Source organism: Acomys russatus, chromosome 31 (genome assembly GCF_903995435.1).
Source record: "Acomys russatus chromosome 31, mAcoRus1.1, whole genome shotgun sequence".
Classification (NCBI taxonomy): Eukaryota; Metazoa; Chordata; class Mammalia; order Rodentia; family Muridae; genus Acomys; species Acomys russatus.
Window position 1 is genome coordinate 40,688,417 of NC_067167.1, and position 144,179 is coordinate 40,832,595.

General features: G+C 39.4%; 5 protein-coding genes and 1 pseudogene across 10 annotated transcripts in view; 1 reads left to right on the plus strand and 5 right to left on the minus strand.

Moving 5' to 3' along the window:
- The first annotated feature begins 11,588 nt into the window (after positions 1–11,588).
- Rbis (ribosomal biogenesis factor) lies at positions 11,589–17,057 on the plus strand. Of its 2 annotated transcripts, none has more exons than XM_051172790.1 (4): positions 11,589–11,749; positions 13,271–13,387; positions 16,142–16,258; positions 16,938–17,057. In XM_051172790.1, the coding sequence occupies exons 2-4, from the start codon at positions 13,274–13,276 to the stop codon at positions 16,998–17,000; spliced, it is 294 nt and encodes a 97-aa protein (XP_051028747.1). In that variant the 5' UTR covers positions 11,589–11,749; positions 13,271–13,273; the 3' UTR covers positions 17,001–17,057. The 2 variants fall into 2 exon arrangements, with proteins under 2 accessions (XP_051028747.1, XP_051028748.1); XM_051172791.1 differs by having other exon boundaries at positions 16,941–17,049.
- Positions 17,058–17,359: 302 nt separating this feature from the next.
- E2f5 (E2F transcription factor 5) lies at positions 17,360–29,908 on the minus strand. 4 transcript variants are annotated; one of them, XM_051172789.1, is made up of 8 exons: positions 29,696–29,908; positions 24,602–24,711; positions 23,691–23,854; positions 22,247–22,288; positions 20,586–20,650; positions 19,458–19,725; positions 18,161–18,205; positions 17,360–17,454 (listed from the first exon to the last, which is right to left on the minus strand). In XM_051172789.1, the coding sequence occupies exons 1-8, from the start codon at positions 29,906–29,908 to the stop codon at positions 17,360–17,362; spliced, it is 1,002 nt and encodes a 333-aa protein (XP_051028746.1). The 4 variants fall into 4 exon arrangements, with proteins under 4 accessions (XP_051028746.1, XP_051028745.1, XP_051028744.1 ...); XM_051172788.1 differs by having other exon boundaries at positions 18,161–18,208; XM_051172787.1 differs by having other exon boundaries at positions 17,384–17,713.
- Positions 29,909–37,600: 7,692 nt separating this feature from the next.
- Lrrcc1 (leucine rich repeat and coiled-coil centrosomal protein 1) lies at positions 37,601–68,036 on the minus strand. Of its 2 annotated transcripts, none has more exons than XM_051172770.1 (19): positions 67,825–68,036; positions 65,643–65,848; positions 65,293–65,358; positions 64,326–64,493; positions 61,623–61,798; positions 61,315–61,524; positions 60,027–60,223; positions 58,346–58,493; positions 57,455–57,603; positions 53,030–53,234; positions 52,008–52,147; positions 51,123–51,324; positions 49,815–50,000; positions 48,779–48,953; positions 47,793–47,956; positions 47,173–47,381; positions 46,942–47,079; positions 46,390–46,525; positions 37,601–37,836 (listed from the first exon to the last, which is right to left on the minus strand). In XM_051172770.1, the coding sequence occupies exons 1-19, from the start codon at positions 67,911–67,913 to the stop codon at positions 37,813–37,815; spliced, it is 2,988 nt and encodes a 995-aa protein (XP_051028727.1). In that variant the 5' UTR covers positions 67,914–68,036; the 3' UTR covers positions 37,601–37,812. The 2 variants fall into 2 exon arrangements, with proteins under 2 accessions (XP_051028727.1, XP_051028726.1); XM_051172769.1 differs by lacking the exon at positions 37,601–37,836 and adding an exon at positions 43,158–43,900.
- Positions 68,037–79,679: 11,643 nt separating this feature from the next.
- LOC127183818 (uncharacterized) lies at positions 79,680–79,780 on the minus strand (annotated as a pseudogene).
- Positions 79,781–94,289: 14,509 nt separating this feature from the next.
- Positions 94,290–120,172, minus strand: LOC127183570 (solute carrier family 7 member 13-like). The gene is made up of 4 exons (XM_051139662.1): positions 119,506–120,172; positions 101,156–101,287; positions 99,774–100,135; positions 94,290–94,526 (listed from the first exon to the last, which is right to left on the minus strand). Exons 1-4 carry the CDS (start codon positions 120,170–120,172, stop codon positions 94,293–94,295), a joined length of 1,395 nt encoding a protein of 464 aa, XP_050995619.1. The 3' UTR covers positions 94,290–94,292.
- An 11,087-nt stretch (positions 120,173–131,259) lies between these two features.
- Positions 131,260–144,179, minus strand: part of LOC127183638 (solute carrier family 7 member 13-like) — an 18,104-nt gene continuing 5,184 nt past the window's right edge. The window contains 5 exon segments of the mRNA XM_051139714.1: positions 131,260–131,349; positions 132,627–132,713; positions 136,922–137,155; positions 138,753–139,114; positions 141,464–141,595. Of these exon segments, the coding sequence (XP_050995671.1) occupies positions 131,260–131,349; positions 132,627–132,713; positions 136,922–137,155; positions 138,753–139,114; positions 141,464–141,595 (905 nt within the window).

Consider the following 144,179-nt stretch of genomic DNA (forward strand, 5'->3'; position numbering starts at 1 on the left):
CCCACTGAACAGGAAAAGCTGTGTGACCTTCGAAAATTGTTAGTGTTCTGGCTACCAGAGGGTTTGCGCTGGGTGGTCAGTTTGCAATAGTGCTTATGGACCAGCCAGAGCCAACACCTTCTTGGTGGGCAGGAGCCTGCCATTAAAACACGAAGAGTGACTTTTTAAAATGTCCTCTCACTCTTTCCCTGCTATTCACAGAGCTCCTGTATGAAATAGGGATCCAAGTCGCCGGAGAGCTGTGTGGTAATCACTGCAAAGCACACACTACTAAATAATAATCCATTTAACTATTGTATATTGAGGCCCCACTAAATACCCCGTACTGCAGCCTGTCCCTCAACATAAAAAGCAACAAAACAAAATTTCTATATAGAATTAAGTATAGTAAGCTTAATATTACCCCTGAATGTCAGCAAAGTACTGGCCTTGGTTTTGGTTTGTTTGTTTGTTGTTTTCCTCCATTTTCTGGAAGAATTGAGTTCAGTTATGGTAATAACCGGGAACGTGTGAATTATTTAAGAATAAAATCCAACTCACATATAAATAAATATGTATAAATAAGATATTAAAATGTTTACTTTTATCACGGAGGAATGCAAACAGTTTGTGTGGCCCCTGAGATGGCTCAGCACTTGCCCTTCGAGCTTTACCACCTGAGTTCAACTCCTGAATCTAACCAAAAGTGGAAGGAGAGAACTGATTCCACAGAGTTGTTTTCTGACACCCACATGAATGCCTTGCCATGCAAATACCAGCATACACACACACACACACACACACACACACACACACTCACGTACACATAGACACACACACACATGCATGCATGCATGAACACAGACACACACACACACACACACACACACACACACACAAAATAATTTCTTTTTTAAAACACATTAGGGCTGGAGAGATGACTCGGCGGTTAAGAGCATCTTTGGCTCCTGCAGAGGACTGGCTCTCATTTCTTAGCATCCATATGATGGCTTACAACCACCCATCACTCTAACTCAAGGGATCTGATACTGGCTCCGACCTCTGTTGGCAGCAGGCATTTACACAGTGCACATACATAGAAAGAGGGAAAACATTCATATAGACGATGAGTAAACCCAAAGAAAATTAAAGGAACATACACTATTTTGTCAGCACGTATAGGACTTTTAGCAGACACCAGTATACTTTCATATAAACTATACATAACCTCCCATATACTTTAAAATGATTTCTAGATTCCTTATAACGTCTAATATATGTAAACACTTTGCAAATGATGGTTAGGGTTTTTTGCGGGGGGGGGGGGATTGATGAAAAGGGGATAAAAGCCTTTAAATGTTCTGTCCAGAGACAGTTTATTTTTATATTTTTTTAAAATTTGAAGTTGTTTAAATCCACACATCTCCCAGATAAAAGGAGCCATGTATTTTATGCGCACACATAAAAGTGGCTGTATTATGTGCCCAATTTATTTTTAAGATTATCATCTTGAAAAAGTAAACCTAGATGTGTGATGGCTGATGTTGGTTGTCAGCTTGTCACATTTGGGATGACAGAAAGCAAATGGAGAATTGTCCCCATTAGATTGGTGATCTGACCATGTCTGAGGAGGTCTTCTCTTGATTGCTAATTGATGTAGGAGGATCCAGCTCACTGTCCCCAGTACCTGCCCTAGGCAGGTAGGATTGGGCTGAGTAAGAAAGATAGCATGGTAGCAAGCCAGTAACTGCATCCCTCCGCAGTCCCTGCTCCCTGCATCCCTCCACAGTCCCTGCTCCCTACATCCCTCCACAGTCTGCTCCCTGCATCCCTCCACAGTCTCTGTTCCCTGCATCCCTCCACAGTCTCTGCTCCCTGCATCTCTCCACAGTCCCTGCTCCTGTATCCCTCCACAGTCCCTGCTCCATGCATCCCTCCACAGTCCCTGCTCCCTGCATCCCTCCACAGTCCCTGCTCTTTGCATCCCTCCACAGTCCCTGCTCCCTGCATCCCTCCACAGTCTCTGCTCCCTGCATCCCTCCACAGTCCCTGCTCCCTGCATCCCTCCACAGTCTCTGTTTCCTGCATCCCTCCACAGTCTCTGCTCCCTGCATCCCTCCACAGTCTCTGTTTCCTGCATCCCTCCACAGTCCCTGCTCCCTGCATCTCTCCACAGTCCCTGCTCCCTGCATCCCTCCACAGTCCCTGCTCCTGCATCCCTCCACAGTCCCTGCTCCCTGCATCCCTCCATAGTCCCTGCTCACTGCATCTCTCCACAGTCCCTGCTCCCTACATCCCTCCACAGTCCCTGCTCCCTGCATCCCTCCACAGTCCCTGCTCCATGCATCCCTCCACAGTCCCTGCTCCCTGCATCCCTCCACAGTCCCTGCTCCATGCATCCCTCCACAGTCCCTGCTCCCTGCATCCCTCCACAGTCCCTGCTCCCTGCATCCCTCCACAGTCCCTGCTCCCTGCATCCCTCCACAGTGCCTGCTTCCTGCATCCCTCCACAGTCTCTATTTCCTGCATCCCTGCACAGTCCCTGCTCCCTGCATCCCTCCATAGTCTCTGCTTCCTGTTTCTGCCTTGAGTTCCTGCTTTGGCTCTGCTGGGTGATGGTCTGCAACCTGTAAGCTGAGGTCTCCTTCTCAAGTTCCTTTTTGTCATGGTTTTTATCACAGGAGCAACAACAACAACAACAACAAAAGCAAAGTAGGGCACTAGGTGACTCAGCTAAAGAAGTACTTTCGGTTCTGCCTCAAACCGGTGGGCACAGACCTTAATTATTGGGGACATACTTGTTCATAATATCTGTCCCAGTTTGCTTTCTATTGCTGTAATAAAAACAACTCAGAGAAGAAAATATTCATTTAGCTTGCAGGTTCAGACAGAGCCTGTCACTGAAGGAAACCAAGCAAGATCTCAAGTCCTGGAGTCATGAGCTAAAGCAGAGGCCAGGGAGGAGTGCTGCTCACTGGTTTGGTCTCTGTGGCTTGTCTGGTTTGCTTTCTTATACAGCCCAGGACCTCCTGCCCAGAGGTAGCACTGCCCAAAACAGGCTGGGCCCTCCCACATCAATCACTAATGAAGAAAACACCTCATACACCCCAATCTGGTAGAGGCACACTGAGGTTCATTACTCCCATATGACCCAAGCTTGTGTCAGTTTGTCAAAACTAACCGGCACAGTGTTCATGCAGTGACCAAGATGACATAAACGCACAGTTTCATGAAATGCTTCCCAAAGTGTCCTTACTTCACATCACAAACCCTGACGACTTCTCTGTGAGGTAGCCCACGTTAACTCAAATGACGTAACACAGCATGGGGACCAGTGCTCTAGCGTTAGTTTCTGATGTCTGATAACAACTGTCCAGCGAATGGTAAATAAACCAAGATTTGTGAAGAAGCCGGGGTTCCAAATGTTCTGGTTTGAGCTCTTCTTCAGGCAGCCTGTTCACTTTTCCAGAACTGCTTTATGTATAATGGGGGAACAATCCAAGTACCACTCACAGGAAACTGATTAGATATCCCAAAGATAGGAGTCAGCCTGACTGACATCCCTCAGGCTGGGAGGGAAGAAGAAGCCCAGCATGGCTAACGCTTGCCTACACAGAGGCCTTCCTTCCATGTAGCGACCACAACAAAGTGAGCTGTAATGACAGTGAGCCCTGCTCCAGACCCCAGTGTGGACAGCCACACGCTGCTTCTTTAATTTCCATACTGTAAACCTGCAATTTTCTAGGAACCTCACAAGCAAAACAAGGAACTCCATTTACATAAAACCTATAAACTAACTCCCTGGACAAGTGATCTAAGGTTTAAAAAGCCCTGATTCATAGAAATTTAAACTTCTGTCCCATTTTCCAGCTATACTAATTTATAAGACCAAAAATGATCAGATGTGTTCTGTGGATAGACTCATATAGCTTATGAAAAATAAAGCTCAACTTACACCAAGAATTTTTGAAAAGAAAACGACACAGAGAGCTGACAAATGGGAAGAGGGCTGTAGCAGGTTGCAGTTATGACAAACCTGTTCTACAAACGACATATTGTCCCAAACCAGAAATAGAGCCAAGGACAAAACCAGATGCCTAAAGTTTGTTAATTTTAAAAGAAATAAAGGTTTATGAAAGATAAAGTACAATGGTGGCATAGATATGACTTATTAGCTATTAAAATTCCTAAAGTTAAAATTAAATACAGCAATTTAAATTAAAACCTAATTCTCTATATACAGCAATAAGATTTTCTTAAAATGTTGCTCTGTTCCTAATGACATTTACAAAACAAAACAAAAACCAAACAAACTAAGCAAAACAAAACAACAAGGACAAACCAATAACTTAGAAAGTAAAGATTTTGTGTTTCATGAAGACAATTACTTAGGTGTTCTCCTAGCTTGTCAGACTGTTCACTACTTAGGAAACAGTCTTCACAGAGTCAGTATGTACTTTAAAACCTTTGTTTTTTCTAAGCTTTAACAAATAAAAGCACTTCTCCTATGGAGGCATTTAACCTTATTTGAGTTTTCTATTTTATACTTCCTGTGTCTTTCATCCTTTGTCTGGTGGATTAGTTTGAATCTGACTGCCTGAATGCCATTCTAAGACTGATTGTCCCAAAAGCTGGGTGTGGTGGTGCACGTCTGTAATCCCAGCACTCGGGAGGCAGAGGCAGGTGGATCACTGTGAGTTTGAGGTCAGCCTGGTCTACAAAGCACGTCCAGGACAGCCAAGGCTAACACAGAGAAACCCTGTCTCAAAAAACCAAAAAGATAAATAAATAAAATAAAAAGACCTTAAAAAAAAAAGACTGGTTGTCCCTGTGTCTGACTCCAGGAAAGAACAGTTCTGGGATTGAGTGTGTGTGTGTGTGTGTGTGTGTGTGTGTGTGTGTGTGTGTGTGTGTGTACGTGTGTACCACATTTATATAGGTGCCCATGGAGGGCTGAAGAGGGAGTCACATTCCCTGGAACTGATTTACAGGCAGCTGTGAGTTGTCATGAGAGGATAAGAGGACTGGACATTATTAGAGGGCCCACGGCAGCAGTCATGTGGCCTCAGGGCCCATGGCACCCTGGTAGAAGTCATGTAGCCTCCACAGGCACTGACCAGGACCAGCCAATCCTGGTTGGAGTCAGGATGCTCCTAGCCTCAGAAACCATACTGGAAAGAACTGAGCCAGCCAACTACTAATGTGACCATATATGGCCTAATGTCCCTGGATTGTTACTTGGATGACCAGATTTGGCCCATGTAATTGCTCCTTAGATCACCCAATCAAATTTGAGAATAGCTCACCCTCTTAGAATCCCCCTAAGTATCTATAAAAAGGCCTGCACAACTTTGTCTGGGGTGGCTGTCATTTTGTATGGGTGGTTGACCCATGGCTGTTTCTGCAGAATAAATGCTGTTTGCTTTTGCATACTTCTTGAGTCTGTGGTCTTCTTTCAGTGATTTTTGGACCCTTACAGTCGGTGTGGGTGCTGAAAATCAAGCCCAGGTCCTCTGCCATAGCAGCAGGTATCCATAACCACTGAACCATCTCTCCCGCCCTGGCAACATAGTTCTAGGTCCACTGACTTATAATCAACTACTCCAGCTTAAGGCACCAAATAAAGTTGAATCTTTCCTGCATAATTCACTTCCTATTAGTTTACCTTATTAAATGGCACCGAGAAAAAGAACTCTGTGGAAATACATCAAAATAAGCTGAGTATTAGGACCACACATTTGGTTGAAAGGCTTAAGCTCCAGTTATGGGCCAGGCAGTATTCCAGCACAGTGAGTTAGAGGCTGTGCTGGCCAGCCTCCTGCATCATTTACAATGATCTTGCTGAATTTTCAATTCTTTGAACTTTCAGTTCTTTGTGAATCATCTTCCTCACTGAGTTAGGGTTGGCATGTGTGACAAAAGAGAGGAAGAGAAGTGATGATGGTGATTCCAAGATCCAGTCATAAAAACTGTCAGCTTTCCCCAACTATCTTACAATACTAGGGCTGAAGGACACTAGTTGCCATGTTGTGGGGACATGGGATGATCTGAAGAGGTTCACTGGGAAGGACTCGGGGCATCTTAGGTCTACTGGGGAGCTGCCTGAAGATGTCCATGAAGCTCCTTGGAAACAGATGCTTCACCTGCAAGCAAGCCATGTCTAACTGTGGCCCTAACAACTAACTCAAACCTTTTAAAAGACCCTGAGCCAGAACATTTAGCTATTACCACTCTATCGGTGGCGTGAACCTGGGGAAGCGGAATCTAAAAGTGAGGCAGACTGAAGTCTCGTCCAACAGCCAGCTGTATTCAGGCATCAGACAATTTCTACTCTGAGAGCATTCTGAGGGGTAAGCAAGGTCATGTGAGAAAGTTCATTTGAGTTCAAGTTGTACATAATCACAAGGGGGCAAGGTCACATGAGTTTAGGCTGTGGACAGTCAGGAGGACAACTTATGGTTGGCAACATCATTCTGAATGATGGGTCATGGTTAAGAGGATGGATAATCTAAAGCAAACACCCTCCTGTTTACTACACCTGGGAGGGGTACATACACACATTTCAAGAGTAAATTCTTGTTATGGGGGAATGGCAGTTACAAGACTCTTGTTTCCCTGGAGTTTTCTCACAGGCTCTCAGAAATCTCCTCATACGGCTTCATTCCTGGACCATCCTCCCCCAGCCTGGCTCGTGCCAAACTCTAGGCCCACAGACAGTAAGACAGAAAATGATGATTGGTATTTTGAGTCATTAAAATGTTTGATAATTTGCTATGCAGCATTAGAAAACTAATACAGAATCAAAGAAAGCAAGATGAAAAGAGTTGCTTCTATAAGATGTTCTTGCAGGAAGGAGAAACCAGTACAAATCAGCCAGACTTGGCAGAGCACACCTTTAATCTCAACACTCAAAGGGCACAGACAGGCAAGTTCCTGTGAGTTTGAAGCTAGTCTGGTCTACATAGAGTTTTCCAGGCCGTGCTGGATGACATGGTGTGCTGGATGACATGGTGTGCTGGATGACATGGTGTGCTGGATGACATAGTGTGCTGGTGAGTTATCTTTTGTTATTGTTGTTTGTTCATTTGTTTCATCAACTTGGTACATGCTAGGATCTTCTGGAAGGAGAAAAGCCTCATTTGAGAAAATGCTTCTGTAAAACTGGCCTGTAGGGAAGTCTATGGGACATTTTCTTGACAAATGATTGCTCTGAGAGTACTCAGCTGCCTGTGGGTGGCACCATGCCTGGGCAGGCAGTTGTAGAAACAGCCAGCCAGTAAAGAGCAAGCCAAGGAGTGCCATCCCCCCATAGGCCTGGTTCAGCTTTGGCCTCCTGCTACACTGATTTCCCCTCTGGATGGACTGTAATCAGCAAAGGTAACTGCTTTCATCTGAAAGCTGCTTTTGGCCTGGCGTGCCTTTGCAGCTATGCCTTGAGGGCGTGTTCTAGACAGAAAGGTCAAAGAACAGAAACATTATCAGGTAATATTGAAAAGTAATAAGGAAGCAGCAGGGGCCAAAAGAACTGGAAGGTGTGGTTTCTTGGCTTTTTTTTTTTTTTTTTTTTTTTTTTTCTGGATGCTGTGAGGACACAAGAGAATTTAAGATAAGGAATGACAGGCCTGGTTAACACTCTTAACACTAGTCCTTCTGTCTACTAGGTTAGGCGTACTAGCTAGAAAGGGATTATAATAATGCAAAAGAGAAATGTGGACTAGGCTGGTTGCTCATCTTCCTTTTCCTCTGAAAATTTCAGTCAAATATTATTGAGTCTTAGCTTTATAGTTTAAATTACCAACTAAACATGATTATTATAAAGCACAGCATAATTCTTTTTAAAAAACCTTTATTACCCTAGAATTTAAAATGTCAAAATGTAATTTGATAGTACACTGCCATCTTTGCTTTTTGACAGTTTTCTGTTTGTAACATGTATCTGTTAAATATTACATAATTCCTCTGATTTTAACCCAGTATCTGAATTTTAATTCAGTACTACAAAAAATACACCTCTTGAATATTTTCCATCACCTTTTTGATATATATTTGCCAATTTTAAATCTTCATTTATTTCATATTTAAGCCCTTCTTTGTTACTGAATGAAAAAAGAAAAAAAGGAAAAGAAAGATATGACTGGTCTTAGGTTTCATCATCAGATGAATGAAAAACTAAAATAAAAAGGAAAAGACATGGCTGCTTGTAGGTATGGTAGGGGAGAAGGTTTATTACACATAAGAGGGAGGGCACAGCCAGAGGCTAGGATATCTGGGAAAGTCCAGAGTGGACATGACCAGACTGAGCTGTGCCATGTGCCATGTGAGGAAAGTGGGAAGGAAAGAGAGAAGAAAGGAGAACCAGGTGCAGCTACCATGAGGCCTAAAGAGAGTAGACCAAGAGACTGGCATAGCCAAAATGCCTGGAGTATATAGGAAAGGGCAGGCAGCCCCTGGGATGAAGAAAGGCAGGGGTCGGGTATTCCAGCCAGGAAGGCCCTTTAGCAGGCAGGGATTGAGGGATGCAGGAAGAGCCAGGCCTGCTTTGGTACATTAAATAGACACCTCAGTCCTTTGCCCCAGTTTTGAAACCTAACAGTTGCTATAGTGAGTTCAGGTTCAACATTTGTGAATTTGGCTGGAATCCCGCTCTGGATATGTCTTCCTGGTTAAGTTTTGCCATACCCGTTATTTCCAAGAAATGGTGCTACAAGAAGATGAAACTTTCTTCTAGATGTGTCTTTATTGCGCTAACAATGAACATGCTTTAAAACAGTGTGCAGTGCACTGCGGCCACTCCTTCCTTCCTTGCCACGCTGTAGAGAGTTTTCTTTCATTCATCAAAAGCTTGTGGCCTACGACGGAGATGCAATGACCTGAGTGGGAAAGTGAGAGTGAAGAGAGAGAGGCACATAAACACAAGTAACACGGTGGCGTTCTAAAGTAGGACACGTACAGTGAAAAGTCAGTTTATCACCTGCCTCCCACAGCTGATAAGCCAGCTGAAGCCTGCCACTTTACCGTCACCTACAAAAAGTTAGCCATCTCCTTTCATTAACTCGTCTTTAACTCCCAGATATTTCTGGAAAGGTGACTTAGAATGCAAGGTTGAAGACGCTGTATAAACTGTGTAATAAATGGTCGTTCATTGACTGGAAACAAACACTTCCGTCAATGCGGGCTTTTAAAACAAGACTCACCATTCCACATCATCAACGCACCTTTCCACGTTCCTGTTTCAGATTTGTAACAGGAAGGCAGAACTCACTGGACAGATCTTAGTCAGCCTATGCCCAAAACAAAACAAAACAAAAAATAAGACGACAACAAAATCTGCAGAGATTCGGAATATAGACAATGTGTGCTGACGCTTCTTCGTTCAATGGACACTAAAAGGAGCCAGAGTAAGCGCACAGTCACCCAGGGCCTTCTTTTCCTCCTTAGGACTCATAACTCTGTCCTAAGCCACTGTTCTTGGCTTCTTACTAAATATTCTTAACTAGAGGAAGCCTGGGCTCCACAGATATGTGTGTGAAAGACTTTAGGAGTGGGAAAGGACAGGTGCCAGATGAGCCGAGCATGCCATGTTACACTAGAAAGAGGCGGTCATAGAATGTGGGTGACGTTGTGATGACAGTGACCTGAGTGCTTGCTTAACGGCCACTTCACATCGAGCAGTGTGAACGTTAAAAATAGTCGGAATAAAAAAGATCATAATCTACTGTATAACACAGGAGGCCACAACCCCATATTGATATAAACAAAAGGATGAATACAGAAATTGGTAGAGAGAGAAGAAAGCTTTTAGTTGCAGTGGAGCACAGCCTGTAGAAAGGATCATAGTAACTAACTCTTCTCAGTGTAATGTTTTACCTGGGATAGCTTAGGGGAGAAGGAAGGAATGTTCTTCCAGCTGTGCCTGAAACCAGGGAATCAAAGGACATTTCTAGTTTTCTGGATACAATACTTAACCTCTTATACCACCAGGCCACTTTCAAAAGCCCAGTTGTTTTCCCTTTAAACATGGTGCCCTCACGTTATTCCCCGTCGTTGAATGTATGGGGCATCTTCCCCCATTATCCCTAGCTTACAGGCTGGCCTTGAACTTACAGAGATCTGCCATCTTCTGCCTCCTGAGTGCTGGAATTAAAGGCATGGGCCACCACTGCCCACTTCTAAAGTACCTCTAAATGCTGATCCAAATGCCTGTGAAGTTCTAAAAAATAAAAATAACAAATAAATAACAATTACCTACCAAGCTCATACCACATGTCATTGGATTAGAGGCCCTTGACTCCATTTGCTGGAAAACTGACAATCCGAGCTCTTGAGGTTGTTATCAAATAAAGGGACCCTGTGCAGTTTACATGGGATTCAATTTCTGGTGGTTCTTGGGGGTCTCGCGATCCAGGTATTACAGAAGGAGTCTAGGATAGCCAGAGCTACAGAGAGAAACCCCGTCTCAAAAAACAAAAAAGAAGAAACAAACCAAAACAGGGGGAAAAAAAATGTGAACCGTCAAAAAGAATACAAAATATAAACAAATGTGTGTTTATGGGGAATTATGTGTTTCCCCCTCACCCCCGAATTTATTCCATACTTTTCTGTGATCGGTATAAGGTTGTAAAAGTTAACCTTTCTACAAGCAGATGGACTGATCTGGTAGAAAGAGGACTAGAGAGGACTGTGGGGGATCCCTAGAAGTGGCTTAACCTCTGGGCCTCAGCACTTTCCTAGCTTGCCGAAGGGGGTGATATCATTGCATTATTTTGGTATAGAGCAAAGACTGGTAGGATGCTTCTAAGATACAAAATTACCTATAAAACGCGGACATTTCATTTATTTGAAAACTGTTTTCCCCCATGACGTCCACGAAATAAATAGAAACATGTGGAAACAGGTGTGCGAATGGCCTCTTGGAGAAAGCGAATCGATTTTTCTGAACCGCTCGAACGGGAAACACGAAGATCCACGCAGGGCGAAAGTAAAGGGGCTTCTGAGTTTTCTCAAAGGTGTGTACTACTGCGAATGATTTTTCTTTTAAAAAATTTTTTTATTTATTTAATTAATTCATTCAGATTACAACTCAATTGTTATCCCATCACTTGTATCCTCTGGTTCCTCCCTCCCTCCAGCTTTCACCCTATTCCCCTCCCCTATGTCTAAGACCGAGGGGCACCTCTTCCCCCAATAATTATTTTTATTTTTAGTACATCTACTGTAGGACAATTTTCTTCTTGGAACAAGAAAGTAGTAACTTAGAAAAGACGCGAACTTTCTTCCGTGTACCGCCGCCTGCTGGACACAGGCTCCGACTGGCGTCCTGCAGGCGGAGCTCCGCCTCCCGATGCGTCCTCCTCCCCTTTGGGGGCGGCTCCCTCCAGGTGGCCCCGAAGCGGGGGCTCCATAGTGAGGACCCGGCGGAAGGGGCGTGGCCAAGTCCCCGGCCGGCGCGTGCGGGCGTGGCCCTCGCAGTGGGTGGGTCTTACGGCTGCAGAGAGCGCACCTAACTGGCTCGTCTTCCCGGAACTTCCGGTGCGCTGATCTTAGGCATGGCGTCACTGGGAACCTGAGGTCCCCGCGTGAACTTCGCAGAATTGGTGAGGCGCTGGTGAGGATTTTCGGAGCACTGGGGTGGAGTGGTTTTGGCGCGGCGGGGTTTCCGGCCGAGGCGGTTCCGTGGGCTCTGTTCCGCTGAAGTCTCCCAGGCTGTCAAGCCCTCGTGGGCGGTGGACCTGCTCGGTGTCCAGGCCTGAGACCTCGCGGCCACCCCTCGGCATAGGCTGTGGGCCTCCTCTAGGCTTTCTGTGTTTCCAGCTTAGCTAGCAAGCGTCTCGTCCCTCGGGTCTGTGACACTGTTATCTGTGTACACTTCATGTTGATGTATTATTTGTGCACATGAAGTGCCTGTGCTTGAGCGTGTGTGTGTACTATGTGTCGGTTCTTTATTCAGGGTTAGTCAATGATGAGTGAATACTAGATGGGAGGTTAGATGGGGTGGATCTTAAGTAAGTTGAATGGCTATAGTTGTTCTTACTACTGTAATCATGTATATTCTGTTACTGTATTTTGAAGCAGAAGTACTGAGTTCGAGTGTACATATATTGAGGCTGAACTGTTGGAAGTTTTAGTCAAGATATAAAATCTGAGCAAAAGAAAGGCAAGATATGACATATATTAACGAGAGTCAAGAGTACCAAAGGTATAATAGACCAAGACATATTCCCCGCGTTTGTTAGGACAACCATTTAAGTTTTAAACTTCAGGACGATTTATCATTTCATAAAAGATGTTTAAAAAAAATTTTTTTTAAGGATTGCCACTGTGTGCAGCTGGCTTGTGCAAAAACTTGGGAAAGTTTGAGTAAAGAGCCAGATAAATAAACACCATTGTTTTTGTGGGCCAGAGTCACAGCAGAAAGTCACAGCCATAAACACATAGCTGTGCAGCAGCAGGCAACTTTCCCCCATGAGATGCAGGTATGACATACGAACCCTAGGCCAACTTGTATGTTTTAAATCTTTGCATCACTAAACCAGTAAGATGGGGATAATAGTATTTACCACAAAGGGTTTTGGTGAGGAATAACCAAGTTAAACCACATGAAATTGTAGTCTAGGATTGTTTATATAGTAAAAGCTCAGTAAATGTAAGTTATTGTTATTTTGAAAATTGTTTCTGAGGTGAATTCGTAAACTTAAAAGAAGCTTCTAAGTAAAAAAAATTGTACAGAAATGTCAGAGAAATTGTTGAAAGGAATGTGAGGGAGGTAGGAAGTGCTAACAAGAAGAAAGAGGAAAAAGGGAGGAGATTAGACGTAATATATAATACAAACCAGGAGAGTAGTGCACGAACCTGCAGAGTTACTGCCTGTTTCTGCTGTACAGTTTATGGGATGCAGACAAAAGGTGGTCTGCATCCCATAAACTGGGTGTCTCGACCTGGTGCTAGGGATGCAGGAAAGATTGGTGTGCCTGCCTCATTCACACAGCAAAATGTCTAAGAGTGAAAGACATAGGATTTATGTAACAACTTTTAAAATAATCAGAATTAAGATGGTCATTAAAATTAAAATTGAGTAGCCAGGCAGGCAACAGTGGTGCACTCCTGTAATCCCAGCAATTTGGAGACAAGGCAGATGGATCTCAGTGAATTTGAGGCCAGCCTGGTCTACAGAGCCAGCTCCAAGACAGACAAGGCTACACAGAGAAACCCTGTCTGAAAACCAAAACAAAATTTTAAAGTTGATTTTTGGTTCAAAATCTAAGCAGTTTAACTGAACCCCTTTCTTTTCTAGATAATGGCCAAGAACAAATTAAAAGGGCAAAAGCCCAGAAATGTATTTCACATAGCCAGCCAAAAACCTTTCAAGGTTAAAAACAAGGCAAAACCAGTTACCACTAATCTTAAGAAGGTGAGTACTTAAGAATTCTGACTTTATTGTTTATAAACAAAATGTAGTTAAACTACTGAACAGTGAGATTTTGCTACTTAAGTCAGAATTTATCCTTTCTTACTAGGCAAGATTATTTTTAAAATGTTAAGATAAATAACTTCCTTTTTAAAATATAAATTTAAGAGGGTAAAGACAAATTAAAAAAAAAAAAACCCCACTAACTGCATAAATTAAGAGGTTCCACACAGCAGCCTAGTAGCTGTCTGGACCTTAGAAGTCACTGTTAAGACAGTATGGAGGACAGTTCTTACTAGTTCTCTCTGAATTATATTCAAGATTCCACTAGCAAAGGTGTACAATGGCAGCCAGCAGCTTGGCAGCCAGTATCTTGGCTTAGAAGCCTATAAAATGAAGAATTTGGTTGAAATACAAAATTTGAAAAGAAAGTTTCTTGTAGAGGACCAAGGTTGTAAGCCCCCATGGCTGGAACTCCAGTTGTAAGGTATCTGATGTCCTTTTATGTCCTGCGGCACTCTCATGTATATGGTGTACATAAACTAAGTGCAGGCGCATACACAGATAAAGATAACAAATCTTTATACTTCAAAATATGAGAATTTCTTCTCATAATTGAATATATTCTGTATACTCTTAGACTGTTTCCAACCTAAAAAATGAGCCAACTCTTTAGGATGCAATAGATGTCTTAACCGTCCATTAAAACCTGACTTTTGGCTGGGCAGTGATGGCACACACCTTTAATACCAGTATTTGGGGGGACAGAGGCAGGCAGATCTGAGTTCAAGGCTAGCCTGGTTTACAAAGTGAGTTCCAGGACAGCCAGGGCTACACAGAGAAACCCTGTCTCTTGAAAAAACAAAAAACAAAACAAACAAACAAAACAAACAAACAAAACAAAAACCCCTAAAACCCAAGAACTTGACTTTCATCTCTCTCAAGAACTTGGATACACTTACTAAAGGAGATCTGGGATTTTATAATTATGAAGGAAGTAAAACTGTATAAAACGAGAGGCTGGAATTTTTCACAGGATTATCTTTGTAATTGCAAAGACCAACAAAGAGGAACTAATAATACTACAGAGCTAGGAAATCCTGGGAGCAGCATCTTTTAAGAATATTCCTCACCCCATGTGATGAAAGAGTGTAGTCTAGTCTGTTTAAGGAAGATTACTTTTTTGAGCTCTGAAATACTAGAACTTTTACATAAGCTGATACAATCAGAGAAAATGCATATCTAAGTAGGTATAGAAATAACCCTAGCTGGAGTATCAGTTTCTTCAGAAAGTAGCTTTAGAATTGGTATAAATATTAGAGTGAAGTTTGTAATAATCAATTTAATGAAACCAGCCAGCCAGTTGTGACTTTAATCAGCTGAAGAGCTGGATTCAGAATTGTTCACTTGTGTTTAGCCAGACTACCAAGCAAATTTTGTCAAAGGATAAAAGAGAAGGAAAAAGAAAAGTATAAAGAAGTGATTGAGTAATAGTGAAGGAAGGAGGTGAACTGTGAGGATTGTAAAAGTTTTAGAGTGAACGTCTATTGTGACTAAGACAGGTGAACTGTAAGTTGAAGGTATTTCCTTGGAGCAGAAGTTGACTGAAAAAGATCCCACAGCCCTGGACCTTTAGACAGAGACTATTTTGCTAGACTGGGTTTGTTGAGTTCACTAAACAGTGATTCCATGCATAGAGTAGTCAGTCAGGGTTTTGAAGTCTTTCACAAAGCAGCCAGTGGTGTTTCTGGGTGACAGTAGTCAGGGAGGAGTATTGGTGTTGTTATGAAGATTGTAGGACAAAGGAGCCAAGGGGCTTTTGTGGAGAAACTGGTAGCACTTGAGGCACCATTCCTTCTCTGCTTAGATTCCAGAGGACTACTGAGGTGTCCATTGAGAGAAGGGGCCCGGAAAGGGCTCAGAGAGCTTACTATTCACAAGAACTGAGAGCATTAGATCCAAGTTTCTTATTTTTATAAATGAGAGCTAAGCGCCAAAGCCAGGACTTGTCACATCAAAAAAATTTTTTTTCCACGCCGGGTATGGTGGCACACGGCTTTAATCCCAGCACTCGGTAGGCAGAGGCAGGCGGATCACTGTGAGTTCGAGGTCAGCCTGGTCTACAGAGTGTCCAGGACAGCTAAGACTGCACAGAGAAACCCTGTCTCGAAAAACAAAAAACAAACAAAACAAACCAAAAAAGTCTTCTTTCCCCTTAATGTGTTAAATGCCACTAATACGTGGGCCTGCTGAGTCCAGAGAGGGTAGAATATTACCTAGAGAATGGGGCTAATAGTAGTTGTGAGCTGCACGTGGCAGCCAAAAACTGAACGGGTCCTCTGAGCCATCTTTCCAGTCCCAGATCATGTATTTTGATCTTTGATCAGTTTCTGCCAACAAAATATTAAGTATGAAGTAAATCCACAGAATTGTTAGCTTTGAAAACCCAAACCTTCTGACTAAAATTCCTAATAAGACAAATAATAGTCTTTAGTGTGAATTATCAGGTGGAGTCAAGAGTTTATTGGCTTTTTAAAAATTGTGTGTCTGTGCTACATGCGTGACCTGAGTAGGAGACAGGTGTTTAGGTCAGATGAACACACTCAGGCACCTAGCATGCAGAGCAAGTGCCTATACTGCTAAGACATCTGGGCAGCCCAGTACGTAAATTTTTTTTTTTTTTAATGCTTAACAAGATTAAAACATGAGTAAAATTTATCTTTACTAGTGATAGGTTTTGGATGTTTTCTTTCATAGATAAACATTATGAATGATGAAAAAGTCAACAGAATGAACAGAGCTTTTGTAAATATACAGAAAGAACTTGCAAACTTTTCAAAAAGCCTTTCTCTTGCTTCTGTGCAGAAAGAACTGGTAAGTAAATCTTAGTTGCTTTCATGACTGGTCCTTTGAAGATGAATAGTTTTGAAGCGTAAGTTATGCATGTCCTGAACAATCAAAGAAAGAGAGCTACTCAAGGATGAATTAAGGCTTTCCTGGCAGCAAGGAGATGACAGCCTCTGTAGACTGAATCTAGAACAGACTTGCAAAAGTATATTTATTGATTGTTCCACAAAAGTTGTTTTTGGGTGAAACAAGTTCCTCATACCAAAGGAAAGCATTACACCCCTGTAGATTTTGTCCGTATTGTACCCTGCTGCAGTACCCAGCAATGCAAGACGTTCTAGGTGGGCCAGGACCATCTTGTGACCAGAGCCATGCAAAGGCTGCTTCAGAGAAACAATTCTTTAAATCACATTTCTTCAAGGTCTAAGTACTTCTACAAAAGAACTAACTATTCATTCTGATGTTTACCCTACACACAGTGATTCTACTGGAATTCCACTATAGTAATTTTTACTTGGCATTTTGTGTGTGTAGCACATTCAGTCATATTCAGGCTCAAACATTACATCTAAATGTGGAATGAATTGTATTTCTAAAGTTTACTAGAGGAATTAAACTAGGTTAACAGTTGATATTTCAAGGAGGTTTGGTTTGCTGCTACTTAGGTTTTTATTTTCTTAATTTTTTTCCCCTTTTGATTCCTCAGAAGCACCGTGAGAGTGAACCAGCTAATGTTGACGAAGCAACACGACTAATGGCTCAGTTGTAATATAGTGACGATGTATCACGTTCCCCAAAGATCAATAAATTGAGTGCTTCATACAGCTTTATTTTTTAAAAATCTTGTTAATGTACAGGCATTGGCACATTTAAAAAACAAACTACATAAAGAGATCTTTCCTATACTAGGAAAGTGGAATGTCAGAAGTCAACAAACTGATAGACTTAAAGTGCTAAAACAGAAGGCACTTCACAAAAATCTGTTCACACACAGTGACATCCTTCATTTTATATGAGGCAGTGAATGTCTGAAGGACACATAGAAACAACTCTGGCAGTAAAAACAAGACAAATCGGTGGTCTTCTGGGCAATGTTTTGTTGTAATGACCTGAAGCCTGCTTTAATTTTCAGAAGAGGAAGCTACGGAGGAATGTAATTATTGGAGGGCGTGCTGGCAGACAGTTCATCCTCGCCCTTGCAGCAGTCAGAGCCCTTTTCAGTTCTGTGAAGTAAAACATTAACGCTAGGGAAGAATACTTTAGAGTCAGTGAACTACAAAGGTGTTACATTCATAATTTAAATACTTAGGTTATTAGGAATCCTAAAACGTTACAGTTAGAGGTAGATAACAGTCCCAGGTTTCCATGGAATCTAGTAATTTAGTATCTGAACATCAAAGAGATCACAAACTCCTTCATTATCATCTAAATGAAAGTTGTAGTCATCTGCTGGAGTAGGAGAGAGCCGTAAGAGAGGGAACACTGCAAAGGAAAAACAGAGTCACTGTTACAGTTGGTTTCTACATATGAATTATGATGACTAGCAGAAAATCTCTCAACTCTGAATCCAAAAACTGGTATAAAAGTCCAGAGAAATTATTAACACTTGATTTTTTAATAATTCTCACACATTTCAAAAAACACCGGCTAGTTTAATTTTAGTAATAGTTCAGTGGTTCAGGTGGGCAGCTTGAAATTACCTGCCATGGGTGTGTGCAGAGAACTGTTGATGGATACATGCTCCTCAGTTACTCTTGGGCCAGCGTGCAATAGTGTTCAATAAAAGTGATAAGTGTTCCTTATGGGTTCTTTCCCTCAAAATGCCAAGTAAGTCTAAATTCTAAAAGAATCCTATATGATACTGAGTCACATGGCATTTAAACTGTAGGACAGCGATTATATCCACTAGTAAAATTTTCAACTACTCACCATCAGAAGACATCAGTTCATCAATGATGTCTCCACTAATAGATCCTGCTGGAAACACAAATGTGAGAGGGCAATTATGTTTCAGTACTGACAGTCACATCACTAGTTTGATGGGCAGATAAAGCTGAAAGTACTAGAGCGTTGTGGAAGACAATGTTCCTGAGTATCTACTTTGTTGGCATCACATTTAAACTTCCAAACTGATGACACAGGCAAAGCCTCCCCATTCTTCTAAAACCAAGTCTGTGTCACAAATGTGATATAATTCTACTTACTCAACAACACTTCATTTCTCCTGTTCACTTTATATCCATATCTTAATACACCAAAAGTTACTTGCTTTGCCTAAACAATGCTTGTCACATCTGTTCATTACTTCTCTTTCCTATCCCCCGGTATTCTAGCCTTACTGCTCTCTCAGCTGCAGTAAATGCAAACATCTAGTCTTCAGTCTCTGAAGCTTCTGAAATGCTACCTTGTGCTTCCCGAAAGCACACTATATCCAAGTCCCCCTACCCTCACGTCCACCACCGTATACTCTTAACTTCTACTTTCCCATGTACAGATCTTAGCTGGCATTCCCACCTGATACTCACAATGTCTAATGCGGCCCCCAAATGATACACAGGAAGTACTCCGATTTGCTAAGTTTTTTGTTTAATGCTCTGTGGAAGCCAAAATACCAACTGAGTTTAAGCTAAAGCATATACAGTTTGTTTACCATATATATCCCAATTAAACTGAAATTAATTAGCACTTTAAGATGATGCTTTCTCTGGTGCATCTCGTCAGCTATAGCATAAAAATACTTATAGAAAAGAGTGAGATCTATGTCCAGTTAAAACCTTTCTAGCTCCATGTTACTAATTGTGAAATCTCAATAGAAACAGTGAGGTTTATCCCATTAGCAAACAATACAAATTATATGTACTACAGCTTTTAATATCTGCTGTGGTGTTTGTATTTGCTCAGAAACAAAAGTTCTCTAGAATTTAGCACTTGTAACTGATTATATTTCTGTAATGTGCATATACACATACATGCATGTGCATGTACATATAAACACATACATGCATATGTCTAACAATATAGGAAGACAAGATCTGCTTCAGAATCTTTCTTAACACCCACTCTAGAGACAGGCAATATAGACTAGAGAAGACATTAAATTAAAACATGGAGTAAGATTATTTTGCCTCAGATACAAGAACTGACAAATTCAGAACAGCTCTCTGATCTGTTTCATATAGTATTCATATTTTCATTGAAATTTCTACACCAAAGGCTTTCTACCAACCTGAAGCTATTCCTGTGGCTGGTGTCTGCTGAAGACTCTGGCTTCTTTCAGAAGCATGCTGCTCAGGCAGGTTCTGAGCAGCCATGGTGGATTTCTCTGGAGTCACTGATGGTGAGGACTGGGAGGAAGGCTGTGTGAGGTCGTCAGGTGGGGGGACAGGAAAAACCACCGGCTTAGATGAACTGGGCTCCTTATTTATAAGCAGCACATGGATAGGTCCTGAGTGACTCTTTAAATTTATCTGGTATTTCTTTTGTCCATTCTGACCCTTTGAAGTAATTGGGTATAAACAAATGAGTATGGCCACTGCTAGCTAGCGTGAAGCAAAGACAGGCAAGGTCATTAGGGTCTAACTAGATTCACACGACAAAATCATTTGGTTCCAGCACAGGAAAAAAACACCACGCAGAATGGGAATACTAAGGTCTGTGAAAGCTATGTGCCCCTAAAATGTTGCTCAAATGATGGTCGTCAAAAAGGTACTTGTTGAATTCTACACAGTCACTCTGTCCTGCCCTGTCCTCGTCCTCTTCCACTTCTTTCCCAGCCCTCATTTGCATTTTTACTTGATAGACTTTCACTGTCCAGGTTGGCTTCAAACCCCAGTCTCTCCCATGCTGGGATGATTCCTACCCAGGTACATTGGTGTCCACGGCACTGTAATGTTACCTGGTAGTGCTCAGTAATGTTCTGTAAAGTTTCCACATGCATGAACTCCAGATTCTGGAGAAAACTATCCAACTGTGGTCATTTCAACATCCAGTTTGAATTTACAAATTTCGCAAAAAACTTTCCCACCCATCGAGCCACAGACAACTGACTTGATTTCCTGAATAGGTTAAAAAAAAAATTCTTCCTTTTCAAAAAGGTAATTTACTTCTTGAGGCTTTAATTCCTAAATACATCAAGAATAGGCGAGAAGGGAAGTCGAGTTTCATTCAGCCACTTTTACCAAAGTATTGAAAATGTCCAAATTCAGATATCAGCACTTTCAGATATATATATCTTAATAACAATAACTCAAAAGTGTTCATAGTCTTAATTCTTGTTCAGCGCAAGTAAATACATCTGTCTCTCTTAAGACAGTAGGTCTGTTTTTTTCACTTGTAGAACAGCTGTGCTACATACCATTTCGGGAATAGGAACTTCCAGCTGTGTACCAGAAGGTGCCTGAATGGCCAACAGTGTATCACCTGGCAAAATAAACACACACTTAACAACTGTAGGAATGCTGCAGATCAGAACAGATGTGGCAAGAACAGGAGATCTGGACTCAAGGCTGTGGGTTTAGTCCCAGGCTACCAAGGGTGCTGGTGTGTGTCTAACCTCAGCACTCAGGAGGTGAAGGCAGGAGAACTAAGAACTTGAGGCTGGCTCGCTAAACAGTGAGCTCTAGGCCCGCACAGGCTACTTGAGAATTTATGAAACAGGCTAGTGGTGTAGCTTAGTTGGTGGAGTGTCAACCTACTAAAAAGCTCTGGGTTCTGGCCCCAACACCACACACGTCAGTATATGACTATGAATTCCAGTGCAAAGGGGGACAGACAGGAGGGATCAGAAGATACGGTCATAATTGGCTACACAGTGAGTTTGAGGCCAACCTGAGACCCAAGACCCTGTCTTAAAAAGAAAAAACAACAACAACAAAACAAAAACAACCTAGGCCAGATGATGTGTGTCCGTTTCAATAAGATGAAGGCCATGACAATATGGCTGTGCTCTGGACATTAAACGAGGACATAGAAGAGCCACATTCTCAGGATTAGCTGCTAGTCTCCTTAATTAAAAATTAGCTCTTTAATTTTTCTTATCCTCGGTGTTCTGTAAAGTCTGAGACTGTACAACCCTTTGAGTCTTATGTAAGTACTGTTTACTTAAATCAGTCAAACCATTTAAATAACAGGACACTAGAGACTAGGTATGATAGAGTAACAGGTTGCCTTTAAGTAAATTTATTTTTTAAGCCATATTTTACAACAACTTTTATACAACTTCAGATTAATAAAGCTTTCCTCAAACTTCACTGAAATGCTAAGAACTGTGCTGGTAAAGTAGGACAAGGCCATATGGATTTCCCACAGTCCTTATGTTTGCATTCGAAAAGATACTTTGGCAAATTTATTACTGTGTGGGCAGTACATATGCTATCTTTTTAGTAAACACACATAATATTTAAAAATTTTGGGAATAGTCTCCTCCACTTTATTTAATGCATATTGTCATTTCAAGTGGTAAAGATGAGGTACAGAAGATGGACCAGGACTAGGAACAAGATTCCTAGTCATAAAATAGGTTCACCTCACTCTCCTCACTGGGTGTCACCTGCTGTAGAATCTCATGAGCCAGTGCTTGTGTTTCAGGTTCCTATGGTGTAGCAAGCCTTGTTATTGCCTGTGAGCTTGAAAAGTCTGGCTGCTAAGTCCTGCTGATGTAAGTTCCTCTTCCCTTGGCTCCTGGCCCTCCCACACATGAAGTAAAAGCTGTGAGAAAGTTTACTGCCATGAAAAGAGAAACAGAAGCAGACTATCATTACACCACTGCAGAGAAAGGGAAAACTAGCTCCAACTTCTAAATATACTGACAGGCAGAGTGTACGGAGAATTGTGAGAATCTACAGTCAACAGGTACGTTCAAAGGAAGAATGTAGCTGGGTGATTGGGGCCCACGTCTTTGATCCTAACAAGTGAACCTGAGTTAGAGGCAGCTTGGTCTACACAGAAAAATCCTGCCTCTAAAATCAATCAATCAATCAATCAATCAATCAATGAGAAAAGGCCGACAGTACTTACCATTAAAGCAGTTGCAGATGTCTTCGTGAGTTACATAGGAAAATGTACTGTCATGAGAATTAAGGAACAACATTTATATCCAAGTCTACCTGTGTAATAAGCCTGAAGGCCAAACTGGAATCCCGTGACTGACGGTGCTGCAGCAAGGTCACACAGAAAGCACCACTCTAAAAAGACCAGGACAGGGGTCTGCAGGCTGAGTTTCTACGCGTTGTTCTAAGAAGCAGCCATCCTGGTTTGTGACATCTGAGGACTTTGGGGTGTGCACAGAGAATGGATGGGAAAGACCAGCACTGTGGCTGAGAGCGGCCACATGGCTGCATCTGCCTGGGTAATTGCTTCAATCCTATGAGTTGCCTGGCCACAGAAAGAGAAAGGAGGCTCTGGAAAACCAAATATATTATACTCAGCTCCTAGAGACAAGTGTCACACGTCACATGGGAAACAGATCAGTGTGGTTAGAAGAAAGCATCAGTTCTGTACCTGTATCAGGTCTTCACAGGAAAAGCAAGGTGAGGAAGAAGAAACGCTTCAGAACTGGTTAGTTTAAATAGCACCCCAGGTTGCCTGGCCTTGTGATGAGAAAGACAGAGCATTATTGCCTGCTGGCTGTGTGGGCCTAATGGGAGGCAGATATGGTTCAGGACTGAAGAGTCTACCACAAGTCTGCTCTTGGCTGAGCCCTTGCCATTTCTAAGAATTGGCTAGATCACAGTGTAGAAACCTGGGCATGGCCAAAATCTTGTAAAATATAAAGCAGGCCAACAAATTCTAGATCACTTCAATGGTTCTGCATCTTCAGGTTCCACAGAACACAGCTTGGAAATCCCCACTGTCCTCACATGATTATGTTTTGACCCCCACACAAAAGTAACAAGTAAGACGGCATAAACAATGCAACATATACATTACTCAAATATTTCTATGAGGTGAGGAAAGATAAACTGCAGTGTCCATGAAACTCCAGGCGACCAAGCACAGAAACTGATTTGTAAGTAACACATGGACCATATCACTACTATCCCCTGTGTAGAAGGAGAAACCGTTCCTGGGCTAGTATTAGGCAGAGGCATCATGAATTATAAATTTATGATACTCCTTTAAACTAAAATTGGTTTTTCAAAACTGAAAGTTGCTGAGTTTTTACTGCCCCAGAACTGCACATAATTATTTAAAGAGCCTTACATACTTACTAGCAAATACTGCATCACGTCAGTTGCTTCACTGAAAGTTCATCTTTCTCTCCTCTCTACAAGAATGTTACTATTACTATATAACTTAAAATGATAGCATTTAAAAATACCAGTCTAAGTTATTAGAAATGATGAAATGCTCTATTCATTTGTAAAATGTAATTGCATAAGCACCAGATAGCTGACATGAGACTAAAGAAACATGGCACATAAGTATTCTGCAACTATGCATATAACTTACTCAGAAGGATATCTGTTATTAATGGAGTCTTCCATCACATTTTTGATGCTTTGCTGTAGCCACAACTTCTGCTGATCGAGTTCTCTTTCCTTCAACTCTAGATCTTCAATTTCAGCTTTAAGAAATCTTAATCTATCTATAACTTCTTTCGTATTACAGCCAGCACCTACACCCCTTAAAAGCATGAGAATAAATACGCACAGAATCAGACAGCCACTTAACTATCATTTAATTTTCTAGCAATAAAGCTGACATATAGATTAATCAAAATGAGTTTACAGTCTTTTGAAAAACCAAACATTAAAATCCTTACAAAACTTAAACACCAAAGCTCTAGCTAAACATACTTGCTTGGAGATTTACTGACAGGGGTCTGGAGAGATGGCTCAGCAGTTAAGAGTACTGGCTGCTGTTCTTCCAGAGGACCCAGGTTCGATTCCCAACACCCATATGGCAGTTTATAACTATCAGTCCAGGATTCTGGCACCCTCACGCAGACATACATGCATGCAAAAACCAAATGCATATAAATAAATAAATAAATCGATCACATTAGAGCCAAAGAGCTAAATTTTGCACTCTGCTAATAAACATCAAGGTGATGGTAAAGTTTGCTATAAACTTATGGTAGTTGGGTAGAATTCTAACAAAAACTGAGGCCAAAGCAAGTACTCTAAAAACAGAAAGTATCTGTCATAAGGTTGGTCAAAATATCATATCATAGTGATAAATGCCACAGTGGGGAGAACAGGGAACCATCCAGCACACAATGAACAATGACACAAGTCCAGAGAGCTCTGTCTTTGGACAGAGGAGTGTTTGGTATGATTAGAGGACTAAAACTAAGCATTTGGAAAAAAAAATTTTTTTTTGTTTGACTTTGATTTTATCGAGTACAGTTTTAAAGATGTTGTAACTTACTTCCACTGGATACTGTTCTTTGATTTTTTTTCAATTAGATCAATTCCCTCTAAGACGTTGGTAATGTCATAAATTCTTCGCTTTTGCCTTACAGCCAAAGTATCTGCAGCCTGTTTAGGACAAAGAGAACAAAGAAAGCATAGTCTGTGTTTATATTTTTAAAGTCAAAGAGAGTGTTGACTGTCAAAGTCACACCAGGAGTGTCTAATCCCAAATCCAACCCACTCGGTGTCTTTAGAACAATAGCTAGATATATTTGAAGCATTTCCAAGATTTTGCAAATACCAGCCAAGTTTCTCCACCTAACGACTAACAGATGTTGGGGAGAAGAAAAAAATTAACATCATAACATAAGGCCCACAAAAATAAAGATCATAGTGGTAACTCTGTCACTTTGTATAGTAAGCTGAGAAAAAACTATACTGTCTGTCGGTTTCTATTTCTTTCTTCAGAAAAAGCTTATCAAAAGACAGCCTTACTCTTATGTATCTGGGCCTTTTGGCAATTAAGGAGTAAGGGGAGTCAGAATTATGCACAAATTATAAGCCCACTTAATTATAATCTGCATCTTAAAAGTTCATAATAAAACATGGATGAATTATTCCACCCCAACATCATTAAATCAATAAGAAATAAAAACCTGTAACAGTGGAAGGTCTAGCAATGATTTCAAAAAAGCATGGTGGTTTGTTTCCTAGAAGTCTAGAGAAGGTAAGATTAACACAAATATCGAAGCAATGAAAGTCAGAAACTTAACTTTGAAGACTGTAACATACAAAAGGAGATCACTGGACATAAAAGTGTAGGCCATGGAGGAGAGTCAAAGCTACAAGGGACACACAAGCAAGACATCAATTTGATTGTCATCAGGAGACAGACATCTCAGGAACAGGTGGAATCCACAGATCCACCTAATAAGGGAATGAAGTGTGAAAAACGAAGAGCAACCTGACCCTGACACAGCAGCACATGTGGGCAGGGATGGTGGGACTCAAAGGAAGAAAGTGTAAGAAAAGTTAGAACTGGCCATTCACTGCAGTGAGACAAGGCTCAGAGAAGATTACTGACCCCCTTGGACAGAACGATTTTGGCAGGGAAAGTGGCTCTCATGGAGAAATTTTAAGAACAGAAGGAAAGCTAGCATAGATGATGCCTTTAAAATGTCCTGCTGCAAGGAGGAACAAAGACGGAAGGCCATAACTGTAGGCATCCTGAGGCCTCCAAGAAATTTATTTTTTCTTTTGAAGATAGGTGCTGTTTCAACCTGCGTGTACGCTGATAGGGATAATCTGGCAAACATAAAAAGGTAATTGACAACACAGAAGGGAAGAAGGACGGGCCTGGAAGAGACTGTTGTGAGCCAGAGGGAAGCTATACTAGTAACTGAAGCCCAGCACTAGGCTAAGTGCAAGTAACAGAGCAGATGACTCTTTCCTAATTATTTCTGATTTTCTAATCGACTTTATTGTAGACTGATGGGAGCAGAGGAGAAAGTGAAATGCAGACACACAATAGTGGACAGCACAGAAGGAATGCTAGGCAGTACTACTGCCCTTCAAAGTTAGTGGTTATGGTTATTTGAATAGGCTTGGCTCCCAAAGATTTGAATGCTTGGCCCATAGGGAGTGGAGAGGCACTACCAAGAAGTATGGCCTTGTTGGAGGAAGTGTGTCCCTGTGGGGTGGGCTCTGCGGTCTCACATATATGCAAGTTCCACCCAGTGTAAGTCATTTAACTCAGGCTTCTGTCAAGGACCTACCTTCAAATGCAGTTCCATTTTAATGAATGGGTATGGGGGAGCACTAAGTGCAAGTGTGTAGATATTGGGGTGATCAGTTTAGCCTGTAACCCTTTAATCAACTTCCATTCTATACTGCCCTATCTTTTGGCCGACACTCCTCTTTTGTCACTAAGAACCTGAGTCCTTAAATAAGAATCACACACTAGGGGATGGAGATGGATCAGCAGCTAAGAATACTGGCTGCTCTTCCAGAGGACCTAGGTTCAATTCCCAGTACCTAAATGCTCACTCGCAACCATCTGTAACTCCAGTTCCAGGGGATCTGATGCCCTCTGATGGCCTCCATAGGCTCCACACCCATATGTAGTACAGACATACATGCAAGCAAAAACACTCATGAAATTTAAAAAAGAATTCTACAGCGCCTGTCTATTTGTTCAGTATAAAGTCCTCAAGGATCGTCTCTGCTGTATGTGTTAGAATCTCTTTCTAAAGCAGAGCAGTCCCTCCCCGTTATCGGGATCTGCATACCCCATTTGACTACCCAAAGACATCTGGACTGTCCATCTTTTGACATAACACTGACTGTTGCAGACCTCACTTTCAGTTCTTCAGGGACATACCCAGGAGTGGAGCTGTCCTGAGATCTTAAAGCAAGCACTGAGTCTTGCTGCACTACACACATACCACGTTATGCCAACTGCTTCAAAGTCTTGTTACCTCCTAAAATCCTGGGGTTGGAATTCCTTCCTCTAGGGTGTGTATCAGTTAGGTTATTTGTCTGAGTCTGGGAGAGAAGCACCAATACTTAGACACCACTCAGGTAATTTGTAACTTAAATAATCATAATACACAACATACGCAATCCAAGCTGGGTGTGGTGGCACACGCCTTCACACCCAGCACCCCAGGAAGCAGAGGCAGGTGGATCTCTGTGAGTTCAAGACCAATCTGGTCTACCAAGGGAGTCCAGGACAGTCAGGGCTACACAGAGAAACCCTGTCTCGAAAAACCAACAACAAAAACAAAAAACCAAAAAACCATATACAATTCAGGCAATGCTCGCAAAGTTCAAGATATTAAAATGGCAAATTAAATATAGAAACTCCAGCTGTAAAGTATGCAGAACAGGAATTTTCAGGGCAACACACACATACACCCCTTAACACTTCACAGTTATTAAAGTACAGAAAAAAAACTAGTTTAATCTGTTTCTACAGAATCTGCCATCAGTGCCCTCCTTTTTAGACAGATGCCTATTGATTGCTGAGCTACTTTTATTCTAAAGGAGTAAAATTATACCATTTCTCCTTACAAAAAGAAATTCATGATGTGCAGACACACACAAACTTATGCTTATTTTTAAAGACTAATAAAAGACAGTACAGCACAGAAAATAACAGTTTAATTTCAAGTGTTCCATCTCACTTGGCACTTAACCCAGAACTTTCCTAAGTTTGGTGTGTTGGCCTACATTAGGGTGGGAATATCAGGCTTAACATTACGTTCTTGAATATGTTATGGGCACTCAGGGCATTTGGTGAGAATATATTTTTTTATTTGTGATTTTCACAAAAATTAAAGATTCTCTTATTAATATAAAACATTAGGTACAAAATTTGTATCAATAGCTTATACAAAACAAGCTCCTTTCTCAGAGTTAGATTAAGTTAAAAATAATAAAGCGCATGTTTAAAAATTTTCCAGTTAGAAGAAATGCATTATTATTAGTGTAGTCCCATCTTCAACATGTATGAGTTGTCTTAACGACATCTGCCTATGATGCACTGTGAGAACATCACTAGGAACGCTTCATCATTAAGGTGTTTTATAATCAGGTTTTATATACACTTTTATATACACTTATAACACTTATTACTACAGAAATCTTTGCACCTTTAGGACAGATGAAGATAACCAAAACAAGACTATTGAATATCAAACTTGTGTTAGTCGATGCCTGAACCTGCTGCCATACATGGGAGGGAAGCCATAGAACAAAGTCTAGAAGGGAGGACAGAGGTCATTGATTTCTGATGAGCATGTTTCACGACAAACCATTAAGCCCCAGTTTTACCTGGAAAGCCCTGAAATTCTCTGAATTATTTTTATACTGACAGTCACCCATTACAGCTGATTTTAACTTTGAACAGCAGATTTCAATGAGTGTTTGGTAACATCTGAGGTTTCTCTGCTGACACCATTACTGTCAGTGAAATTGGAAACCATACCATTTGAATTCATTACAATTTGAATATAGTAGATACCCACTAAAGCACTTTTAAGGAGGGAAAGAAGAGGTTGCGGAGGGGAGAGAAGAGAGTACAAGGAACTTTCCAAAGTGAAATAAAAAAAGTCCCAAGAATTACATTTCCAACTAAGAATGGCCACCCACTGCCATCTACACCCAGGAAAAGAGGGGGACACCCAAGTGCCAACAAACCAGTGACTCCTCTGGTCCACAAACAGGAGTACACTCTGCAGGAGAGCTGGGAAAGGCGGAGTCTCTGGTCTCTGGCTCAGACACTATTTGCGTTGCCTTGAGGATGGTAAAGGCCTCAAGCCAGGAAGGTACTCGGTCCCTAGGAGCTTCGAGTTCTCCCAGTACAGCCAGATATAATTAGAAGTCGGAGGGGCAATCATCTGTGACTGCAGACTCCTTAGCAATTTTGTTTGTTTTTGAAGTATTGGCTCTTTCTTAACATCCGTGTACTAGCTGAATTTTAATTCACATGATCACATACCCTTTCTTTTCTTTTTTTTTTTTTTTTTTACCCCCCTACGGATGTGGAATCCTTCCAAGTCTTGCCAGGAACGGTTAAATCTCTGTATGACTGAATAGCTTTTGATGCACGCTGTCGTCTTAGGGGAAAAAAAATCCTAACTGTTGCAAAGAACGAAGTAAACATACTTCTAAAGCCAGAAAAAAAGTGTAGTAAGTAATTCCACCCCTTAGTCTGAAAGTCACAAAACCCCTCTTGGTGTGATGGCAAATCTTCCCATCTAGAAGGCTGTAAGATTTCAAACTAAGTCAACAAATCACTTCCCAGCCACCGAAGAAGAATTTTCCCTTCTAAAAACTATTATTCTCTCCTTTCACTCGAAAGAACTGGCACGAAAGTTCTTGAGACAGGAATAAAGTCGGACAGTGCGGTGCATTAAGGCATCAGTTTCCAACCGCAAACCAACCCCCGAGTGAGTCCAGAGCAAAGCGCGAATTCCTGGGCGCCGCACTCGGGGTGCTTCTTTGTGGCCAGGGCCGCGCGGTGGCCGGTCGGTGGAGACCCCGCACCTCTCCCGCGCCCCCCACCACGCTCCGGGACGCTCACGGCCCATCCCCGGCCCCGGCTCACCGCCTTGAGATCCAGGACGCCGTCCTGCGCCTCCTGCAGCAGCGACACGAACTTGGTGGTGAGCAGCCCCAAGCTCTTCTCGTGCCGGCTGCTGCCCGCCGCGAGCCCCGCGGGCGGCTGCGAGGATGGCGCCCCAGGCGGCGGCACTGGCGGGGGCTGGGCCTGGGCCTGCGGCGTGGGCTGAGCAGAGCTCGCGGGCTCCGCCGCCGCCATCGCCGCCGCCCGCAGAGGAGGCGTGCGACTCCGCTCCCGCCCGCCCTCGGCGTCCCGCGTCCCGCAGCCGCCCGCAGCCGGGAAGCACGCGCGCCGCGCCACGCTCACTCCGGCGAGCAGCCGGCGCCTCGCGCAGAGGGTGGGCCTGAGTTTAAATGGCAGGAAGTGACGCCGCCGACGTTGCCTAGAAACGCACTCTCCGCGGAGGGGCGGGGCGAGTGGGGCGGGGGGCGGGGCTAAGGGGGCGGGGACTGTGGTCCAGCATAGGCCCTGTCAGCAATGCCTGAGGTTCCAGGGACTCAGCTGTCTCTTTTACACCCGCATCAGGTGCAAGTATTGTAAGGCATGAGTAGAAGAACTCAGCTCCACGGAAGTTTTTGGGTTCGGACGCTCAGTCCTTTCCAAAGCCCTTTCTGCACAGAAAAGAGTTTGAACCTAGAGGATGGAGGCGGTGGATGCCCCAACTCTTGCCTGACCTGCCCTTAATTACCTTCGCTGGCGAGTTATGTTGTCTGTCCCCCCAGCAATCATATTACTTGTTATGTATAAAGCAGCATCTTGTGCTTTAGTGACGCCCTAAACTCCGGTGGCTGGCGAGATCTCACAGGTATGAGAGGAGGAAATATGGTCCGACCCTCATTTTACTTTCGAATTTGAGAATCAGGATTAAAAACTTCGACAACTTGGTCTCGCACCCAGTGAATATCGTTCACACTTAGCAAACATTAGGTCAAGGCTACACAGAGAAACCCTCTCTCGAAAAAACAAAACAAAAACAAACACACAAAAACAAATATTAGGCAACTGAAACTTCATTTGATAGGAATTGATGAAGACATATCCTACACTCAAAAGCAAAATGAGAGGGCCAGCTGGCAGCATTAGTAATCAAATCCTGGAAACCGTTTTAAACAAAAATATGTTTTCCCTTCATAAATACTAGTTTATTAGCCACTGTTTTAGTCCAAAGAACACAATACACAAAGTTTGGGATTAAAAATCTGAATTTAAAAAAATCAGTTAATACAACTAGATAATGTTATATATAGTAATCAAATCAAATTTTACAAATTAGTTTATTGATTATAAGTTTCTTGAGATTTTATTTTTCTTAACGGCATTTTTTCTTTTTATTTATTCTTCTCTCAAATGTTACATTCCAGATGAAACCTGCAGTTTCCCCTCCCTCTCCTTCCACCGTTCTGTTCCCCCTCCCCCCAGCCCCTCCCCTTCTTCACCTCCTGTCAGAAAAGAGCAGGCAGTCTGGGGACTTCGACTAAATACAGCATAACAAGTTACAATAAGACCAGGCGCATATTTTCATATCAAGGGTAGATTAGGCAACCAAGTAGTAGGAAAAGGGTCCCAAAAGAGAGGCAAAAGAGTTAGAGACAGTCACCCCTGCCCCTCCCCCACCCTTCCCCCAACCCCCCCCAACCTCCCCACTCCCATCTGTAAGGATTCCCACAAGAACACCAAGCTGTATAAACATAGCGTGTATGCAGAGGACCTAGGTTGTGGTGCCAGCATGGAGCTAGAGTGAGGTTGTGACATGTCCAAAGCCTCAACTTTTAACCAAGAAGGAGTAAGGATCAGGGCCCCCCTCTTCTGTGCCTAAGTGCCCCAGGCCTACATAGTCCTGCAGCGCCAACCCTCACAGTTCTCAAGGCAGTAGCCAAGCACCTGGAATGCCTCTCCATACAAATGAGGCATCTCAGCACCTTAAGCCCCAGCCAATGAAAAACACTCACCCCAGAAGTCCTTTCCCACTCCCCAAGGTTCATATAACATTTGTTCACTCCAAATAAACAGACACAAGCTAAAAGCTTCTATTCACCAGGAGAACTAAGAGAGCTGTAGCACCAGAATCCTTGGGAAAGGCATTCTCCCCAGTCACTCCCAGCCTGACTCCAATCATGCAGACCCCACCCATTCCAACCCATTCCAGCCCATTCCCAGCCCCTGTGGGAGAAAGCAGAGCAGAGCACAACACTAGGTCAGGCCGTCTCATACAGGCTGCGCGGTCTTGGTGCACTCATTGAGTCCTGGTCAGTTGAATCTGTGGGCTGTGTTCTGCTGATGTCCCTGAATCCCGTCTGCTCCTCCAATTCTTCCTTGCCAGGACTCCCAGAGCTACACCTAGTGCTTGGCTGTGGGACCCAGAGCTACACCTAGTGCTTGGCTGTGGGACCCAGAGCTACACCTAGTGTTTGGCTGTGGGACCCAGAGCTACACCTAGTGTTTGGCTGTGAGACTCTGCATCCGCTGCCATCAGCTGCTGGATGAAGTCTCTCTGGTCTCTCTGACGATGATTCTGCTAGGCCCTGTCACAGCACATCCCGAGGCAGGACAAACTGTGGGTCTGAAGTTTTGTGTCTGGGTTGGTTTCTCAGTCCCTCCACTTGAGGCCTTAACCCTATTACAGAGGATGGCCAATTTAGGGTCCGTGTCCCCATTACTAGGAATCTTTGCTAGTTTCACTGGACTCATAGATTCCATTGCAGTAGGTTTCTACCTTACTCCTGAAATGCCCTCAAGTTCCAACGTCTTTCCCAGGATTCTCCCCCTCAACGCCACGCCCTCCCTGAGCCCTCCTGTTTCTATCCCTGTTGGCTAGTCACACCAACTCAAGTGGCAGGGAAGCCCCCCAAGCCCCCACCCCACGGATTCCCTTTGAAAACTTTGTCTGCATTGTAAACCCTCAAGGCACACAAAGTACCAGGCTCCTGCCTGAGGAAGTCCAGAGGCCAGGCTCAGCCCCCAGACTTCCCTGATGGCCCTAAGGATCATTTTCTAAAGGCTGTAATGGCCAGCCAGGAGGCAGAAGAGTGGCTAAGCCCTGCCCTAAAGGAGAAAAAAAAAATCACAAATCCCTGAGTTTATCCCAAAGATTAGGCCACATGTTCCCTCCAATCCCAGGCCACCCTGAACAGCTTTGTCCCCACCACCCAAGACACCTCATATAAACCCCATGTTCTGCGCAGTTCTCTGCTGCTTCTCACCCTAGCAGAGGCAGCCACCATCCTGGCCTTTTTCCTCCCAATAAATCTCTTTGGTAAGCTTGTCGTGCAGTGTGACCTTGCGGTAGGCCTTGGCTCCAGACTGCCAGGATACCTTTCAGGGTCAGAGCTGTAACACTTTCACTGGGGAAATTTTCCCAAACTGGAGCAGAGCTGTTACACTTGCCTTGGAGGAATTTTTCCAGGCCTCTGGAACAGAACTTCTGTAGTGGAAGCCTTTTCTTTTCCTTCAGAGCTGCAACACAAACAACCCCGCCCCTGGCCCCCACTCAGTCCATCTGCAAGTTCTATTCTATTTCCCCTTTACCACAAAGATCCTTATGCTTCCTCCCCTCCCCAAACCCCTATTTCCCTCCACCCCCCACCCCCCAGAGAACATTTCATGATGTCTTTTGTTTTGTTTTGTTTTGTTTCAATCAGCAGAGTAATACTCCACAGCGCTAAGATACAACTTTTTTTAAAAATTCATTCCTCAGTTGAGGAAATGCTAGGTTGTTTCCAGTTTCTGGCGGTTGCAAATAAAGTTGCTATGGAGACCAAGAAGGAAAGAATAGGCTGAGATTAGGGAGTTCTGGTGGAAGAAGGAGCCAGAGGGGCCAAGGACACCACAGGAAGACCTACAGAGTTAATTAACCTAGGCCCATGGGGGCTCATAGAGCCTGAACCACCAACCAAAGAGCATGCATGGACTGGGTCTAGACCCCTTTCCCATGTGTAGCAGATGTGTAGCGTGGTCAACATGTGGGTCCTCTAACAAGGGGAGTAAGGGCTGTCCCTGACTCTGTTACCTGACCTTGGATCCCTTCCCCTTGGCTGGGCTGCTTTGGCAGGCTCCAGTGGGAGAGGATGCTCTTAGTCTTTCTGGGATTTGAGGTGCCAGGGTGGGTTGGTACTTCTTGGATGCCTTTCCTTCTCTGAGAAGAAGAAGAAGAAGAAGAAGAAGAAGAAGAAGAAGAAGAAGAAGAAGAAGAAGAAGAAGAAGAAGAGAGGGGATGGGAGGAGGCAGACTTGAGGGTGGGACTGGGAGGAGAGAAGGGAGGGTGTGGGATCAGGCTGTAAAGTGATTAAATTAATAAATTTTTTAAAAAGCTGCTATGAACCTAGTTGAGCAAGTGTTCTTGTGATAGGATGGAGAATCCTTTGGGTATATGCCCTAGAGTGGTATAGCTGGATCCTGAGGTAGACCAGTTTCCAGTTTTCTAAAAAAACAAAAACAAAACAAACAACAACAAACAAAAACCCACCATATTGATTTCCAAAGAAGTGATATTAAGTTTGCACTCCCAACCAGCAACAGAGGAGTATTCCTCTTGCACTTTCCTATTCCCCATTAGTGTTCTATTCAGAAAGTTGTCTCCTGTGTCAATGTTTCGAAGGGTATTCCCCATTTTCTCTTCTTTCAGAGTCAGTGTTTCTGGTTTCATGCTGACATCTTTGACCAACTTGGACTTGAGTTCTGTGCAGGGTGATAGATATGAATCTATTTTTGTTCTTCTGCAGATACCCAGTGAGATCAGCATCATTTATTGAAAATGCTTTCTTTTTTTTTCCATTGTATATTTCTGGCTTCTTTGTCAAAAATCAGGTGTACATAAATGTGTGGATTTATTTCTGAGTCTTCAATTTGATATCATCGCTCAACAGTTTTTATGCCAATACCATGCAGGTTTTTTTTTTTTTTTATAGCTATTGCTCTGTAGTACAGTCTGAAATCAGGTTTGATGACACCTTCAGAAGTTCCTTTATTATATAGGATTGTTTTTTATTATATTTATTATATTGACCCTACCAATCTATAAACATGAGAAATCTTTCCGTCTTCTGATATCTTCTTCAATTTTTTCATTAAAGACTTGAAGATTTTATCATAGAGTTTTTTCCCATTCTTTCTTAGAGTTGCCCTAATTTGTGGTTATTGTGAAGGGTGTTGCTTATCTGATTTCTTTCTCAAATCCTTTGTCATTTGTATATAAGAGGGCACTGATTTTTTTTAAACTTAATTTTGTATCCAGCCACTTAGCTGCAGGTGTTTATTAGCTGTAGGAATTCCCTGGCAAAAATTTTGGGATTCACTTTATACTATCATATCATCTGCAAATAACAATACATTGACTTCTTCCTTACTAATTGAAATCTACTTGATCTCCTTGTCTTATTACTCCAGCTAAAACATCAAGTACGATATTGAATAGATATGGAATGAAAAGCCCTGTCTTGTCCATGATTTCAGTGGAACTGCTTTGAGTTTCTCTCCATTCAGTTTGACATTGGCTATAGACTTGCGGTGTACCTCCTTTACTAATGTTAGTTACGTTCCCTTATTCCTTCCTCTCTAAGGCTTTTTTGTCATGAAGGGGTGCTTTTTGTCAATGTCTTTTTCAATATCTAAGGAGGTTATCATGTGTCTTTTTTTTCCTTTCAGTTTGCTTACATGCTGGATTACCTTGACAGATTTTTGTATAGTGAACCATTCCTGTGTGTCTGGGATGGAACTTACTTGGTCATCTTGATGTATTCTTGGACTTGATTTTTTATTGAATATTTTTGCATCAATGTTCATGAGGAGACTTGATCTGTAAATCTGTTTCTTTGTTAAGTCTTTGTGTGGGTTGGGTATCAGGGTGACTGTGAACTCATAAAATAAATTTGGCAATGTTCTTTATGTTTCTATTCTGTGGAGTAATTTGAGGAGTATTGGCATTCGCTCTTCTTTGAAAGTATGATAGAATTCTGTGCTAAAACCATCTGGCCCTTGCTTTTTTTGGTTTGGAGAATTAATGGCTGCTGCTATTTCCTTGATGATCATAGGTGTATTTAAGTTGTTTATCTGATATCAATTTATCTTTAGTAAGTGATATCTATCAAGAAAAATTTCTATTTCTTTTAGCGTTTCCAATTCTGTGGAGTGCGGGTTTTTGAAGAATGAACTAATGATTCTTTGGATTTCTTCAGCGTCTCTTATTTTCCCCTTTCCATTTCTGATTTTGTTAATTTGGTTATCTCTTCTCGGCCTTTTCATTATTTTGGGTAAGGGTTTGTCAATATTACCCATTTTCTCAAAGAACCAACCCTTTGTTTCATTGTATTGTTTTCTTTATTTTTAATTTGATTTCAGCCCGGAGTTTATTTTCTGTCTTCTACTTTTCTTGGGTGTTTGCTTCTTTTTGTTCTAGAGCTTCTGGGTGTGCTGATAGTATGAGATCTCTCCAAATTTTTTATGAAGGCACTCTGAATTTCCTCTGTGCTCTGAATTTTCCTCTTCACAGAGCTTTCATTGTGTCCCATAAGTTTGGGTAGTTGTGTATTCATTTTTCATTGAATTCTAGCGTGTCTTTATTTCATTTCTTCCTTGACACGGTGGTCATTCAGTATATTTTATTCAGTTTCCATGAGTTTAGAGGTTTTATGTTGTTTCTGTAATTGCTGAAATTCAGCTTTAATTTGTAGTGGTCTGATAGGTTGCAGAGTGTTATTTTCAAATTTCTTGTATCTGCTGAAATTTTGTGACCAGTATGTGTTCAATTTTGGAGAATGTTCCATGATGTCCTGGGATGTGTATTCCTTTGTGTTTGTGTGAAATGCTCTGTACATATGTTAGGTCCATTTGGTTAATAACATGTTAGATCATTATTTCTTTTTGGTTTACGCATGGGTGTCCTGCCCATTGGTGAGAGTAAGGTATTAAGGACTTCCACTATCAATGTATGAGGATCAATGTGTGATTTAAGCTTTAGTAATGTTTGCCCTGCAGGAGCATAGGTGTTGAGAATTGAAATTCCATCTTGGTGGATTTTTCCTTTGATGAGCATGAAGTGTCCTTCCTCATCTCTTTTGATTAATTTTGAAGTCTATTTTGTTAGATACTAGAATAGGTACACCAGCCTGCTTCTTGAGGCCATTTGCTTAGAGAATCTTTTCCCAATCTTTCATTGTCTCTTTATTGGGGAGCTGAGTCTGTTGCTATTGACAGATATCAATGACCAATGACTGTTAATTCTTGTTATTTTATTGTAGTTGTTGGTTGTGTGTGTGTATTTATGTATGTGTTGTTTCTTGAGATTTTAATTAATGAACATCCTGCTATGTATGCTAAGTTATAAATTGATGTAAAATGAAATTAATATTTCTAAAACAATTTGTGTCTTATTTGGCTCATATTGTTATCCTGCACCAGAAACTGGTCACTTAAACTCTGTCTGTATTCTCACAGTCTAGGAGGCTACACAAGCCTAAATTCAAGGTAGAGAAATTCCTGAGTTCTGGTTAGGACCTCTTCTGGCTTGTGGATTTTTGTACTGTCTCCAAGTAGCACGTGAACAGCTTTGAATTTCTTTTCTTTCAAAGGCCCTAATGTACCATGAAAACTTCACCTTCATGAAGACATGTCATGGTAATGATCTCTTGAAGCATCTCCAAATAGCATAGAGGAGAAGGGGGCTGGGAGCTGGAGGGTAGGTGTGGTTTTTATAATAGAATTTTCATTTGTTTAAATTTTCTCAGTTTCAAGTATAAATGTATTAATGAATTAACAAACATTTCAATTGGCAGTCAAAATCTTTTGTGTTTTGTTGCCTGATCTTAAAAAAAAAATTATATAAAAAATTATAATACTATTCCCTAATTTCAGAGATAAAACGGTTATAAATGTAGACTTTTTGTCTTTATTCTTTTATTTGTTGTAAAAACATTTTATAGATGTAAAATTTATACACAATACAATTCAGTCTTTGAGTGTCGGTTGTAATATATAGCTAGAGCTGTGCAACTGCCATCAGCATAATCAAACACAGAACAGTGAATGCCGGTGCTAAGTCCAAGCCCTCAGGAGCACATCCACAACTGAGAGAGATGAGAACATGACCTGGAGGGTGGTGCTTTCCAGTCTCAGTCCTCCCGTGCCCAGTCACCCTGCAAACAGTGAACAGCACAGTGAAAAACAGTGACAGTTTTTTTCCCCCAAACATCACTGAAAATGAGATTGATGGTGAAAAAGTCTTTCTACTACTAGGGGATTTTTTTTTGAAATATCTGATCATAATGCAATTTTTAAAAACCAGAATACAAATAATGCAAAGACGCTACTGTTCACTTCACAAACACTAGCTGACTAAAAACATGTTTTCGGTGTCAGTATGACTTCAACTTCCATGGTCTTTTCGCTACTATAAGGGAGACAGCTCTCCCAAATGCCTGTGCTACACTTAAGTGTGCCTTTTTGGAGGAAAGCCTTAGAGGTCTTTACCTCAAATTAGTGTTTAAACTGGTTGGCAAGCTCCAAGCCAGATGTTTGTGCACTTGCTAGTACAACGAAACTAACCTATATTTCACTGACCTGTACAGTAATATTTCCATGCCAGCAATCTCTCAACAAATTTGAGTTAGTCTCAGAGTTGTTTGGACAGATACTGTGATATGTTGTAATATTATTTAATGAGTTTTCATACATTTTAGAAAATAACTATGTAACCCAGGACTTGGTTGTTGGATGTGTTTCAAGCATTTTGTAACGAAGAGAATAATTTGTAAGTTCACAGTTTATTGGGCTTGAAGAACATAACATTTGTGAAAGATCACATGTGCCATTTTCATGTACATAGGATAAACTAAAAATATGTCCTGTCTTGTCATAATATAGTAACTATTTAATAGACATTTTTATTTGATGGTGGCAGTACACTGATTTTTTTTTTTGCTACCCTGTCCCCCCCGACCAGGAGGGCAGTACTGAGGATTGAACCCAGGGTCCTGTGCATTCTAAATACATGCCCTAGAACTGCATTATGTCCTCCAGCATAACAGTGAATTTTAAATGAATAAGCCTATTCAATGGTCATGGATATTTGTAACTTTCAACTCTTAGATCTCCCTTGAGCTAATGGCCCATCAAAAGCTTCTATGTCAGTACATTACCTCTTTGTAATTATTTAAAACCAAATTTACCTATTTTTCCTTTCAAATGCTTACATCATATAAACATTTATCTTCTGCATTTTTCTAGGTGAAAAATGTAGTTAAAGATGTTTCAAGGATAGTTAATCCTCTTATGATAAATGCCCCTGTTCATGGCACTCATGACACAGAAATATGACAGATAACGCAAAGGCCTTTTTCAAGTTTATATCCTGTGACTACAAACAGTAAGTACAGGCTGTATTTAAACAGAATTGTCACATAGTGGAAAGATTTTAGTCTTATACTCTTGTTTTGCTTTGCCAAAAGAATATACATCATAATAGTTAATTTAATAAAATGCTGCCCTCGAAGAGTGGCACTGAGAATGTTTTCCATTTTGACATTAGTTTTTAACAGTAACATTCATAGCAATGGTTTTCATGGAGGCACTCTCATATATATGCCACTATTCTCTGTTCTCATTTATTCTCCCCTCACTGCTTTTCCTGTGCCCTCCCCTTCTACAGCTGTTCTTACTCTTAGTCTATTTGCTTTCCTATTCCACGCATTCCATTACTTTATTTGCCTCCTTTATATCTTTTCATTGCCCTTCTCTTGATACAGAACTTACAAATATACATGCATGCATTCTTGTGTGTACCAAACATATATTAATACAAATATCAACATATAATTATATATAGTTCATTGTATATTACTCAAATATACATAAAATTTAAGTCCGGCATGAGATGAAATGTGGTATTCATCTTGCTTAGGAATGATTCTAATCACATCTATTTCCCTACAAATATTTTTTTCTTTCTTATTAGCAGCACAACATGTATTTATGTACCACATTTTCTTAATCCCTTCATCTGTTGATGAACAGTTAGGCTGGTTCCAGTTCCCAGTTATAGTGACTAATATAGTCATCTGTGTGGTATGCTCACTTAGAGTCCTTTGGGTGTTTATCCAGGAGTATATAGCTGTGTTATACGGCAGGAATCTCCATGCTTGACTTCCAAAGTGCTTGCAAGAGATTACATTCCCCACCACCAATAAATGCTCCTTTCCAACATCCTTCTCTTCTCCACATTGTCACCAACATTTACTCTTTACTCCCCATCCCTCATTTTTTTTTTTTTTTAAAGAGTGTTTAATAATAGAGTGTTGTAGTTTCAGCTGTTCTGGAACATGCTTTGTAGACCAGGCTAGCCTTAAACATAGAGATCTGCTTGCCTCTGTTGGGATTAGAGGTATGGGCCATCACTGCCCAGCACCATTTATTTTCTTGAGGACATAACATTCTGACGAGGATGGTATGGCCTAGCAAAGCAGTCGTAATTTGTATTCAGGTACATATTGGCCACGTTAGTCCATTTATTGGTTAAATGATTTGCAAATTTTTGGTGTAAACTTTTGTAGTTCAAGTATCTTTCATTTTAATCCCCTAATACATGGTAAAGCTTCAGTTTTCCCGTTCTTTAAGCTGTCTTTTCACTCATTCTGATAGTTATTTTCTTGGTTGTGCAGAAGTTTAATTTCATGCTATTTCTATTTAATAAATATTGGAGTTCTTTCTTGTGCTTTTGGGAGTCTTTCAGAAGTTGTCTATAGCTATACCCTGAGATGCATTAGCTATTTTCCTTTGCAAGTTTAAAGTTGTAGATCTTACAATAAGGTCTTGATCCATTTTTTAATTGATCTTGTGGAGGGCAGTTGATATTGACCTACTTTCTTCTACATTTATAAACCTAATTCTCCCAGTGTTATTTGTTAAAGGGGATGTGTCTTCTCTAATGTTTATTTTTTTGAGCTTTGTCAAATGTTAGCTCGTTCTAGCTCTGCAGACTTCTCAGTCCTCGGTTTTCCTTAGATCTGCATGTTTATCTTTATGCCGATGCGATGCTGTCTTGTTAAGCTGTTGTACATGTGGACATCAGGTATTATTCATCTCGCTTTATTCCTGATAAAGACTGCTTTAACTATTTAGAGCTTTTTGTGCTTCCATATGAATTTTAGAATTTTTTTCTAGTCCTCTGAAGAATGTCATTGGGGTTTTGATGAGGTTGCAGTGAATTGGTAGACTGCTTTTCGCAGTATAGTCATTTTTACAGTATTAGTTCTTCCAATCCTCAAAGTCTTTCAATCTTCTTGTGTCTTCAATTATTTCTTTAGTATCTTAGTTTTCACTGTAAAAGTATTTCATCCCTGGGTCATCTTTCTTCTTCTATTGTGACACTGAGATTTTAAAAAATGCATTATATTTGTGTGTGTGTGTGTTACACGTGTGCGTGTGTACTTATGTGAAGTTCAGAGGGCAATCTGTGGGAATAATTTTTTTCCTTCTGCTAGGTGGGTCCCAGGGACCAAACTCAGGTCCTCAGGTTTGGCAGCAAGCGCCTTTACTAGCTGACCCGTCTCACCAGCTCAGCAATGAGAACGGGAATCCTCACTTTCACTATGCTAGTGCTTATGATCTGCGAAGTGAAGCCTGAAATCATACACATTAGAGCATAGACATCATGCTAATTTGTTATGAAAAGAATAATTCAACAAAAATATACTGCAGGTGCTGGAGAGATGGCCTGGCAGTTAAGAACACTGGCTGCTCTTCTGGAATCCCTGGGTTCAACCCACATGGCAGCTCACAACTGTCTGTAGCTCTGACTCCAGAGCATCTAATATCCCTTTCTGGTCTCCATGGGTACCAGGCCCACATGTAGTGCACATACTTACATGAAGGCTAAACTCTCATGCATAGGAAAAAAAATAGTAATAAATTAAAACAAAAAATATACTGGAAATTTCTATTTACACCCCAGCAGCCTTAAAGTATATTCTTGTGGGTAAAATGGAAAAACCAGATTGTGGTCATTTATGGAAGCTGATGTCATTGAGACCCTTATCTTATCCCTAATTGTATGGCTAGTGGACAGCAGAAGGAAATACAGCCCATAATTCCCATGTTTCCACATCTGCTGCTAGCATCGTATGTACATCAATAGTAAGTCAGATGAGTTATCCAGACTTCTTGATGGAAGGAAGCCAACTGAACTGTCACCACAGTGTTGGCACTTTTACTTTTACCCCACTATATGCACATTTCTCTATTATTTGTTACAGAATGTCTTTTAAACATGGCTTGTAACAATATTGACATAAAGGCATTTGTCATTAGCCATAAGTGATGCATAAAATGCCACTATAGTTGAGAGCTTTGATCTGTATTCTTAGGCACTTTGGCAAAAAAAGTGAGGAGTTAAGCTATTATCCTTCAAATCATTCAGGATTTTGCCCCATACAAATGTATTGGAATTCCAATGGATAACAGTGACTTATCTTTTCCAGTTATTGTTCAAAGTATTTAACTAGCCCTTGGAATCTAACATCTTGGGTCGGTAGAAGTTTAGCAGTCTTGGAGAGGTGATCCTGACTGTGGGAATTTGGTTAGCTGTATGCATAACTTTTGAGTTAGGATATATTAGAACTCAAGTTCATAGAATAGTATGTAAGTTCAAAGATCATTAAGATTGGTTGAGGTAAAAAAACAAAAAACAAAACAAAACAACAATAACAACAAAAAAGATTAGTTGAGGGACTTTTAAGTCAAGAATTCTTGGACAATCCTCTAGATTAAGAAAATTTAGTGATTCCTAAAACTGGACTTCAGTGAATGTATGGATAATCTGACTCCTCCCACCCCCAAACCAATGGGTTTTCAACATAGTCTGCTCCTAGTCACCCTACAATCCTATGATGAACTTAAGCACTCCATTTCTCCTTCTGACAAATAGGGATGCCTAGAATTCTGTTGACAAGCAGAAATGATGAACTCAGGATTGTGGTAGTAATTAAGCAAGGTTCAAAGAATGTTTGCCTCTGTAGAGATCACCAGGGATTCCACAGCCTTCCTCAAACATCCTCCATTTTATAGTGTCTGTGGTGACAAATCTGTGCCAACCAAATCCTGAGCCTACCACCAGACAGAAAGCTTATGGACACATGAAACTGGATATGTCAGGCACTGGCTAAGGTAAGAATTAGACTTACTGTCAGCTACCATTTGGTTACAGTATGTAGCTCAGTTACAACAAAAATCTAAGACCGTCTCTTCAGGAACACTTACAGAATTGGGTTCCATTTACTTTTTAAAATTTAGTTTACTAATGATATTAATTTTCAGTGTTGTGCGTTCTTCCTCTCAGAAACATCACAAGGGTAAGGACATGTTTACCAACGTAAGAGGTGACAACAGCGAGCCAGCAATGCAGGGTCAGGTAGGAAGTGGGTGAGTGTTTCCAGCTGCACAGATACAAGTCTTTTCACACAGTGACTGGGAGTGTGAATGAAGGTCGGCAGCTGTGCTCTTCTGGAGCAGACAATATGTATAAAAGCATAGATATCACTTTTAATAAAACAAACGCACTAGAACCCATGTGGAAATAGCTTAGCCTCTTTTCTAAATGACAACACATTATTTTTTCTTTATCATATAGACTTTAGATATTTTTGGGCTATATCTTACATATACTTTAAAAAAATGGAGCTCCATCAACTAAAGGACAACCTGTAAATATTATTAGTTTTGCACTAGCACAAGGTCAACAACAACGATTACTTTGTCGTATCGTTTTTATAGTCAAATTCTAACATTCCTTTACAAGTCTGCAAGGGACTGTGTAATTACCAAGAAGATACAGCACAGACACAAGAAAAGGTGCTTTAAGGCTAGCATTAGGATAGTTCCTTCTAATAAACATAATCATTAACATTTTATTTTTAAAAAACCTACATATACAATTAATAATTCATCAAGTCTCTTAAAATATATTCATAGTGAATGTGTAGAAAGAGACATTTCAAAGTCACAGCAGTTACTACTGTTACAGTATTTAATAGTTTTCACAATAGGTCTGCTGGTCCATTTCAACTGAGTGTGTTCCCACCAACATCACATTTCTTTCTGAATTTCACTTATAGCACTAGCAAGTTGCTTAATTTTTCCTTCCATGACTTGTTTGTTCTTGCATGTTTCTTCCAGAAGTCCTCGCATTTCTTCTTCAATTTGCTGAACCTAAACCAATGTATACATTTTACATTTTAATTTTCTAAAAAAATTTTTAAGTGCATTTTGAAAAGTCAATGATGTATTTTATGTACTCTATAATTTGTGGTTCATTAAAAAAAGTTAGTAAGATGCAACTTTTTTCAAATGATAAAATGGCAAACTATATAAAGTACTTTGGTGTGTATTACCTATTTAGTCCTCATAAAAGTCTCCTGCAAAGGATAATTTATTGTAACTGCATTTTGAGTTTAAGAAATATGAAATTTCTATTTTACAGCAAGAACAGAAACCCATTTTCCTGAGTCCATCATCCCACTGCCCTGAACTGCCTCTCAGTACTGAGTTTAACTTACAGCACCATTCCTTAAAGATTTCCAACTCACACAACTTCCTTCCCAAGGCATTCTCTTCACTTCAGTCCCTCCAGCATTTCTCAATGTTTTGTTGGGTTCTGTCGAAATTTCATCTTTGAGATATAACTTTTAAACATCCATTCTGCGCCCACATTGCCCTAAGATCTGTCTTCTATACTGCAGACCTCTGCTTGAAAGCGTCTACTTAGCTCAGCATGTCTGGTACAGCTGTGACCTCCCTTCTCTGCTACTTCATGCTCCATCCCCGTAATGCATATCCCCTACTTTCTTTCCTCTCAGAAAATTCTTTCTTAATTCATTTATTTTTAATTTTTTAGATTTATTATTTTATGTGTATGAGTGTTTTGCCTACATATATGCAGGTTTACCACAAGCATACCTAGTGCCCGTGGAGATCAGAAAAGGGCATAGGTCCCCTAGGAGTAGAGTTACAGATGGTGTGAGCCACCATGTGGTGACAGACCTTGAGTTCTAAGAGCGACTAGTGCTCTTAACCACTGAGCCAACTCTCCAGCCTCAGCTTTCCCTAATTGAAAATGTTACCTCTCTGTGATGCCTCAGGATCTGTATACTTCCTATGCCTGAATATTATTTTATGCTCTGGTTCTATTTTTCTAACTTTTAAAAAAATTTTTAAAGTGGTTTTGTTGTTTTAGAATCAACTGTATGCCGTTAGTGCAGAAGCTGAGGATGCCTCATGTTTCCAGAGCTATCAGAATCAGGTAGAATTTAGCATCCATGTCCTTTCTGTTCATCTCAGAGGCTTGAGAACAGCAACTGCTTTCTTAGTTATGTAGAGGAGATCTTCAGGACAACCAGGCCTTTGAACTCAAGATTCTCAAGAATTTATTACATCACGAGACAGACTTGTGCGGCACCAGGGAGTCACCCAGGATCATCCTGAAAAGAGAGTCTTGTAACATCTAACACAACAAACTTGAGCGTGTGTCCAAACCAACAGAAGAAAGCATTTCTTCAATTCTTTACCAAATCATGTTGGTAGTAAGTCCAACATTATACTCGGTATTTTAAGCCAAAAGCCCAATTCATGTTTTACTCGGTATTGCCCACAGAACCTTTGTATCATGATAATAAAAGATCCGAAATTTCCACTAACTTCCAGTGAAATAGATCAGTATGCTCTTTGCTATTGATGATGTAAGACTGTTCTCTCTTTGCAGAGAAAAAGGTAAAGGTACCGCTGTCTCTAAGACTTACTTACTTCTGTTCACGTGTGAGTACCTGTCAGTATGTGTATATGCACATTTGTGTGTGTTTGCAGGCCACAAGATGGCACTGATCCCCCAGAACTGTAGTTACAGGAACATATGGAGCGCAGCAACCTGGCTTGTTACACGAGGGCTCTAGGATGTAAACTCTGGACCTGACTTCTCAGTGCTCCTAAAGGCTTAGGCATCTTTTCAGCCCCTCCTCCTCCTATCTTCTATGAAACAGGCTTTCTGTTTAGCCCAGTCTGGCATGAATACTTACTTGATCTTCTTGTCTCGTCCTGAGAACTGAGAATACAGACTAAGCATGCATCACATGTTTTCTGTTCTTGCTTTCTGATTGTTCATTTCTGACTCTTATATACCGTAGTTCTTTTTGTTTTTTCACTACCACTTGAAAATTGATGAAAATTTCAACTATCTTTGAATCTAGTTGATCTCAACAAAGTGGTCATATCAGAATATTTGTGTGATTGTTAAAGTACCTTGATCTGACTCCTTATCCTCCTGAGGTAATAAGCCCATGATGGTTGACTTGGCGGCACCTCAAACTCCTTCTTATCAAGACAAAGCTGATTGGTTTACACCCTCATGGACAGGGAAGTGATCACTGAGAACTTTCTCAACACAGTGGTAGACTGACTTTCACTGCCCCTGGCCTGTGATCAAAGGGATGCCAGGACCATGGGCAGGCACACACAGGGCACTATCACACTTGTCAGTTCACTGCAGCTATTACCTACATGTGATCCAAGTGTTGCTTGGGTTCATGATAACTTCGTAACACATTCTGTAACAGTTGTGTCAATAAAATGTGCAGCCTTTCCTCTTTTAGTTTCTAAAAACTAATTAATTTAAACATAATTATTTCATATTATTAAAGTAACAGTACCTTTAAATTTGCGCTGTCAATATATTTCTGCTTCTCACATGCTAGTTGTATTATTTCAGCTTGATGAGCTTCAACAATTGCATCAACTTGTTTTTTAAAGGCATCATCCATGTTTTGCAGCTTTTCCATTGTATCCCTTAAAAAACAAAAAAAGCACGAAACACCTGCTACGCATATGGGTACACAGAATTAAGTGTGCTTCTTCTTAGGTGCTGTGAGAAGCTATCTGCAGGCTTTGTCATGAATACAACTCTGCATCTTGAAATAAAAACTAGTAATTAAACGTTATTACCTATTTTTTTTAATATAAATTCAATATTGTAAATTATTTATATATGTGTATATATGTATATATAATATACATATATATATTTCATACCTAACTATTAGGGGAAACTATTGCTTATTTACTTTATAGATGGAATGGAATAACTTTTTTAGCAAGTTACCCCCTCGTATCTTTGGCAATTTTCTCTCTACACACGTCTCACCCATCCCAGTGTAGTATGCATGCTTAAAGGGATCCCATGTCCTTCATGACTTAATGCTTACTTTTGTAGCTCAAGACTTCTGTCTCTCTCTGCCTTAAGTTTCTTTTCCTTGTTTTCAAATTTTTCTTTTACTTCTTTTACTTGTGTTTCAAGATGAGAGAGTAGTTCTCCTTTTTCATGCCATTTCTGATTTAGTATGCTAAAAAGAAAAAAAAATTGACTTTAAAACTAACCAAAGAAGATAAAATCATTAATCTAAAACTTTTTCTCAGTGTCAAGTATTGTTTAATACCTGTATGCTTTTCTGATTTCTTCCAGTTCTAATTCTTTTGCTTTTAACTGTTGTTTTAGTTTTTCCTTTCTTTGATTGTGTCTTTCCAATTTCTCAATCACATTATCTAGTTGTGAACATTTTTCATTAAGTTTCTCTTGAGAAGACTTTTCTACGACAGTGAGCTTTTCTTGTAGCAATTTGATTTGCTCGTCTTTTTCTTGTAAACACTTAAAAAAATTAGTAATTTGTTTTAGATGTTGCATATGGTATAGGTTAAGATCTAACAGGATATGGAACATAAAATATTAAATTTTCTTTTGATTCCTAATCTTTTATTCATATTTTGTTATTTCAAAGGACAGGCTTGGTGCCACATGTCACTGAGTTTTAGGCTAGCTTTGTACCTAGCCAGCCAGGAATACCTTGTCTCAAAAAGCAGTAACATAAAAACCCAAAGAAAATCAAAGGACAACTCAAGTTAATAAGTATCCGATAGTAATCTTATGAGCAAGGGTAAAAAGCTATAAAAGCACTATATTCTGTCGTTAAAATCTATGCTAGTTGAGAAACACAAAGACAAATTATTGTTTTTCAAATCTGCCACCAGCTTTTTTCCCCAAAGAAAATGTTAAGCGTACGTCTTTTAATTTTCTGATGGTTTCAGTTTGGTCGTCAATGATTTTGCTCTTTATTCTCAATGCATCACAGTCACTTTCATGGGTTTTTCTCAGAGATTCATTCTCTCTACATAAACTTTCAATTTGGGCTTCTAATTTCCCACGACTCTGGGCTAGTGACGAGCCTAAGAAACAATTACCAGTTAGAAACTTAATATACCTTGGGGTTTTTGCACATTATGAAAGCTTAACATAATAAGGTAGAAAAACTCATTTAAAACCCAAAGTATACAACAATGCAAATCGACAGAGAAAGTCTTTTATACATTTATACATTTGAGCTATTAAAAGCTCTGTATAAGTAAAAATGAAGCAAACACAACCTCATTAGAAACTACTGTAGAATAATCAATGTTTTATTTTAACCAATTATCTAACTATTCAAAAATGTTAAGGTATCTATATATGTCAAGACATAGTATTTATTAGCTTTTGCTATATTGTAGTTGGAAAGTAAATAAGACTAAGGGTTTACCCAATATTTACAATGGTTTTCATTCATGCACAATTTTACTTCCATCCATACAAAATGTTATCTTACAAATATGAATACTCATTTTAGATGCTGTATCCCATGAAAATGTACACTTTTAATTTTTTTTTTAATCTATCAGTTAAAAACAAGTTCAAATAGAAAACTAAGTATCAAAGCTATGGTCCCCTTGGCTCGTCTTGAGTGACCTTCGTTTTCAGCCTGCAGAGCAGCAGCAGCTGTAGGCCTGAGTCTCCAGGCCTGGCCACTTAAACATCCTAACTGATGAAGTGATGGATTTCCTGAGAGGCATGTGCTCCTGGTTGGCTGGTAAGTGCCTACTTATCCTACCAGCCGATGATGCACTGCTCTTACCTTAGCACTAGTGGGCAGTGCGGCGCCCTTTTCCCCAGTACCCACGTGTACTTGCTTTCTAACAATGGCTATTTTTCACTGGAAACCTTGGGACATTTACCCTGATATGCCAGTTCATGTCCCCATACTTTTCTTTCTGTCCTTAAACCATAAATCAGTGACTCTTTGGCTGCTAGCTCTGAAATAAGCTGGTTTTTTTCATGCTTGAGAAGTTCTATTTGAATGCTCTTCTGCTTGTCATCTTCAATCAAAATTTCAAGAGTATTGATTTGATTCTATATATCCGAAAACACAAAACACCATTTATTTAATTTAATTGTAAACATTAAAATGATACGCATAATAAAATTTTAAAGTAGTTCTTTTGTATCTTATAAAAAAGTACTCTTTAAGCAATCAAAAAGTAAACATTTGCAAGCTTTACAGCAAGTTCTAAGAAACATGCTATAAAACAAAATAAAATGACAATACTTAAAAGGCTACTAGATTTTAAAGCTGAGTTTTACTATATAATTGTAAGAGAAAAACTGAAGCTGTAATTGTCAAAATTTCTCATGAAATATTTAAATCAACAGTCTATTTTCAAGGACTTGAGTTTTAGGTGAAGTAGCACAAACATTGAAAGATGATTTAACAGCTGTCGTGGCTAAGTGTACCTGAGACCATCAGGACCATTGTCCAGCTAACAGCAGTGATACACACACTGTTTCTCAAATCCTAGCACTTTTGAGACTCATTTTCCCAATTTTTGTCATATCACTATATAACTGTTAACATCTTTATAGAATAAATTTACTAAGTAATTTATTTACATATTTCTATTTATTTATTTTTGAGATAGGGTTTCGCTAGGTAGGTGGATCTAGAACTTGAAATGTAGACCACAGTGGACTTGAATTCAGAGATCCATTTGCCTGCCTCTGCCTCCCAGCAGATGAGGCTGAAGGTATACACCACCATACCAGCATACGCAGACATTTTGACAAAAGCAGCATCTATGAAATCATTAATTCCATTAATACACCACAATGTATGATTTATATAATCTCCAAGTTAATCCTGACTACTTTCCTAAGTCACTGCTCACACTTGAGGTAACGTGAATGCTCCAAAGGAACGACACTGCAGATTCTTGCCTGTAAATTTGCCGCTGCTTCCTGTTTCAATTTGGAGACTTCTGAGAGCTTTGTCTTTTGCTCCCTCACCATACAGGTCAAATCTTTAATTAAAGAGGAAGATTCGTTTTCTTTTCGTTGAGCCCAAATAAGAGCATGTTTGCTTTTGGCTAACTCCGTTGCAACATCTTCAAAACCATGTTGAACCTGTATTTCAAAATCACATTATAAACAGCAGCTTTCCAAATGGAAAATATTTGCTTCTAGAAACAGTTTACATTTTTCCCTTTAAAACTTTTCAGCTTTAGCAAAACCACACTAAGAGGTAGCTTGTTTCTAGAAGCTAAAACACAGACCCAGGGAATTTGCTACTCATTTGTCTAGTTACCCAGGAGTCCTTTGCATGACACAGAGTCACTGAGCAACTGCTGTATGTCAGCCACTGTTTGGCACAGCAATGTACCAACGGATAAAACGGGCTAATCTGTCTTCTGATATGTAGGGGCTAACAATATACTAATAGGAACAAGGCAGGCATCGTGAACGTATGTAGAAGAAACATGCTTTCACTGCACACAGAGCTGAGAGGGAGATGGCAAGAACTGTAAGGGGGAATGTTCACTGTGAAATGACATTGTTATCAAGAGGTTAACAGGAAATAAGAAAAAGGATGTGAGAACGTAGGGCAGGTGTGCTAGGAGGGAAGGCGCTTCGAGGAACAGTACAAGGGCTGGTAACTTTGGAGTGCCAAGATGACAGCATGAAATCAGACAGGTCATACTGAATAAAATGCAGGGGCAAAGAAGTATTTGAGTGTGGAATAACATCTAACTTACTAATTCTAATACAAAGGTGGTAAGAAAGAAGGCTATATATTTTTAAAATAGTATTACAGAAGCTCTTGATGTTTTGGAATTTCAGAGAAGAGGAGTTAAGATTAGCACGAACATTTGATGTAAGCACGTGGAAGGCTGGGGAGCATTAATGGGAAATGGAAACACTGTTGAAAGTAACTGTGGAAAGACTCCAGGTCAAAGGAGGCACTACGGAGGCAGTGGGCACCTCTGGCCTGGGAGGGGTACAGGACCGTCAGCTTTGCTGGCCCTGCAGTACAAGTGCAGGGTTCCCATCCACACCCTGGCTCTTACTTTATCTCACCTGTAGTGCCATAGTTAGTTTTCCAACAAGCAGCAATGAAAAGTAGCTATTACTACATGAGGAGATAAAAAATCTTAAGAATCCATTTTTGTGAACATCATAAGTCATCTAAGTATGAGTGGGATTCTAAAACGAGGCCTCTTATCAACAGAGCTTGGTAACAATTCTTACATCTCTAAACCTTCTGGCTTCAACAGTTAAAGCAATACGGAATTCGTTTTCTAAATCCAAATACTGCTGGTTCAATACATCGATTTTTTCTTGGTATTCTTTTACTTCTTGCTCATGCTTCCTTTCTTCTTTGGACATTTCCTTAGCCAGTATGTTCTGGAACTCAGCATCACTGAAAAACTCCCTGGTTTCAATTTCTTTCCTGAAATGAAAACCAAAGTAATGCATGCGGTCCACATGAATAGAAACTCAAAGGTCTTTCAATAGCTTTTTAACATTTTGCATTACCTAAGGTTAATGGAAAACCAATTCCTTCTTTTAAAACACAGAAATAGTACAGACAAGGTTTACAGTCTATTGCTTTAGAAGAATAAATACTGATTAATTTTTACAAAGAATTATTTGGAAGTCAATTAGCATAGCTTCCTCTCTATATGATGAACAAGTTTTGGCCAAGCTTGAGGAAATGTAAAAACCAGGCGCATTACTATAACGCTTCCTTCCTTATTGACACTAAAGTACGTATTTGTTTTTTAGCTGCTAGCTATTTCTATAGGACTGAATCTAATGCAGATCCAAACATGGTGTTTTCCATGAGTTAATTCTGATTTTAATCTTTCACTATCTTGACTGGCTGATGGATTAAGTGTTCGTGTGTTATGCACAGAAGTCACAGGACAACATATGGGAGTCGGTTTTCGTTCTGTCATGTGGGTCCCAGGACGTGAACCTGTCAGGGTTGGAGACTAGGCCATCGCGCCTACCGTCCATGAGTTAATTCTGTCAGACTTCACCAATGGTCATCACTGGGTGAGGACAGAACCAGAAACTTTGTTTTATATTTTTAAATGGCAGCATTAGCTTGATGCCTGTATGTTTCGTTACCTGTGTTCCTGTTCTTTCAGTGCCAGAAGTTCATGGAGTTGTTGCACTTGCTCCTTTTCTTGGTGAAGAGAGGTTCGAAGTAAGTTTATTTCTCTATCAGCAGCTGAGGCTTTGAGCTCCACCTCTTGGATTAGTCTCATCTGAGTGAAGGACACATGATCACCAGTCACACAGTCATCCCTCTGCTCCTACACAATCATCTCCCTGCTCCTACTTTACATTGGCCAGTGTGTTTAAAGGCCATTAATTAAAAAGAAAGCCACAGAGCAGGCAAACTGCAGATCCTTCAGCTGCCTGGAGGAGCAAGATGGAGAAGAAGGAGAGGAAAGAGTCATGCCTTTTTGAGTTAGGCATGGGGGCCAGTCGGGCAGGCACAGATGACAAGTGAGAGGTAGCTTTGCAGAGGCTGAAGCTCAAAAGTGTTAGAGCATGCCCAGACTCAGGCCAGTACTAGAAAGGAAGAAGGAAGGAAGGAAAGAAAGAAAGAAAGACAGACAGGAAAGAAAAAAGGAAAGTCCTCACTCAGAAAAACTGGCAGCCCTTGGAGCTTCACGGCCACCCCAGTAACCATCCCGCTTCTATTTGAACGCCAGTGTATCTACATTTTGATTGGATGGCATAGTCTAACAATTAAGCTGTTTTCAAACTTTACTGAATTAAGAACACTATTATCAACGTAGACGCACCAAATGTCCGGCATCAATTACTGTTGATTTGCATCACATTTTTAAACTCAAATTTCATGCCAAAAGCATGAAAGTGAAAATCCTTCAAGTCCTCCACAGATTTGAAAGCTATCTCTTTCAAAAACATGATCCTACCTATCTGCAGTATTTCCACCAACTCTTATAATTGCTTTATATAAGTCCTGGTAGAATAAAGACATAATCCAGACTGTATGACCGTGATATTAAAAATAACAGTAATATAATTTCTGCACACAGCCTGGCATCTTCTGAGCTTACTATGGCCTGTCATCAGTCATGACTGTCTATGCACGTCCTTGGTCCATTCAGGGGTACCTGTGCCTGCTGCTGCTGTGCTTTCTGCTTCTCCATTTTTTCCAGCGCCCTTTCCAGGGTTCTCATGTGTCTGATATGTTCTTCCTGCTGATCTCGTGCTTTCATTAATTCAATAGTTAGTTTTTTAACTTCATTTTGAAGTCTGTGAACTATAACTTCAAGTTGAGCCTTGGAATGTCTCTCCTTAAAAATAACATCCTTTAGTCTGAAGCATAAATTATATATGTAATGGTAAAAATGTTACAGGTGCAAAAGTAATGAAAACTGTAGACAATGTTAAGGCTGAGAATAGTGATCAATATCTGAAGTATAGTCAGACTCTAATTCTACTAAAAAGGGGGGAGGGGGTTACAAAGCAATATATGCATTTGTTCTGAGCCTGAAGCTAACATTCTGCTGTAAGGGAAAAACATTCATCATAAAGAAACATAGGCAAACTTATTATTCCACAGCAACACTGTATGTATTTCAGCTTTGGGCTAGATGTAAACTTTTTTTAATTAAACATTTTTTATTTTGTATATATACATTTATATTATTACACATATATACAATAATCTACCTATAGCAAGGAGAAGAATCATGACACAATCAGGAATTATATGTTACATTCTTGGTGTTTTGGCTATTTGTATTTGACAGCCTTGAAGAAAACATCTTTCCTATCTTGGTGCATCTAAAATTCTGAATATAAATCAATCTCCATCACATCTTGTCATTATCAACCTAAAACATCTATCTTGACCTAAAAACATCTTAACCCATAAACTAAGCCTCATTGTAAAACTAAATTACCTGATCTTCAACCCCATCAGAGACTTTAATTTTAGACACTGTGGTATAGAATTCAAATGTAACATTATTCTTCATATGTATATATTTACTCTAATATGAGGTATTGTATCCATATGACTCAATTATAATACAAGGTTTACTTCCAATACTTTGAAAGTGTTACTGCAGGCTGTTTAGGATAAATAAGTTACACAAGTTAATTGTTGAACAAATCATGGTCATGTGAATTATTAGTCTACTTTTATCACAAGAATATACATCTTAGGTGTATGATTCTATAGAAAGATAAGGTAAAATAGATAAAGTCTTCGAAAAACTCAAAGACATACAGAATATGACATTTAAAAATGTTTTTATTATTTTAAGGATTCATTGACAATGAGACAGGTTAACTCCTGGCAACACCCAGCCTACCTCAAAGAAAATGATGAGCATCAAAGAACCTCCTTATGGAGATGGCTTCAAATGTGGCAAACACACCACTGGGCAAATTGTCCTCAGTTCTACCACAGACAAAATTCTGCCTAAAAATGGACAAGTTTGGATATAGGCAGAGTTGATGGCCAAACTCTGCCAAGATAGGGTAAGCAAGTCCACAAAATTTCCTGCCTCACAAATATGTCTGTCAGATATATTGGGCCAGAAGGCTGAAGAAGATGCTCCAACATTATAGAGAGTTTTGGGTGACTAGGTAGAAAACTGTCTCTATCATCTTCTCATTTGGAAAGCTACTGACCTGGACTCCCTGCGTACTTACATGTAAACTTTTTAAAAGCACTCAGTGTGAATATCCTATAGTGACTGCCCTCAAGGAGCGTGTGTAAGGCAGAAGGAGCCACCTTGAACGTGCTGCATAAGTAGCGATCCAGTCTGATCTCCCTGTATCTTCCACAGATGAAAACACTGGTCCCCGCTTTGTATGTGTTAGGATATTTTCATTCCAACTGAAAACTTAACTAATTTAAAGAAATAGGGAACATTTGCTGGCCTATATAAGAAACTTAGATAAACCCTGGGTGGTACTTCTGAGGTACCACTGAACCCAAGCCTGTAAGTCCCAACAGGACTGTACCACAGAGTTCTTAGGAGCAGGCTCCAGTGTTCCAATGTGTCATGGTGTGACAGCAGTTCAGGGCAAGCCGCAAACACGTCTGAGTTTATATTCTTTAAGACTTTTTACTCACTGTGTTTGTATAGCGTGTGTACACACGTGAATGCACGAAGGTCTGAGAGCAGTTTTCAGATGGAGGTCTCTCCTTCCACTGGGTTCTACAGTTGAATTTAGGTTGTAAGGCTTGTGTGGCGTGTGTGCTTACCCACTGAGTCATCCCCCAAGTCTGGGTTTACATTCTAACACTCACAATAAGATCTTCTTTGCTTCATTCCACTTAGAAGAGCCATAAGAGACTCTGATCAGCTCCTTTTAATTTATATACCATGCATTGTGAACATGGGATAATAGGTTATATTATTAGCATGGCTTATCAGATCACAACTTAGTGGAACAGTCTCATGAATCACCGAGCTACAGCAGCCACCACAACGTTTACCAACTGTAATTTCTAGGATGTATACATATTTATGATCAACTGCTCTATGATGGTAATTTTTCAGTTCTTATTATCTTTCCTTTTGTCTTTAATGAGAAGAATTTTCAAAATAGTCTTCCTTTATTAACTCAATTCCAGTTTGACACGAGAATATGTTAGATAGGGCAAAGAGACATAGATAATTAGGACTTGAATAATTATCTAAGTAACAAAGCCTAAACTAAGGAGACAGTTTTAGGATACTGATAAGAAACGTATCAGAACCACCTGGCTTTGAGACATAACAAAGAGGCAGCAGTGCAATCGTTTCTAGTTTTGGGAGCCGACAATATTAACGACACACCACTTACGAAGGCAAAGAACACAGAATCAGCAAGATGCTTCTTCCTCAGAAGGGGCTAACCTGAAGACACTCGTGAGGTTGAAACAATAAAGATAGTAAATGAAGACTCCCTAGCTGTCAGCCTTGGTATTAGGGCAGTGGGCACAAGGCACACATAAGAACATAAAGAGCTGCGAGGTGTCATCTCACGGTACCAAACAAACATGGGTACAGGTAGAGGCAGCATCAGAACAACCAGGAGTGACTTTCTAGGCGAGCAACGAGCATGGAAGTATGTTCCAAACCTCCCAAACGCAATGGAATATGGCGATTTCTCCTAATACACTACAGTTATCTATAAAATGAAATAAAGCAAAATCTGTTGACATATGGCCAAAATTAGAGATCAAGAATGCAAAACTGGGCACGGTGGTACACCTGTACTTCCAGGCACCTGGGAGGCAGAGACAGGTAAACTCTTCTGAGTTCTAGGCCAGCCAGAGTTACAGTGAGAAACTGCCTCAGAAATGCAACACAACACAACACAACAAGAATGCTAACACTCAAAGGAATTTCAACTATGCAAGAGAAAATAAAATTTAATACGAACAACTTCTAAAACAAACTTTGCTTCATCCCCAAAAGGAATCCTGTTTTCCATCTCCCTGAGACTCACCCTGGGATCTCTACAAGCTGTCATGTAACAAGCCTCGTTTTCTGAAAGTCTGAGCATTCTTCCCTTCCCCAGGCTGTTGTCTCACTTCCTGACCAGGATGCTCTTCCGTCTAGTTAGAGTGATTCCTCAGATACAAATGAAGCAGACAGTGACAGCCGCATCCACACAAGCACACAAACACCTGCCTACGCAGCCACAGGGGTTCTCACAGTGGACGTACTTAGGTAGCATGGCTGCTTTTCTCATATTACGCAGAAACAGCATATAAAAGAAGCAGGAGGTTTTTTTGGTTTGTTTTTTGTTTTTATAAGTATCAGTATCATACAACCAAATATATAAAACGAATTAGGGATCAGGGTAGAAACTGGTTCCCTCAATTTAATACAAGATGAGGTCTTGTAAGAAGAACTATCCATTCTACAGATGCAAAATTAAACTAGTAAGCAACTTCCAATCCTACTTATGGCCAATACCAAGTCTGAAGACCTAGTGTTCCTTTAGATAAAAGAACAGACAAAACTTACAAGGAACTCTGGGAGAAACAACTATCTGAAGCAAGAATTACTATTTTCATAATATACAATAAGACATTTATATTTAAAAAAGTACTAGAGTGAAAAAAATGCTCAGACAAATAGGAAACTAAATAGACAAGAAAAAATAAGAAAGGAATTAAGAAACTTGGGCTATGTGGTACCAAAGCTAACACAGGAAATGAGTATCTGATGAGACTAGGACTCATAAACTTTAAAGAGAAATTTGCCAGTGCCAGCCCTTTATAAATACAGCACTCGACAAAGCATGTTACTCCCACGATACACTGGCTTTTCTTATTTTTTACTTATTGTACTTACCTACCTGACAGCACCCATTGCCACTGTTAGGAGTCGCACAAGAAGACCAAACTACACAATAGCTCAGGTTCACACAGATTCCCTGGTTGTCGGTTCAGTGTCTGTGAGCACGTATGAGGCCAGCTTAGTTGATCCTGTGGGTTTCCTTACGGTGTACTTGACCCCTCTGGCCCCTACAATCCTTCCTTCCCCTCTTCCACAGGATTCAGAGTCCTATTTTTTGCTTACCTATCTGTGGTAATGAGAGCCAGGCTGTGAACATCTTTTTTCTCGCTTGCTTGCTTATGTAGCTCATCAATATAGTCCATAAGTTTCTTTTCAGTTTGCTCAGCTTTCCACCTCATCTCCCTCTCTTGGTCTAACTGTTCCACCAGGGACTAAAAGAAAACAGCAATGTATCATGAATTTGGAAGAAGTCAGGATACTTCTCATTGCATCGGTTTTTTCATTCGCTTTACAAAACCAGTGGCTATTGTAGGAAATCACAGTGCTAACTACACGAATGGATGTAAAGCACACAGAATGGAGCAGAACAGTGCTGGGTTCATAACGGCAGCAAACGGATGTTAGCTGCCACTGACGTGCGAGTCACAGAAGGCAATCCTATTACTACATTTCTACAGTGCACAGTGGAACATAAGAATTGTACTCCAACATTTAACTAATGTATTTAGTAAGTCTCGAGTTTTTAAAATAATCTGAGCATCTCTGAATCCTTTTCCAAAGCTGGGTTTGAGGACAACTAACAAGACAGTACACAGACTTCTTCTTTGAGACTTCTTTTGCTATTTTAAAGGGTCCAGTATCACCTCAAACTAGGAACTATCACTTTGGGAAATAGGAACTGACTAATTCCCAGTGCTTTCTCCTTCCACAAGAATGTAACATCAAAAACAACAAACAAAGAATATAACATCATTTCAACTGATCTAGCAAATGTAAAAGCAGTATTATTACACAAAATCTGGAATCTTGGAAGGAAAAAATTAGCCAATACCCATCACTTTGACCAAACTATAAACAACATTTATTTTTGCTCATAAAAAATTGGTTAACTTTCTAGGACTCCATACTTTTAAACTATGATTGTTAAGCTTTTCTTGACTTTCTAAGCCATACCCTGTAAGTGTTGTCATCCAGGACACACTTGTCTGCTTTAATTATGTCAGTCTTCTGCTCATCTAAGTCTCGTAAGACATTACAGTTTACCAAAGACGATCTGACGTACAAATCTTTTAAGTAAGGCTGTCTCATTTTACGATTACAACTGCAAAAAATAAAATGCAGAAAATAAGCAAAAGTACAGTTTATGTTTTCCAGTACAAACATCTGGAGCCACATATGTAGCAACCTTTTAAAAATATTAATTAAAGGGTTGGAGAGATGGTTTAGTATAAAAGCACTGGCTGCTCTTCCAAAGAAGCTGGGTTCAATTCCAAGCGCCCACATGGCAACGCATAATCATCTGTAAGCCCAGGCCCAAGTCATCTGACGCCCTCTTCTGTCATTAGTGGACACTAGATTGGTACAGACATACACGCAGGCACAACACCTGTACCAACACAATAAATACTATTTTTAACAAAACAATATATTAAGTAAGATAACAGTAACTTGGACAGCTAATTCATAAATTTTATAAGGGATACACTTTGTTGATTTACTATTTTGTGTCTCAACATTTTTTAAAAAATGATTTCATATGTGTAGCATTCGATATACTCAAGATGAAACAGACTATGATTATATAATACGAAAACTTGAAAAAATGATTTAACTGCCCTACGGAACTTAAAAGTTTAAAATTGGCACAATACAGCAGAGTAAACAGATTCTATCATCACCCAGAATAAAAAGAAATTCTTGGGTATATCCTGCTTGTTAAGAGGACTGGATGATTTTCTATATGGAAGCAGAATTGGATCACTATGAAGGACTGAAGTAACAAGAGTACATTTAAAAAAGAATTATGCAAAGAGTGGACTGCACTGGCTCCAGGGCACAGTCTGTTCTGAACAACTACCATGGTTGAAACCCTAGCTAGGAAAATACAGATTTCTACATCTGCATGTCAAAAGCATAATCACCTCACTTGCCTGTGATCCTGAGTCAGTTGGTACTGTTTAAGTAGGCCTTGTCTCCCAGCTAAAATCTGTCTACAGATATAGCCAAGGAAATGAGGTGTATCAGCCTTACTTCCCACTGCAGGTAATACAGTGAGTGGTCTTTCGTTTGGTATTATACATTAATTTCTCAACTTTGGTAACGACAAAGCGAAAGCAAGCTTTTACATGAGTATACAATTCTCTGCAGAGATTGGCTGCAGAACCACCCACCAAGCACTAAAATCTCTAAATGCTCTAGTCTACTATATAAAATGGCATAGCATTTTTATATATAACACATTTAAGTACATATTAGATTATGTAAACACACTTTAATATGATATAATATCCACCATATAGCTAATAAAATTAAGTTTTTATACTGCATTATTTAAGAAATAACAAGGACGCTCAATCATGAGCAATGATCTTAACCCTACTGAATGGTTCACGTCAGTAAAGATGTGTTGCCTCTGTCTGAATTTATTTGGTCAGTGGTTGGGTGTATGCATGGGTACAGAAGTGTAACACACGAGGGACAGACAGTTGACCAAAGCTGAGCTTCCAGACTGAAAAGGAAAAAGTCTCCGATGTCTGAAAACTGACAGGTTTCTCGTCATGAAACAGTTAAGAAGAAACTATCTGTTACTCCCGCCTCTGTGCCTTATTTGTGCTACCAAGACCAAAGCAAGTACCTTACAAAAGCCCCGCTGTTTTTATTGTGGTGTTTAATAGTTTGAATAGTTCTGGAATAATATGGAATTTTTGTTCTTCTAGGAATTCTTCTGCTGCACTCTTTTCTGTTTCCATAGTCACTTTCAGAAGTTATATCTGTGTCTCTTTTTGGTCTGAGGTCTTTCTCAGGAACATTATCTATTAAAGAATTAGAAGTCTAGAATATTTAAAAAAAAAAAAAAGAAAGAAAGAAAGAAAGAAAAAGAAAAAAGAGGGAAACCCTGTTAAAAGGCTTTTTTTTTTTTTTTTTTTTTTAGTTTTTTGAGACAGAATCTCTTGTAGTCCTGGCTGTCCTGGACTTACTTTGTAGCCCAAGTTGGCCTCACAGAAATCGCCTCTGCCAACCAAGTGCTGGGATTAAAGGCCCCACTCCCAGTCTAATACTAAAACGTTTTAAAAGATTAAAGATTTATAAATTATATGCCTTTGAAACTGAAGAAAAAAAATCAAGCTCTGGCATAGGAGAAAATGGGGGAAAAAGAGCTTTTAGTAGTTAAAATCTCCTACAGACATATATAGAACCCTGGGAAAATGGAAAAGAAACAAAACAAAAAACAGAAAAAGGTAAAACTATTTAAAGACCACAAAAATGAAAAAAATGGGAGCTGATATCTACAAAATTGACCAGAATGAGACCACGCTTCAATCTGTCACAGTTCCTGTGGGGAAACTGTAACAACCAGAGGCTATAAGAGACAGTTTCGAACATATTAACTGACACCTAACAACTAAGGGAGGAAAAACTAGACTCCCCATGAAATCCTATTAGAGACTCAGAATGTCCCAGCAACTCTGAAAAATCTGGCAGTTCCCAAAGGTAAGACAGGGACACGCAGTTGCACACACAGGTACACAGCCAAGAGAAACCAAAACATACATCTAGTTAGAAACTTGAATATAATGTTCATAGTAATATCACTTATTTGCCAGAGGGAAACTAATCAAATGTCTTATGGAATGGTGCCCCATTCACAAAACAAAAAATAACTGCTGGCAATACAAGTACTGACACTCATGGTGAAAGGTAACAAAGAAAATGAGTGAAAAGCAAAGCCCATAGCTTTCTACCACTGTGACTGTATATAATTCTATTTCTGTAAAAGAACAAAACAAAAACAAAAACCCTAAAATACAGATGCAGTCAACCTGATGCTGCTGGTTGGTCAACTTATGTATAATCTCTACTTTATAAACCATTCTTTTTTCAGTAAACATATATTGGGCTTCTGAATAATAAAAACCAATTACTTCATTGAGAAGCTGGAGGATTTGATCATCTAATTTCTGAAGTTTCAACTCATTCTGAAAATCGTTTTCATGATTAATTTTTTCTGGTTCAGAAGATGGACACACAGATAAAAGTGAGGTCAAAACATTATCTTCTGGTGTACTTGTAAACTTCTCCAGAGGAGGCAGCACGTCCACTGGTGGTGCTGCCATCGGCATATTGTCAATGACCTATAGCACGGAAACAAACCCAAGTCCTTTAAAGTTCATATTTGGACGCATTAACACTTGAAGTTATCTTTCCTCTTAGAAAAGCACCAATACACTACCTCATCTTCACTTATATTCAGGGGGGACTCAGAAGAAACTAAGTTATCCAAAAGACCTTCAAAGCACTGTAGGTGTGATGAGTTCATTTCTTCCGAATTTACCAGCTCACCAAATATGTTCTTGCAATCTAAGATTCTCAGCTGTGGTAAAGTCTGGAGAATGATTGCTCGGTACCCTTGGAGACAAAGAGTTCAAAATCAAACCATAAGTACTTTAAGATATTATTCTAAAGCAAACCAAACTACTAGGCATATTGCCTGAATAAGACCACTCAGCACTAACCAGCTGGGAATAAACATTAGGTACTCAACATCTTCAATGTGCGGTCAGTAAATACAGGAGGCAAAGCATGCCCCGCCCCACCCCACCCCAAACACCATTTCTGATAAACCCAGATCACTGAATCACCTTGTCTAAAAAGTTTCCTCAGGGTCATAAATGCATGAAACCCCTGGCATTCTACCTTGAGAAGGAAAATAAACAGTTTTTTTTTTCCTGATTTTAATATGACTATAATAAAAGGAATCAAGATGGCAGAATTCCCCATAGTGAGACACTAGTGAAATACCACTTTTTCTTCTTAATAACACATAATATCAGAATATACAACATATCAAGTATCCAAGAAAAAATACATTCACTTTTCTTAATTAAACAGACAGGTGCAATGTTCACGTTTGTAAGCCCTAATCCCAGCACTCGGGAGGCAGAGGCAGGAGGATCTCTGTGAGTTCGAGGCCAGCCTCGAGTCCAGTACAGGTAAGACTACACAGAGAAACCCTGTCTCGAAAAACCAAAGGGGGGAGGGGGGAGAAAAATTAAAGGAGAAACCTGCCAAATTAGCATTACACTGCTATGTAACCTAATAGAAACATTCAATTTTGTTCAAGTAACTTCTATCCCTCCTTCATTAAAAAAAAAACAGTGTTTAGGAATTCTGACTGTATATGATGTCTGTGCACATGTGTGCCTGGTTCCCAGCACAGGGGGTCAGCACAGAAGGGAACGAAGGCTGTGAGCTGCCATGTCAGCTCCAGCACTGAACCAGGTCCTCTGCAAGAGCAGCCAACACTCATAACCACTGAGCCAGCCCCCTCAACCAATTCCTTCCTTCCTTTCTTAAATGTGTGTACGTTAAGGGACAACTTGTGGAAGTCATATTTCTTCTTTTACCATGTGGGTCCCAGGAACTGAACTCTGGTCATCAGGCCTGGTGGCAAGCTATACCATCTCACTAACCCCTCAAGTAATTTTAGTAACAATTATTTCTCAAAATGATCAATCAAGAGGTTGGAATGACTCCATAAAGGAAAGATTTAGAAAATCAGGGCTAGAACTTCTTATTTTTTAATATTTATCTTTTGGATTTGAGTGTTGCCTTTAAGTATGTATGTGCCTCATGTGTGCCTGGTGACCATAAAAGTGAAAAGAGGACAGTGAATCACCTGGAACTGGAGTTATGGATAGTTATGAGCCACCATGGAAGTTTAAGCTTTCAAAAGACCTATTTATTAATAATCTAATGAATTTACATGGCATAGAACTCAAAAGCTACATAACAGAGTTTCCCCAACACTTCTCAATGTCCAGCTTTTAAGTCCTGTTACCAGGAGTTACTGTGCAATCTTCTAGATGTCATGTACTCACATACAGGTTATGTACAAATAATACTTGCTTTTCTTTCTCTTAATATTGGAGGGGATAAGTGGGCTTAGTAGATAGATATATTCTACACTCTCTTTCCATGACAGTATTACAATACGAGAATATACTTGTGAGAGTTTGAATAAAAATGCCCCCATAGGTCCATAGGGACTGCATTAAGAGATGTGCCCTTGTTGGAAGATGTGTGTCACTATGGGGGTGGCTTTGAGGTCCCATACGGTCAAGCCACACCCAGTGTGGCTTATAGTCTCTTCCTGCTGCCTGTGGATCCAGATGTAAAACTCTCCACCACCTCTGCAGCACCATGTCTGCCTGCGTGCCACCATGCTTCCCGCCATGATGATAATGGACCCAACCTCTGCACAGTTCCAGCCCCAACTAAATGTTTTCCTTTTCTAAGAGTTGCCGTGTTCACAGTGTCTCTCCACACCAATAAAACCCAAAGAGAGTACCATAGTCATAAAAATGTCATTTGAGCTATTTGCTCAATAAGCATACAGACTGTGTAAATAGAATCACCAACCTGCTCTCCCTGCTGGGGATGGAGCTCGGTAGAGGACATGCTTAGGATGCATGATGCCCTGGGCTCAATTCCCAGCACCGCATAGCTGGGCATAGTGGTGCACAGCTGTGGAGGGAGGAGTCATGACTAACCTCTGCTCATTCCCAGACAGTCTGGGAGATAGGAGATATTGCCTCAGGGTGTAGAAAGAGGTGGGGAATGGGGGAGAGGGAGGAAGAGGGAGGCAGAGGGAGAAGGGGGAGAGAGGGAGAGCGAGAGGGAGGGAGGGAGGGAGGGGCTATTTATCCTATATACTTTAAGCAAAGAAGCAATTTAGTTTTCTTAATAGATTCTTTAAAATTATGTTTTCCTAATACACACACACACACACACACACACACACACACACACACACACACACACACACACATCTCCATAAAGCTTGAGACTAAAATGAAAGGGGTCGTAAACACCAATTTCAGGAAATGCTTTCACATTCAAGTGTTAGGACGTTATTTGATTAACTGTTTCATACCTGGTACGTGACAGACAGGATTACCTTCTCCATCTTTTTCTAAGATAAGAGTGGTTAGGAAGTGCAATCCTACTGTGCACTGAAGCAAGTGGTGGATACTATCTAAGCAGTTACTATGTAGGTCAATATATCTAAGCTTGTATTTTAGTCCATGAAGGGGCATCAAGCCTGCAACAAGAAAAGAAATTCTTTTAAGGCAGAGCATCAGCATATGAGGATAATTATTGAAATTCTCTTAGTTCTAACAGGTAACTCTAACACCTGTGAAACTTTATTAGTTCTATCACTTTAATAAAAAACAGGTAACAGTTTCAAAATCCTCTTAGACATGCTGAGGACATGAAAAAATTATTCTAACTATTACGATACAAGCCCCTGGGAATCATCCATACCTATATTGGATAATGTAGTAGTCAATAGTTGCTTCTCTATTTAAGTTAAAATTTTATTAAATCTTCAGTCCCTTGCCCCACCAGTCACATTTCAAATCAACACTCACATCTGGCCACTGGCAGCCACAAGAGAGGGCATCGAAAGTTTCCATCACTTGAGGTGCTAACGGAACCACCCCCGTCTAGTGAGTATAGCCGTTAATTATTTACGTTTTCTCATGACCCTCCTAAAACAGGTTTTCCTCACTGTAGCTTTTTCTCCTGCTGATCCTACTGTTGAGGCCTGGTCCTTCTGGGCATAACTATAGTCATTCTTGTTCCAGCCCTAACAGCCACACCTTCTCAGCTAGTGCTGATACAGAGCAATCTCTACTGCTGCTCTAACAATACTTGTCTTTATTTCTACTTTTTACTCAGGTATTGTTTTTGGTAGCAACAAGAGTTTTAGTAGAAATACATTACTCAGATACAAGCCTTGGTCAAACGATCATTATGCTTTGAAGTTTTCCAACACGGAGCTACGTCCTCACACCTTGCAAAGCTGCAGTTACAGAAATAGAAGCAAATCTACTCACCACTGAGATCATTTATGTGATTATAAGACAAATTCAGTCTAGTCAGATTAACCAGTGCTTCAAGTCCTAAAAATGAGGGGGGGAGGGAGTAAAATATAGCCTTTATAAGGTTTAAATAAAGAAACAGCCTTATTTCACATTGATAGTGATGAAATCAACTGTTGTTTCTGGAATATTTAGCTATTTAAAAAGACATTTTCATGGAAAAGACCATTTTGTATAGTGAGTTTTACGGTCAATTTATGATTCTATTAATTCCATTCTTGGAGTAAATAGATTCCCCCTCCTTTTTTCTTTTCTTTTTTTTTTTTTTTTCCTACACAAAATACCACATGTAATAGTTTACAAACCTTCTATTCTTGTGATCAAATTGCAGGACAAATTTAAAGTGCATAGTTTTGTCAGTGTGTTTAGTCCTTCAATTTGACTTATTTGATTGGATGACAGATCCAAATGTCGTAGGTTCCAAAGGTGATCAATGGATGTGATTTTGGTGATGTTATTACAGTGCAGATTGACGGCATGTAGAGTTGAATCTAAAGATAACTCTGATATACTATAAAAGAAAATATTATAAAAATACATTTTAAGAAGCACAGCCAAATAGTTAAAATTAATCAAATAGCATGATGGTAATGAATATGTACTCGACTCACTTTAGAAAAAAAAAAATCCTTCCTGTTTCTGCCTTACAATGTCTCATTGCTTATTGCAGAAACTAATATCCTGGTCCATTTATACACAGAAATAAAGATGGGTAACTGAATATTTTAGCTTGTATGTGCTCACTGTCATACAGTAAAGGCAGTGTTGACCAGGCAGTGATTATAAAGGCTCCTGAATGCTAACCCAACATTTCATGTCTCTGTTGTGCTTCCTTCGCTATTCTGAGCTTCTGTAACCCCGCCCCCTCCGTATGTACCATCTTTAAGAACTTTACACTTTTGATCATATTGACTCTCCCTCACCTCTTCCTTTCCCACCCAGCTTTGTGTCCTTTTTGGTGGGTTTGCTTCACAATCAAGGCCCATTTCTGCTGCCCAAATATCCTTGGATGTACAGCCTTCCATTAGAAGTACAGTAGGCTTATCAGGAGGGACATTCTTAGAGCAAATTGACCCTTCCTCTTCTGGTAGCTAAAAACGAGCAATTGCAACCTTTAAAGCTGTTTCCTTCTCTTATTTAATTTTCACAATTCTTAAGCAGCTGTGTATGATTGCGGCGAAACAGACCAACAGAGACCTGCCTGGCATGAATCCAGAGCTTATGCATGAGTTTATAACTATTTTCTTTACTGTCTGTCATAGCTAGTTAGTCCAGAAGGTAGGCAACTTCTAAGAAAACCACTAATTATTGCTCTTTCTGGCGAAGAGGCTCTTGTCCTCTCTAACCACAGGTTGGAATGCATTTCTCTAATTATCTCTTAACTCCCTCAATTACCACTTACAAGTGGAACTTGCCTAGCAAAACGCAGCCGTGGCTCCACTGAACCACAGTGCTCAGAGGTGCTAGGGAGGAGCTGTTTGGGACCAGCACACACAGCAGCAAGGGCATCTGTGGTAGATTCTGTGCTGCCTACTATAAAGCTGCAAGAAACCTACTAACTGGCAGCAGGGAAACATTTGCAAACCTCAAAACACCAATTCCTAAAAGTGTCTGTTTGAAGTACTTGCCAATTATCTAATAATTTACAGAATTACTTAGAGCCAGATCTTGCATGCATTACTGTATGTGCTTAATAGCAATCTGTTTTCTAACACATCAGAAATTAATACTGTTGTGCTTAATTGTTCACTTGTTCCACTGTCAGGCAAATCACATCTAAAATATACCAGATTCATTGCTTACAATAAAAACAGCCTTGCATGATTACAATGGGGATTAGTAGTAATGCACCTAACATTCCCATCGACGGCACCCTGGAAACGATACCCACTATTAAATATAAATGCGAGCATTCCTTTGAAAAACCTCTTCCTTGGCAAACCTTAAATTGGAACTGAGACTAAGCTGTTTTCATTAGATTATAAATACCAAGGTTCAGATCGAGTAGGGCATCTCCACAAAGACATGGAGACTCCAGCAAAGGAAATGCCTGGACCTCATAGCAGCCACTTTAGCTGTTCAGAGAAACTCAGGAAAGGGCCTAAGTTGAACCGGTAAGCAGGCTTAAGGAAAACACTGATCCGGGCCGCACGGAACAGGGTCATACACCGTCACCAGGTATATATGGCTGTGACCGACACTGCCTTGTGCAAAAGAGATTTAAAACCGGTGAGAACTGAGGCAAGAGATGCGAACAGGGAACAGACAAGGCTTGCTGCTTGCCGGCCTGGGATGCAAGCCCCAGATGCCATTTTCAGGCACAGAGAAAGGAGATCGGGAAGAGCAACAGCTAGCGGGCGTGAAAAGGGGGACAGGCAGGAGACACGGAGGATCCCCAGGATCCAGGCCGTGCTGAGAGGACAGGGAGGAACCCGCTCTCCCCCCGCCCCGCCTAAGCCCGAGGTCCAGCCGTGTCGGGGCACTTACCTCTGCAGGCCTTTGTCCATGAAGCACATGTCCCCGCAGCTGCTGTCGCCATCCTCGGGTTCGACTCCCGCATCCACCGCCGCCTCCATGGTCCCGGCGACGGCGGGGAGTGGTGGTCACGGGCGCCCAGCGCTGGGTCCTTCCCAGCCTGCTCTCCAAGGCGGAGTGCGGGAAGGCAGGCGGGGGCCGGGGCGGGGCTAGGACTCGCCAACCGCCCGCGGCACTTTTCCCGCCTTTGCGCTGCCGCAAAGCAGCACAGCTTGGCTTTTACGGCATCTGCCTTTAAAGCACAGCCTCCCAAGCTGGTTGCTTTGGGAGTGAGTGGGTCTGTCTGTGCAGGTCGGTGTACCTGAGCTTCGTTTATTACCTACTACCGTGTGAAGGTCTCTCCACAATAGTCTGGGTTGTTTTGTTTTGTTTTAACTTCGTGACATGATCTTGCAGACAAGTTTTGCCTTTTGGTCGCTGGATCTCCTGTTGACTCCTTAAATATCTGTCCCCTGCCTTTATATATGTTGGTTCTCCATGCAGTGAGGGGGAAAAACGTGTTTAGGTTTTTAAAGATTTCACTCAGGAGACACCTTTTAGGTCTCTGTAAAGCGAGCACTCCAAAGATATGTCACTGGGGCGGTTCCAAGGTAGGTTTGGCAATACAATGGGCTTCCCTTGTGGACTTGTGTGTGTGTGTGTGTGTGTGTGTGTGTGTGTGTGTGTTGATGACAGTCATGAAATAAGTTAACCCCCTTTCCCTCCCAAAGTATGGGTCGATCTCCCTTCAGTGTATTTATTTCTGCACAAAATGGGAGGGGATGTTGAGACATTGATGAAAATGATATTCAATGGAGCCGAAGCATTTGCCCATCCTTGCTCGTGCACAGGGACAGGAAACTGCCCTGATGCTTCAGTTTTTGATACACTGGGGACAACCTGTCTGCAGCCTCGAAGATGCTTGGCCACAAAAGGACACTGAAAAGGTAAAGAGACAAAGCCACCAAAATACAGTTTTCTTAGCCACCACATACGTGACTTATTTTGAGACAGTTCAAGGTCCTGTGGTTGATGTCACGATAGATTATTCGTTAAAATATTTTGCCGTTTTAAAAATAGAGGTTTTGAGGCTGTGGAGATGGTCACGTGGTTAAGAACATTTTCTGTGGAAGCTACTGAACCTGAGTTAAAATTCCAGAACAGAGGTAAAAAATCAGTCATGGTTAGGCATGGCATGTAACGCTAGCACTGTCAGTAGGCTGAAACAGGAGATTCCTTGGGACTCGATGACCACCAGCCTAGTTCCACGTACAGGGAGAAACATTTTCTCAAGGACATAGGGCAAACAGTGGTAGAGTAGGACACCCAAAGTCCTGATCTCAGGATCATATATGTGAACATATCAGCACAGACCTGTGCATACCGTACACACATGTACCAACCTCACATGTGTACACACACACACACACACACAGAGAGAGAGAGAGAGAGAGAGAGAGAGAGAGAGAGAGAGAGAGAAGGGAGAAATGTTAAAAACTGATGTTTTATATTGACAGCTGAGCTAAAGTTCTGCAGTAGATTGGAAGGCTGTGACAAACAGCATATAGCACTTACGCTGTCTGTAGGACTTTCTTCACTCAGATCCACTTACATGACTGAAAGGGCCAATGATACACATAAAACCACAGTGACCGATTCTGGCCAGGGAAACAGGTAGGCTAACAACAGATCTTCACCTCTTTCCTGCCTTCCAAATCCAACTTCCCAGTCTCATTCCCAGCTCTGCGTCCCATTTTCCATACCCAGATCTAGTAGAACATACAGATACTCCTGTCCAAACTTGCTTCCTCCCGTGCATAGCTTTACCTGAGTCATCCAACTGCAGCAGACATTCCGTGGAACCCATAGGACACTCACTCTGTCCGGTGAGTGGGTAGGCTGCCTGCAGACCTTCATCACTCCTGCCTCGTCTCTAAACCCACCCCCCTGATTCTCACCTCCAAATCACCTGTGGCCTCTTCCTTCTCTCTGTTCCTATCTGCAGTGGAGCACTTAGACCTTCCCCTCCAAACCTCCTCTCCACCATGTTATTCCAGGCCCTAAGCCCAGTAGGCATCCCTGCTTATGTCAGAAACACTTTCACTTCACTGATCTTGGGAGACTTCAATACCCCATTCTTACCGATAGACAGTTCATCCAGACGAAAACTAAACAGAAATGCTAGAGCTAAGAAATGTTATAAACCACATGGGGCTAACATATTTACAAAACATTTCACCCAAACACATACAAAAAAAAAAAACAACTTTTTTTTCTGCACCTCATGGAACTTTCTCAAAAATTGATCCTATATTTGGACACAAAGTAAGCTTCAACACAATCAAGAACATTCAAATCACACCCTGCATCCTACTGACACCACAGATTTCAGCAACAGTAGAAAGCTCAAAGTGTCATGGAAACTGAATGAAAATAAGTCAAGGCAGAAATTAAAGATTTTCTAGAAATCAATGAAAATAAATAGAAAACAGACCCAAAGTTTTATATACAGTGAAGGTGGTTCTAAGAGGCAAATTTATTGAACTCAGTGCCCACATAAAGTGACTGGAAAGATCTCATATTAGTAACTTAATTACACGCCTGAAAATTCTAAAACAGAAAGAAGTTATACCCAAAAGGAGTAAGTAGATCACAAGACATAATCAAATACAGGGCTGAAGTCAACAAGATAGAAACAAACAAAGAAAAGTGGAATTGGTTCTTTGAAAAAAAATCAGTGACACTGACAATGTTTTATCCAAAATAACTGAAAGGTGGAGAGGGATGACAAAATTAAAAAAAAAAAAAAAAAAAAAAAAAAGAAAGAAAGAAAGAAAAAGAAAGAAAGAAAGAAAAGAAAAGGCGATATAACAATATGTATCAAAGAAATCTAGAAAACAACTGATGACTATGGCCTAATTTCTCCATATAGTCTCACAGTGGTGGAAGAATTACTTAACACATGAATGACTCCTTATGACTGGGTTCAGGTTGCTAAATCCTGCCTTACAGCAGGCAACTTTTGCTATGGAGATAGAATATAAAGAGTTAGCAAAGACGGGAGACATAGACAAGGGGCCAATGGAGAACAGTTAATTTTAGATAAGTTAACCACCACAGGAAAGTATACTTCTGTGGAGATCCAAATAAAATATTCTAAATTTCTTTTACATAAACTATCTGCCCTGGGATTTGCTTCCTGGAGGAGGCTGCCTGTACACAATCAAGCTCTCCCAGGCATTGTTAATGTTAGGCAACAGGCTGATGAATCATCTGAAGATTTTGTGGTCAAGCTTATTAGAACTGTTGAGCAAGCCATCGCTAACCCTGAAGCTGCTCACATGATAATAAAGCAGCTGGATTTTGAAAATGCTTCTCCCACATGCCAAGCTTTTATTTAGTCCATTAGAAAGACAGGAGACATCACCAGTTATGTTAATGCCTGTACAGAGCTAAGCCCCTCTTACTTAGTGGGCATAGCCATAGCAGCCGCCATTAAAGGCCAAAGCATCACACAATTTATAACAAAAAATCGGGGGAAGAAAAGCAGGATTTTCCAAGACCCCCTCCTGAATAGAGGAGAGCTTGTTTTAACTGTGGACAAATGGGCCACTTTAGTAAACTATGCCCAAAGTAATTACCTATAAATACAGTTAATGCTGGTGCCTCTCCTGATCTTTCTAAAAACCTTATGTTCACTATGTCAATAGGGGTTTAATTGACTAAGGGAATGACTTTCTAAATATTACAATGATAGTATTTTGCTTTCTGCTACTAGACACAGTAACATAGCTAATTTTAATAACGGGAGGTCTGCTAACATTTATCATCTCGGGAACGATTTGGGAACAGCATCAAACCCCACGAAAAGTGGGGTGGGCCCATAAGTTTTCAACCATGAACCCATTTGCACCTCAGGGACCATGCATGAACTCCACAGAGTGGACACCAGGCAGTGGAGGATTGGGTCTCTCTTCCACCACTCCCGCAGTATTGACAGCTGATTCTACTGCAGTTTGTTTACCCATCAGGATAACAGGTCTGCTTCCATTTAATGTGATGGGTCTTATACAGAAACAAACAAACAAACAAACAAACAAACAAAACAAAACTCCACTTCCTTACAGGGGATTCATGTCACCCCAGAACAATTGATTCTGATTTTACAGGAGAAGCTCAAATCATGATTGAACCCCGAAACTAAATTGTCACGATTTACCTTGGTCGTGGAACGATCAGTGTTTGCTGCCCCCTTTCATCGTGCAGGAACTCGTATATCTGATGAGGCCTGAGATAATCGGGCTTTGGCTCTGGTAGAGCCTCTGATGTTGCTTTTTTTGATATGGAAAATAAAAGACCAGCATTCTACTGAAGTAAAGAGCAAGGAAAACTGACCGAAGGGCTTGTGAATATAGGCTGATGTGTTACGCACAGCTGGAAAAGACTGGCCTTCAAAATGACCTCCACAAGTCACCTCCTCTGTCTAAAGTTGCTAATGTGGGCCAAAGCTCTCAGATTTTAAAATGGGAAGATGAAGAGAACAGTGTAACTTTTGCCTGTGTGTTCTCCCTTCCTAGTTCTTTCACTCTATGGGGATGAAGTGTCCTGAAACAGATGGGGGTTCTTTCTATTAGTTCCTCCGATAAAGTTACAGCGCAGATTTTACAGGTGGGATTTCGTCCAGAAAAGGTCCTGGGAGAGGGACTCCAGGGTAGAACTGTTCCCATTATGACCATAGCTAGAACTGACAGGACCAACATAGGATATCCACAAGACTTATTCTAAGGGCCTCTGCTCAAATAACAGCAGATACCATACGATGAAAATATCATGTTCCAATACAGGTGGGTGAGTGGCCTCTTGTTAAAGAAAAGCTTGATACTGCCGTGATGTTAGTGGGAGAATATATTTCCAAGGTTAAGAAAACTGAAACCCAAAATTTTAATATGTGTTGTTTAAGATTTTTAGGTTTATTTATTTTTCTCTTTTCTTAATTTTTTTCTTTACACACATTACCTCCTGACCACAGCATCCTCTAATTTCATCATTCCTCCTCCTCCTCCTCTCACTTCCCTATCCCCTGGATCTACTTCCTCTCTCTTCTGTTCCCTCCCCCCCCCCCAAACAGCCTCCCGTGGGTATCAACCGAACAGGGCATAACAAATTACAATAAGCCTAGGCACACATACTCCTACTAAGGTTGGATGAGGAGACCTAGGAGGAGGAAAATGTTCTACGCACAGGCGAAGTGTCTCACTCCTACCTACTCTTAGTGGTCCCACAGTAATACCAAACCATACAACCAAAACATATATGAAGAGGACCCCGTGCAGGCCCAGACAAGGTTGGTGGTTGTTACTTCACTCTCTGTGATCCCCTATGAGTGCTGTTTAGTTGACTTTGTGGGTTGTGTTCTCCATGGCGTCCTCAATCCCTCTGCATCCTGGAATTCTTCCTCCGCCTTTTCTGTGGGGTTTCCATAGCTATGCCCAATATTTGCCTGTGGGTTTCTGCATATGCTCTTATCAGCTGCTGGATGATATCTCTCCGATGACAATTAGGCTAATTTCATTGGTTTTTTTTTCCCAGTAGTATTTAGTTCTGGGTATCTGGGCTGTCTTGCCTCTGGTTTCTGGCTATGCAGGCAGTGTCAGGCATGGGCTTCCTCTGTGACATGGGCCTCATGTTGGACTAGTTATTGGTTGGTCACTTCCACAAATGTTGCAGGGTGTTTGATCACATTGTGGACCTTGAGATTGTGAACTAAAAAGACATGTTTCTTGTTGTGGAGTGGCTCAGACCCAGAACACATCTTTAACTCAAGAGCTTTCTGTTTATTGTAAACAAGCACTTGTAGTGAGGCTCAGCCTTAGCACATACCTTTAACCCAAGAGAGTCCTGTGAACAAACGCTAAATAAAGTCAACCATAGGTCAAGAGGTGGAGCAAGGAGCCAGCTAACAGGGAGTGAACATAAGCAAATACATGAAGGAAGGACATTGAGTTGTAGACAGCGTAGAGAAGAAGGGGCTTTTTGCTTCTGGGATGCTGGCTGAGTAGGATGGTCAGCTGTGTGCTTTCTCTTTCTCTTTGAGCTGGCAGGCTTTCACCCTGATATCTGGCTCTGGAGGTTTTATTGGTAAAATAGAATATTTGGCATTTTGTTTAAAAAAAAAAAAAAAAAAACAACCAACGTACAAGTTCTGTGCCACCATTACTCCAGCACATCTTATAGGCAGGTCATATTGTAGCTCAAAAGTTTTGTATCTGGGTCAGTGTTCCAGTTGCAGTTGGGAGCCTGGCCTGATTACAGAAGATGGCCATTTCAGGATTCCTTTCCCCCACTACCAGGAGGCTTTGCTAGGCTCGCTCATAGATTCCAGGGAGGTTCTACTGCATAGTTTCTACATTGCCTTCCAAATGTCCCCGAATTCCAGTTGTGTCTCCTAGTTCTCTCTCCTTACAGCCACCTGCCCTGCCTGAATCCTCCTGTTCCTATCACCACCAGTCTCCATTCCACATGAAAAATCTATGTTTCCCCATTCCTAGGAAGACACATGAGTCCCCCCACCCCCCCGCCTTCCTTCTTTAGTAAAGCCTAAACAAGGAGGCTTAGTGAAGCCTCTCTGAGTCTGTGGGTTGTAGCATTTTTGTCCTTCACCTAACAGCTAATGTCCACTTGTAAGTGAGTACATACCATGTTTGTTTTTCTGAGTCTGTGTACCTCACTCAGGAATATTTTCTTTAGTTTCATCCATTTGCCTGCAAATTTTATGAAGTAATTATATTTTTATTTCTTATTTTTCATGTTGAAAATGATATTATTAATTTATTATAATCTATTCAAATGTCAACCAGATTGTTGTCTTCTCGTTCTTATCTTCTCATCCCCCCTCTTTCTTCTGCGTTATTTCCCTCCGGTAGAGCTCTGATGGGGGGCGAGGTTCCTTCCTCCCCACCCTCTGATCACAGTCTATCAGGTCTCCTCAGGATGGCCTGCATCCCATTCCTCTGTGTACGCACGAGGCTGCCCAGCCAAAGGGCAGTGATCAAATCGCAGGCACCAGAGTTCATGTCAGAGGCAGTCCCCACGCTGTCCCTGTCCCCTTCCCACCATGTGGAGATGAACTGTCCATCCGCTACATCTGTACAAGGGCTCTAGTTAATCCGCATGCATTTTCCTCGGTTGGTGCATCAGTTTTTGCAGGTGCCCCCCACCCAGCCCCGGTCCAGATCTGTCAGCCTTCCTGGTCTTGCTGTGGACCAGGACTCCTCTCTGTTCTTCCACACACCCCTCTTCCACACAACTGTTAGCACTCTGCCCAGAGTCCAGCTGCAAGTCTCAGTATCTTTCCCAAACCCCTGGGTGGAGTCTCTCAGATGACATCTCTGTTGAGCTAATATCTACTTATAAGTGAGCATATACCATGTGTGTCTTTCTTGGTCTGGGACACCTCACTTAGGATTATTTTTTTCCTACTTCTATCTATTTGCCTGAAAATTACACACTTTCCTTGTTTTTACTAGCTGAATAGTATTTGATTCCGTAAATGTACCCCAGTTTCTTTATCCATTCTTCGGTTGAAGGACATGTAGGTTGTTCCCAGATTCTGGCTACTATGAGTAAAGCTGCTGTAAACATAGTTGAACAAATGTCATTGTTGTATGGTGAGATATCATTGTTGTATGGTGGGATTGGTATAGCTGGATCTTGAGTACTACTCCCAATTTCTTTTTCTTTCTTTCTTTCTTTCATTTATTATAAATTATTCAGATTACATCACAATTGTTATCCCCTCAGTTGTATCCTCCCATTCTCACCCTACCCCCCTCTTCTACCCTATTCCCCTCCCCTAGACCTCTGGCAGAAGGTAACATCCTCCCCCGTCATATGACCACAGCCTATTAGGTCTCATCTGGATAACCTGCTACCTCTTCGACTGTGTGCCCGCAGGGCCTTCCCACCAAGAGGAAGTGATCAAACTGGGGGGGGGGGAGTTCATGCCAAAGGCAGTCCCAGGTCTCCCCACAGCCATGAGGGATGAACTGTGCCTTGGCCATATCTGAACAGGGGCCCTAGGTGTACTGCATGTGTTGTCTTGAGCAACAGCTTGTGCAGGACCCCTGGGCCATATCTGACGGCCTTGATGGTCTCCTTGTGAGGCTCCTGAACTCTCTGGGTCTTTCCATCCCCCCATTCTTGCAAACCACTCTCAGCATTCCACCCAGAGTCCAGAGTGAGTCCTAGCATCTGTCTCAATCCCCTGATGGTTGGAGTCTCTCAGACGACATCTCTGTTGGGCTAATATCTACTTATAAGTGAGTATAAACCATTGCCTGTCTTTCTGGGTCTGGGTTACTTCACTCAGGATGATAATTTCTAGTTCTATCTATTTGTCTGCAAACTGTAAGATTTCCTCAGTAGTATTCCATTGTGTAAATGTACCACAGTTTCTTTATCCATTCTTCAGTTGAGGGTTGTTTCCAGATTCTGGCTATTATGAATAAAGCTACTATGAACATTGTTGAGCAAATGTCCTTGCTGTATGGGATAGCATCTTTCAGGTATATGCCCAGGAGTGGTATGGCTGGGCCTTTAGGTTGCACTCTTTCTAGTTTTCTGAGAAAGCACTGGATTGATTTCCAAAATGATTGTACATATTTGCACTCCCACCAGCAATGGAGCAATGTTCTCCTTTTTCTAGATCCTTGCCTGCATGTGATGTCACTTGAGTTTTTTATATTAGTTGTTCTGATAGGTGTAAGATGGAATCTCAGAGTCATTTTGATTTCCAGTTCTTTGATAACTAAGGATGTTGAGTATTTCTCTAGGTGTTTCCCAGTCATTCGATGTTCTTCTGTTGAAATTTCTCTGTTTAGCTCTATATCCCATTTTTAAAATTGGATTATTTAGTTTGGTGGTGTTTACTTTCTTGAATTCTTTATATATTTTGCATATGAGCCCTTTGTTGGGTACAAGACTGGTGAAGCTCATTTCCCAGTCTGTAGGCCAGCAGACCCACCATTTACAGATTCAGCTCTCGTCTTAGTGAGGACGGAGACTTGGTGGCACAATCTAGTGTTTCAGCAGCCTCCAGAGGTTCAAGACAAGGCACTAACTGAAAGCAGCCAGCAGGCAGCCAGCAGGGAAAGCTCGGGGGCACCCCTGAGGCTGAGTGGCAATGGCGTGTGCGTGAGTCCATGGTTTTCTTTGCCCTGGGATTCAGCTATTGCCCACATTTTCAAGTTTATCGGGTATTTCAAAAAGTTAGTCCTTGTGTAAAAGAATGTTAATTCAGAACATGGATTTTCTGTCAAGAGGTCACATCCAAAGATCGTCTGTCTTTGTGATCCAGCTGGAATACAAACATGCCTTTAATTCAGGAGACAGAGGCAAACAGGTCTGAGTTCAAGGCCAGCCTAGAATAGAGCAAGTATCAGGTAAAGAAAAGCTTAGATCCAGGCATGGTGACACATGCTTTTACTCCCAAATAAAGGTAAAGTTAGTTTGTAAAATAAAATACCCGTGTTTGAAAGTGATGTCTAATTGAGTGGAATAAAAAGTGACAAATCAGAGGGGATTTGACAGAATAGGATACATCCAACTCTCATGAGAAGAGAGAAAAAAGGGAAGCTACTTAAGAGGCAGTTTTTCAGAGAGAGCAGGCAGTTTTACCAGGAGAGTAATAGAAAGATGGGTTGCATAGAGAGAACTCAGGTAAAGGCAGAATGAGCCAGAAAATGAACCAAAAAATTAGAACAGATTGATGAGTTAGTTTGAGGCCAAACAGAGCAATTCTGGGCCAAAAGAAAAGCCAAATTAAGTACATCATCTGGGTGAGGAGTTTAAACCAGAACAGCTGAGTTGAACCAGCCAATCCAGAGCTCAGAAAGAAAAAGTAATGATGAGGTTATTATTAAGCAGTGAGCCTCCAAGACAACAATTGAGCCAAGAGAATAAAAATTACTCTTACAACCATGGGTATCCTAATAAAGAACATAAAAGAATTTATCAACCCTTTAGGGGAGGTCAAAGGACCTTTTGAGCCAATTAAGAAAAACTGCAGTTTTTATAATATGTCACAAAGAGGTAGAAAGACCCATTTGCACTGTCAGTGCAGATTAGTTGTGACTTAAAGGAAACTTCTGTAAATTATACATTATATATGTAGTAAGAGTGATACATTTTCTTTTAAAAATAACATTCTTTAAATAACCTATGTCATATGGAAAACTGTTGTGTTCTATAATGATAAGGCATATGGGAATCAGAAAAGGTCCCAGACCCTATATTTAGAGATCTTGATGCTGAAGGAGTTCCAGTGTAACTGTAGTCACTTTATTATAGACTGTTAAAGGTAATTGAGATGTGTAGATTGTTGGTTGCCTCATGAGTGACTGTATTCCTATAATTTGGCTTGCTAGCCCAGCCTTTAATGGCTGAGACATCTCTCCAGCCCAGCTGTATTCTTAAGACCCCCTTGACTGTGTTCATTGTCATGATTGATTTCCAGGATGGGATTTACTTGGCCTCCTATGTTTGTTTCAAAATTAAACAGGAGTAAATAACTAGACTATTGTATATTGTCAAAGATAACTAATGGAGTTGACAGTCAGATATGGTCATGTGATAGTTAATAAAGTAACTTAAAAAGAACAGTGCCCCATTCTCAATGTAGAGTGGATGGTTTTTGGTTATTCAAGTTTTTTTTAAATTGATACAAAATTAAAGTTATATTTTGAATACAGCATAGTATGTATCAACTCTTTTAAGATATTGTACCTATGTAATTCTTAAAAATGCTATGTGCAGTTCCAGTCCTTTTCCAAGATTCTATCACAAACTGTTTAGAATAATTAAAGCTTATGGTTTTGTTAAGTACTAGTTCAGTTAACCATGGGTGTCTTCTAAATTAATCAGTCGATGTATATCTAGAAACAAACAATTCAGTTATCCTAAAAATAGAAAGATATGGTCCGCAAACTCTTATCTACAGATTATAAGTCGTGCCATCCTGTCTTCTAGTTATAGGATATAGTTTAGAACAGATAGCTAAAGACAGACAAGGATTGAGCTCAGATATGCTATCCCTCAAGCTTGCCAGAATCTGCTGAATGTGGCATTAAATAGAGGAAAAAGTGGGGAAGAGCCTGGAACACATAGGCACAGGAGACAACTTCCTGAACAGAACACCAACAGCCCAGGCCTTAATGGCAACAATTAATAAATGGGGCCTCATGAGGCTGAGAAGCTTCTGTAAGGCAGGAGACACTGTCAACAGCACAAAGCGTGGAGCACTGACTGCTTATTAATCAGTCACAAGATCAAAATTTTAATTTGTCTTTGGTTGCATTCTGAATATAGACTTAAAGGTGCCTCTCATTATGCTAAAAATGAGTCTATACAATTTGTATATCAAGTCTATTGGACCAAGAAAAGAATGTCCATGCTTTTACTGGGTCTCAAAGCTTAAGCCTACTCTGGCTGTCTTATAGACCCAATTTTAACTTCTGTCCCTTGTCTATATTTGTCTCGTCAGAGTTCTACCTGGCTAACAGACTCCATCCAGAGATCACCTCTGGACTTGCCCTTTTTCTTTTGCAACTTTTTATATTCTTTCTTTGTTCTGTACATTTAGTGGTGGTAGGATATTCTTTTCTGGTCCAATCTATTTGGAATTTTGTGGACTTCTTGTATATTTATGGGCATTTCTTTCTTTAGGATGGGGAATTTTTCTTCTATGATTTTGTTGAAAACATTTTCTAGGCTGTGGAGTTTGGAGTCTTCTTCTATTCCTATTATTCTTAGTTTTGGTATTTTTATAGTGTAAAAATATGCTTCATGAATTTGTGTATCATCCTTGCTAGGGGCCATGCTAACCTTATTTATATAGTTCTAATTTTAGTATATGAGTGGCTGAAGAGAGCTCAAGAATAATTTTTCAATCAGAGTTGGCTCAAATTTTCCTTTTGAAAAAAGCATATTGTATATTTCTTATGTAGTTAATTTATTGAAGAATACATCAAAATGTTCAAACTAAATGCAACAAAATTTGAGGATACAGAAAACATTAATTCACTTTTGAAAACTTAAAGTTCTAAATGTAAGAGAACCTGAAGAGTGTGTAATCCTCGGCTATCTTCCTGAATGACGACTGCACATGGATGTTTAATGATGGCCAGGTAATACAGAGAAAATCAAACTAAATTACAGAGTATGAGCCAATCATTGTTATCATTCTATGTAAATTCGGAAAAAAAATCTTCCCTATTCTGTAGGCCAGAAGAGGGAATCAGATCACATTACAAATGGTTGTGAATCACCAGTTGGTTGCTGGGAATTGAACTCAGGACCTTTGGAAGAGTGGGCGGCATGCTTAACCACTGAGCCATCTCTCCAGTCCAACTGCCAGTTATATTTATGAATGAGTTTACCTGCTTTGTTGGGCAGGAGGGATTATCCCATATTCGTAATGTCCTTGGAGAATGGCTTCTGAAACCTGTGAGATATCAGGAAATTCTGTGTCTAAAACATTCTTAGACCTGACCACATTCACCCCTTTCCCAATAACTAACATTTATAGAAATGAGACGAAAAACAGTCAGATTTACCAAAATTCTGATACTATTAAACCAAAACACTATTGTAACCTCATGAGCATTTAGAATTCCAAGTGACTATGTCATGTCTAAAGCCAGACATTTCTTTGGTAGCTCTTAAGCTGGGCTCCCAGCATAGAAAGATTGGATTAGAAAACTTGCTATTTGTTTACTGTGAGTATTTAGTCCAAGTGGATAGGAAAATATATTAATCCAAAGATTAAATAAAGCAGTAGAGGATCCAAGAGATCTTTTGAGGAAATAATAAAATGCTTCACTCACAGGGAAGTTGGTCCCTAGCTCTGCAAGACAGAGAGAATCCGTCATGCTTAGCAGGGCCCAACCTTCCCCAATATTCAGGTAAACAGGGCTCCTCAGTAAGGAGCATTTAATTAACACCTTTTTAGAAGACACAGAGATTCCTGTCCCCAATATGGTACTAAATAAAAACACATTCCTACTGCCCCTAGGAGTCCCATTTTTTAATTTCTTTTTTTTTCAAATACCCCAAAACACATTTCAAATTTTATCTGGGATATTACTGCCTCAGTTTCTCCCACTCCATACAAGGCTCCATAAAGTAGGATATTCTCTTGACTGAGCTAGCCAATATTTTACAGCAGGTGTTTATTTCTTTAGCTTTTTCTAAAAATAATTAGCTTCTGAGTTCTTCTTTATGAATAATTATCTTTGTGAATTTTTATGACTTCTTTCTGAGGCCAGAGTTAATGTATTTCATGGGTAATAATTATTTGTTTGTGATGTTGGAGATTGAACCTAGGTCTCATCCATGCTAAGTAAGCATTTTATTACTGAACTCCATCTCCATTCCTGGCAATAATTTTTAAAGAAACAGATGCCATTGGTTAAATTAGTAACACCTAATTTAAAACATTAGGTTTTAGCCATTCTTTGTGGATGAGTTATTACTGTTCCAGTGTAAAGTTCACCTGCTTGCTACTCCAAAGCCAACATAGCCGAGTTTAGTCAGTGAGAAGGATATGAGGTTCATTCGATGCTGAGCCAATGTTTATCTCGTTAAAACATGTGTATACCTCAGGGAATAAACGAATTGAGTGAGTTTTCATAGAGAATAAAAGAAAACAAAGAGGCCTCATTTGGCCCTTCTATCCCACCTGTGTACCCCTGGGGCTCAGCCAACCCTGCTGATGAGAGTGGAGGATTCTCCTCAGCCATTCTCTCCAGCTCATCCCTATTTCCTGGTGGCTCCCTGATGACTGCAAACCAGATGTCCACCAGTGACCACACTTGGTAGAGACCTAGGTAGGCTACTAGTGCCCTTCTTCCTTCCCTTCACCTGGGAAGACCTGCTGCCATCCCCTACTCCATCCTGTCTTTCCAGCCTGCCATTATCACCTTAAGACTTGCCATCATATGTGTGTGTGACTCAGTGTTGCTCTGTATTCCTTTGCCACCCTCTTCAGCCATTCCTTCCAGCCTGTCTCTGGAGCTTTATGATACTTCGGTGACCACAGATTTCCTCTCTTCTGGGACTTCACAGCCAAAACTCTCAGTGTGGGCCAAGTTAGGCTACCTCTGCCTTTCTTCCCACCCTCGTTCTAGCATTACAGCCACAGCTCATCTCAGCCCTTCCTCCCAGCTCAGCTCCAGTGCTTCTGGGTTGTGTGTGGCACTGATCTGTGGGGAAAGCAGTGTATCATTAGAAGTTATTTTATTATTACGGTTCTTTAGCAGGACAATATTATTAAGTTTTCTCTTAGGTTTGTGACTTCTTTAGTCTCAGGTTCTTGACTCTATCTTCTAGCTCATGCAAGTGGGTCTCAAATCCCCTTAAATAAGAAAGTCTTTGCTCACTCCTATAACATTTAAGACACTGTTGAACCAATATATCTTGCGTGCAGGGAACTATTGTAGTTCGCAGGGCTTGTAGCAGAGTGATATTGATGACTATCTTTCCCTCTGACAGCATGTATGTTCCTCCCATGTTTCCTTTTTCTCTTTGCCTCTTCCATTCTTTCTTTTTTCTTTTTACATTTTTTATTTTATTGAGACAGTGTTTCTCTGTGTAGCCCTTGCTGTCCTAGACTTGCTTTTGTAGATCAGACTGACCTTAAACTCATAGGCATCCATCTGCCTCTGCCTCCCTGAGTGCTGGGGTTACAGGCGTGTGCCACTGTGCCAGGCATTACCTCCTATTTTCATGATCACTAGGCTGTAGGGGGTAAATCATATAGTTAGGCACCAGCATTTTGTTTGATGACATACATAAGTGATGTCATCACAATACAGTCTTACTATCGGGTTGTGGAGAATATCTAATAACCACTGCAACAGCCTATGATGTTTGGCAGTTTCCCATTGATGACATCAACTGAGAAAATTTCCCATAGTGGCTGATAGGCAAGCCTATCGTTATGTTGATTGATGTAGAAGCGCCATGCTTACTGTGCTTGGTTCTACCCCTGGAAGGTGACTCTGTGTGCCTGTGAAAACAAACTGAGTAAACCATGAGAACAAATCCAGCAATCACCACTCAACCATGGCTTCCACTTCACTTCCTGCTTCCAGGTTCTTTCCTTGCTTGAGCTCCTGTCCTGACTTACCTCAGTGAAGTACTGTTACCTGGAAGTGTAAGAGATGAAAAAAACCTTTTCCCCAAGTTGCTTTTGGTCCTGAAGTTTTATCACAGCAACGGGAATCCAAGAAAATCTGAACATGAGTCCCAATACCCTGAATTTGATGAGAAAGTAGATAATAGGCCTATATTCATTCACATAGGAAAGAAAATTCCAAATAGAACCCCATACTACAGGCATCGAGACCAACAATTAATAAATAGGACCCATGAAACAAATAAACAAAATGTCTAGCAAAGGCAGCCATTAAAAAGGAGCTGGTTAGAGAACAATTTTTTTTTTTTTACCAGTTGTACACCTGTCTGAGTGTTAGTACCCAAAATATATGAAAAGCTAAAAATGTTAAACAAGGAAACAACAATTAAAAATGGAGCTTGGAACTAAACAGAAAGTTCTCAAAATAATAAATATAAATGGCTGAGAAATACTTTCAATTGGTCAACATCTTTCACCATGAGCAAAAAGAAAAATTAAACATTCTTTGAGGTTTCATCTTGCTCCAGGTGGAATGTCCAAGTGGGAAAAAAAAAGCAAATAATGAGAAATGCTAGTGTGGAAGTGGGGACAGGGGACACTTATTCACTGTTGGCAGGAGTGCAAACAGTTATTGTCACTATGTAAATCAGGATGGAGATTTCTTTAAAAGCTAAAAATAGGCTAACCATATAATTCAGCCAGTCTTCTCTTGAGTATATTATCAAATCAGCCCTCATCCTGCTCTAGAGACACCGGCTAATCCATGTGCATCGATGCTCTATTTACAGTGGGTAAGATTTGGAAGCAGTCTATATGTCCATCAACTAATGAACGGACCGTGTGTGTGTGTGTGTGTGTGTGTGTGTGTGTGTGTGTGTGTGTGTTTACACAATGAAATACTATTCAGCTATTAAGAAAAATGAAATTCCCTAAAATTTACATGAATCAATGGATCTAGAAACAACTACTTTGAGGTAACTCAGACTTAGAAAAACCAATGTTATTTTTTATGTCATCTATGAATAGTAGCTTTGAATCTTTAGATGTGTTTCATTTGGAATTTTCACAGAGGCGAAGAAGTTACTAGGAGCAATAGGGAAGACCTTTTAAAGGAGGTGAGATAGAATGTGGTGAAATAGGGGTTAATCAGGAGTATTGGAATAGGAAGGGTTAAACTGGGGTCAGGGAGCAGAGTGAAAGGTAGATTAGAAAGTACCAGGAGGGCTAAATAACACTAAAGACCATTTGAAACAGAAATATGGGAGCCTATTACTAAAGCAGCCCCCTTTCATGAAAAGTTGAAATAGAATACTTGTAAATATACAATGTCCTGTAAAATGGCAGCAATGGCCCTTCTAGACACTAGAGGTTAAAAACCAAAAATATAAGTGCCAGTAATGGGATACTTCTTTGGAATTGATGGCAAGCGAGGTCCCACAAATTCTTAAAGATTATAGGTTAATGCCAATGGTCTTGGTTTTCCTTCTGAAGTTGATGGTAAGATATTAATTGCTGAAGGTACCACATACATGAGTCATGGAACATAGAGAACCAAATCTTCTACTGATTTGAAAACTTCACTCATACTTTGTAGTGCTGAAAGGTGCTATCTATGCACATAGTAAGAGGAGAGTTCTTACCAGCCAGTTGCAACCTCTTGGTGTGGAACAAATGGATGGCTGCTGGGAATCATGATCTGACTCCAACAGGACGAATGAAGATGCCTGCTATCACTCGTTTGTGACTGGGTTAAAACATCATGGTAGTCAGTGAAGGAGGAAATCATACGACCATTAAAAATATGTGGCATTAGCCAAGCCTTAAATGGAACTGAGAATAATATCATATATGAAGATAACAAAGAAAGTGATTCAAGTGGTTGTCAGCACCTGAGCTTCCTAAATTCTGACACTAGTGATGAGTTTTGGGGGTTTCCAGAAAACTAGATAAGTGCTTGAGTCTTTAAGTCTTTCCTCCTGTTGAGTTAATGCTGCTTAGTATTACCTTATTTCATTATATTTTAATAAATATTTTATTATACTAGTGCTAGTTTGGTTCAGATTATGTTTTTTCTTGTTTTACTGCACTAAAAACTGAATGCATCTTATGGTTAGGTGTGTCTTATGGCCTGAAAATTATGGTAAGTCTAAAAGGTCTTTCTTTATATGTTACTTGGCAATTTTCTCTTGCAGCTTTTAATATGCTTTCTTCATTGTGTACATTTAATGTTTTGATTATTATGTGGTAAGCAGACTTTCTTTTCCAGTCTGGTGTTCTGTAAGATTCATGTACATTTATAGGCATCTCTTTAGGTTAGGTAAATTTTCTTCTGTGATTTTTGTTGAAAATATTTTCTCCACCTTTCAACTGGGAATCTTCTCCTTCTCTTATTTTTATTCTTACATGTGGTATTTTTGTAGTTCCAAATTTCCTTGATGTTCTGTGTCAGGAGCTTTCTAAATTTAATATTTTCTTTGACTAATGTATAAATTTATACTATTGTATCTTTAATGCCTGAGATTCTCTCTTTCACCTGTTGTATTATGCTGGTGATGCTTGCATCTGTAGCTCCTGTTCACTAACCTAGGTTTTCTATTTCCAGTATTCCCTCGTTTGTGTTTGCTTTATTGGTTCTACTTCCATTTTCAGGTCTTGAACACTTTTTTCCATTTCCTTTTTCTATTTGATTGTGTTTTCCTATATTTCTTTAAGAGATTTATTCATTTATTCTTTGGAGGCCTCTATCATCTTCATAAGATTGGTTTTAATGTTAGTTTCTCCTGCTTCAGCTGCTTTGTAATATTCAGGGCTTGTTGTATCAGGAGAGCTAAGCTCGTGTGCTGCCGGATTGCCTTGGGTATTATTGATTGTGTTCCTATGTTGGCCTCTGGTCATCTGGGTTTTGGGGTTATTATAAGTTTAGGTGCTGATTTCTGAGTTTATCTTTGTTAGATGGGTGTTTTTGGATTTTTTGCCTTGGTTTCAATTTCTTGATTTTTGGCCTGGGTGGCTTGGGATTCTGGTGACAACTGAATCTTCTAGTCCTTTAGAGTATCTCTGCTGAGTGTTTGTGTCCAGCATGACCTCTGGGATTTGGAGTACCCATGTTGACTCTGGGTTCTCAAGAACCTGCATAACCCCCAGGAAACAAAGATCTTTTACTGAAGTTGTGGGTCCAAATATGGGGCCCAGAGTATGAGGTATAGTTTACAACTGTTGAGTGCACTTTATGGTGAGTTGGTGAGCATGGAGCACAGAGTAGAATCTTACCTGGTGTCCCTGGTGCTAGCATGGCCTTCAGGAAAGCATGTGGAGTTGTGATCTGGAAAATGTAGCTCTGAGGATGGGGTATTTTATGGCTGCTGGATGTGCTCTAAGGGAAGTTGGAAAGCACAGGGCATAGAATGGGGTCTTACTTAGAAGTCCCTGGTGCCAATGTGGCCTCTGAGAAAGCAGGCAGAGATGTGGGCTGGAAAATGGAGGTTAGAGGATGGACTGCAATTTACAGCTGTTGTGTGTGCTTCAAGGAGAGTTGGCAGCCACGGGGTACAAAGCTGAGTCTTATCTGGGGCTATTGTGGACTCTTGGAAATCACTTCTAGCTGGCTCACTAGGGCTGCAGTAGGGTAAATTCTATTTTCATATCTTGATTTTGTTTCTTACTGAATTCATCAGTTTATTTGTTTTATGCTATTCATTCCAGAATTTATTGCTATCCTCATTGAGTTTCTTGACTTTATTTATAATTGCTACATTAAACTTTTTATTGTCCTGTGTGCCATCCTTTGGAGAAGACCTATTGTCTATTTGTGTTGATTGTGTTTTTATGTGTGACATGTGTATCTCAGGTTAAGTCATTCGTAGTACCTTTTGGTATGGAGTGTGTGTGTGTGTGTGTGTGTGTGTGTGTGTGTGTGTGTGTGTGTGCTTTACTTAGTGAGAGTTTGAATCTCTGCTTTCTATTCCCCCAACATGAATTTTTGGATTAACAGAGTGCTGATCGAGGTAAAATTTTTGGGACTACTCAGTGTTGAAGTGCTAATGAGGTACCAGAAGCACTTCCAATTATATCATTGAATTTAATCTATTTGATAAAATACTTTTCCTGGACTAAATGAAATAAGATGGCCTTTAATTAAACTGAGGTACATGGACCCAGATCTACGTAGGCCTTATCAAGTGAATCAAAGTGCTAACATTAAGTTTCTTCTGTCTGTATATGAGCACTACTGTATGCATATTGTTTCTGGTTACAAGCTCAGTCTATGACAAGATTTCCTTGATTTAATAGCTGAGTAGTGTTCCATAGTGTAAATGTACCTCAGTTTCTTTATCCACTCTTCAGCTGAGGGTCATCTAGGTTGTTCCCAGGTTCTTGCTATTATAAATAAGGCTGCTATGAACATAGTTGAGCAAATGTCCATGTTGTGTGGTGTAGCAACTTCTGCGTATATTTCAAGGAGTGAATTTTAATTTCAGCATTTAGTGGTATTAACCTCACTCTTAGAGTTGCTTTCATTGTGTCTTGTAAGATTAGATGTGCAGTGTATTTATTTTATTCAATTCAAGAGAAATTTACACTTTTTTCTTTATTTTTTCTTTTTCTTTTTTTGGTCTGAACCCATTTTTTATTAAATATCAGTTTGTTAGCTTTCTGTTTCTTCTGTAGTTGTGATATTCAGCTTTAATATATGATAGTCTGACAGCATGCATTTATTTATTACAATTTTCTTGAGGCTTGCTTTGTGGTAGAGGCTTGCTTTACCGTCAATTTCAAGAAAATCACAGAAAAAATTTATCCAACCTAAAGAAAGAGACATCTTTAAAAATATAAGAGGCTTACAGAACATCAAAGAGATTAGACTGGAAAAAAATTCTACTGTCATATAATAATCAAAACAATACATGTACAGAACAAAGAAAATATTAAAAGATGCAAGGAAAACTGGGCATGGTGGTGCATGCCTTTAATCCCAGTATTCGGAAGGCAGAGGCAGGCAGATTGCTGTGAGTTCAAGGCTGTGAGCTACAAAGCAAGTCCAGGACATTCAAGGTTAACATAGAGAGACCCTGTCTCGAAAAACCAAAAAAAAAAAAAAAAAAAAAAAAAAAAAAAAAAGTGTTAATATAATAATTTTTTTAAAAAAGAAAGAATAAAAAGATTAAAGGGAAAAAACAAGTAACATATAAAGGCAGACTTATTAGAATCATATCTGACTTCTACAGAAACTGTAGAGACCACAGATGTCAACCCAGCCTACTATACCAAGCAAAGCTTTCAATCACTGTAGATGGTGAAAACAAGATATTCCACAAAAACCCACAAAATTTAAACAACACCTATGCAAAAACCCAGTCCTACAGAAGATATAAATAACTTCACTACAGCAAGACCCAAAGAAGACAAGTACACAAAAATACTACCACCACCAACATCATAATAAAAAAGCTAACAGTCATTGGTCATTAATATCTCTCAACATTAATGGACTCAACTCTCCAATAAAAATACACAGGATAACAGAATTGATTGTTAGTAGACCCAACATTCTACTGCATACAAGAAACTATTGGTTGAAGAACTAGCTAGAGGAACTAGTTGTTGTGGAGAGGTTGAGGAGCAGAGAAAAAAGAAATACTTGGAGACTCAGGCAATCTGGTAGAAGCTGAAGATCTGAAAGCCCAGGAGAACTTTATTTTCTGTCTCGCTGTCTGCTTTGTCTCTGTCCTGCTTGCTGTCTGTCTGGCTCCTTGTTCATTGACACCCATGTTTCTCTCTTTCTTCCTGCTTGCTGTTACTCTACTTTCTATCTCTCTTTTTGTTTAATGCTACCCAACTTCTCTCTCTCTTGTTGCTTGCTATTCCCCATCTATCTAACTCTCTTCTTCACAAAATTTGCAGGCAAAGGGTGGAACTAGAAAAAAATCATCCTAAGTGAGGTAACCCAGCCCCAGAAATACACACATGGTATGTTCTCACTTATAAGTATATTTTAACCATATAGTGCAGGATAAACATACTATAATTCATAAATCCAATGAAAATAAGTAACAAGAAGGACCTTATGGAGGATGCTTAAATCTCAACCAGAAGGGGAAATAGAATAGACCATGGAAGATGGCAGAGGGAGCGCTGAGAAAAATGAAGGTGGTGATCACACCTTTAAAGAGTGGGTTGGAGGTGAGGACTGAGGGCCTGCGGAGAGAAGAGAAACTATGGGTGGGTAGTCTCTGTGACAACCTGGAGATTTAAGACAGGGTAGGCTTCTGGGAGGATATGGGGTGACTCTAGCTGATATTCCAGTAGCTCATGGGTCCTTAAGACTAAAGAGGACACCCTATAACTAGATAGGACTCTTAATGGAGGGAAGGGAACACCAACTCACCCACAAAAACTTCAACCCAAAATTTACCTTGACTATAAGGTATGCAGGAATAAAGATGGAGCAGAGCTTGAACAAATGTCCAACCAATTCCTGGCCCATCCTGAGACCACCCCCCTTGGTAGACAGCCAACCGCTGACACCATTAATGACACTATCATATGCTTACAGGAGTCTATCATGGCTGTATTCTGAGAGGCTCCACCCAGCAGTGGATTGAAACAGATGCTGAGACTCAGAGCCAAACACTGGGCAATGCATAGGAAGTCTTGTAGAAAAGTGGTGGCACAGCCGGGCGTGGTGGCTCACGCCTTTAATCCCAGCACTCGGGAGGCAGAGGCAGGCAGATTGCTGTGAGTTCGAGGCCAACCTGGTCTACAGAGTGAGTCCAGGACAGCCAAGGCTACACAGAGAAACCGTTTCGAAAATTAAAAAAAAAAAAAAAAAAAAGAAAAGAAAAGAAAAAGAAAGAAAGAAAAAAGAAAAGAAAAGTGGTGGCAAGGATAGGACTTAGAGGTGAGAGGAGCTCCACAAGAATATTAACAGAGCCAACTAACCAGGGCCCAGAGTGGCTGGTGGAGGCAGAAGGACCCAACCGAGGACCACAGCTAGACTGTATGTAGCCCCCCTACATAGATATAGCAGATGGACAGCTATGGCTTCATGTGGGTCCTCTAGTAAGGGGAGCTGGGACTGTCTCTGACATGGACTCTATTGCCTACTTTTTGATCACTACTGCTTGGTGCAGCTGCTTTGCCAGACCACATGGGAAGAGGACATGGTCCGTACTAATACGACTTAATGAGTTGGGGTGAGTTGGTGGAGTGAGGGTTCCCCTTTACTGTGGAATAGGAGATGGGGGATGGGGAAAAGAAAGGGAAGGTAGGATCAGGAGGAGAGAAGGGAGGGGTTACTGTTGGGATGTAAAGTGAATAAACAAACAAACAAACAAACAAATAAATAAATTTTAGAATGACTCAGGTGCTGTGACATGTCCTGTAATCCCAGCACTCTGGGAGGGGGAGACAGGTGGAACTTTGTGAGTTCGAGGCTAGCCTGATCTACAAAGCAGGACAGCCTAGGCTACACAGAGAAATCCTGTCTAAGAAAAAAATTTAAATGTATTCTTGGTAGACTTTATTTTGATGATTATGTAGTGGCCTCTATCTCTGTTGATATGTTTTGTTTGAAGTCTATTTTGTTAGACATTAAAATGGCTATACTGGTCTCTTCTTATTTTAATTTTGATGAATTTGAACTGTCCAGTCTTTCTGCTGATATGTTTTATTTTGAGTCTAATTTGTTAGAAAATGGCTAAGCTGGTCTCTTTGCTGCATTTAGTTGTTATATTTTCCTCACCCCTTACTCTGATTTAATGTCTATCTTTGATGTGCAGCAAAAGCGTGGGTCCTATTTTTCCTTCCGTTCTCGTAATCCGTGTGTTTTAATTTGGGAATTGACACCGTTGATGTTGCTGTGATGGCAATGGCGCTGTGTGTGAACATGTGTCAGTGTTTTCCCTTCCTTCGGTTTTGACTTTCTGTATTGTTTATCTCCTGTATTTTCATGGTTGTGGTTAACCTTCTTAGGTTAGAGTTTTCTTTGTAGTACCATGTATCTATCTGAATTTGTAGAAAAATATTGCTTTACTTAGGTTTTATCACAGACTACCATATTTTATCCCTATATGGTGCTTCAAGGTTTTACTGAGTATAGTAGCTGGCATGACATATACCACCTTGGAGAGTATCTAATATATATGTCCAGGGCATTCTTGTTTTAGACTGTTCATTGAGAAGTCAGGTGTAATTTTAATAGCTTTGCCTTTATATGTTACTTGTTTTTTCCCCTTTGCAGATTAATATTCTTTCTTTGTTCTGCATGGTTAATGTTTTGATTATTATGTGTGTAAACGTCCTTATCTATCCAATCTATTTGATGTCCTGTATACTTCTTGTATCTTTATAGGCATCTCTGTCTCTAGGTTAAGAAGTCCTCTATGACATTGTTGAATATATTCTCTGGGCCCATAAGCTGTGTTTTATCTCCTTCCTCTATTACAAATATCTTAGGTTTGGTCTTTTCCTGACCTAGATTTCCAGGATTTTTTTTTTATGTCTCTCAACAATTTTAAGCCAGTATTCTTTTTAAAAAACATTTTATTTAATTTTAATTTATGTGCATTGGTGTGAGGATGTCAGATCTTACAGTTACAGACAGTTGTGAGCTGCCATGTGGGTGCTGGGAATTGAACCCAGGTCCATTGGAAAAGCAGGCAGTGCTCTTAACCACTGAGCCATCGCTCCAGCCCCGCCAGTATTCTTTTGAGTGCAGTATTTCATGAGTGCACAAGAAGTCTCTAGAATCCATATGACCTATGACTCTTAACAGATGGAATGCAGCTGTTTGTTTTTACTTTTATATTATTTTAACTGTATAAGTGTTTTTCCACATGTATGGTTACACAATATGTGTACATGTTCATGACTGTTGTCTTCAAAGCCCAACAAAGTGGTGTTGGGATCCCTAGAACTAGAATTACAAAAGCACGTACAGATCGTTGTGAGCTGTTGTGGTGTCCAGCTTTGATGTAATAGTTTTTTCTCTATTCTCTTAGCTTATATTTTCTTGTGTTTAAGGATGAGTGAATGGAAACCATTAGGGTAAAGATCAACAACTGAGCTATATGACTTGTACCTGCTAGGAGAGAGAAAGTCAATTTTCTCCAATTATGTGACTGTTGGTGTGTCAGCCATTGCAGGGCAGGCCTGACATTCAGGAGTAGTTGGCTAACATGTAATTAACTCCCCAGTTCTGTTTGTGGATGCTTTTATTTTGTTAGAGTTTGGTGTTTTGTGTGTGTGGTTTAATATTCCTTTCTTGGTTTTGGGAGATTGTTTTGTATTTTTTGTTAAAATTAATTTTTGCAAAATCACAGAAAAGATACAAACAAAGGAAAATGAACAGGCAAACATCAAAGCAAGAACATAGCATCAGAGACTAGCAGAGAACTAAGGAAGCTAACGTGCGAATATGGAAGTCCCAGGAGAAATCAGATATTAAAACACACAAAGAAATACCATCTTAAAACTTTCCATGTCTTATCTAATATCTGGCTTTAAATAAACACCCGAAGGGACTGGAGAGGGGTCTTCCAGAGTTCAAACCCCAGCATCCATGTCAAGTAGACTTTAACCTGGGGACCTGATGCTTTCAGCTTCCTGTCATGTTTATATACCCACATACATATACATAATTGAAAAAGTAATATTAAAAATCTTGGGAGAGGCTGGAGCGATGGCTTAGTCATCAAGAGCATTGGTTCCTCTTCCACAGAGCCCAGATTCGGTTTTTCTTTGCACAGCACTCATGTGGCACTCACACCATCTGCCTTGTCATTTTTAGCCATCATGGAGTGATCACACCATCCGCCTTGTCATTTTTAGCCATCATGGAGTGATCACACCGTCCGCCTTTCCATTTTTAGGCATCATGGAGTGATCACACCGTCCGCCTTTCCATTTTTAGCCATCATGGAGTGATCACACCATCTGCCTTTCCATTTTTAGCCATCATGGAGTGATCACACCGTCCGCCTTTCCATTTTTAGCCATCATGGAGTGATCACACCGTCCGCCTTTCCATTTTTAGCCATCATGGAGTGATCATGCTTCACAGCGGCTTCTTTGGGATTCCATGTCAGAACAGTCAGAAATCTCATCCCCATAAAAACAAACAATGAATTCTAGGACTGATGTGTGAAAAGAAGCCAAATATACTGCTGAAATGACTGTGAACACATTGGACTGTAAAGCAATTACCTTGGAACTTAAAAAAAATATATAGAATTACCACATGCTCAATCTTTGTGTCTTCTGCTTATACAGTCAAAGGATAAAAGCCAGCCTACCACAGAGACACTTGTATACACATGTTTATTGCCACTGTCTCAAAACTTTAAACATGGAATAATCTGATATCCGTTAAAAGATGAGCAGGAAAAGAAAATGTGGTATTCATATACATTAAATTGTTTTTCAGTTTCAGAGAGGAGTGAAATCATGACCATTTCAGAAAAGTGCGTGAACTGTGGATCAATATATTAAATGATATAAGGCGGATGAGGATAGACAAATATCATATTTTCTCTCATTTGTAAAACCTAGCTTAAAATAAACATTTGTGTGTATGTGTTGGCCATCAAAGAAGAAAGAAAACCATGAGAATGATTAAAGAGGTCCAGCGAAAAGAAGGGAGGGGAATATGTGGGGAATAGAATGTAACTGTCGTAGAAACAGAGAGGAAATTGCTTTGAAGGAAGTTGGGAGCCAGGAAGGAGAGACTTGAGAGATGGGAGCCCAGTGGGGACAGTAAGTCTGTCAGCGTGGAGGGAGAGCAGCCAGGCACGAAGCACTGACTGTGCGTCTTTGGCTAGAGAACACACATTCCTTGGCTCAGCCAGCACATTACACATACTTTCCCTTTTAGTAAAAATATGCTACATATGACTAGGGACAATTCTACTTAAACGTCCTATAATTTTCTGTGCAGCAAAGTACATTTGCCAACATGCAAAACCAGGTATGTCTCCCTTAGTAGGAAATAAAATTTCCATACTTTAAAAATTACCGTATTTTGGATATTTAGTCCTATTTCTACAAACTATTCATAGGAAAAAGGTGTTTAAGAGCTGGAATTGAAAATTTTCAACAAATTTTTGGTGTGTGCATAATGTAAACATGCATCGTGTTTAAGAGCATGTGCATCAAAAAACAAAATTGCAATGAAATTGTACTCATTTTAAAAGACATTTGTTTTGCTTCCTTCTTTCAAAAATACTTCTTCTTTAGGATCCTGGGAAGGAATTCATTTGTCATGCTCTTCAGATGGGGACACATTGAAAAGCAACTGCAAGTAACAAGTGATTGTGTCAAAACAAGTGGCGTGTCTGCCAAGGCGAGCTTGAAGCCAGTAAACCAGAAGTCCACAGAAAAGGAAGGCAACCTGATAGACCTGCTCTATACTAGGAGACTGAACTATTGGTGTGAAGATGAGAAAAGCTGATGAAGCTATCGATCCAAATACAAATGGCAGCCATACCTGAAAGAAAAAAGAGGAGTAAGCGTTTCTTGGTTTCATGGTAAGTTCCTATAATAAATAGCGCAGTAAAGATGTTCCAGCGGTCAGAGGTGAGGGCATGGATAGCTTCAAAGGCTTTAGATACATTGCCAGACATTTTTATTTAATAGTCTCGGTATTAGCTTATACAAAGTAGATTCCTTGCAGATTAAGTATTAATTTAAAAATTCACTGTGTGGGTACCTGCAGTGTCCATAAATTTTTAAATCTATTCATCACATTAACTCTTCATTCACTAAAGCTAGTACTATTTTCAAACATTAGCAAAAATGGTTCCTTAGAATACACCACTGCCATAAATAAAATTAGCACGCTAGAACTATTAGTGACTACAACAGTGTTTTTCTGAATTATGAAAACTAGCTATATGTTTACAAATAGTCAACATTTTCTCTTCCTCCCTTTCCTTCCTTATCTCCTAACTTGTTTCCTTTGTTAATTTTTAGTGAGCAATGCACAGTGATATGCTTATAGATATAGTGCTGTGTTTATTCTTAGAAATTTTATAGATATGTGTAATTCTATTTTTTCTTATTCTGTCCCTCACATTCCCCTTCCCTTTTTCTTATCTCTTCCCTTCTTGAAAATTGTTCCCACCTACACTTCCTGACACATGTTTGATTATTTCCCCTTCTTTTCAGAAAACTCTGTCCTTTAGATGTCATTGTTCCTTCTGCTCTCATTTCCAGTTTCATGTCCTGTGTAAGTGTATATCCAAACACAAAAATTTGAAAAAATGTGATTTCAAACCTTAAGTCTAGTTATGTGTAATCTTACTTTAATTGATTAAAGTATTTCCAATTATCCTTTCATTCCTGTAATTAAGCCAAAATTTCTTGTTGTGTCTGATCCTCTTGATGTACTCTCAAATTCAGATCAGAAATATCTTTTCAAGAATGGTTGTATGCATATTCACTTGGATAATTGTTTAATAATGTCTCATTTTGTAGGATTCTTATGTAGTTGTGCTGTTAGGGTAATAATGGTTTATTATAAAGAATGGATTGCTAACATTCCTTTCCTTCAGATTTTAAGGAATAGTTTGAGAGGCTTTGGTGTCAGATCTGAAAGGCCGGTAGAATCCAGCAGCTCTATAAACAGTTCCTTCCAGTGCTGGGAACACTACTCAGGAGAGAAACTCAAGGCAGGCACCAGCTCAGCTGCGCTGTGCTCAGTGAGTTGTGTAAATGTTGTCTTCAGTAGGCCCATAGTGTCAGGTTTCAGAGAGACACACATAGCCTGGGTTGTTTGGTGGATTCTATGTGGCCCCTTTTGCCAACAACTCATTAGGTGGAATTCATTTCTGGTGATGAAGCTTCATTTGGTGAAAAGAAATGTCTAGTGGGATTTGATTTCCCCCGTTATTTGTTGTTTTCATTTATTTCACCTACACAAATGTATATATTTTAGGAAGCGTTCACTGTATTAGTTTTCCCTCATATGCTCCTTACTTCAGCTGACCTCCCCTCTCTCAATTTCCATGGGTCTCTACAGTTCCTTTACCTATTGCTTTCTGGTTTTAATTCACTATGATCTGATCAGAGACAAGAAAAATTGTTTTAAAATTTTAAGACTTGTGTTGTTACCTAAATTTATGGACTCAAGAGAAATGCATAACTCGTGGATATAGGGTGGAATATTATGAAGGATGGAATATGCTGAAGATACATTCTAAGTGCATTTGTTATATAGTATAGTAAAACTCTGAAATTTCTTTGTTAATTTTTAGTTTTGATGAACTACCTAAAGATGAGAGTACTGTATAGAAGTCACTCAGCATTATTGTGGCAGGACTTATATGATATTTTATTCTCATTAGTTCTTAGTGATTTAAACATGAAATTGTGAATGCCTATCATTTTGTGAATATTTTTATTCTTATGTATTCTGGATGAATTGTTTGCATCAATAATATGCTGTGTTTTACTTATCTTTTTGATGGCTTTTAAAGTCTGTGTTCATATCTGAACAGTCACATCAGCTGTTTTCAACTTCCATTTGCTTGGCAAATTGCCCTGCATTCTTTATTTATCAATATGTAGGTGATTTTGTCAGTGGTATGATTTTTTAAATGATTCTAGATAGTGAGATATTATTTCTCACACATTTCTGTCTATTGGTGATTTGAGACCATTATCAATTGATTCAATATTGGGAATGGTTGAAAACTTAAAATTTTGGTTTATTTTTCTTGTCTGCATTACTGTGGTTTATTCATTGTCATTTATTTGTAGAAGGAGTTTACTGTTAACTGTATACATAGCAATGTATTCTTTTCTACTTGTTTGTTCCTGCCTCCAAGAAGTGCATTCTTTCTGGTTTCATGATAGAAATAGTCTTTTTTCATCCGTTGCATATTATTCCTTCAAATACATTCTGAACAGACGCATGATGACCCTGAGATCTGTTAATCTAATTGTCCTGAAATGTCCTTATGTCCCCATTACTTGTAAAAGATAGTTTTGGTAAGTATAGCAATCTTCGTTAGGTGTTATTTTCTCTAGAAAAAACGTTTGTTATGTTGTATAATCCCCTTTCTCCTTTTTTCTCTTCTTCTCCCCCTTGTGTCTTATCTCCATCAGTACTCTCCTTTCTATTTTAAACAATTATTTTTTATTGAGGGTTTGAAATATAACATACTATGCTTTCATGACATTTAGTGTTGCTGATGAATGTTCTGACAAGATTTTGTTGTGTTTCGATTTTAAAAGTTCAGTGTTTTATTACACATTATGGAGAAGATGTGTCTCCTCATTTAGATCTCTGTTATCCCTGATAGTGGTCCTCTTTCTGTTCTTCCTAACATATACATTTCTGGCGCTCTCCTTCAGTGTACCTATTTATACATAACTCTTACAAGTATCTTAATGGCAAATCTTAATTTCAATACAAGATCATGGTCTTGAATGTACAATTACAATGTAGAACATGAAAACGGTTTTATGATTTTGGGTGTGTTGTTTTTAAGGGTGATTGTAGCAATAGCTCAATATGGTGGATGGTTCAAACAGCTTCTTATTTATCTGATTTACAAATCACATATCTTACCATTTATAAATTCCCTATGGAGTTATGATCAAAGAAACACATGAGGTTTAACTTTCAGTGTCAGATTTATTAGTGGCAACAGAAGAGTCTCTAAGTGAGAACTTACATTCTTAGGATGAGGTCTCTTCTGAGTTGTAGTCTTCAGGGAAAGAACTAGTGGACTCTGACCTTATTTGCATACCTTCTCTTTCCAAAGAATTCTGAAAGCTACTGTTGCTTCAACACAGGTATTGTAATATATTATTTTCTAAAAGCAGCTTCTGAAGAAGAGTCCATCCAATTTAATTTATACCTCTAGTGTTTGTCTGTTTAAAAGATATATCTGAGGTCTCCCCACAAATGATTAGTTAATTTGTAGTAGTCTTTTGAAATACCAGGGTGTTACTGAGGATGGATTTGGTGGCTTTTTCCGTATAGTTCTTGTTTTGTATTTATATTTCCTACTCATATATGACAGAATAGTATAGGTAATAGAAAAATTTTAATGGATATAAATATTTTGTTATCCAAATACTGACTTTTCATGTTGTAGAAGGTCTTTTACCAGGGACTGGCCTTTGAACATATGAGAGAGCTACATTCGTTTTATCTTCATTTTTATGTGTCAAGGACAAGTGCTGCTCTTAGCCTCTTAAGGAGGGAGCACCTCAATCCCTTGTTCTATTTGTTGTCCCATGACCACATTTCTAAAACTTGTTCTTTTTTTCTTTCTTTCTTTATTGGTAATGGATGTTCTAAATCCACTTTCACATTAAATGGGCATGTTCAGTTTCTGTGCCTTTATTCATGATCAATTTTATTCACTATGTTGTTACACAGAAGATGCAGTGATTTCTTTATTAGGAGTATTCAATTTATAATGTCTTATAACAAATAGGTCATTAAACATAGGTATGAGCATTGTTTTATTTAATACCTGATGATGCTTGGTTAATACCATGTGCTACAAGACACCCAGTCTTTCACTGACTCCATACTGCCAGAAAGCTAGTGTTTAAAATGTAAATATTCATCAGATTCAGTACTCCAATTGCGCTTTACTGTAGCCAAGGCTCAGAAAAGATACAGACAATTATTACTTTGAAAGGCATTGTGCAGGTGGTTAATTATTGACTTAATTAATTTGCTTGTCAGATGTTTTATTTTTAAAATGATAATTTAATTCGATTTTGATGTTAAAGTCTATATGAGAGAATCACATTCACCAGAAGTTGTCATGAAAATGAAGCTGATGATGTGTATACTTTTTTATTCATATATATATATATATATATATATATATATATATATATATATATAAAGACTACAAAAAATCTATTCATATATTCTGAATTACATATAAGTGTGTCTGTCTGAAATATAGCAGGGATATGCATGATATCCAATGTATCTGTCCCTTTTATTAATATAGGATGTACCTGATGAGGAATTGATTATAAGTAAGTAGAATGTGTGTGCAATACGGTATCAACTGACATTTCTCAAAATATGGTCAATGTTTCATTATTTATAAGGTTCCTAAAATAGCTAATATCAGTACATACTTCTATGGCCCAATAGAGACTGGATGATTCAGAATCCACAAAGGAAAATCTGTGAATATGGGGTTATTAACAATATTCATGTGGTTATTGTAGTCATTGCCATAAAATACATATTTTATATATTTTCATATTATCTCACAACTATGATATAGCTAAATAGTGACTAAATTTATACGAGTATTGATAAGGAAAGCAAAGATGATGGAGCTTCCTTGGATGTATGTTTTATCAGTGTGTGAATATAAATGAAGCTCATCTAAGACCAGTCTTTACTTAAAGTCTTGAATTAAATTGAAATCAATTAAGGAAATAAGAAGATGAAGCTAACTCATTTATGTGAATTAGGAGGTGAACAAGTTAATTGTATACGGAATCTATTGTTTTCTCCTTAGTGTTATTGTTTGGTTCTAGGAATATGATGATGATATCTGTGTTTCTTGCAGTGTTTCAGTTTTCACTTTTCACACAATGAAAATAATGCTTAAATGGGTCATATCACAGAAGTTGAGAAGGAAGATTTAGGGAAGTTGCTTCATGTATTGTGTTTACAACTGTTTCAGAGAATCTAACAGAGCTTGAACAAGGTGACAACATTAGTATTAACATATTGACTTACCTTATAAGGCCTTGGTAGATCAGGGTTCTGATATCTTAATTTGAGCAATCCAATCATATTCAGCAAATTTATAAACCATGCTCCTAGACTCACGTATTTCACTAAGTAGATTACATTTGAAGTTATTATTGCAACAGAAGTTAAAACGATACTCTGGATGACAGCTACAAGAGGAGAGTGATGGTCATTGAGCATTGAGTAGATGAAAGGAAGTTGTCCCTCTTGACTTGCACAGTAGAATACTCTTGATGCTGAAAGTATTCCACAAGGAATGCTGCCAATTAGGAGTACTGAGACTGACAAAGCAATTATCCATTCCATGGAAGGAAAGACTCTGTTCACCCACGTAACAGCAATGGAATCTACAAAAATTAAAAGAAAATTCAGAATGTGCGAGTCATTTTTGCTTTACAGAATTTAGAGCAACCTTTTTTAATTTTTCCTGCAGCCATGAATTCTGTATTGTGACTTACAATTCTTACTGAGAGGACTCCCTTACTGCTTAAATATGTTGTACATTGTGATTGGTTTTGTCCAGTAAAACATAGTAGAAGTGGATGTTTTTGAACTACCAGAAAACTCAGTGTCAGCAGTATCAGTTCTTGTTCTCTCATTGTTAAACAGCCCATCTCGTGTATTAGTATATATTACTGACCCAGTCAAGTGGTCGACAACTCAGCTACTTTGCTGTAGATCAAGTAGTGAGATTAGTGCAATGCACACTTCCTCAGGTCTTCTCTTTAACTCCCTGGGTTGCAAATATACTTGTAAAAGCTCCAATCCAATGTCTGCTTCGACTAAGGGCTCCCTGCCAAGTATATATTTAAATACTATGTCATTTTATACCAGCTGTATAAGAATGAAAATATACTTAAAAATCAATATGTGCCCCTTCTTTTGATTATCATAGTATTTAAAATCAATGGCTTTCAGAGGAATTAAACTTTCCTCAACAATCTTCTGCTGAAGCAACAGAAAACCGGAGCTCTGGTCACAACCAGAATAGGCATCCCTTTGAACACACTTCAAAACTAGTGTCACACGAGAACTCTGAGTACTTGTGAGAAAACTTCAAGAAAACAAGAGTATTTATACTTCCATTTCTTCAAAACATGGAATTGTTCTTGGAGTGTGTGTGTGTGTGTGTGTGTGTGTGTGTGTGTGTGTATGCATGCGCGCACGCTCATTTTAAAGATTCTCTTTACCCAGAATTTTAGGCTATTTACACTCTGAGAGTTAAGTTGGCTACTACATGAGACCTTAGTCGGCCTCATTTGGATCCTACTTTCTCAAGGTTGTGCCGCTGATTGTTGCATCACCTCACCCTCACCACAGCTTTTCTAAGCACAGATACACATTTATTTAAATTTACTTCCACATACCTGAGGAGACGACTTCCTCGGGCGTCAAAGCTGCCAAGTACGATATGTTTGTCATCACATAGAGCACGATCACAGTGGGCAGAGCAGAAATTACAGATCTTGGAATTGTTTCGCTGGGACTTTTTACTTCTCCTAAGAAAAAGAAATGAATGCATCATAAAAGGATACACCAAGCATGGGAAGTTGCAAAGTTCCATGTCATGGAGACAGTGACATTAGGTCTTTGATAAGGTAATTATTTCTGTCACTAGGGATTGTCTCTTGTCTTCCTTTCAGTGAGATAGAAGCATCCATCGATTGATTAAATATCCAGTGCATGTCTTCATGTATTCAGGGAGCCTATGGGATGTGAAGTAGTGCTTGGTTGTCTTTGTTGCTTCCTTAAAACAAGAATCTAGCCATCTTAACTCTGGTGGTTTTTTTTTTTTTTTTTTAGTATAATGAAATGTCTCACAAGACAGTGTGAAGGACACAATTTTTTTGCATTCATACTTACCAATTTTATTATCCAGTAATCTAAGTCTATAAGCTTCACATAATAAATCTGCAAGTGACATTAATGTAGCATGTCCTCTCATATCCAGTGCCATTCAAGGCTGTACTCCCAGAGCTCAGGTTTTCAAACACTGGGTTATGTTCATCTATGGGGCCTTTTAGCTGAAAGTGGGCATCATAAAAAATTGGCAACAATAAAAGTTTTTGGGATCTGATATGCCTAATGTTCATTCAAAAATTAAATACCTAACAAACTTAATGCGTTTCTCACAGTGCTCACATGTGTTGTATAACACAACTTTACTATAACCATGTATCTTAAGTCGTAACACAAGCACACTGCACACTGCATGGCTGTCACATGGCAGAGCGTCAACAAATGCTAACCATAATGCCTCAGCTCAGATGTCGGCCGTTTGGATGCTATGGATTTGAGTGCACATATATAGCTAACTCACACTAAGAAACATATTGTAATTATGGAAAGCAAATACTTAATTGTTTTCCCACCACAAACCTAGGCAGATATGTGTCAAATGGGCATGCCATTGGACTCTATTTAGAATGTTTGGTTTTTAAATATTACGGATTGAATTGTTGACTGAAGGTCAGTAAAATTTTGTGACAATTCTAGCCACAGTTTATATCTCGACACAGGGTAGTAGTATTTCATTGGGCCCCATTGCTACATGAAGGATGATAAAAAAAAAATTTAACAGTGGTTGAGAGTGGAAAATTTAGTCTTCCCGATGGGTGAGCCCTGTGATTGAGGTGGCCACCCCTAGAAACCTATATATGAAGGAAACTCTGAATGTCCACAGCAGGTTATATTTATATACTTTTATGTGTAGAAGTGAAAAAATAGTTCAATCAGTTGGTGCTTTGAATTAGGGAGAGTGTGGAAGGGAGCCAATGCAGGGAAATAATATATTTACATTTTAATTGAATTAATATTAAATGATAGGAGAAATTGTCTAGAGATTAATATAAAATTTCTAATAATAATTGAACTGGCCCCACCTGATTGATTTACTTTCTACTGCTATGATAAAACACCATGACCAACGCAGCTTATAGAAGGAAGGATTTATTTGGGTTTACAGTTCTGGAGTGGTGAGCGCCCACGGTGGGAGGAGCCCTTGGCAGGTGGTTTGAGTAGGACGCTCAGAGCTCACACCAAGAAAGTGACCAGGAAGCGTAGAGAGCATGCAGGAAGTGGGTGTGAATATATAGAAAGTCAAGGCCACTCAAGTGCTGCGCCTCCTCCAGCAAGGCTCTGTTTAAAGTCCTGTCATCACTCCAAATAGCACTACCAACTGAGGAGCAAGTGCTCAAATACCTTGAGACTGTAAAGAACATTCTCATTCAAAGCACCACAGTCCCTAAAAATACCTCTGCTATTTTTCCTACATATCTATATGAGATGGCCTTTTCAACATTAACAGTTAAAAGACAAAAATATCAAATTACTAGAAACTGTATAATATATACATATATATATGTATGTATGTATGTATGTATGTATGTGTTGGGATTCTTTTGGGTCCTTTCCTCTCCTATTGGGTAGCCTTATCCCGCCTCTATAGATAGGGGGTGTTTAGTCTCTTTGGGAGTTGTTATCCCATGTTGCTTGGTGTCACTGAAGGTCTGCCCTTTTCGAAAGGGAGATGGAGAAGGAGAGGATCAAGAATAAGGTGGTGGTGGTGGTGCAGACGGGGTGACTGCAGGGAGGGAGGGAGGGGAAACTCTGGTCATGATGTAATATAGCAAAGAAAATTATGAAATAGTTTGTGTACAATACTATCAAATATTACTTCTTCATTTAAAAAGCATAAGCACGCAGCTATCTCACGACGGTGCAAATTTTTCTTTGTTTATTCAATGTCACTTTTTGTGCATTGCAAAAAATTGCAAACAACTTTTCCCTGGTTTTTCAACACTAAAAGAGCATTCTCATAAATTAAAAGAAGTTCTTCTTTGAGGAAATATTATAAACTCTTCTTATGAAATAGTCAAGATCTAGAGAATTTTAAAGAAATTATCTGAGAATAAAAACTCAAAGTATTACATAAATATAAAGAAATTGAACCCTAAAAATACTAGGAAAATTGTTCCAAAAATGATCTTATTGATTGGGAGATCATTTCGTGGACTATGAGAAAAAAATGGATGCCATGTATTGATAGGTTTTAATAGTGAATTTCCCTAATTTTCTTCTGTTAAAAACCTCACATAAAATTGTCAAGCAAATAATGAGAGAAATCTTCACAGCATGAAATGGAAAGAGCTATTTTTGTAAAATTTATTCACCTGGAATATTTATGTAACTCTACCCGGAAAGCAACAGGCTAAGCCAGGTCATCAGACAAACCATCTTCACTGTTCTTCCTGGCCCATTTCCAATCTCCTAGTCTTATCCCCAGCTCTGTAGATGACCATATATAAGACCCTGGTATCCTCTCTGACTCCACTTCCTGAGGAAAACACCAAACCTCATGGAAGACCCAGCTTCCCTCCTTCCTGAAAACATTTTCACTTCTAGCCTCACTTTCGTCCTATTTTCATTTCTTTGTGACAGCTCCAATAAATAGAAACAGTTTCCGTCCAGGACCAACAGAGGCCAAGCCTGGCAGCACTCAGAAACACTCCCTACCAGGACCAACAGAGGCCAAGCCTGGCAGCACTCAGAAACACTCCCTATCAGGAAGCTACAACTACAGCCAGTTCCTCAGATTCAGAGAAGGTAAAAGAAACCAAGGATACAAACACCTACCCAAGAACAAAAGGTACCACATATCAATACCTATAACTTCAGTTATCCCAAGCCCAGAGCCTCACGCAAGCATGAAAACACAGTCATCAATACCAAAGAGCGTATGCCTCCACCAGAACTCAGAAATCCCACTAAAGTAGGTCCCAGAAATGCAATATAGCTGTAGCAAAAGACAAGGATTTCAAATTAACTAGTATGAATTTCATCAAGGACTTCAAAAAGGGTATGAATAAATCCCTTAATAAAGTACAAGAGGAAAAGAGAATATTAGGACACCAAAATAAATTTTCAGAGGTAAGCCTCACCAACATTACAGGAGATACAAAAAAACAAAAACAAAAACAAAAACAAAAAACAAACAAAAAAAAAAAACTTGGGCATTGAAGATAAGACAAAAGAAATAGTTACCTGGTTCAAAAATGTTAAACGTAAGAAATCAAGGTACATAATATCCAGAAAATCTGACTTTTACTAAGGTTATATCTAAGTAACTAAGAGAAAGAATGGTATGATACGTACTTGAGCCACTGAGGGAGGGAATCGAAGCAGACATCTGAAGATAGAAAACTCTCTCAAGATCATTGATAGGATTAATGCAGTAATTACGGCTATCCTACTAAAACCAATCTACAACAAAATTCTTTCCAGACTTTAAAGGACAATTCTAAACGTCTTGAAACACACACACACACACACACACACACACACACACACACACACACTCTCTCTCTCTCTCTCTCTCTCTCTCTCTCTCTCTCTCTCTCTCTCTCAAAAATATAATAGGTAAAGGATCCTGAGTAAGAAAAAAACTGCTGAGAGTATCACTTTTCTTGATTTCAAGCTGTACTACAGAGCTTTCATAATAGAAATGCCATGGTATTGGCATAAAAACAGACATGACCAATAGAAACTAATTGAAGACCCTGACATAAATTAACACCTATGAACACCTGACTTTTGATAAAGAAACCAGAAATTGGAAAAAAAAGACAACATCTTCAACAAATGATGCTGGTTAAACTACATGTCTGTATGTAGAATAATGTAAATAGATCTGTACTTAAAACCTTGACAAAACTTAATCAATTAAATACTTCCACAGAAAACCAGATATCCTGAATTGAATAGAAGAGAGAGGGAGAACATCCCTGCACTCATTGGCACAGGTGAAAAGTTTCTTAACAGAATACAGCAGGTACATGCTCTGAGGCCAACAGTTGGTGAAAAGTTTCTTAACGGAATACAGCAGGTACATGCTCTGAGGCCAACAGTTAATGAATGAGAATTCATGAAACTGAAAAGCTTCCGTAAGGCAAATGGCCCTGTCATTTAGAGAAAGTGGCAACCTATACAATGAGAAAAGGTTTTTCCAACTTTACATCCAGTAGAAACATAATATACAAAGTATATAAAGAACTCAAGAAATGTGCAGAAGAGAATTATTACAGTCGCCTTAATTGTTACTCACAAAAAAGGTTGTTTTTAATTCATTGGTATATAATTTTGTATATTTATACAAAATAAGTATAATTTTGGTACACTGGTATAGAATTCAAATCTAAGAGTATTCTTCACACACAATGATGAAGTGGAAAAACAGTGTCTTCAACAAATGATGCTGGTATGTTTACATGTAGAACAATGCAAATAGATCCATATCTATCAATCTGCACAAACTCACATCAAGTGCTTCATATACAGCAATATAAAACCAGATACACTAAATCGAGTAGAAGATAAAAGTTGGGAATAACCTCAAAATCATTGACACAGGAGACAACTTCCTGAACAGAACACCAACAGCTCAGGCTGTAAGGTCAACAGTTAATAAGTGGGACCTCATGAAACTAAAAAGCTTCTGTAAGGCAAAAGATATCATAAATAGAATGCAAAGGCACTCTACAGTTTGGGAAAATATTTTGACCAACCCCACATCTAGGAAAGTAAACACCACCAAAATAATTAACACAATTCAAAAATGGGGTACCTCTTTAAATCTAATTCTCAACAGAGGAATCCTGAATGGCCAAGAAGTACTTAATGAAATGCTCAACATCCTTAATCATCAGGGAAATGAAAATCAAAATAGTTCTGAGATTTCATCTTACACCCATCAGAATGGGTAAGATCAAGTTTCAAGTAATAACATGTCCTGATGAGAATATGGAACAGTGGAAACATACCTCCATCCATGGTGGGTGGAAATCAGTCTAACCATTTCTCAGAAAATTGGGAACAGTTCTACATCAAGACCCATCTTTACCACACTTGGGCATGTACCCATAAGATGCTTCACCATACCACAAGGACACTCCAAGAAGCCAGACAGAGGCAAATCTCCTGAGACCATAGGGGCTCACAGAGACTGAACCACCAACCAAAGAGCATGCATTGCTGTAACTAGGCCTCCTACATATATAGCAGACATGTGGCTTGTTCTTTATTTGAGTACCCTAACAGTTGGAGTGGGAGCTGTCTGACTCTGTTGCCTGACTGTAGGTCTTTTTCATGTGGCTGGGTTGTGTGGTTGGCCTCAGTGGGAAAGGATGTGACTAGTTCTTTCGTGACGTGATGGGCCAGAGTGGGTTGGTACACACGGGGGCACACCTTCTGAGAGGATAAGAGGATTCTGAATGGGGGAAATGTGTGAGGGTGGGACTTGGAGAAGAAGAGTGAGTAGAGTTGCAACCAGGCTGTAAAGTGAATAAAAACAAAACAGAAAACCAAAATTTATTCTCATTACATTTATGATTACTTCAAAACCTGCTAGGTATAAACTTAGTAAGGAAATAAAATGTCTGTACATAGAGATATTTAAATCACCAAAGAAACAAATTAATCAGGAAGACACCAGATATAGAAAAAAATTCAACACAAAATTTCAGAGAAACTATATAAAAAAATTAAAAATTTTTATGAAACACAACTATGATAAACGTAGTGATCTTAAAAAAATAACAACACTGTTATTTGTATCAGCCTTACTCATTTCAAGTAATAGTATAATGATAAAAAAACAGCATGGTACTGATTAAAATAATCCATCAACCCCAAAACAAATGAAAAAACAAACACACAGACACCACATGTATTCATCAGAGAAATAGAATTGAGGATTGAGATATAAACTCATATCCCTACAGGACCTGATTTTTGACAAAGAGGTAAAAGAAATTAAACATTGAATAAAAGAGCATCTTTAAGAAATGATTCTGGAAATCTACATGTAGGAAGATCAAATTAGATTCCTGTCTTTCACTATACACAAAAGTGAACACTAAATGAGTCAAGGACTTCAGAGTGAGTCTTGATATTCTGAATATGTTGGAGGACAAAATAAGGATTATACTTTATCTGGTAGACAACAATAAAGACTTTCTGAATGCAACAGGACTCTGGTAGTTGAAGAATTAAGACCTAAGATTCATGAATGTGACCTTATAAAAATTAAAAACAAAACAAATAACAACAAAACAAACAAAGAAAATAATTTGTACAGCAAAGAAAACCACCAATACAATGAAATGGCAGCCCAGAGAATTAAAAACCATTTTCACCAGCTTTGTATCTGACAGAGAACAGATTTTTCAAATATACATAAACATGTAAATGTATTAGAGAAGAGTAGCAAAAGAAAATTTTAAATTGGGGTGAAAAATGGAAGGATAGCCTTTAGTGGTGTCAATGTTTCTTGACTAACCAATTGTTTTATAATTGTATTTAGAGCCCACTATATAAAATGGAACATGTGCCTGGTGCTGTTAGCTGGGCCAAGAAGCTATAGGTAAATAGGTACATCCCATGCCTTAAATTAGAATTCATTATTATTATTCCAACATATAGACATATTATGGTATATTCTAAACACCTATCTTTATACCAGTTTATTGATTTCACTGTCAACTTTCAAAGGAAAACTTTTTGTTGCAGTATGTGGTGTTTATTCCAGTGCCCCACAACTGGTCAAAGTGCAAAGAGTAGGAGATTGGGGAGAGAGTTCATCCCTAAATAAGATGTGTATATCAGAACCTATCCCTCCAAGTCGCAGCGGTCATAATGGAAGTGGAGACAGAAAGAAAGACTGTGATAGCCAGAGGTCATGGAGGGAACAGTGTTTGCCAGTTCTGACAGGGACCTTGCAGTCATGAACTTGCAGCAGTTGTGTCTGCATGCACCAGACATATATAAGGTCTGATCAGGATGGATGTGTAAAGGGCTCATGCAGTACTGGCTCTAGATGACGAGCTATTAACAGAGGGTGGGTGCTAGGAGAGGCACCCATTCCCTGACAGGCTGCTGGTGGTCCAGTCTGTGGCCATCTGCACATACTGGCAGCACTACTAAGTGGACTCAGTGGAGTATGTGAGGCTGGGAGGGAAGGGTTTTGGCAAGTATGGGAGGAGTTTGAGAAAGGGTTGGAGTTGACTTGATATATTCATGAATGAAATTCTGAAAAAAAATTATACTCTTCTAATGAAGAAAAGCCCACAGCCAAATGGATTCATTGACAAATTCTATAGATTCTTTTAAAAGGAAGTCAACATCAATGGTCTTCACAATGTTTCATAAATTTTACAATAAAAAGCACTAAGACCTTATTATACTCAGTATTTGTATAAATTTTTGATACGTTTAAGTATACCGTCTTTCCTGTAACTTAAAGACTGATGTACAGCAATAAGATAAGAGAAAGAAGAAAAAGAGAGACAGTCAAGAAAGAATTTCCAAATTTTAAGAAAAAAAAAACTGTAAGATTAAAAAAATCTGACATGCTGGTGGATTGGCACTATTACAATGAAACAAATGGCTCTGGAAAACTGGATTTCCCATCTACTAAAATACAACTACACCTATATTTCAGTATGCATAACGAACAATGCTGTATGTATCAAAGACATTAATCATTGATTTATTGCTTTGAAGAGACACTATGACCACATAAAATCTTATAAAAGAAAGTGTTTAATTTAGGTTTGCTTACAGCATTAGAAATTTAGTTCATTTGCAGCATGGCACAAGGAAGGCAGACATGGTGCTGGAGAAAAACCTGAGAGTTCTACATCTGAATCAGCAGGCAACAGGAAGTGAGAGACACTGGGCCTGGCTTAAGTTTTTGAAACCTCAAAGCACAGCCCATTGACACAGTTAGAGGAAGGCCACATATGCTACATGAAGACCGCCTGCTACTCTCTCTCAAGTAGCTTCATGCCTTAATGATCGATCATTCAAACATGTGAGCCTATGGGGGCGCATTCTTATTCAAACCATCACATTACCCTAAATTAAAGGTTAGAAAAAAACTTATGCAAAAACTCTAATTATAATTTTTATGTATTATTTTATTCACATTATATTTCAATTGTTATTCCCTTGCTCTTATCTTCCATTTCCCATTAACCTGTCCTTTTCTGCCCTATATCCCTTCACTAGACTTCTAAACAGGGAAGGGGGGCTTACCCCGCCTTTTGACCTTGGCCTGTTCAGGATAGACTGCATCCCTTTCTTCTTGTGCTGGCAAGGTTGCCCTGCTAAGGGTCAGTGCTCAAATGATCAGCACCAGAGTTCATGTCAGAGGCAGGCCCCACTTTCTTGCACTTGCCAATGTGGAGAATGAGCTGTTCATAGGCTACTTCTGAACAGGAGTCAAGGTTCTCGGCTTCCAGTGTCTTTGGTTGGAGCATCAGTTGGTAAAGGCCTCCTGGGCCAAGATATGCGATCCCCGATGTCTCCTTGTGGAGCTCTTGACCTCTCCAGGTCCTTCCATCTCCCAACTCTTCCATGCGACTTCCAATTCTTTTCCCCAAGTCAGACAGTGAGTCCCAGTAAGTACTGCTCCCCCATTGGGTAGAGTCTCTCAGAGGCCATCTATGTTGTGTTAATATTAGTTTATAAGTGAGTATACACCATGCATGTCATTTTGGGTCTCAGTTACCTTACTTAGAATAATATTTTTCTAGTTCCATCCCTTTGCCTGAAATTTTCAAGATTCCCTTGTTTTTAGTAGCTGAGCAGTATTCCATTGTGTAAACGTACCACAGTTTCATTATCCATTCTTCAGTCAAGGGATGTCTATGTTGTTTCCAGGTTCTGGCTATTATGAATAAAGCTACAGTGAACATAGTTGAACAAATGTCCATGTTGTATGGTAGAGTATCTTTCAGGTGTATACCCAGGAGTGCTATAGATGAGTACTGAGGTAGCACTATTCCCAATTTTCTGAGAAAGAGCCCGATTGTTTTCCTAAGTGGTTGTACAAGTTTTCATTCTCATCAGCAAGGGAGAAGTGTTCCCCTTTCTGAACATCCTCACCATATGTGCTGTCACTGGAGTTTTTTTTATCTTAGCCATTCTGACTGGTATAAGATGAAATCTCAGAGTTGTATTGACTTGCATTTCCCTGATGACTAAGAATGTTCAGAATTTCTTTAGGTGTTTCTCAGCCATTCAGTATTCCTCTACTGAGAATTCTATGTTTAGCTCTGTACCTCATTTTTAAATCACATTATTTGGTTTGGTAGTATTTAATTTATTGTGTTCTTTATATATTTTGAATATTAATCCTCTGGGTGATGTAGGGTTGATGAAAATCTTTTCCAGTCTTTGGGTTGTTGTTTTGTCCTATTCACAATGTCCTTTGTCTTACAGAAGCTTTTCAGTTTCATGAGGTACCATTTATTAATTGTTGAAGTTACAGCCTGAGCTATTGGTGTTCTGTTCAAGAGGTGTCTCCTGAGACAATGGTTCAAGGTCTTCCCCACTTTTACTTCTAAGAGGTTTAGTGTGTCTGGTTTTATATTGAGGTCTTTAATCCACTTGGACCTTAGGTTCATACAGGGTGACGAACATGGATCTACTTGCATTTTTTACATGTAGACATCCAGTTAGTTCAGCACCTTTTATTGAAGATGCTATCATTTTTTTTCATTGTATGGTTTTGGTGTCTTTGTCAAAAATTAAGTGTCCATAGGTACGTGTGTTTATTTCTCAGTCTTTAATTTGATGTCATGATCAATCAGCCTATTTCTATGCCAGTACCTTGCTGCTTTTACTGCTATTGCTCTATAGTATAGCATGAGATCACAGATGGAAATTCCTCTGGAAGATCTCTTTTTGTACATGATTGTTTTAGCTATTCGGGGTTTTGTGTTTTTCCGTATGAAGTTGAGAACTGATCTTTTAATGCATGTAAAGAATTTTGTAGGTGTTTTTTATGGAGATTGCACTGAGTCTTCAGATTGATTTTGATAAGATGGCCATTTTTACTATGTTTATCCTCCCAACCCATGAGCATGGGATATCTTTCCATCTTCTGATATCTTCTTGAATTTCTGTCTTCAGAGACTTGACAGCTTTTTTTTTTTCATACAAATCTTTACCTTACTTCACTAGAGTTGCACCAAAATACTCTGCGGGTCTTTTGTGGCTATTATGAAGGGTCCTTAATAGATTTATGAGCCTATTTATCATCTCTATACAGGAAGGCTGCTGATTTCTTAAAATTGATTTTGTATCCATCCACTTTGCTGAAGGTGCTTATTAGTTGTAGGAGTTCCTTGGTAAGTTTTTCTGGGTTGCTTATGTATACTGTCATACCATCTGTGAATAGTGATGCTCTGACTTCTTCCTTTCCAGTTTGTACTCCCTTGGTCTCCTTTAGTTGTCTTATTGCTCTAGCTAGGACTTCAAGTACTATATTGGAGCGATACGGAGAGAGTGAACACTTTGAAAAAGAAACCTGAAAGTGTATTAAAAAATACCAAGAATTGAAAATCAGATTATGTGAAATTAAAAGACTACGTGGAGCAAATGGAGTGACCACAAGAGTGAAGAGACATCATAAAGAACGGGTTAGAAAATTTCAGCAACCATACATCAGACCAAGAGTTAGTACTTAGATATATAAAGAACAGCAAAATAAGCATCCCACCCTTAAACCTACCAATTAAGGAATAGGATAATGAGCTGAATAAGCTATTCTCAAATGAAAAAAAGCAATACATATTTGGAAGAGTTTTTCCTAAAGGGAATTTATGCTTTTTTTCTTTTCCTGAGTACTGTGATTAGGGTGGCTACAAACATTGCTGAACAAGTACCGTGAAGTAGGAACTCTGGGCCTGGGACACATGTCAGCAAGTTTTATAGCTGGGTCATATGGTAGGTTTAGTTTTTTTTTTTGTTTTGTTTTTGTTTTGTTTTTTGTTTTTTGTTTTTTTTGCAGATTATCCATACTTATTTCTAGAGTGGTTGTGCTAATTTTCATACCCATCAAAGAGAGCTATTTTTCTGCTCTCTCCACATCTTCATCAACATTTGTTGTTTTGCTAAACTTAGCCATTTTTGGTCCAGCCATACCTTAAGGGATCAGCGATAGTCATATGATGACACAAAGCTTTACAAATAGCCTGCAAAACTGGGTCTTAATGATGCAATACCCCCATGCTGCCCTTCATTTTGAGTATTGATCTGTGTATTCTGCATGCTTCAGGGGCTTTTAATATTGGCACAACTTGGTGCTGTTGGATCGATGGAAAATATCTTATGAATTATTTGTTATTTCTCCCAGAACCTTCCCCAGGAAAGTCCTGAGCACATTACCCCTCACATTTTTAGATATCTCCCTTACACTCTGGAGGTTATGACTCAAATAAAGATGTTAGTGTCTTTCTTATGAGGTTCTGACTCCAAGATCCTCTTGGAATATCTGCCCCTTCACTTACTTAGAAATAATATAATCAGAACAAAGTAAACTTAGAATAGTAAACAAGAGACTGTGTGCCAGAGAAATTGACAGCAGATCAAATTAAAAATCTCTTCCTATTACTGATGGACAGAGAATGGTATGGATAAATGACAAAATAATGAAGCATTAAGACCCCCCTTCTTATAAAAGTTAGCTTATTGAGGACCACTGTGCAGTTGTATCATCAAGGAACAAAAGAATACCAAGTTTAGACACATAAAATTTACAAATATATCAACTATAAACATTATATTATGCCAGAAATTGAATAATAACTGCAGCATCATTGGCCTGAAGATTTTTCTTAGGCCTAATGACAACTGGTACTCTGACTATTAAAAGTTGATAATACAATGCTTGAGACATGACAATCTGCCTCGGCTTGCTTGCAGATTTATTTCTTAAAAGGTTAGTTATGGGATTAATGAGGAGAAGTGATTGAAAAAGATAACTCTGTTTTGTCACTGTTTATCAATGGTGACTAAACTTAGCCCAAGAGGAAGTTAAAACACATGACTGGGAAGAAAAATAACATGATCTGTGTTTTGGACACATGAACATACCCCTACCTACTGAATTCTGAATAAATAAAGAGGCACTGCCAGTCAGTCAGGATGCAGGGTTCCCCTGTCTCTGGTACCTCGCTCACTCCTCCCTTTCAGCCTCCTTATCATCTCTGGTGGACCTGGCTATACATGGGGAAGAACCCAGGGATCTGGCATTCAGAACAGAGATCTTCAGAGGTAAGTCTACTTGTAGTAAGGATAGGCCTTCACCAAAGGGTTTCTTGAGCTGGTTATGAGATACACCAGATAGAGAAAGGTGAAAGACAAGAACTATAAGTAAATAGTGGACCATAAAGAGTCTAAAGAAAGAGACACTTTATAGACATAGTGGACCATAAAGAGTCTAAAGAAAGAGACACTTTATAGACATAGTGGACCATGCTTCTAAGTGATCTGGGCACAGGTAACTTCCCACCTCCATGGTCTGTGGAAAAATTCTGAGTTAGCATGCAGTCTTTACACCAACAAATTACAGCCATCAGCTCAACTCAATTGGAGCCCACCTAGGCTTTCGAGGTTGCAAATAGATTCTTCCACTCTCTCACTTCTTTTGTCTCTGGACAGAGCTTTTGATTTATTATCGTCAGTTTGGTGGTACTCCTGGGAGTTGTGCTTCTTTGACTCTTGTCCTTTTAGTCAATATCTGAGGGCAGAGAAAGCCCTACCTGCCACACAACATGATCTATAGACCCTGAGTCAACAAATAACAATGCGGTGAGGGAGATAGCACAGCCATGTTTAACGAGAACAGCGAAAGTCATACGGGCAGCACAGAAGCTTGAGAAAGGTCCGGCAAAGCTAAGCCATACGATGTAAGTACCATCATGGTGTCTTTCACTTTTGGTCCTGATCTTCTTGTGTCACATGCTTGGGGTGTTTTTATATTTGCACTATTTGGGATATTGAGAACTAGCTTTTACCAGGGCTGGCTCCTGGCACATTTTCCTTTTTGTAAGATGAAATTTCAAATTTTTTATATTTGAATTTCTTTAATTGCTAAAGATGATAAACACTTTTTGAGGCAGTTCTTAGTCATTGTTATTTCTCTTATTTAAAAGCTCTCTTTTTAGATTCCTAGCTTATTGTAAAATAGGTCCTCTGTTTCTTTGACTTTGTTTTTTGAGGTCTTAGTATGCTGTGGATATTAATCCTATGTCAGAGGTATTTCGGCAAAAGTTCTCTTCCATTCTGTGGATTTCTTCTTCTCCTGATTATGTCTTTACCTGTACAGAAACGTTACTATTTCTATGAAGTCCCAGTTCTTTATTGTGGGCATTAATTCACTTACAAGTGGGTCCTATTTTAGAGGACTTTCCCAATTCCTGTGTCTTCTAGGGCACTGCCTACATTTTCTACTGTCCGTTTGAGGGCTTCACTTGGTTTCCTTTTTTGTGCAGGGTAATAAATATGGGCCTAATTCAATCTTCTGCTTATAGATATGCAGTTTTAAATGCCATTCAATGGACAAACAAATAATAAGAATATGGCAATGGAAACAATGGAATGCTATTTAGCTGTAAATAAAAACGAAATCCTGAGATCCTGAGGTCAATCAATGGACCTAGAAAAAATTATACTGAGTAAAGAAACACAGCTCCAAAAAGAAACCATCACATTGCATGCTATCGCTTATCTGTGGTTCTTCGATGCAAAATCTCAAATGTGAACACACATCGGAGAAGAACCACATAAACCAGAAAAGTATATAGGGAGCAGATTGGGAAGGAGGATGAGAGGAGAAGGGAAGGATGTAGGTGACAGAAAATGACAAATTCAGTAAGTGCGGGGGCCTTCAAAGAGGGAGAAGGGAAGGAGGTGAATACAGAAGGACAGTAAGTAAAAAATACCCAGTTGTTTGATAAAGCCTCAATAAATCATTTTACTTCATATTTTCTACAATTATATTCTATATTGCATATTTTAAAGGAAATTAAGCTACTAGAGCTGACAATTCTCCATAAGAAACATAGACTATCCAAAGCCCTAGTATCAGACATGAGAAACCCCTTTCAAGTGTCACTCAGACTAATGCCAGTGACACCCAAACAATATAGGTTATTGATAAAGTCTTTAGTTTCCTCTTAGAGATGTGGATGGATATCCTGTTATTGGTGAAGAAGGCACAACAAAGTACAAACTTAGAATAGATGTCTCAGATAATTCTAGATGGATCTGATCTAGTCAGATCTTTAGTCTAGGTTGCACAATTCCAAAAAATGTTTTGAAACGTACCAAGAAAGATTAAACCATTCTATCCAGCTACAACAGCTGTGAAATATGGCAACATGCACTATAAGTGGCATATATATGTGTGTGTTTGTGTGTGTGTGTGTGTGTACAAATAATTTACATACAATTGAACTTAAGGCCCACCCAATAGTAGGGAAACCATGCTTTGTACTTGAAACATCCTGATTGATGGGGCTAGTGAGTTAACGGACCTTAGAACAGAAGCTACTACTGCGACTTTGCTAGACCAGCACAGTTTCTTACTGTATTCTACAGCTTATAAATAGACCCACAAGGAAGTTGACTATACTTTTGGTGAAGTCTTTTTTCATCAAAGGAACAATTGTGACCATCACAGACAACCACAACTGGATGTAATACAGACAAGAAAAAGTTGTGGTGTGTCCTGTCTCAATGAACACATGAACATAGCCTCTCCAGTATCACTAGCTCAAGGAGCATGGAAAAGAAGGAGTGTGGCGATAGTAGAGATAAAAATATCAGAAAATGTGCTGTGAGACATTCTCTCCTAGAAATTACTGAATGAATAATTCTGGAACAATTATAATCTTAATGGATATGTTAAGATAGAAAGGCAAAAATTCTCAGGGCCCTGCCTCTATAGAAAGATCTTGAAACAATTTTTTTGGAGAAGGAGAATTTACCTCTCTCAAGAATGAACCCCCTTATTGTTTGTTTACTACATAATGCATAGCCTTGATGTCATGTACATATAAACAAAAGAAACAGATTCAAAAGTTGTTTATATATATGTATATGTGCGTATATTTGTATAGAAAAACAATAATCAAAGGAAAAGAGGCTCTCATCTTGAGAGTTTGAGAAGATATTTGGGGAGTTTGGGGCAGCATATCTGGGAGGGACTGGAGAGGAGCAAAGGATGGCGAAAAGTGGGATAATTCTATTTCCATTAAAGCACATAAATAAAATTATATCTGTATGTGTGTTTAAGTAGGTCATAAAACTAGAAGCATATTCAGGAAAGACATGGATATATGCTAGGTGAGGGCAATAAAAAGGATAACAGACTATCTGTGGTAAAAATAGTGTAAGACAACAGCCAGAAAGAAGTGGAAGCAGACAAAAAGTGGCCAAAGGAATGGCAGAAAGCTAGTGCAGGAGGACCAATTGATGACAAAATATAATGCACATGTAGTGCTGCTTAGTTTTATGTCAACTTGACAGAAATTTGAGTCATGTTAGAAAAAGGAAACTTAACTCAGAAAATAACCCCACCAGACTGGCCTGTGGGAAAGCCTGTGGTGCATTGATGATTCATGATTGATGATTGATGGATGATGTGGGAAGTCACACATCACTGTTGGTGGTGCCACCCTTGGGTTGGTGGTTCTGTCCCCTATATGAAAGCACAATGAACAAGCAACAAGGATGAAGGAAGCGAACAGCATCCTTCATGATCTCTGCATCAGTTGTGCATCAGGCTGCTGCCCTGACTTCCCTGCATGAGGAATCTGTAAGAGGAAATAAACCCTTTCCTCCTCAAGCTGCTGTTTTGGTCATGATTGTTCTATCACAAAAATAGAACACAACTGAGACACATAGGTATTAAAATGCCGTGATGAAAATAATCTCTCAGAATAATAAATACATTTGTCATGGTTGGCTGTTGTCTGCTGTAATTCTGCTTTTGTTCTGAAAGGAAATGCGTTTGGAATGGACTTGGAGGAGAGGGGAAGTGGGGGAGAGCTTTGAGGAGTAGGAGGAAGGGAAGCTGTGATCAGGATGTATTTATTGCATGAGAGGGTCTATTTTCAATAAAAAGGAAAATACATAAAATGTACTTAATACACTATGAATTCCTTTCTTTAAATTTTTTAGATATTGTAGTCAGATCTCTGTGCAACAAATATAAAAATCTCTGGGTACTGTGACATCAGTGTGAGAAGAATTGCTCCACAGAGAACAATATTGAATTTTCAAAAATGTTCCCTATGCCACCCTTTCTAGTATTAAAATATTAGAGATACTTGAAATTCACAGAATAGTGAGAAGTATCAGTTAAAAATATTTAGTTATGTACCACAGTTTCTTTATCCACTTTTCTACTGAGGGACACTTAGGCTGTTTCCATGTTCTGTCTATTATGAATAAGGCTGCTATGAACATGGTTGAGCAAATTTTCTTGTTGTGTGCTGGAGCATCTTCTGGGTATATTCCAAGGAGTGGAATAGCTAGGTCTTGAGGAAGCCCTATTCCCATTTCTCAGCTATTAAAAACAAGGAATTCCCGAAATTTGTGGATAAATGGATTGAGCTAGAAATGATCATAATGAGTGAGTTAACCCAGAAGCAGAAAGAATCAAATGGTATATACTCACTTATATCTGCATACTAGCCCAAGGGACATGTCCCACGAAAGCCTTCACTTACCAGGAAACTGGGACAGAGGGGAGGGCATCCTATTGGGACTCTAAATGAGAGACGCATGGGAGAATAGCAAAATAAAAGGATACAGAGGGTCCTAGAAATCTACAAGTAGAACAATATGATAGGCAGATTTGGGCCCAGGGGTCCCGCTCAAACTAAGGCACCAGCCAAGGACAATACAGGAGGTAAACTTTAAACCCCTTCTCAGATCTAGCCAATGGTCAGAATATTCTCCACAGTTGAGTGGAGAGTGTGATATGACTTTCTCACGTACTCTGGTGCCTCACATTTGACCATGTCCCCTGGAGGGGGAGACCTGGTGGCACTCAGAGGAAGGACAGCTGGTAGCCAAGAAGAGACTTGATACCCTATGAGAATATATAGGGGGAGGTAATCCCCCTCAGGAACAGTCATAGGGGAGGGGAATAATGGGAAAATGGGGGGGGGGGAGGAATGGAAAGATACAAGGGATGGGATAAACATTGAGATGTAACAAGAATAAATTAATAAAAAAAATGTTTAGTTAACTTTTTAAATAACATCATGTCTTGTAAAACATGCGGCACAATAGAATTTATCTGGTATTTTACTAGTCCCAGTGACAAATATACAAGACAGCAGAATGTAGTTTTCAGTGTAAATGCTCTAAGCGTGATGAGGATCCACAATAAGGTGAGAGGGGATTTCTGGGAAGAGAAAACATCCCAAAGGGTTGAGGTGAAATACAGTAAAATCTTAGTTCTGGGGTAGCTTTATAAGTGTGCATTTAATAATATATTTCTTATGTGATTGGTACTTAACTCAAGATGGTGGGATTATATGAAATAAAATTGAGAGTATAATATAATCTCAATTCTAATTTTAAAACTCATAGCATCCCCAAGTTTTATATAAAATACATGACTTCTAGAAAATTAAATTCAAAGCAGTCTACATGAAATAACATATATGTATATATACATATATATGGTTGTTTTAATTATAATTCTACATTATAGAGAAGATTGGACTTCTCTTCAGTACATGAAAAAACAATCGTATTAATCTTCTAAATTCTATGCATATTTTTAAGAATGGATTTACCTGCTATTGACAAATCCTTTGTACAATATCAGATATTTTTATGTACTATGATTTACCTGCCATGTTGATGATGACTGATGATCCTATGTACGAATAGAACACTTGCAGCATGGCATCTGCAATCTGCGAAGCGTTAGGAAGTTCAGCGTCCAAAGCATTCTGAAACCTGGAAAGATGCTCCTTTTCCCCATTCACTAAGAGCACAACCCCAGTTAGAGAAAAGACACAAAGAATACTCGTCTTCATCAAACTGTTGATGGTCTGAAACCAAGCCACTGTTTTAATCCCTCGAGCATTGAGAATTCCAAAGCACCACAGAAAAGCCAAAGCCAGACACCTCTTTGGGAGCTCTGGAGCTGGGCACCCAGCATAGAAAGACTGAATTAGATAACTGGTTGCTGCTAAGCATTGAGCACCAATGCCAAGAAAACAAGCTAAAAGTTTAATCCAAAGACTGAGAAAAGCAGCAGAGGATCCAAGCGATCTTTTGAGGAAATAATAAGATGCTGCACTCACAGGGAAGGTAGTACCAAGCTCTGCAAGACAGACAGCATTCATCATGCTCAGCAGGCCACAGCCTGCCCAAATACTGAGACAAACAGGGATGTTCTGTGAGGAGGATTTTAATACTCCTTTAGGAGTCACAAAAATCCCTGCCCCTATGGTGGCACTAAGTAACAGCATGCTTGTGTGGAAGAATCCTACTCTCCTCAAGAGTTTCATAGTTTTTTTCTTTTTCTCTCTTTCTAATATTGAAAGATAGGATTTTTCTTTATGAAACTTCTCTAACAATTTCTGCAAAAGCCTGTCAAACAAAGCATTGCCTTGGGTAAACAATCTATTCTTTATAAAAGGATTTTAAGTCCAAGTTAACTTGGGTTTGAAAATAATTAACTTTTGAATTATCCTTAAATTCTATGACTTTTTTCAAAGACCACAGCTAACATATTGCCTGTTCATAGTATTTAAAATATCAGTTATTGAGGGGGATTACGTCCCCCTATATATTCTCATAGGGTATCAAGTCTCTTCTTGGCTACTTGCTGTCCTTCCTCTGAGTGCCACCAGGTCGTAATCCCCCCCAAGAACAGTCATAGGGGAGGGGAATAATGGGAAAATGGGGGGGGGAGGAATGGGAGGATACAAGGGATGGGATAAACATTGAGATGTAACAAGAATAAATTAATAAAAAAAAAAAAAGAAAATAAAATATCAGTTATGCCAATGACCATGTTACTTGACACTGATCAGGAGAAGCCTTTTTAGTAGTTCTGAAACTATGGAGGTAAACCACAAAGCTTGATACAGTCTACTTGTTTGCTGGGCTAAAACCAACTCATGGAAAGTGGTTGATGACAAAGGCACTGGAGTTTTCAAGTACCAGATTGTGGAAGAATAAGGGGACATATTATCCCAATTATACAGACACGCACACACACACACACACACACACACACACACACACACACACACACACACACACATGCACACCCCAAACAAAGAAACAAATCCCAAACAAAACCAACCAATCAAACAAAACCCAACTCAGGTAAGTAAAAGGTGTGAACAGGCTTCTATAAGGTGGTGCCAAGGGCAGCAAGACAGACATGCTGGGGAAGGCTCATCATGCACCTCTGTTCCTGCTTCCTTTTTGCTTTTCTTGACTCTGTCAGAAGTAATGCAATCCATCTCGACCTCCTGGACCTTGTTTCTGGAATTCCTCAATCAAGTGCACTTTTCTACAAGTTAAACATTATCCTTTACCTATTTTTTCACAGTTAATATAAATGACTGAAGAGCGAAGAACACGCACCATTCTAATGTGAAATGGTCAGCAGATGTTCTAGTTTTTGCCAAGCAAAACAGGATAAACAGCAGTGGAACATTTAATGAGTTAGCCTTTTTTTTTTGGAATTTAGAATGCAGTATTGAAGGGGTGATTTACTCTCAAAGGACAGCTCTGAAGGAAACAGTTACTTCTGTAATTTTATTAAACAAACTTGAAATATCACTTCATGCATTTACACGAAGACAATGACTCATAGCTGGAGTAGATATTGTCTACTTTGAATTCAAGTGGGCAAAGATTTGAACTTCTCTTTGCCATTTCACAATTTTGGGTAAGATGCTGCTATTTCAACGTCAAGGAATGAATCCCCACATCCTCATAGTTATTGCTGCACCTTACTCATCCATGCATTTCAGCTGTGATAGTTTGCCACGCGAGTGTGCTGTGCTTGGATTAGCACAGAGGTTCTCAGCGGTTTCCCTGTGAGGGGATTTCTGGGCTCTTTGTAACTTGAACAAAGTGAGAAAGACAGGGGGTCCTAGCAGTGAATTTTTAATTTTCTTGAATGGTGGGAGTAAAAGCATAAGCTAACTTCACAGAATAGGATCAGGCTTGAGTAAGCATGACACACCAAAGCCTTACCACACCTGGAATCACCAAACATGATAGGGAGGAGTGTTAGACGGCCTTATCCTTTTAGGTTGTTGCAGATGGTTGATTGGCTTTCTGTGATCTTGTATCAGGTTTGTATAATTCTGGGGATGGTCCAGAGCCATTCTGCAATGGCTTTTCTTGATTTTTGAGTCCTTAGAATAATATTCTTATGGTTCGAATTCTTGTGTGTACAACTTTCTTTTTCTACATTGTCTTTCATTGAGTAGCATTGTCATTACAAATCTTTGTGAGAAGCTGAGGTATAGGAGACCTCATTTTCAGTAATGGCTACCAGTTAAAAAGATGTGTTGTCCCTATCAGGGATCATGAAGTCTCATCATAGATAATCCAGTTGAGACTGTGAGACTTGAATCCTCATACAGAGTTGATTGGGAAACCTACTATAATGCTTGGAATTTAATAGCATCTAGTTTAAAAAAACAGATTAATTTAGAATTTTGATTGAACCAATCTGAACAGTAGAACTAGGAAAAACATAGAGAAGAGCCCTGCTGAGATAAACAACCTTGACATCTGATGTTAAATTTTAGACCATGAGGCCTGTGACTCAGATTAGCTGCTGAATGTGTGACCATGACCTTTTAAATTTTATCTAGCATTTCTCTCATATCCTGACTGGTTAACAGAAAGCAGAATTCATCTTCATGGAAGAGACATAACACCCTTTCGAAAAAGCTACATTATATAAAGCCTTCAATTTTGCCACTAATGAATGTATTTGGATTTGAATGGTAGTAATACTGTAAGTAATGTCTTTTGAGCTATCAAAGGTGTCTCTAGAAAATGCTCCAGTAATATGAGAGGGAGGAGGCAAGTCACCCACTCCCCTACTTATTCTAGTGGTCATTTGATTCACACTCACAGGAAGGAGAATGCATTGTAAAACTCACTTAGACCTGACAAATGCTTCCAAAGGAATAGCTAAGATCCAGATTTTAGGGATTAATGAAATCAGAGTGCTTGTTCCCATTCAATTGGCTGAGAGGCTAAATAGTAAGAAGTGATCTGTCCCATGATGGGACTTTTGTAAATTTCAGCACAAAAGTTGGCATTGATTTCGAATATATGTATGAGGCCATCAAACTGCTTTTTCAAGATAGATAAAGTTGACAATACTATAGCCCTAGTCAAACATTGAAAGGTACCCTGTAGGATGTCCAATGTTTCAAACCTAATTTTCCCCCCACAATGTATAATGTTTTGTATTTTTTGTTTGTTTGTTTGTTTGTCTGTCTGTCTTTTTTTTTTTTCTTTTCCATTTTTTGGCAATGAGTAGCACCCATTCATTCAGGATTTTATAAGTGAGTATTATTTAAAAATTATTTATTTGTTCACTTTACATCCTGGTTGCATCCCCACCCCTCCTCACTCCCAGCCCCACACTGCCCTCCTTTCCCTTATCTACCCTGCCCTTTTGCCTAAAATTAAAAATAAAAATCGAGCCCTCTTTCCCATCCAGCCCAGCTCATCAAGTTGTATCAGGACTGAGCATGTTTCCTTTCCCGATGAGCTGGCAACGCAGTCCTCCCTGAGGAAAATAATTGAAAAGCTGGCAAGAGAGTCCATGTCAGAGAGCTCCCCTTACTAGGGGACCCATATGCTGCCTGAGTTACCCATGGACTACATCTTTGTAGGGTACTGAGGTCCAGTCCATGCAAGGTCCTTGGTTGGTGTTTCAGTCTCAGCAGGCTCCCCTGAGCACTGGTTAGTTGACTCTGTTGGTCTTCTGCTGGAGCTTCTGTAGGTGAGTATTCTTTAAATGTCTGTGATTTTAAGGTTAGAATCAGTATTCCAAGGTAAAGTGCTCACACGAAGTACATGCCTTCTTATGCAATGCTTTAAATTTTATTTCTATGATTAATTTCTCTAATTATAGTTTTTAGGAATAAACTGATTATTACACAGGTTGCCCCTAGGCTTCTTGTGTCACTACACAATTGACATGAAGTTTTCAAGGTATAATTTCTAAGATGTAGTTACATAGCTTGACAGGGAGATGGCCTAGAACTTTCCTTGAGTTTCAGGTTATTCTGATGCACTGGGTACCTGGAGTTAGAGTATCATCTCTGACATTGGAGGATCATATGGATGTTTATTGTTTCCTACATGGGCAAATGGAGAATGGAGCCTCAGTTGAATTATTTTGTTAAGCTTTAAAGAGTTGGGTTATTCTCTCAGTCTGCATACATTTGCATGTATTATAGTTTTAACATTAGTTTTTAAAAAATTTTATGTATGTATTTATACCATGTGTATGCAGTTCCCGCAGATGCCACAAGAATGCATTGGATGCTGTGAGGTTGAGTTACAGATACTTATTAGTCTTCATGTGAGTGTTCAGAACTGAACCTGGGTCCTCTGCAAGTATGACAGGTATTGTTATGGCCGAGTCATCTCTGAATCCCTCATAGCTATAGATTTGAGGATATAAAACTCATTAATATTTATCTCCTGAAACAAGTAGTCCCTGTAGTATTTATGGTGGAAAGTCATTGGGCTACAGTAGGTTTCATACTGGGATAATGGCTGATTGAATACAGAGAAAGAACAACAAAAAACTTTCTTCCTTCTCTAGTTTAGGATGGAAGTTACTTATAAAGACTTGGTGGCTTGAGTCTCCTATTAATGAATAACTATTCTAGGAACCAGAGTAAATACAAACACTCCTGGATGTTAAGAAAGATTGGTAACATTACATTGAAATAGTAGGACACAGTTTAGATTAATATTATGTATTGCTTTCAAATTGGATTTTAGAGTGGAGAAGAAGCTGAAGTAAACTCAACTAAAAGTAAATGATATCGAGCAGGATAAACAATGAGTCTGTTATATGGCATGTGTCATTTATCTATTTTTATTTCTTTTCTTGAAGAGGACCTAAAGCTGTCCAGGGGATCCCAAAAATTTCTAGTTCTAGGCAAGTCCATTGGTTGTTCAGGTAAGCCTGTGTAATTTGGAGACTGATCTAAAAGGGTGATCCCAAGTATTCCTGCCATTTGCATTGTTGTGGGAGTGCAATGATTGCTGAGAGTCCTCTCTTACATTTGGACTGTCATTGGTAAGTGAGCGTAAGCCGGCCTGGTGAGTTTGTCTGACTACTGATATTAAACTCAGCCCAGCTAAGAGGCTACTTACTACCACCATGCCATCTCTTCCCACTTGGAAGGAATCAAGTGTCACCTTATGGTCTTTTACTGTATTTTCCCGGAAAAATTAGTGGGATTCCTATAATCAACCAAGGCTCTTGTGTGTTACCTCTTTCACTAATTGTCATTCTTCTTTCTTGACTATATATAGGATATATGGATTATTCTTAGAATGGAACATGACCAAAATATGTAGAGACCACCTGCTTAGCCTTGCGCATTTTGCTTTTTTGCCAGTATCTGAGCCCATAATATTTAAAGTAATATTTTTTGTTGACGAATTTCTGTTAGCTCTTCTGTTGGGCCACAAGGTTGTCTGAAGTTACGTTTGCCATACTTTTGACATCTCATTTTTTCATTGTTCTGCTTTCTTATTGTTGTTCCTAGTGGTTAGAGACCATGAACACATACAGCTAATATTTGAACTGTCTGAGGGTCTATTGATAACTACTTGAACATTCATTTTTTTATCCACAACAGATCCATTAATAAAACTTTGTACTGTCAGTGTTCTCCATTATGGAGATGAGGTATCTACATTGGTGGATATATTTTTGAGGCAGGAACTGTTGAGGACTTGCTCACCCTGTCTTCCCAGAGCTTGGCTGTTGGCTCTGCCTGCATCCAAGGTTGGCCACTTTTAGGCAGAATTCTTTTTTGCCAGAAATAAGGACATTTGGCCCAGTGGCTGTGTTGCCATACTCAAAGCTGTCTCCACAATGAGTTTCTTTGATGCTCATCGTCTTCTTTGAGGTAGGCTTGGCATTGTCTGGAGTTAACCTGTCTTATTGTCAAAACAGCCTTAAAATAATAACAATATCTTTAAAAGCCATGCTCTGCAGGTCTCCGAGGCTTCTGGACACCTTATCTGACTATTTTACCTCATATATCGATAGAACCATATCTAAGTTATAATCAATTCCCAATGAAAATAAGCATGTGTAGCCCAAGAAAGCAAACAAAAACCTACCCAAAACCCCTTAGGGAAAATTGGGGTGTCCATCATTCTCTTTGATTCTTTCTGGCCAATTTGAGGCAAATAATATCGTTGTAGGGGCTAAAATAAAAGTGGGGAAAATGGATCTTGATTCCAGGATGGTTGGGCCGAACACATACTGTATCTGATCTAGAGGAAGGAGAATAGGGACCCAACTAGTATCCACAGACAGCAAGACCTGGAGAACACTAGATGAGAGTGCAGACCACAGGCAGGTCTGGCCTCGGGTCATCCAAAGGCCCAGAGAGGATGGGAGCCCAGTCCCCAGAGTCTGGACCAGAACACGCCTGCGAACTGCAGCCTTGCTTTATATCATGAACTCGGTATGTAGAACTGACCTCTGGGCAGTGAAGTACCAGAGATCTTGGCCTGGTGAAACCTCAGGAAAATGGGTGAATCTGTCCTCAGACGCCCCACCCACCCACTCGGTGCCAGTCCACCAAAAGCCCCAGGTGCCACACGGGGGCCCAGGCGGCTGTGGACAAGTTATCCAGCTCCAACTGCTAGGTCTGAGCGGGATCGGGAAGAAAGCTAGCGACCTGACCCAGTGGACTTCCTGCACAATTGGTCAGAACTGACCTGACCTAGCCAGACTTCAAAGGCCAGCAGGGCCTCCCATGCTCTCAGAAGAAGCAGAAAACTAGCCAGCCTTCCCAACCCAGCTGAACTGCCAAAGCTGCGAGGTCGGAATGGGACCATGCAGGAATCTAGCTACCATCCCCAGTGGACTGTCCCTGCACAACTGGACAGAAGTGACCTGGCCTAGCCGGGCACCACAGCCCAGCCTGGCCTCCCGCCCTTGGGATGGGATGGTCAGGCCTGAGGGGATAGGGCAGATACCTATCCAACCAACAACAATCAGAAGGCAGTAGCTGCTCTTCCCTTGGTGGGCAGAACCTAGGACCCACTGCCTGGATGGATCAGGCAGAAACCTAAACAACTGCTAGAAGCCAGCAGGGATTCAGGCACTCTAGGGTGATCTGAGCCTAGGACCAAAGCCACAAGGCCTGAGGGCAGGGTATTCAAAGACTAGCCAAATCTAGTCTACATACACTATTTCAAACTGATCTTGGGGCTTCAGAGCACCAGCACCTACCTCTGCTATCCAAGTAGGGATCCCAGGGTGTAGATCTAAGTCTGCTGGAGCTGAAACCACGTCATCTGCCTGTTCCAGGTAAGAGTTCCCTGATCACCACAGGTGAGGGCCATTGACCTATAATCACTCACCAACAATCTACTCTCAACAACCAGTGAAGGACACCAGAAGCTACCTCCCAACATCAGAGGCAGCACGATAACTAAACACCGGCATAAAAACACAAACAACAAAAACCAAAACAATATGGCATCTCCAGATCCCAGCTATCCCAAAGAAAGCAACCATGAGAACTCAAATACAAGAAATACAAGAAAAGGACCTCAAATCATTAGTAATGAAGATGATAATGTAGAAAAAAAAAAATAAAATCTGTAAACAATTACAAGAAGATGCAGCCAAACAGGCTGAAGATATAAAAGAGGCATATATATATATATACATATATATATATATATGTATATATATATATATATATAGAGAGAGAGAGAGAGAGCGCAAGCCAATAACCAACATAAAATTAAATGGAGAGATACCCAAGGAAATTCCTCTAAAATTAGGGACCAGACAAGGCTGCCCACTTTCTCCATAACTCTTCAATATAGGTATTGAAATTCTAGCTAGAGCAATAAGACAACAAAAGGAGATCAAGGGGATTCAAATGGGAAAGGAGGAAGTCAAATTATCCCTATTTGCAAATGATATGATAGTTTATATAAAATTCCACCAGAGAACTCCTAGTGCTGATAAACTCCTTCAGCAAAATCGTTGGATACAAAATTAACTCAAAATGTCAGTAGTCTTTCTATATACATAGGATAATTGTACAGAGGAAGAAATTAGGGTAGCTACACCCTTCACGATAGTCACAAGTGATATTAAATATCTAGAAGTAACTCTAACCAAGCAAGTGAAAGACTTGTTTGAAAAAAAACTTTAAATCTCTGAAGAAGGAGATTAAAGATGACATCAGAAGATGGAAAGATCTCCCTTGTTTGTGGACTGGGAGAATTAATATACTAAAAATGACCATCTGACCAAAAGCAATTTGCAGATTCAATGCAACCCCTATCAAAATACCTACATAATTTTAAAGACATTGAAAGATCAATTCTCAACTTTATATGGAAAAACAAAAAACCCAGAATGGCTAAAACAATCCAGTACAATTAAAGTTCCTCCGGAGGAATCTCCATACTTGATATCAAGCTGTAGTATAGAGCAACAGTAATTAAAACAGCACCGTACTGGCACAGCAATAAGATGGTTGATCAATGGACTCTAATCGAAGACCCAGAAATAAATCCATACACATACGGACACTTGAGTTTTGACAACGAAGCCAAATGTATTCAATTAAAAAAAAAAAAAAAGGATAGCATCTTCAACAAATGGTGCTGGTCTAACTGGATGTCTACATGTAAAAAAGCATGTAGACCCATATTTATCATGATGCATAAATCTCACATCCAAGTGGATTAAAGACCTCAACATAAAACCAGAGATACTAAATTGGTTAGAAGAAAAAGTGGGGAAGAGCCTAGAACACATTGGCACAGGAGACAACTTCTTGAACAGAACTCCAACAGCCCAGGCTCTAAGGTCAACAATTAATAAATGGGACCTCATGAGGCTGAGAAGCTTCTGTAAGGCAGGAGACACTGTCAACAGAACAAAGTGACAGCCTACAGACTGGGAAAAGATGTTCACCAACCCTTCATCTGACAAAGGTCTAGTATCCAAAATATATAAAGAGCTCAAGAAATTAAACATCATCAAGCCAAATAACCCAAATAAGAAATGGGGCTGAGAATTAAACAGAGAATTCTCAACAAGGAACATTGAATGGCTGAGAAACACTTAAAGAAATGCTCAACATCCTTAGTCATCAGAGAAATGCAAATCAAAACAACTCTGAGATTCCATCTTACACCCATCAGAATGGCTAAGATCAAATCTCAAGTGACAGCACACGCTGGTGAGGATGTGGAGAAAGAGGAACACTCCTTCATTGCTGGTGTGAGTGAAAACTTGTACAACCACTTTGGAAATCAATCTCTCACTTTCTCAGAAAACCGAGAATAGGTCTAGCTCAAGACCATGTGGTTCCATTCTTTGGAATATACCCAAGAGATGCTACACCACACAAAAAGGACATGTGCTCAACTATGTTCCTAGCAGCCTTATTCATAATAGCCAGAATCTGGAAACAACCGAAATGTCCCTCAGTAGAAGAATGGATAAAGAAACTGTGGTTCATTTATACTATGGAATACTACACAGTTATTCAAAACAAGGAAATCCTGAAATTTGTGGGCAAATAGATGGAACTAGAAATGATCATCCTGAGTGAGTTAACCCAGACCCAGAAAGACTCACATAATATACTCATAATTGGATGCTAGGCCAAAAGGGATATCCCATGAAATTCTTCACATACTAGGAGATTCAGATAGATGTGGGGACTTCCTATTGGTATTCTAGGGGAGAGAAGTATGGGAGAATGTGGAAATATAAGGATCCAGAGGGTCCTAGAATCTTACAAGAAGAACATCATGACAGGCAAATCTGGAACTAGGATGTCTTCTCAAACTACTGCACCAACCAAGGACAATACAATACGTGCAGTAAACTTTTATGTTTGAGTTCTAATAGGCAACATTGGTGCTATAGTGTATTTTGAATCAAGGTGTATTTTTCTGCTTTCAACATTGATCTTTCTCTTCTTGGAATTGCTCTGGTTACTCAATGGTGGAGAATGTCTTGTCCATCGGCTAGGTCTTACAAGCTTATTTTCTAATGAGAGACAGAGGAGAGTAGATCTTGATGGAAGGGGAAATGTAGAGCAAGTAATAGTAGTAGAAGGAGAGGAAATGTAATCTGGGTATATTGTATGAGAAAAGAATATTTTCAACAAAATGGATGAAACAAAGCAACAAAAAAGGGTTCATAATTTATTCCTCAACAGATGATTTTCATTAGATACAAAAGCTACATATATTTGGACATTGATTATTTTTTTATTACTTTTCATTCTAATTAATTATTTTCTCATTTTATGTGTGTGTATGTGTGTGTGTGTGTGTGTTTGTGTGTGGGTGCGTTGGTGGGTGTGCGCGCGTGGGTCCTTAACTCAATATATTTTGTTTGTCTTGAATACTATGTACCTTGGTCATACTGTATTCACAATTTCTCCCAGTTCCTCCAGGATCCATCACTACCTTCTCACAATTTTTGCTGAGCACATATTCTTGGATGCATGACCTTTACTGAAGGGTGGGCCACTCTCTAGGGCTGCACCCTGAATGAGACATATCTTTCCCACATCGTGTATTATGTGTTGCAGAGGATTTAGTAGGGATGTTGTGATTTTAAGATGGAACTTTTTAAAAAGGGGAACACAGTAGAAAGTTTATATCTTGGCTATTTAGTATACCAAATGACAACAGTGACGCATCATTCTTGAAAATACGTAAGCTAGGAAAATATTGAAGGGTATGATGATCAGAGTAGACTGTTTTCAGCACCTTTTGTATAATTTCAAGTACAAAAGAGTTAGGACGTTCAAGTGAATGGTGAAAAGATACTTGAAACACTTGCGTGTAGGAATGCAGACTACGAGGAAGACCACAATTAAGTCACCAAAAAATTCCGTGCAATGAGGAGATAGATGTAAGATGAGAACAGAGGTAGAGACGGAAATTATTTAAGCTAAAAGCATTATTATGAATACTATTCTAAGGAAATATGACTCATAATTTCAATTATCTCCTCAACTACTTAAAAGTTTTAATTTGTAATTTAATATATAATAAACGTATGTGTTTATGGAATGAATTATAACTCTTCTATTGTATTTTTGAAAATAAATTTTACATTTCCATGTTTTTTATTTTTCTTTTGGGAGGGTACATTGTTTTGTGTTGTACAAGAGATGGAAATTTTGTGTTTGAGAGAATATATGTTTTAAAAATGAAGTATTTAATTTAAAATATTTTAGTTTATGAAGCAAAATATTTAGAAGGGCTTCCTGTTTTCAAAATATCAATTTATGGCCAATTTTACTCTGCATGTTAGCCTTTGTCTCCTTTGTTAGGTGGCAAAACGTTAAATAGCAATTGCAAATATTGTGTTATTGTTGTAAAATAATCGGAATGCCATAGAAAGTGAACCTGAAGCCAGTGCAGCAGAAATTCTCTGGAAGAAAAGATAACTTGTTAGATATGCTCTGTATTCGGAGACCAAATCACTGGTGTCAAAATGAAAAATGAAGCCAGGGCTAAAGATCTAAATACCAACAGCAGGTACACCTAAAAGCAAAAAGAAAGGTGAGATGAGTTATGACTTTGTTTTTTCAATTTTTTTTCATACCAGAAAACATTACAAATATTCCAGAGGCAGAGGTTAGGGTATATATGTATATATGGACAGTCTCAGTATTATCACATATCAACTACATTTATTTGTCAATTGATAAGATAAAATTGTGAAACTGGATCTATGTATTCACTCTGAATTTTCATGGGTCCTTTCACCATTTCTAGGTTTTTCATTTATTTGGTAAAATCAATGCTTTTGTGGGCTGCAAAGTAAAGAACACATGGTAACACAGTGAGATTTTTGTTGAGTGGTTTGAGCACCATAGGTTCATGTGCTTGAAGGCATGGCCCACATGGAGTGGCACTGTTAAGAGGTATGGCCTTGTTGGAGTAGGTTGGGCCTTGTTGAATAAAGTAGGTCACTGTGCAGGAGGGGATCTGAGGTCTTAAAGTGCTCAATCTGTTCTCACAATGACAAAAAAGGCTGCATTGTCCTTGCTGCCTGCAGATCATGAGGTAGAACTCTTGGCCCCTCCAGTACCATGTGTTCCTGCAAGCTGCTGGAGTAACATCCTGAAGCTCTAAGCCAGCTCCAACTAAGTATTTTCCACTGTGAGTGTTGCCTGGGTAATGCTGACTCAGCAAGAGAAGGCCCTACCTAAGATGCATCTTTTTTTGTTTGTTTGTTTGTTTGTTTGTTTTGTTTGGGAAAGCAGTAGAATGTTTTAAGTAGCTCTTAATGAGCCATACTAGTAGGAACATGGTAGACAGAATTGCTGAGGGTGATTTTGAACTATGATGGCCTGGATCAACAGATTTCAGAGGAAAAGGATTAAAGTATGCTGCTTAGAGACTGTTTTTATAACATTTTGGAGAAGAACATGGCTGCTTTTTGCCCTTGTCTGAAGGGTCTGCCTGAGGCTCAGATGAAGACATTTAGATTAATTGCATTGGCAAAGGAAATCTCAAAACAGCTTAGTACAGACTATTCTGTGGTTTGATGTCTTTTTTTGTTTTTTTGTTTCTGAGACAGGGTTTCTTGGTGTTTCTTTGTCTATCCTGGACTCACTTTCTAGAATAAGGTGGTTTCGAACTCAGAAATTCTTTCATCTCTGACTCCCTGAGTGCTGGGATTAAAGATGTGTGCCACCTTACCTGGCTCTGTGGTTCACTTTTATGAAGAGCATTTTGATAAACTTCAGCAAGCTTAGAAAGGAAAAATACAAATGTATGATTCAAGGACTAAAGGGGCAAAAAGAAGTATAATGGAGTTCAATCTTATGTTCAAGAACATGAACAGATTAAAAGCATTAAATAGAATTAAGGGAGTTGTGAGCTCGAGGCAAGATTCCACCTGTCTGGGCTTCCATCTTGTGAAAAGGATGTTCCTCCAGGAATATTTCCAGCTATTCTCAATTTACTATGCATTTGTGGTTCTATGAGGGATAGTTATATCATTTTAGGCATTATTATGACCAGGTTATTGTTTATACATTTAGCTAAAAAGGGGATAGTTATATGGTTAAGTGTTATTATGTCCTAGTTACTGTTTTCATTTGGCCATAAGGAGATATGGTCTTGTGTCAAGTTGACAGTGGGTGGATTGTGATGTCTGTTCTCAGTTGTCAACTTGAATATATCTGCAGTGAACTACAATCCAGAAATAAGGGGCACAGACAATTGTATTTTTTAATTAAAAAATTATTATAATTTATTCAGATTACATCCCGACTGTTATCCCCTCACTGTGTCTTCCCTTTCCTACCCTCCCTCTCTCTTCCACCCTGTTCCTCTCTCCTAGACCTCTGACAAAAGGGGACAGCCTCTCCCACAATATGACCACAGCCTATCAGGTCTCATCCAGATAGCCTGCATTCCCTTCCTCTGTGTCCCACCATGCCTCTACACCCAGGGAAAGTGATCGAATCAGGGGCACCCGAGTTCAGGTCAGAGGTCATCCCCACCCAACAACAACAGTGGAGAATTACCCATTCATTGGCTATATCTTAACAGCTAGTCTATGCTCATTGCATGTATTGTCCTTGGTTGGCACAACAGTTTGTGAAGCGCCACTGGCCCCCCCACCCCACCCCCATCCAGATCCGCAGATCTCCCTGTCTTGATCATCTCCTTGTAGTCCACCTGAACCCTCTGGGTTCTTCCATCCCCCATTTCTCCCATGCCAATCTCGGTACTCTGCCCAGAGTCCAGCAGCAAGTCACAGTATCTGTCCTGATCCCTGCTGGGTGGAGTCTTTCAGAGAACATTTGAATCTTAAAACAGGAAGACAACATGACCTTGATTCAGACTGTGAGGCTGAAAGACACAGGCTTTTGATCTGGGGTGACACGTGGCTTTGATCTGGATAGACATATGCTTTTATCCTGATATTGAGGCATAGTGGCCACACTTATGAAGATCAATAATAAAAAGGAATTAAAGAAAAGCTTAGGACCAAGTGTGGTAGCATACACCTTCAATCCCAGCACTCAGGAGACAGAGGCATGCAGATCTCTGTGTTCAGTGCCTGCCTGGTCTACAGAGCAAGTTCCATGACAGCCAAGCTTAGGCAGTGAAGGAAACCATAGAAAACAGAAAGCTGGTGAAGATGTAATTGAACAAGAAGGCCAAGTTCCATCCCCAACAAGCATCAGAACCAGGCAGGTTCAGCAGTAAGGTTCTGGATTTAGAGTCAGAGATCTCCCTTTTTAACTAAGGAAAGTTACTGAGGACAATGTGTGGAAGGGGTGTCCCTGCATGGAAGCCCAAAACGGCCATTATATGACGTCTTTGTGTGAGTCTGGCTGATGGCAGCCAGATTTTAAACTTGTTAATAAGGAGTCACCTAAGTGGTACTGGCTTTTGAGGCATAAAGGGGTCATGGAGATCAGCTGAGGCTTGTCACTGTTAGATGCCAGGAGAGAACACTGGCGTAGGTGCAGCTTTAGTGTTCGTTGAAGGACCAGGACTAAACAGGTCATGCAAGGAAGTTGAGGCTTATCACCATGAAGGAAGCCTATGAAAGGCTGTTGGTGAAAGTGCAGCAGAAGACCCCATTAATTTGGAGATGCCAGTATCATGGGGTGGCCCCCAGGAAAAGCAGCAGAATATGTGCTACAGAAGCTGTGAAGATGAAGCCTGGATTACCTTGGAGACCCCAAGAGGTTTGAGATGCCAGAGCTGTGGGATACCTGCTGAGGAAAGCTGCTAACATGGAGTGGACAATCCCACAAGGATGAAGTGTGTTGCAGTCAACGAAGAAGAAGAGAGTTGGAGATATGAAGAGCATTTTGCCATGAGACATGGAGGGTGTGGAGTTAGCAGAGCTGTTTTTTGACCTCAGTTTGGTCTAGTATTGTTTCATTGTGTTCCATTCCCTATACTTTGGAATGGTAATGTATATCCTGTGTCATGATATATTGGAAGCAATGTCATCTGCTTTTACCTTTGATTATAAGAGATTGCCTGGAAGAGCCTTTGATGTTTGGACAATAAACATTGTTGGGGCTGTGGTATATTATGGAGACTTTTGAAGTTGCACTAAATGTATTTTGCATTATGTTGAATCTAAAAGCTTATGGTGTCCAGGGAGCAGAATGTAGTGGTTTGGATGGGTTTGATTTCCATAGATTCATGTCTTTGAATGCGTGACTAATTAAATCCAGCTGACAACCTATATCTTCCCATTTTTAGTCACCATGGAGTGATCATGCTTCTCAGCTACTTCTTTGGGATTCCACATCAGAACAGTCAGAGATCCCATCTCCATGAAGGTAGACAATGAATTCTGTGACTGATACAGGGAAAGAAATAACCAAATATACTGCTGTTATGACTGTGAACTCATGTGAGCATAAAAGAAATCACTGCGGAACATTCAGACAATCTAGAAGTAACATGTGTTCCAACTTTGTAACTTCTGGTTATGTACCCAAAGGATAAAAACAGCTTACCACAGAGATACTTGTCTATACATATTTATTAGTATACTTTCAAAACCTCAAATATGGAATTAATCCAACATCTATAGAAAGACAAATGGATTAAAAAAACGTGGTAGACATACACATTAGAATTTCATTCAGTTTTAAAGAAGACTGAAATCATGACCATTTTAGAAAGTACATGCAACTGAGGATCAATATATTAACTGCTATAAGGCAGACCAAGATAGTTAAAAGAGGAAATAATTGTTAAGTAAATAAATTTACATTATGGAAACAATGTTATCATCTAATAAACTGTGATATTTAATGATGTAGTCAAGTTAGTCTACATTACTACGTGAAATATATTTTGAAATTTCTGGTAGGAATCTACAACACTATTTATGGGGTACAGACTTATTTCCCATGTGTGTGTGTACTGATCAAAATAGGGAAATTCACCTTACTTTGTTATATGTCTAATATGTTAAACCATAGTTTACTTTATACATCATATTTGTTTGCATAGGACATAAACCTAGTGCACTTTTCTGTAATTTATTTACAAGATGCTATGTAATCTCATTAAAGTTGTAAGTTGTCATACCAGCTACCACTGCCCCAAATCTGCACATACAAATACCTCACACATTGCATTAGGCAATGAGTCATTGCTTGTGAAACCATGCAGTAAATCTTAAGTCATTTCAGAGTTTTGTGCATTATCAACCCTTTTCAAATTAGCAATATTGATAGTGCTGGCTGACATTTTTTGACTAGCCTGTAAGGGAATATTTTCAGCTTTAAATGCTGAGTGCTCTCTGTAGTCATTGTTGAAGTCTGTGTGGAGCAGCCAGAGAAGAATCACTGACTGCCAGTGTTTGGCTACAGAACACCATTTCTTTCCTCAGCCAGCACATTACACAAACTTCCCCTTTTAGTGAAAATAAGCTACATATGACTAGGAACAATTCTATTTAAAAATCTTTTATTTTGCTGTGCATCAAAGTACATTTGTCAGAATGCTAAAACACCGTGAACACTTATATCTCAGTGAGAAATAAAGTTTCTGTGTACTTGGAAACTTTGGTCCTATTTCTACAAATTATTCATAGGACAAAGATGTTTAAGAGATGGAATTGAAAATTTTCACCAATTTTTTGGGATGAACATAATGCAAGCAAGAATTGTGATAAAGAGAATATACATCAAATTTGCAATAAAATTTTACTCATTTAAAACATATATGTGTTGCCTCCTTATTCTAAAATCTTCTTTCTTTCTTTTTTTTTTTTTTTTTCATCTTTTTTGATTTTTAAAAGCAGGATTTTCACCTTTTTTGATTTTTAAAAGCAGGGTTTTTCTGTGTAGACTTGGATGGCCTGAATTCATTTTGTAGACCAGTTTGGCCTAAAACTCAAGGAATTACACCTGCCTCTGCCTTCCTGAGAGCTGGGATTACAGGTGTGTGCTGCAGCACCCAGCTAATACAATTCTTATTTAGTCAGGCTTTCAGGAAGGAACTCATTTGTCATGCTCTTCAGATGGGGACACATTGAAAAGCAACTGCAAGTAACAAGTGATTGTGTCAAAACAAGCGGCGTGTCTGCCAAGGCGAGCTTGAAGCCAGTAAACCAGAAGTCCACAGAAAAGGAAGGCAACCTGATAGACCTGCTCTATACTAGGAGACTGAACTATTGGTGTGAAGATGAGAAAAGCTGATGAAGCTATCGATCCAAATACAAATGGCAGCCACACCTGAAAGAAAAAAGAGGAGTAAGCGTTTCTTGGTTTCATGGTAAGTTCCTATAATAAATAGCGCAGTAAAGATGTTCCAGCGGTCAGAGGTGAGGGCATGGATAGCTTCAAAGGCTTTAGATACATTGCCAGACATTTTTATTTAATAGTCTCGGTATTAGCTTATACAAAGTAGATTCCTTGCAGATTAAGTATTAATTTAAAAATTCACTGTGTGGGTACCTGCAGTGTCCATAAATTTTTAATCTATTCATCACATTAACTCTTCATTCACTAAAGCTAGTACTTTACTTTATTCTTTCATGACATTTAGTGTTGCTGATGAATGACCTGACATGGCTTTGGTGTGCTTGGGTTTTAAAATTCAGTGTTTCATTATAAATCTCAGAGAAGATGCGTGATTCCTTGAGTAATCTCTATCATCACAGGTGCTCTTCCTCTACCCATTCTTTCTAAGATGTACATTTCTGGTGTTCCACCCCAACTTATCTATTTACATATAATAGTCCGGAATTTGAGAGGAATTATGCAGGTTGTTAATTAGTGACTTAATCAAATTGTTCTTCAGAAAATTTATTTTTAAACTGATAGTTTACTTTGATTTTGATATTAAAATCTCTATGAAAGAATCACATTCACCAGCAGTGTTCAGTAAAGTGAAACTTCTATATTGATCTTGACTGATGATTATATGCTTTCTTTTTATTCTTATATAAATATAGTAAGACTAAAAAACATATTTCTCCCCATACTCTGAATTACATATATTAGTGTCTGAAATATAACAGGTATATACAACATATCCTATTTATATTTCCCCTTTATTAACACCTGAAGAAGACGTGATTACAAGAAAGTAAAATGTAGAATACGGTATAGACTGACACTTCTTAAAATATTGTCAGTATTTCATTATTTATAAATATCACAACATAGCTTATTTCAGTACACTTTCCTGTGGCCCCACAGAGACTGAATGAATCAGAATCCATAAGGGAATATTTGTGAATATGGATTTTATTAAAAATACACATGTTTACTGTAGTCGCTGTCATAAAATACAGATTTTTTTTTAAATTTTTCATCTTATCTCAGAATCATAATATAGTCCAAATCTTGATAAATGTGTAGGGGTGTTGATGAGAAGAGCAAAGATGATAGGGCTTCCTTGGATGTATGTTTTGTCAGTGTGTGAATGGTACAGTACAAAGACATTATAAGTGAAACTCTTCCAAGACTAGTCTTTACTTAAATTCTTGAATTAAAGAAAAATAATTTAAGGAAATAAGGAATAAGAGGAAGCTACCTCATTTATGTTAATTAGGAGGTGAGCAGGTTCATTTGAGCATGGAAACTATTGTGTTCTCTTTAGTATTATTGTTTGGTTCCAGGAAGATGATGAGGACGTCTGTATTGTTCGCATGTATCATTTTTCATTTTTCACTCAATAAAAAGAATACTTAAATGTCCATATCATAAAATTGTGAAGGAAGACTTAGCACAGTTGTTTCATACATTGTGTTTGCAACTGTTTAGAAGAATCTAACAGAGCGTGAACAAGGTGACATTCAACATTAGTATTTACATGTCGACTTACTTTATAAGGTCGTGGTAGATCAGGGTTCTGATATCTTAATTTAAGTAATCCAATCATACTCAGCGAATATATACACCATGCTCCTAGACCCACGTATTTCACTAAATAGGTTAAATCTGAAATTATTATTGCAACAGAAGATAAAATGATACTCTGGATGACAGCTACAAGAGGAGAGTGACGGTCATTTAGCATTGTGTAGATGAGAGGAAGTTGTCCCTCTTGACTTGCACAGTAGAAAATTCTAGATGCTGAAAGTATTCCACAAGAAATGGTGCCAATTATAAATTCTGAGATCAACAAAGAAATTATCCATTTCATGGATGGAAAGACTCTGTTCATCCACATGACGGCAACAGAATCTACAAAAAATAAATGAAAATTCAGAATGTCCAAGTCCCTTTTGCTTGACAGAATTTAGAGCAGCATTCTTTAATTTTTCCTGCACCCATGAATTCGGTGTTGTGACTTTCTGTGAACGGAGTCTCTTACTGTTTGAATATGTAGTACATTGTGATTGGTCTTGTCCAGTAAAGAGTTTTAGAACTGCCAGACAAACCAGTGTCAGCAGTATCAGTTCTTGTTCTCTTGTTGTTAAGTGGCCCATCTCATGTATTAGTATATATTACTGACCTGGCTGTCAGCAATAAGCAGGAAAGAAAGGCCACTCTATGTGTGGAGCTCTGTCACTACCTGATAAGCAATCCCAGTCAAGTGGTCGACAACTCAGCTACTTTGCTGTAGATCAAGTAGTGAGACTAGTGCAATGCACACTTCCTCAGGTCCTCTCTTTAACTCCCTGGGTTGCAAGTATAGTTGTAAAAGCTCCAATCCAATGCCTGCTTTGACTAGTGGCTCTCTGTCAATTATATCTTTAAATTCTATGTCATTTGAAACCAACTATAGAAGAATGAAAATATTCTCGAAAAACTCTATGTGCCCCCTTTGATCATACTTTGAAAATCAATGGCCTTTAGAGGAATTAAACTTTCCTCAATAATCTTCTGCTGAAGGAACAGAAAATCAAAGATCTGGTTTCAACAAGAATAGGCAATTACTTCCCAGGAAAGGATTTTATTCATTTTTGACAACTTGTCAGTCAGTGATGAGTGAATGAGCATGGCTCCACATACCTATGTAATTGTGGTGACTATCTTTTAAAGAGTGAACCATGAAAATTGCTGCTCATATTTACTCCTTTACTGCTCATATTAACATTCTAGACTATATCGGTGTGCTATACTGTTCAGAGTGCGACTGAGAACTGGATGTGACTCACTTTCTGTCCTGTTGTAGATGGTGCAAGTGAAAGCCTTACCTAACTTTTTGACAGTAGTTTCTACGAGAGGCATGGGAGAATAGCAAAATAAAAGGATACAGAGGGTCCTAGAAATCTACAAGTAGAACAATATGATAGGCAGATTTGGGCCCAGGGGTCCCGCTCAAACTAAGGCACCAGCCAAGGACCATACAGGAGGTAAACTTTAAACCCCTTCCCAGATCTAGCCAATGGTCAGAATATTCTCCACAGTTGAGTGGAGAGTGTGATACGACTTTCTCACGTACTCTGGTGCCTCACATTTGACCATGTCCCCTGGAGGGGGAGACCTGGTGGCACTCAGAGGAAGGACAGCAAGTAGCCAAGAAGAGACTTGATACCCTATGAGAATATATAGGGGGACGTAATCCCCCTCAGGAACAGTCATAGGGGAGGGGAATAATGGGAAAATGGGGGGGGGGAGGAATGGGAGGATACAAGGGATGGGATAAACATTGAGATGTAACAAGAATAAATTAATAAAAAAAAAAAAAGAAACTAAGAAGCGGTTGCCTATTTGAGCATCTGAATTATTGTAAAGATGCAGATATGCCCTGAAAGATGAAGCACCTATAAATAATATATGTGCCTTGTATCTTTCTTTGTCTGCTCATATATCTTGTCATCTTTATCTGTACTCATTTCCTCCTCTTCTTTCTTTTTTTTTCTATTAGTTTCAGTTGGTATATATGTTACTTGATCTATAATTTAGTTGTTAAAATGTGACTGTTTATTTTTTAGTTGATGGTTTTGATTATTTTTTTAAAGATTCATTGAAAAGCCCAAAACAGGCATGCATACACACTACACTACACACACACACACACACACACACACACACACACACACACACACGGTTTCTCTGTGTAGCCTTGGTTGTCATAGGCTTTCTTTGTAGACAAGGTTGGCCTTGAATCATATCAGCATTACAGCCTTCCAACTGTCTATGCCTCTCTGTGTGCGGAGGTTAAATATGGGTGGCACAAAGCCCAGCTGCATAAATATTTTTATATCACAGTAGGTATACCAAACATAATATCAGCATATTCTATTCATCCCCGATAGAACACCCTTTTAAAATGGTGTCCCATGAGACTTCTGAGTACTTGTGAGAAAACTTCAAGAAAGGAAGACTAGAGTCTTTCTACTTAAGTTTCTGAAAAACATGGAATTGTTCTTAGAATGTATTGTATTTTCATTTTTAAGATTTTTCTTTACTCAGAACATTAGGCACTTTATACTCTAAGAGTTGAGTTGGCTGTTACATGGACCTTAGTCTGTTCATTTTGGGTCCTACTCTCAAGTTCATGCTGGTAATTAGTTCATCAAACTCGTCCTCACCACAGTTTTCCTGAGCACAGAGGCATATTTATTTAAATTTACTCCATCTTACCTGAGGAGATGATTTCCTGTGGTGTCAACACTGCCAAGTACGATATATTAGTCAGTAAGTATAGCACAATCACAATGGACAGGGAAGAAATTACAGATTTTGGAATTGTTTTAGCAGGATGTTTTATTTCCCCTAAGAAAAAGAAATAAATGCATCATAAAAGGATACACCAAACATGTGAAGTTTTAAAATTCCATGTCATGGAGACAGTGACATTAGGTCTTTGATAAGGTAATTGTTTCTGTCACTATGGATTGTCTCTTGTCTTCCTTTCAGTGAGATAGAAGCATTGATGCATACAATATCCAATGCATGTCTTCATGCATTCAGTGAGCCTATGGTGTGTAAAGTAGTGATTTGGTGTCTTTTTTGCTTCTTAAACACAAGAATCTAGCCATATTAACTCTGTTTTTTTTAGGTAGAATGAAATGTCTCATGAGACAGTGTGAAGGAAACAATTTTGTTCATTCATAATTACTAATTTTATTATCCAATAATCTAAATCTATAAGCTTCACGTAATAAAATTGTAAGTGACATTAATGTATTGTGGTCTCTGATATCAACTGCCATTCAGGGTAGTATTACCAGGGCTCAGGTTCTCAAATATTGGGTTCTTCTCACATATGGGGTCATTTAACTCAAAGCAAGGATCATAAGAAATTGGCAACAACTAAAGGCTTTTAGATGTGATATGCCTAATATTTATTCAAAATTAAATACAAACCAAACTTCAGGTGTCTCTCGCAGTGCTCAAACTTGTTGAATAACACAATTATGCTATGACCATGTATATTAAGTCATAACACAAGCACATTGTGTACTGTAGGGTCATCACACAGCACAGTACCAACAAATGCTAACCATAATATCTCAGCTCAGACGTGACCCATTTGGATGTATGAATTTGACTGTACACATACTGTTTTCCCACCATAATTTTAGGAAGATATGTCCATTGGACACCATTGTTGCAATGTTTGATATGAATATTGGTGATTAAATTGCTAACCAAAGTTTCATAATTTTTATGATAATTCTAACCACAATTGATATCTCAACACTAGGCAGAAGGATTTCATTGTGTCCCATCCCTACATGAAGAATGATTTAAAAAAAAATTGTAACAACTGCTGAGAGTAGGAAATTTAGTCTTAACAATGAGTGAGCCCTCTAATTGGAGTGGCTACTCCTAGAATTCTGTATATGCAGGAAACTCTAAATGTGCACAGCAAGTTATATTTATATACTTCTATGTGTATATATGACAAAAATGATTAAATCAGTTGAGGCTATGAATTAGAGAGAGGGTGGAAGGGAGAGGATGCAAGGGAAATAATATATTTACATTTCAATTAAAAGAAAATTAAATGTTAAAAGAAGTCTTGAGATTGATACAAAATTTCTAATAATAACTGAGCGGGCCCCACAGTACTTACTTTCTACTGCTGTGACAAAACACCATGACCAAGGCCACTTATAGAAGCAAGGATTTATTTAGGCTTACAGTTCTAGAGTGGTGAAAGTCCATGACGTTGAGGAGCCCTAGGCAGACATGGTGGTTTGAATAGCCTGATCAGAGCTCACATGAAGAAAACAAGCAGGAAGCATAAGAAAGCATGCAGGAAGTGGGGTGTGAATATATAGAAAGTCAAAGCCACTCAAGTGATGTACCTCCTCCAGCAAGGCTTCATTTCAAGGCCCTGCCATCACTTTAAATAGCACTACCAACTTAGGAGCAAGTGTTCAAATACCATGAGCCTCTAAAGAACATACTCATTGCAACCCGAAGTCCCTAAAAATACTTTTGCTATTTTGTTTTTTCTACAAATCTATCTGAGATGGCCTTTTCAGTATTAACAGTTATGGAACTAAAATATCAACTGACTAGAAATTGAAAATAATATTCAATATATTTGGATTCTTTTGGGTCCTTTCCTCTTCTATTGGTTGCCTTATCCAGCCTTCATGGGAAGGAGGATCTGTACTCTATTTACAAGTTGTTATCTGGTGTGGGTTGATATTCCTGAATGTCTGCGATTTTCTTAAGGGAAATGGAGAAGGAAAGGATCAGAAATAAGAAGTTGGGGGTGAGGAGGGTGGTTACTGGAAGGAAATGAGGGGGAGTAAATGGCAGTCCTGATGTAAAAAAAAAAACAAAAGAAAAATATGAAATAGTTTCTGCACAATACTATCAAATATTACTTCTTTATTTAAAAAGCATAAGGACACAGCTGTCTCATTATAATGCAACTTTTCCTTGTATGTTCAATAGATAAATATATATATATATAATATATAAAGAACTCAAGGAATATGCATAAAATATTTTATTAAATAGTGTTAATCCTACCATTCCATTAGAATGGGAGATCTTTGCATCTTCTGATATCATCTTTAGTTTCTTTCTTCAGAGATGTGAAGTTTTTATCATACAGGCCTTTCACTTGCTTGGTTACAGTTACACCAAGATATTTTATACTATTATTGGCTATTGTTAAAGGTTGTAGTTTCTCCAATTTCTTTCTCACTCTGTTTGTCTTTTTTATACAGGAGGGCTTCTGATTTTTTTTTAGATAATTTTTTATCTAGCCACTTTGCTAAAGATGTTTATCAGCTGGAAGAGTTCCTGGGTCTAATTTTGAGGGTTAATTATATATATTATCATAACATTTGAAAATAGTGATACTTTGATTCTCTTCTTCCTTTCAGATGTG

Bases quoted from the DNA above. Each gene is read 5' to 3' on its own strand.
- E2f5 (XM_051172785.1), bottom strand. From the start codon at position 29,908: ATGGCGGCGGCGGAGCCCGCGAGCTCTGCTCAGCCCACGCCGCAGGCC. The intron at 23,855-24,601 runs GTAAGTTACAAC...CATGCTTTTAAG, and splicing joins AAGAACAGTATCCAGTGGAA to GGGTGTAGGTGCTGGCTGTA. The intron at 17,714-18,160 runs GTGAGTAGTTGA...TTTCCTTTGCAG, and splicing joins TGAACTGATGTCTTCTGATG to TGTTCCCTCTCTTACGGCTC.
- LOC127183570 (XM_051139662.1), bottom strand. From the start codon at position 120,172: ATGAAACTCTTGAGGAGAGTAGGATTCTTCCACACAAGCATGCTGTTA. The intron at 100,136-101,155 runs GTATGTGGAAGT...TAATTTTTGTAG, and splicing joins CGAGGAAGTCGTCTCCTCAG to ATTCCATTGCTGTTACGTGG. The intron at 94,527-99,773 runs GTAAGTCAATAT...TTTTTCTTTCAG, and splicing joins ATCTACCAAGGCCTTATAAG to GTATGGCTGCCATTTGTATT.
- Rbis (XM_051172790.1), top strand. From the start codon at position 13,274: ATGGCCAAGAACAAATTAAAAGGGCAAAAGCCCAGAAATGTATTTCAC. The intron at 13,388-16,141 runs GTGAGTACTTAA...TTTCTTTCATAG, and splicing joins TTACCACTAATCTTAAGAAG to ATAAACATTATGAATGATGA. The intron at 16,259-16,937 runs GTAAGTAAATCT...TTGATTCCTCAG, and splicing joins CTTCTGTGCAGAAAGAACTG to AAGCACCGTGAGAGTGAACC.
- Lrrcc1 (XM_051172769.1), bottom strand. From the start codon at position 67,913: ATGGAGGCGGCGGTGGATGCGGGAGTCGAACCCGAGGATGGCGACAGC. The intron at 65,849-67,824 runs GTAAGTGCCCCG...TTTCTTTTATAG, and splicing joins ATGGACAAAGGCCTGCAGAG to TATATCAGAGTTATCTTTAG. The intron at 48,954-49,814 runs GCAAGAATCTGC...TCGGATATATAG, and splicing joins AAGCAGCGGCAAATTTACAG to AATCAAATCAATACTCTTGA.